The 116,282-nt window shown below is 51.0% G+C and overlaps 3 protein-coding genes across 11 annotated transcripts; 1 reads left to right on the top strand and 2 right to left on the bottom strand.

Moving 5' to 3' along the window:
- Positions 1–6,804: 6,804 nt before the first annotated feature.
- Positions 6,805–16,117, top strand: RBM22 (RNA binding motif protein 22). Its single transcript, XM_061188341.1, has 11 exons — positions 6,805–6,916; positions 7,346–7,399; positions 8,357–8,386; positions 8,987–9,119; positions 10,183–10,283; positions 10,393–10,565; positions 11,378–11,578; positions 12,895–13,059; positions 13,808–13,896; positions 14,101–14,232; positions 15,009–16,117. The coding sequence occupies exons 1-11, from the start codon at positions 6,863–6,865 to the stop codon at positions 15,137–15,139; spliced, it is 1,263 nt and encodes a 420-aa protein (XP_061044324.1). The 5' UTR covers positions 6,805–6,862; the 3' UTR covers positions 15,140–16,117.
- Positions 16,118–22,031: 5,914 nt separating this feature from the next.
- Positions 22,032–34,062, bottom strand: MYOZ3 (myozenin 3). Its single transcript, XM_061188340.1, has 6 exons — positions 34,002–34,062; positions 27,124–27,278; positions 26,096–26,155; positions 25,859–25,997; positions 25,224–25,386; positions 22,032–22,200 (listed from the first exon to the last, which is right to left on the bottom strand). Exons 1-6 carry the CDS (start codon positions 34,060–34,062, stop codon positions 22,032–22,034), a joined length of 747 nt encoding a protein of 248 aa, XP_061044323.1.
- A 4,305-nt stretch (positions 34,063–38,367) lies between these two features.
- Positions 38,368–91,213, bottom strand: SYNPO (synaptopodin). Of its 9 annotated transcripts, none has more exons than XM_061189859.1 (5): positions 78,293–78,408; positions 77,950–78,055; positions 73,783–74,437; positions 45,517–47,873; positions 38,368–40,463 (listed from the first exon to the last, which is right to left on the bottom strand). In XM_061189859.1, the coding sequence occupies exons 3-5, from the start codon at positions 74,177–74,179 to the stop codon at positions 39,786–39,788; spliced, it is 3,432 nt and encodes a 1,143-aa protein (XP_061045842.1). In that variant the 5' UTR covers positions 74,180–74,437; positions 77,950–78,055; positions 78,293–78,408; the 3' UTR covers positions 38,368–39,785. The 9 variants fall into 9 exon arrangements, with proteins under 9 accessions (XP_061045842.1, XP_061045843.1, XP_061045844.1 ...); XM_061189863.1 differs by having other exon boundaries at positions 40,290–40,463; positions 45,491–47,873; positions 78,293–78,407; XM_061189860.1 differs by lacking the exons at positions 77,950–78,055; positions 78,293–78,408 and adding an exon at positions 91,137–91,213.
- Between the last annotated feature and the right edge of the window lie 25,069 nt (positions 91,214–116,282).

Raw genomic sequence — 116,282 nt, 5'->3', positions numbered from 1 at the left:
TTGGAGTGTTCCAGCTCTCATTTCTTACAGTGCTTTTCTCTCTGCACTCTTAGCGGTCTCACCCAGTTTTCAGGCCATCTGTCAAATTCATATACCAACTCTAGAATAGTCTGTGAAAGTGCAAAACCCCAGTCTGGATTGTCTCTCACCACATCTGTCTCTCCAGCATTCGTCCCTAACTAGATGGCAATTGTTTCCCTTCAGTTGCTCACAACAAAGACCTTGGCATCACCACTGACTCCTCTTACATGCCACATCCAGTAAGTCAGCAAACCCTTTCAGGTCTGTCTTCAAACTGTGACCACTTCACAGCCTCTCCAACGTTACTATCCTGGGCCAAATCAGCATCATCTATGTAGACCCCTAGATGATACTTACAGTAGCATCTAAATTGGTCTTGAAGCCACCCTGGTCCCTGCCCCACTCTCGTCAGTTTTCAACATAGCAGCCAGAGTGATTAAGTCATTTCTCTGCTTAAAACCCTTAGTTTTCTTAGCTTGCTCAAGAGCAAAACAAATATAAAGTCCTTACAATAGCTTAGGGGGTCCTACAGGACCCAAAACCCACTGCCCACCCCTGCCTCCCCGAATTCATCAACTACTTCCCTTGCTCTCTACACCCTAGCCACACAAGTCTCTGCTATTCCTGAGTCACCCCAGGTTGCGCCCTCTCAGGGTCTTTGCACTGGCTGTTCCCTCTGCCTGGAAAACTCTTCTCCCAGATATCTGTACAACTCAAACCCCCGCCAGTCAGGTCTGTGCTTAAACCATCTTCCTTTTCCTTGTTTACATAGCTGTTGGTCTTTTATCTTTTTAAAAAATATATATACATATGCCTCTTTTTGTCATAAGCCAAATATCTTAACTTCCCTTGAGCTCTCTTGTTCGGTGTTAGCTCAGCCTAGGATACTCTTTCCTCTCTCTGCACCTTCTCCAGAATTACTTTGCTGCTCCCATCTCTCCCTTACTCCAATCTAGATGTGGTCTTAATCTGTAGTACTTAACCTCTCCAGGGCATTTACCTCTGCCTAGTATTGGGTTTTGTATGTGTATAGTTCCTTTGCTGTAATGCACACCCTTGCAGAGCCAAATCCAGGCCCCTTTGTCATCTCTTTCTCCTATATTCCAGTCAAAGGGTAGCCTGGAATAAATTCAAAAACTCAGAGCCAAGTCACTTGCTCAATTGCAATATAGTTGATCCTTGAACAATGCAGGGGTTAGGGACACTGACGCTGGGGCAGTCAAAAACTTGTGTATAATTTTACAGTTGGCTCTCTGTATCCAAGGTTCTGCATTCATGCATTCAACCAAGTGCAGATCATGTAGTATTGTAGTATGTATTTAGTGGGGGAGAAAAGTGTGTGCAAGTGGACCCATGCAGTTCAAACCTGTGTTGTTCAAGGGTCAATTGTCGTTAGCTTTATCCCCATTTTCTGGTGGTCAGGGGCATCAATAGTGAAATATATTTCACAATACAAACCACCTACACAAGACAATGACTTGAAGTGTTAAGTGAAAGTAACATTAAATGATATGGAATCAAGTAGTGAGAAAGTTGTATCATTCTCATGCCCTGCTCCCCTCTCCCCATCCTTCTGTCAAATAAGGATAAAGTATCAGTTCTCTTATGTAGCACTTTTTTTTTCTTTTAAACATAGGCTTCTGTCTCAGAGCCTTTGGCAGACAACAGAGGCTTACTTACTAAAAAATATTGTTTCATTTTCATTGTACTTGTTCTTAAGGCTACATCTACACAAGTGATACTAATTTTCCATTTACAGAAGTGATAAAAAATGTTCCTCTTAAAATATATTTAAGTAAAATGAGACTTAGGAGTTCCACTTGTGCCTATGATGTAGATGTGTGGAAAGAGTGTCACCCTGACTCAAACAAAAAAGTGGATAGATGACAAAATCATACATTTTATTGGATCTATCAGATAGCTGATGTGGCAGGGCAGTCAACTAGCCTGAATTTCAAGGAAGGACAGACCCCTCCAAGGAGAGATGGGATGTAGACTGGCTCACCTGTAGCAGAGCATGGGAGGAAGAAGTGTTGACCACCATATAAGCAGGTAAGAGGAAATCAACTAAAATAAAGAATTGCTAAAGGCCGAACTGGGGCTAACATGACAGTATAAAACCCCTGGGAGCCTGAGATACTAGGGGACCTTGCATGCACTGACAAGCTCTTTCCAAAACCTCCACCGGGTGTTCATGAGAAAGAGCTGGGGGGAGTGGGGTGCTGGAGCTCTACAGAGCCTCCCTTGGTTTGGAGGCATGCAAAGGAAGGAGGAGTAGGAAAGGCATGAAACCTTGCCTCCCCCTGGCTAGGCCCTTCCCTCATTAGGAGCAAAAAGGCCTAAGCCACTGGGGGAGGAGCAGAAAACCCTGTCTCCCTAGAACACAGGTAAAGACCCATTGCTGCTGGGACAAGGTAAGAAAAAACCTCTACCCTTGGGAGGGACAGGATTCAGTCCTGAGCCCCCCCAGGATTTTATACCAATACCATTAAAGGCCTCTTGCCAATGCAAGAAGGGCAAGAAACTCTCCCCCCTCAAGACCAACCACAGATACAAGTCAGGGTTTGGCTGCCACAGAGAGGAGGGGCAAGAATGCTGAGAAAAGACCCATTCCCAAGGCCTGGGCATGAAGGACCTACTAAAGACTGAGGCTTTGAGACTTCCCTGGTGACGCAGTGGTTGAGAATCTGCCTGCTGGGGGCTTCCCTGGTGGCGCAGTGGTTGAGAATCTGCCTGCTAATGCAGGGGGCACGGGTTCAAGCCCTGGTCTGGGAAGATCCCACATGCCACGGAGCAACTGGGCCCGTGAGCCACAACTACTGAGCCTGCGCGTCTGGAGCCTGTGCTCCACAACAAGAGAGGCCACGATAGTGAGAGGCCCGCGCACCGCGATGAAGAGTGGCCCCCGCTTGCCGCAACTAGAGAAAGCCCTCGCACAGAAACGAAGACCCAATACAGCCAAAAATAAATAAATAAAAATAAATTTTAAAAAAAAGTAGCTAGATAAAAAATATTATTTAAAAAAAAAAAAAAAGAATCTGCCTGCTGGACTTCCCTGGTGGCGCGGTGGTTGAGAGTCCGCCTGCCAATGCAGGAGACACGGGTTCGAGCCCTGGTTCGGGAAGATCCCGCGTGATGCGGAGCAACTAACCCCTTGCGCCACAACTACTGAGCCTGCACGCCACAACTACTGAGCCCGTGAGCCACAACTACTGAGCCTGCACGCCACAACTGAAGCCTGTGCGCCTAGAGCCCGTGCTCCGCAACAAAGAGAAGCCACCGCAATGAGAAGCTCGTGCACCACAACGAAGAGTAGCCCCTGCTTGCCGCACTAGAGAAAGCCCACGTGCAGCAATGAAGACCCAATGCAGCCAAAAATAATTAATTTTTAAATTTTTTAAAAATTAAAAATAAAAAGACTGAGGCTTAATTAGAACAAAGAATCCCTGAGTCCTCCCTGACTACCAACGTAGCAAGCAGCTGCTGGGGGCATGGGCAAAGGCATAGAGACTTAACCATATGGTGCAGGTATGCAGGACAGCTGAAAGCTAAGGATGAAGTATCAACACCCGAGAAAAATTCTTCAGCCCCAACCTAAAGCACAAAATTAGTGGATATGAAACCTGTGGTACACTGAAGGCAACCATCGCAACAACAAAACCCAAACCTAGCTCAATTTCTGACCAGAATGACCAAACCCCACATGAATGGCCTGACAGAAGAGGCTTGCCTATTTCCAAGCATTAATACTATTGACTTCAGTCTCTACTGTTACATAAGTAATGACTGGCATTCAATAAAAATTTTGATATACACAAAGAAGCAAGAAAAATCAACCCATTTGTGATAGACAATCAACAAGACCATATACAGGTATGACCCAGATGTTGGAATTATTGGTCAGGGGCTTAAACTCTGATTAACATGTCGAAGATCTAGTTGAAAATAGGGATAATGTGCATGAACAGATTTCAGCAGAGAGGTAGAAACTATAAGAAAGGGACAAATTGAAATGAAAACCACAGGATCAGAGATGAGGCATATTTTCTCTGGGCTCATCAGAACACCTTGTCATACCTGAGGAAATAATCAGGAAACTTGGAAATGGGTCAATAGAAATTATCCAAACTGAAACTCCCAAAAAGAAAACAGAGTATTCAAGGTCTATGGGATGATATCAAATAGTCTAACGTGTAATTGGAGTCCCAGATGGAGAAGAAACTGGGCAGAATATTTAAAGAGATGGCACTTAAGAATTTTCAAAATACGATGAAGGACAACAAATCACAGATGCACAAAGCTCAGATAAACGCAAGCACTTTCTTTTACAGGAAAAAAACATACCACATGATCAAGTAATCCCACTCCTACGTATTTACACATGCAAAATGAAAACCTATGTCTGTACAACAACCTGTATGTGAACGTTTATAATGCCTTTATTTATTTATTTTTGGTTTTTGTTTTTATTTTTTTTTAACATCTTTATTGGAGTATACTTACTTTACAATGGTGTGTTAGTTTCTGCTTTATAACAAAGTGAATCAGCTATACATATACATATATCCCCATATCTCCTCCCTCTGTGTCTCCCTCCCACCCTCCCTATTCCACTCATCTAGGTGGTCAGAAAGCACCGAGCTGATCTCCCTGTGCTATGTGGCTGCTTCCCACTAGCTAGCTATTTTACATTTGGTAGTGTGTATATGTCAATGCCACTCTCTCACTTCGTCCCAGCTTACCCTTCCCCCTCCCCGTGTCCTCAAGTCCATTCTCTACGTCTGCGTCTTTATTCCTGTCCTGCCCTTAGGTTCTTCAGAACCTTTTTATTTTAGAGTCCACATATATGTGTTAGCATATGGTATTTGTTTTTCTTTCTGACTTACTTCACTCTGTATGACAGACTCTAGGTCCATCCACCTCACTACAAATAACTCAATTTCGTTTCCTTTTATGGCTGAGTAATATTCCATTGCATATATGTGCCACATCTTCTTTATCCATTCATCTGTCGATGGACACTTAGGTTGCTTCCATGTCCTGGCTATTGCAAATAGAGCTGCAATGAACGTTGCGGTACATGACTCTTTGAATTATGGTTTTCTCAGGGTATATGCCCAGTAGTAGGATTGCTGGGTTATATGGTAGTTCTATTTTTAGTTTTTTAAGGAACCTCCATACTGTTCTCCATAGTGGCTGTACCAATTTACATTCCCACCAGCAGTGCAAGAGGGTTCCCTTTTCTCCACACCCTCTCCAGCATTTATTGTTTGTAGATTTTTTGATGATGTCCATTCTGACTAGTGTGAGATGATACCTCATTGTAGTTTTGATTTGCATTTCTCTAATGATTAGTGATGTTGAGCATCCTTTCATGTGTTTGTTGGCAATCTGTATGTCTTCTTTGGAGAAATGTCTATTTAGGTCTTCTGCCCATTTTTGGATTGGGTTGTTTGTTTTTTTGATATTGAGCTGCATGAGCTTATGCCTTTATTTATATTCATTCAAATCTGGAACAACTCAAATGTCCATCAACTGGCAAGTGTGTGTGCGTGGGGGGGGGGGCGGTGTGTGTTTAACCCCAGGTGCATCCATACAATGAAATTCTCAGCAATAAAAAGGAACAAATTACTGATACATGTAACAATATGGATGAATTTCAAATACAATATGCGAAGAGAAAGAAATCAGACCCAAAAGGCAATACAGGATTCCATTTATGATATTCTGGAAATGGCAAAACTATAGGGGCAGAACACAGATCAGTGGTTGCCATGGACCAAGCATGGGGAGAAGTGGATTCACTCAGCACAAGGGAACTTTTGGGGGTGATAGAACTATTCTATATTTGTATGACTATATGTAAAAATTCATAATTGTTCAAGTAAAAAGGGTAAAATTTTACTCTACACAAATTATGCTTTAAACCTAATTGTTAAGACATAAGGTGGCACAAATAAAAGTATTAGTTTGATGATAGGATATGTCAAAAATTACGAAAGTGATACCAGGACGCTTGGAATTCATAAAATATCGGCAGTGTGGTTATGAGTTGTTCCAAAAACGATGTAACAATACATGTGTTGATCCATAGGACCCTTTTCATTTCAGAAGTTGGAAACACAGTACTATTGTCTTTGGATTTGTGGCTTCACCATTTTCCAGCTACACGACCAGAAGCAAGTTACTTAATCTCTCTAAACCTCAGTTTCCTTCTATAAAAGAGGTACAATAATACTTCCCTAGAGGGTAGTGGTTGCCAGATAAAGTACAAGACATCCTGCTAAATTTCACGTTCAGAAAAACCGAGTCATTATTTAGTGTAAGCATGTTTGGAACATATTTGGAACTAAAATAGGGTTCGCTGTTTATCTGAAATTTAAATTTAACTAGACGTTCTGGGTTTTCCTTGCTAAATGTGGCAACCCTACAGAGAGAGGGCTTATTGTGGGAATTAAGTAAGACACGGTCACGGCAAGACGTTACCCCACCGTTTGGCATAATAAGCGCTCAGTGGGGACCAACGCTGTTTTAATCCCAACCCCTCATTCATTACTTGTTCCTTTATTCTTTCACTCAAATGTTTAAATAAACCAGTTGTACTTGTGATTCTTCATCCCTTGCTGTCACCACTCTGAAGAAGCACCAGGAAGCCAACTATCAGGCGAAGAAATTCTGAGCGGGCGACGTCATGACGCACAAGACCCGCCCCCCCGCCCAAGGGCGCACAAGACGCGTAAATAAGACGTCGACGGCCGGCAGGCAGCCTCGGGGCCTGACGGGATTGTGGCGGTCCTCTCTCCCAACTCGGAAGCTGCGGCTACCTCCAGACGCTTTCAAGATGGCGACCTCTCTGGGTTCCAACACCTACAACAGGCAGAACTGGGAGGATGCGGTGAGTATACCTGCCGGAGGAGGACGGAAAGAGGCAGCGAAGCCAGGTCTCCAGCGGGCGGGCAGGGACATGGCTGCGGCGCAGCCGAGGGAATTCCGGGGAGAAGCCAGCACCGCGGCCTAACTCGGCCACGGCTGAAAGCTGAAGGGCGGCCCTCTTGCGGGCTTGGAGGGAGAGGGCTTAGCCAGGGTCCGGCACCAGCCCCCTTTCCATCCCTACTCCCTCCACTCTTTTCGAGCGGGTCTTTTCTCCCGCCGTCTGCCGGAAGTGCAGACAGCACCCCGTCCGCGACCCGGCCCGTGCTGGACCTCGGGTTCCTGCCCTGTTCCCCAACCTCGCTCCTCGTCCCCTCCCCCCGCCCCACCACTGTGGCCGAGATGGCAGGGTCTTCGGAGCCTGGCGTTCGACCAGATTTCCCATTTTCACCAGGACTTCCCTATTCTGTGCCAGACGTGTCTTGGAGAAAACCCATATATCCGAATGGTGAGTGATCGTGTGTGAAACGGGACTTAACTGTCTGTGTTCTGTCGGTGTTGTGGTACTTGCACACTGTCGGTGATGTGTTTGTCTTAGCCAAGAAGTAATAATGCCCCTTTACTAACCCGAAGAGTACGACGAATTTGCAAAGGACTGTCATGCTTGTTCTCTCACTTTGGAACTCAGCAACAGTTCTGTGATATGAGTCATAATAATAGCTAATATTCGTTGAGCATTTACCTAGGAGATAGGTCTGTTAACCAGAGACAAAGGGAGTTTATGTCTTTTCAATATAGCAAGTAAGGTGTGGAGCTGGGATCTAAGTTCAGATATTCTGACTCCAGGGACCTCAGCAAATTAGGAGGAGACCCAGGACTAAAAATCTAGGTTTCCTGACTCCTAATCAAGTGCCTTTTGGCCTCTGCACCTTGTAATCTGTTTAGTATAAGGTACCCTCTATCCTTACAAATAAGGGTAAAATTAGCAGAAGTTAACATTTAATACTTAGATTAGGGCTGTGTTGTGATCAGTCTTGGAGGTATTGGTTGACTGTATGCAGGGGACCAGCACAGGATGAATCTGTAGTAGTTAACTCTGACTAAACTTTGTAAGATGGGCTGGCCATGGCTGCATCCTCCATTTAGGGACTGTGGAAACCATTAGGAAATTGTTCTTGGGAGAGAACTTCGGAGCCAGAAATGAATCTAAGAGTTGCGGTTGTGGAAAGGTACATACTTACCTGGTGTTAGATCTGTAAGATTCTTAAGAGGTTATAACTTGTAGGTGACTAGATTATATCCCCAGCGTAAGGCCCCCTCCCTCCCCAAAAGGGTGCATTTTTTCCTCCTCTCTTCAAGATGCCAGGGATTTCCAGATAAATTTCTTGGGTCCTGTCTAGAGAAGGAGCAGGCATCAGGTTTTCTTCTTTCCCTAACTCATTCTTTTCTATTTTTTCTATTTCAGACCAAAGAAAAGTACGGGAAGGAATGCAAAGTAAGTATGTTTAAAGAGTAATGATTTAATTTTATTTTCCTTTTCTCTTCCACTTGCTGAGGTATGAAGTCCTTTACAAAAGTGAGTGCTACACAGACATTCATGTATCATTTATATACTCATTGGCTGTTAACTATTTAGTGTAGGGATAAGAAAATGAGCCCTTTAATGTAAGGATTCTTAACTTGGTGTCTGTGGTTGGGCTTTGAACCCCCTGAGATTGTATATACCAAGTGTTGTTTGATTATGCACATGAGCATTTTAGCTGAGGAGGAAGGTCATAGCCATCATAAGATTCTCAAAGGAGTATATGACACTCCCTCCTCACCCCGTAAAAGATTAAGGGTTATAGCATTAATGGTGGTGACCTCTAGGGTGGGGAGGACTTTGATTTTTGAGTATTTTATTTCTGTACTATGTGAATTTTTTAACTACTGAGGAAGGGTGTTGCAAAGGATTGAAACATCATATGGTGTTTAGACTAGATGACTGCTAAGATCTCTTCTACACCCTAGATTCAGGGATCCTTTTATTAAATCTCCTGGATTGATTGTCCAGATCAGGACCATTAACACTCTGTGGCTTTATTTTGTGTTCCAGATCTGTGCCAGGCCATTCACAGTGTTTCGCTGGTGCCCCGGGGTCCGCATGCGTTTCAAGAAGACTGAAGTTTGCCAGACCTGCAGTAAATTGAAGAATGTCTGTCAGACCTGCCTCTTGGACCTAGAGTATGGTATGTTTGCCCTGTCCCATACGTCTGAAAGTGTGCAACTACTCTACACAACAAACCAGTTTTCTTGTCTCCCACTTCTCACCCCTTCTCTGGTTCTCACCCACTTTGGAGTGTCTGCTGTGCTCTGCTTTTCCCAAGAAGAAAAGAACCATACTAGTTTATTCTAGCGTTCTGAACAACAGTAGGGACTTAAAGAAAAGTTGGTAATTGATCAGCACTGGCCGAAACCTCCCTTCTGTATACCTTTGTAGCCAAGGTAAGTTAAAGGCATTGTTGCTATGATAGGTAATTTCTTTGCCTTTGGCTTCTTTCTAAATCCAGAGCTTTTTTTCCCACAATCCCTGACAAAGTTCTGGCTAATTGTGCTCTAGATTTTTGTATCAAATATATTGTTAGGACTGATACACTATATTGCTACTGTTTCAGAGTAACTGCTTTTGGGAGTGATTTTTTTTTCTTTTTTAACTGCAGGTGACTTTTTATTTATGAGAAAAATATTCTTTCAACAAAAGTGTCTACTATACAGTAAAATAAAAGGGAAAAGGAAAATACAAGTTTATCTATGTTAAGTTCAGAAAGTTGACTCTGCTAATCAGAGTCCTGGTCACATATTGTTTAATATTATTTGTATGTTTGTTGAGGGGGTGTTCTGATTCTGGAATACAATGACGCTTACATGACCGTGACTATCCAGAGGATGTGTAGGACAAGCCTAAAAATAATCCATTTTTTGTATTTGTTTTAAATAAATTATGGCATAGTAAAAGCTAGATGCATTATTAATTGTAGGTAAAATCTAACTATAGTAAAAGTTTGTTCATCTAAAAGATTTTCTAAAACATTCATTTCATGAAATTTCATGAAGACTCAGGAATTTGGATAATTTCTTAGAATGCTCTGTAGTAGTATTGGCCTGATGGTGCTAAAGATTTTGAATTAAAATAAAGCCTCTGGTACCAACTAAGAAAGTAGAGAAAGGAAGAATGATGTATTCTGTCTACATATTCAGTTTGGATATGGTTTAAAATTATTTTGAGTTTTTTCCTCCTTTCCCTTGTTCTAGGCTTGCCCATCCAGGTTCGTGACGCAGGATTGTCTTTTAAGGATGACATGCCAAAGTCCGATGTCAACAAAGAATACTACACACAGAATATGGAGCGAGAAGTATGTTGCCACTTGCTTGATGTAGTTTTATATTTGAAAGAATGAAAGAATCCTGGGGGATTGATACAACCTGTGTAATTTATCTTTTGAATGTGTCATTCCTTTATAGATTTCTAACTCTGATGGAACACGGCCAGTTGGCACGTTGGGGAAGGCCACATCCACCAGTGACATGCTGCTCAAACTGGCCCGGACCACACCCTACTACAAAAGAAATCGACCCCACATTTGCTCCTTCTGGGTGAAAGGAGAATGTAAGAGAGGAGAGGAGTGTCCATACAGGCAAGAGCTGAACTGCTTTTTCAGTTTTTGCTTTCAGATGATTAGTCATCTAAGAAGGGGGAGGTGCTAGCTTAAACTATTTCTGCTTTAAAATGTAAAAGTTTGTACAACTAGTGTCATATGTCTTATATCTTAGGACTAGAGCTTGATTAAATTGTTTTTACTTATAATGGAACTTTTACTTACAACGAAGCCTTGGGAAACTAAATTGCTCTGCCATAAAATATCAATGTTGACCTCAAAAGTTTCTGCCTAAGATGTAAGTCTTTGCCATCATGGTATGATTGGCTTGAATCTCAGTGTATAGTTGAAATCAGATTAAGACCAGACTTCTAAAGAATGTGTAAGTGTGTTTGAGTCAAGACTACCAGGCATCTGGATTAGGAGTTCTTACTTTGGGGTTGGTGAAGCCTACACCCAACAAAAAGTTAGCTATGTTTTTTTCTGGGGTTGGGTCCATAGATTTAATAAGACTCTGAGTGGAATGCAAGACCTCAGACACATTAAGAACCCTTGACCTAGAGGAGGGTAATCATGTTGTGGTTACCTTTTGTTTTGGAGTGGATTGTGCCAAAAACATTTCTTTATAAGGAAACTCTGCCACCCTGTGGCCGCTTAAGTGGCTTTTCGGAGGCTAGCAAGTCCTTGTGTGATACAGTAAATCCCTTGATATTAGCTCTGTTTTAATAGTTATGTTTTGGTATGGCCATGGTTTCTAGATCAAAAGGGGACTTTTGTAGCTCCTGTTGGGTGGTATCTATAAAATTTTTCCCTTGTTTCACCTTTATGCATTGTTCTTTCCTGAACCATAGACATGAGAAGCCAACAGATCCGGATGACCCCCTTGCTGATCAGAATATTAAAGACCGATATTATGGAATCAATGACCCTGTGGCAGATAAACTTTTAAAGCGGGCATCAACAATGCCTCGTCTGGACCCACCAGAGGACAAGACTATCACCACACTGTATGTTGGTGGTCTGGGCGATACCATTACTGAGACAGATCTAAGGTTTGTGAATATAATTTTATGAGTTATTTTTGCTTTCACCAGCCCTAGAATTTTTTTTTTTTTTTTTTTTGGCAAAAACATGGGAAAACATGATAATTCTGTATATGGTACATTTTTCTTTAGTTGCTCTAGAGTTAGTAAGTGTCATGCTGACTGGAATTTTTATAAAGTTGTCCTTTATGATGCCACATAATGTTCCTCAACAGTGCTTATTCCATGCTTGTGTAGGGTATTAATTACATGAGCTTCTGTTTGGCCTAATAGCCATTAGAATTTCTAAAGATAGCACATATCCAAGTATGATTAATTTTGTAGGGGAGGGAGAGCTTTGCAATTATAAAACCTTATGGTTTAACTTGTTGGCTTTTTAAAGAGATTGGTATTTGGTAAATTTGTGTTATTCTTGACTTGTATTTTGCATGGCTAGATGAAACATCTGGGCAGATACTGATGGAAATTGCCTCTTGCAAAGAGATAGAGGGGAGAAGAAACTCTTATAGGTGTACAACCTGCCCTTGGTAGCTTGTCTGCATTAAACCCTAAGTGAGCTAGAGTGTCCCCAAGGGGTGGCAGACTTTTTCCCACCTGCTCTTTCTCTTCTTTTTTACAACCTTAAAAAAAATTTTTTTTTAAAACGTTCTTGGCTCATCAGCCATAGGGCCTGTAGTTTGCCAACCCCTTATCTAGGGTTTAAGGTCTTTAGGGAACCTTCTGGAGCCCCTTTTCCTCCGTGGGAAAAACCCTGAGATGTTTGATAGCCTTTATTTACTCATTATTTTTCTTTCCCTTCCTCAATACACAGCACCCACAATAGGGTGTAAGGTATGGGGGGAACCACCTGCAGGTAATTAGGCAGATCACCATGGGGCCACCTGCCTTGTGGTGAATCAGTTAAAGAGTTAGTAATCCGGGCTTCCCTGGTGGCGCAGTGGTTGAGAATCTGCCTGCTAATGCAGGGGACACAGGTTCGAGCCCTGGTCTGGGAGGATCCCACATGCCGCGGAGCAACTAGGCCCGTGAGCCACAACTACTGAGCCTGCTCGTCTGGACCCTGTGCTCCGCAACAGGAGAGGCCGCGATAGTGAGAGGCCCGCGCACCGCGATGAAGAGTGGCCCCCGCTTGCCGCAACTAGAGGAAGCCCTCGCCCAGAAACGAAGACCCAACACAGCCAAAAAAAAAAATAAATAAATAAATAATAATTAAAGGTGCTAATAATTAAAAAAAAAAAAAAAAAAAAAGAGTTAGTAATCCATATTCAACTTCCTGGGAATGTCTGTGTTATTAACTCCGTTTTTCTCTACCTGTATCCCTTCAGAAATCACTTCTACCAGTTTGGAGAGATCCGAACAATCACTGTTGTGCAGAGACAGCAGTGTGCTTTCATCCAGTTTGCCACAAGGCAGGCTGCAGAAGTGGCTGCTGAGAAGTCCTTTAACAAGTTGATCGTCAATGGCCGCAGGCTCAACGTGAAATGGGGAAGGTGAGCATTAGACTGTATTAAAATATCATTATTGAGATTTTCAAGAACCTTTTCATTATCTGGGGACTAGTTAGCTTTCGGTGAATAGGCTTAAATCAATAGGACCTTTAAAAAGAATTTTTCATTCTGTCTGGCACTCCATTCCTGTGGATATTAGGAAGATGCTACTTTGGAAACTTATTCAGGGTTTTGGTGTAGTGATCTGATCCTTTGAAGGTTCATGTGTTTTGTGACCAGTCATTATAGGCCAAGGGTAATGCCAGGGCATGAAAGGTGGCGTGAGAGTTTACACAAGAATTAGACCTAGATTCTGTCCTCTATAGGCCAACTGTCTAGTGAAGAAGAATAGCTAACATAAGTTTGAAAGTGGTGATTGCATAAGAGAGACACAGGTAAAATGCCCTGGACATTCAGAGGTGGAACGTGTTTCTGGCTTGGAGCCAGGGAGACCTTTCACAGCAGCAGCAGCAGCAGTCCTCACGGAGTGCTTCCTGAGCACTGGGCTCAGCACATGGGTGTTGCCTCCTCCAGCCCCTACAGCAGTTCTAGTGAATTTTGAACCCAAGTCTTTCTGGCTTCAAAACCTTTGCTCTTATCCACTGTGCACTGTGGCATTTATGGGAAAAGAGTGTGTGCTGAAGAGGAGGCAAGGACTGAAGGAACTCCGTTTGACTAGGAAGCATGAGAAGCAGAGGTGTGAGAGAAGGTGGGACCGTGTGCTGATGGCGTAAGGGTCTGTGTCTCCCAGGTCCCAAGCAGCCAGAGGAAAAGAAAAGGAGAAGGACGGAACCACAGACTCTGGAATCAAGCTAGAGCCCGTTCCAGGGCTACCAGGAGGTGAGTGCAGACTTTCTGCCTACCTGGTAGCTTGCTAACTTCAGTTGCTCACACTGCCCTCGTGTCCCACGGATGTTAGAAGAGACCCAGGTCTCTGGCTCCCAGCAGCTGTGTTCTCCCAGCAGGACCTCCCAGGATTTCAAGGCAGTGGAAACGCTGTTGCACGGTTGTCCTCTGCTCTAACTAGCTGTTTCTCTTCTTTAGCTCTTCCTCCTCCTCCTGCTGCAGAAGAAGAGGCCTCAGCCAACTACTTCAACCTACCCCCCAGCGGTCCTCCAGCCGTGGTTAACATCGCCCTGCCACCCCCACCTGGTATTGCCCCGCCCCCACCCCCAGGTAACTTCAACTTCCTTCTGAGGAAATCGGGAAACCCTGGCGAAGTCCTGTAGGCTGTGGGTGTGTGTTAGCTCGCAAAGCCTTTACTACCTGCCTGCAACGAGGTAAGGAGTTTGCACCAAAATGTAAATTCGTCAAGAAAGTCGTGTTACCAAAAAATTGTCAGATGAGCTAAACAGTGCACTTGGTCATGTAATGAAGTTACATTTTGGCTCAAGCTCTTTATCTTGTTCATGACAAGTAATAAACAGTTCAGGGACTAGCACTTTGTATAGCACTGCTCTTTATAGCACTGTCAATGCCAGCATGAGCAGTGTAAGTAAATCACAAGCAGCCGGTTCTCCCGGGCAGAGTTCCCGTACTCTCTGGAGAAAGTCCTGGTTTCTGAACACCCTTCACTCGAGTATAAAGCATTGAGGTTAATGATGACAGGGTCTTGCCATCAGCCTGATTTCTCCGTCACCTTCCAAATTCTGATCAAATCCTGTCTGATAGGCTTGGCATGTTTGATAGATAGCAGAGGCTCAGATGACATACTAGCAATACCTGAGACGTGTGGAGTTTTTTTTTTTTTCAGCCATCTTCAGGGGGAAGGTTTCTAAAACCAAGGAAGTCATACAGGTAGACATTCCTAAGCAAGTCTTGTGAACTGACATTTTCTGAAGCCCCATGTCAATTTGATTTATGTGTAGGTGGTATTGACCTTAGAAAATTCAGGGTTTGAAAGGTTGTCAAGAGAACTGCAAGCCTAACAGATTTTTCTCTCCTATCTGTAGGTTTTGGGCCACACATGTTCCACCCAATGGGACCACCCCCTCCTTTCATGAGGGCTCCAGGACCAATCCACTATCCTTCTCAGGACCCTCAGAGGATGGGAGCTCATGCCGGGAAACACAGCAGCCCCTAGCACATTATCACCACTCTGGGGCTCTACGGAAGAGAGGGCACTTAAAAATCCCAGTAAATGAATCTTGGAATAAATATATTTTTCCTTCCTTTGTAGTTTCCATGATAATGGAATGTGTTCAGATGTGGGCAGTTGGAGAACAACAGCCGTGCTTTCCTACATGTGCTCAAAGGATTGATGGACCTGAAATAAGCTGCCATTAACACATCTGGTTACTGCTATAACATTACTAATAAAGCTTAATGCCTCTTCCCCTTACCTGTATGGGGAACAAGCAACTGGGTAAATTGGAATGTCCAGTGGAGTTACCATCCCAATTAAATGTTCATTTTGTATCTTTTCTGGGGGGAAAAAGTTGACCTGCAGTAAAAAAACAAACAACTTTGACCATTTTTATGTCCATTGGATATTTTCCTTTTTATCATCTAAAAAAAAGATTACTAGTACTAATCATTGTAGTGGCAAGAGTGTGATTTAACATTTCTAAAGTCACACTCTCAGAAAGACAAGTAGAAACCAGCAGCCAGCACAGCCCAGGTCTTTTCTCATCTCTCCTTTTCTCATTTATTACTAAAGGAATCTGGCTGATAGTTTTACTTCTTTATGCTACCAAAAAAAGACAAAGATAAAAATTACTTTTTATTCCTGTCAATCAGATGGAAACACAAATGTCATGGGGCTGTGTATCATTGAAGAAACCTGGTGTCTAGGATGAAATTATTTTAAAGAACTTCCAGTAAAACACTTGAACAAACTGTGAAAGGAAAAGAATTAGAGTGTGTTTGAATGGAAGACTTGTGACCTATAGCTGGAACTTTGATCTTCAGCATTCACCTTTGTGTGACTTCAGCGTCTCATTTTAATTCCCTGCTTCTGGGCAGGGGACTCTGGTCTTAGAATATTTGGATATAACTGAATTGTAGATGGCAAAAAAAAAAAAATTGATGTTGTGTTGTGGTTTTGTTTTTAAAAAATTAAAACGGGTCAATTTTCTAAATGTTGTCATAGGTTTATTTCTGTTTTCTTTATCCTTGGTAGCTGAACTTGAGGTCAGTGGGAGTTAGAAACAAGTTATATATAAATATGTTTTTGTTTTAGACTGTTTTGATTCTGATCTCTATCCATTCTAAAAGAACCAGGCCTTTTTAGTACTTACGTCAAAGGTTAGTTGTGGGCTTGAAATAGGAATACACAGAAGGCACAGCACAGAGCCTGTCATGTGGTTGTTGATACATGGTAGCTTTAAAAAGTTGTCCTAGTATTATACAAGTCATTTTAAAAGGAAACAGGAAAAATTTATCTACAAGTGCATTTTACCAGAAGCCAATTCCCATGTCATTTTTATCTAAGATACGTACTTACAGAATGGGTTATACCCCTTATTACCCTATTTTAGCTTCTCTGGAGAATTTTTGTTGTTTTCTTCGAGAGGACTTTATCTTGCCTTTTTTTTTCAAGATCTAAAATTAATCTAGAAGCACTTAGAAATTTTGATTTTAATTCTAGTAATATCAGATGTGAAGCAATGTAGGGGTACTTCCAAGTATTTTGACACCCTTTTGGGTAGGGTTTTTTACTTTTGAGCAGGTGAGAGGTTTTTAGCCAATTTGTGAATAATGTGAAACATAGTGTTTTAATAATTGCCAAATTCAATTATATCTATACATATTTATATACACGTGTAAATATGACTATCCAATTTGCGTATTCTTGCCTTTTTGAGAAAGAGATTCTAAATTCTGTGCACTACCTGGCTGTGGATGTGTATTTTTTTTTAAAGCATAAACCAACATAAATTGAAGTATAGAATAGATGCTTGATTAGTCTTTCTTATGGAAATCAGAATTATGAGCAATTAGCTTTTGGCAAAAACTCTTAGGTGCTTACCAAACTCCATTTCCTTCTCTAGGGCATACAGCCAGGGGTACACTTGGTGAAAAGTAAACTTTGCCATTCCCAGAGCACTGTAAAAAACATCTCACCCATCCAGTCCTATGAGCTCTTTCCCCATCTGCTGGCTGAATGTACAGGAGGATGATCCCTGGAAGACGGCAGAGTCACACAATGGAAGGAGCCTGGGTTACTTTATCACTGCTTCAAGGAGAGCATTGTGACAAGAGGAATTTTTGTTACAGTAAGCCATTGAGACTTGGGGATCTGTCTGTAACAGCAGCTAGTGTTACTCTCATAAAAGGTGTAATCAGATCTGATCACAAAAAAAAAGCAGAAACCCATTTTTGTACTGAGTAATGGTGATTTTTTAAATTTATTTTTATTCAAGTATAGTTGATTTATAATGTGTTAATTTCTGATGTACAGCAAAGTGACTCAGTTATATACATATATACATTCTTTTTTATATTCTTTTCCATTATGGTTTATCCCAGGATATTGACTATAGTTCCCTGTGCTGTACAGTAGGACCTTGTTATTTATCCATTCTATATGTAATAGTTTACATCCACTAACCCCAAACTCCCAGTCCATCCCCCCCCACCTTGGTAACTACAAGTCTGTTCTCTACGTCTGTGAGTCTGTTTCTGTTTCGTAGATAAGTTCATTTGTGCCATATTTTAGATTCCACATACAAGTGATATCATACAGTATTTGTCTTTCTCTTTCTGACTTACTTCATTTAGTATGATAATCTCTAGTTGCATCCATATTGCTGCACATGGCATTATTTCACTCTTTTTTATGGCTGAGTAGTATTCCATTGTATATATGTACTACATCTTCTTTATCCATTCGTCTGTCAATGGACATTTAGGTTGTTCCCATGTCTTGGCTATTGTGAATAGAGCTGCTATGAACATTGGGGTGCATGTATCTTTTTGAATTACAGTTCTGTCCAGATATATGCTCAGGAGTGGGATTGCTGGATCATATGGTAACTCTAGTTTTAGTTTTCTGAGGAACCTCCATACTGTTCTCCACAGTGACTGCACCAACTTATATTCCCACCAATAGTGTAGGAGGGTTCCCTTTTCTCCACACCCTCTCCAGCATTTGTTATTTGTATACTTTTTTAAAAATAAATTTATTTATTTTTTATTTATTTTTGGCTGCATTGGGTCTGTTGCTGTGTGTGGGGCTAGTTGCGGCGAGCGGGGGCTACTCTTCGTTGCAGTGCGCGGGCTTCTCATTGCGGTGGCTTCTCTTGTTGTGGAGCACAGGCTCTAGGCGCACAGGCTTCAGTAGTTGTGGCTCGCGGGCTCTAGAGCGCAGGCTCAGTAGTTGTGGCGCACGGGCTTAACTGCTCTGCGGCATGTGGGATCTTCCTGCACCAGGGATCGAACTCGTGTCCCCTGCATTGGCAGGCAGATTCCCAACCACTGTGCCACTAGGGAAGTCCCTGTTATTTGTATACTTTAAAAAAAAAATTCATTCATTTATTTATTTTTGGCTGTGTTGGGTCTTCATTGCTGCACACGGGCCTTCTCCAGTTGCGGAGAGGGGGGCTACTCTTCGTTATGGTGAGTGGGCTTCTCATTGCGGTGGCTACTCTTGTTGCGGAGCACAGGCTCCAAGCACGTGGGCCTCAGCAGTTGTGGCACATGGGCTCAGCAGTTGTGGCTCGCAAGCTCTAGAGTGCAGTCTCAGTAGTGGTGGCGCATGGGCTTAGTTGCTCCGTGGCATGTTGGGTCTTCCCGGACCAGGGATCGAACCTGTGTCCCCTGCATTGGCAGGCGGATTCTTAACCACTGTACCACCAGGGAAGTCCCCCATTAACTTTTTTAAAAGGAGGGATTGTCTTGGTAAAATGTAACTCATGTACAGAAAAAGTGCATAAACACAGAAGCACAACTAAATTAAATATTTTAAAGTGAATATCTGTGTAACAATCACGCAGATCTAGAAATAGAAATTGTCCAGCTTTCCCCAGAAGCATTTTATTATGTCCCTTCACAATCACAAACCTTTCTTCCTCCAAAGTACCACCATCCTGACTTTTATATTCAACACCTCCTTGCATCAGTAAACATATGTTTGTATATGTGCCTTCCTTTGCTCACCATTTTGTTTCTGAGATACATCCATATTGTTGTATGTAACTGTAGTTCATTCATGTTCACTGCTGCCATGTCTAGTGTCAGGTTTCCCAATGTTTGGGCTATTCTCAGCCCTTTTCATTTCCATGTCACGGTCTGATTTCATTCATGTAAAGAACAAAAACAGGCCAAAGCATAGAGTTTATATGAAGGGCCTACTAGGCCCCCAAATTACATGAATGGTTAATGACCTGCTTTTTCAGGATCAAAATTTTACTTGTTGAATAAAGAAGCAAAATACAGAACAACAAATACTGTATGATCCCATTAAAAGAAAGACATATCTTTGTATTTATGCATCTATATACATGTAAATGTTTATTCAAATAAGTCTAGAATTCTAGAGTGACCAAACTATTACCACTGGTTACCTCTGCTATATGGGAATGGGGCAGAATGCAGGAGAGTGGGAAGGTCTATGTATGTGCATGGGAGGAGCTATGTGGGCAGATACCTTCACATTTTACTTCTTCATTTATTTATTTTTACAGTAGGCTTTTTTTTTTTTTTTAAACAACATCAGCAAAAGTCACATCAGAATAAGGAAGGAATGAGAATTTACTTTGGGGTGCAGCAGGCTCCCTACCAGTCTCTCCTCTTCTGTCCCTGGTGGCTGCCATTACCCGCAGAGCACAGCAGAGCCAACCCAAGGCAGACCAAATCCTCTCTTCTGTGTTTCAGAAACTTTAATGGTTGGCTTTCAGTTCTTGGAAACATGACTTTAAATGGCAGCCCCCAAATTCAAGCCAACACATCAACTGCAAGCAAATCTGGGTCAGCTGTTGGCCCCTTGAAACTGTGTGGGGCAGAGTGAAACTCCAGAGCAAAAGGAAAATGCAACCACTATCCGGTGCACCTGGGAACCAGCTAGATTCCCGGCCTTCTCATCTCCCCAGGAGAGGGCGCCAGGGCGGAGACAGAGGGAAGCAGCGGGGAAGGAGGTGAGTCATGTCCAACAGAGCCCTGCAGTGATCAGAGGCTTTCCTTCAGGTTTCAGCTTTACTGACCCACAGTGACATTTCCATGAGCCTGCTTCTCAAGGTGACTCACTGCAGGAACATCTTATCAGCCAAGAGTAGTAGCCGCATGGAATCTGATAATGATTGAGTGCTTATTAGGTATGTGTCCGTCACTATGCCCACAAAACTCTATGCAGGGGCTTCTACTCTCGTCCTCATCTTACAGGTAGAGAATTAGAAGCCCACAGGTGAGAAGTGACTTGAGTTCACACAGCCAGCGGTGGCATTAGAACCCACCCCATCCAGTCTGACCCCCAGCCTGTACTCTTAACCTCTAAACTCTAAAGCAGGGCACCATGACTAGGTGATTCCAGAGTGAATGGGCTTGGCCGCCCAGTGGGGTGATAGGAAACATCCACTGGAATCGGACAGATGCCCACTTGTCCCTGGACAAGTCACTTCCCCCTTTTGAGCTTGGATATCCACATCTGTAAAACGGGACAATACCTTTGTCTCAAGGTTGTACTGAAAATTAGAAATGGGATATGGAGAGAACCTACTACCAGCCCAAGCACTGAGGCACCCAATAAAAAGCAGCCATAATCATCATCATCACCACCACCTGCAGTGAGGCGTTCCTTTCCCTTCTCTTCCTAACGAGCCAGCATACAGGCCGGGAAACTCCTGGTGGGGACTAGGACAAGATCTACCCTGGCGCCTGCTCTAAACGGTGAGTGGAAGGGGCTGGAAAGGAGTCGTCCTTGTAAGCACCCTACTCTGCACCTGTCCTGTGAGGTGCCGAGCGCTGCCCCTTCTTTCTGACCCCATGGCCGCCTCCCTAGTCCAGGCCTTGTTCCTTCAAGGATCCTGGCGTCCAGCTGTACTCCTGTCCAGTCTGTGCTCCACACAGCAACCAGCGAGACCCCTCGCTCTCCAGCCTAAGAACCTCCCCATCTCCTTAGTGCAGCCCACCCCACTCTGGGCCCCTGAGGAGTCACCGACTCCTCTGACATTGCCATCTCCCTTCTCCACAACACCTGCCCCCATGACAGTTCTGCACCTTTGCACTCGCTGTGCGCTTGCCAGGAATGCCCTCCCCATCACACTCTCCCCATCACACCCCCTTCCCTTGTTGGACTGACACTCCTCTGAGGCCCCACTCGAATCCTCTGGGAAGCTTCCCAGAATCCCACCCCACACCCAGGGTTAGAGAACCCCTCCTCTGCTTCACTGGCACTTTGTTCCTCAGTTGTCAATTAGCGTGCTTTAGGGAAAATTAAGATGACTTCCTGCTTTACAAATCTGTCTTCTCTACTGTGTTTTCCTCCCTAGGCTAGGGCCTGGGCTTACTTACCACACCCTCTCCCTGGAGCTGGCACAGCGGCTAGCACACAGTTGCTGCTTAGTAAATGTTAACAGCATAAATAAAGACCATCTGTGTCTCAGTAAAAGGAAAATCTAATTATCAGAGTGATTCACAGGTAAATAGGCGGCTAGTGAGCTCCCTGTCATTGGGGCAGTGTAAGCTAGACTACAGGAGCAGGAAAGAGTGGAGGCTTGGACGTGAAGTCATTGGTGGTTTGGATTCCTAAAGATACAAACCGGGGACGAGTTTTCCTGGAATCAGCTGGGAGTACTAGTTACTAATAGAGACCCTCCACTCAGGAGATTCTGATGCTGCAGGTTTGGGACGGGCCAGAAATCTGTATTAAAACACCTCCAGGTAATTTTGAAGCACACCACATTTGGGAACTGCTGAACTTTGTGACCTTTGAGGCCATTTGTGTGTGATGGCCCTTTGTAAACTGTGAAGTGCTGTCCACAAGTCTTGGCTCCAGGTGTTACCCGCCCTCTGCGATGGGGGAATTGAAGGGGCTGGGGCTACAGCTCCTCAGACTCTGGGAGGTTGCAGACCCAGCCCTGGGCCACTCTGTTGAAGCTGGGTCTGAGGCGGAGGAGTTCCAAGCCACTGGTGAGCTCCGGGACGAAGAGGGTGCCTGCCCTCGGAATGGTTTCCCCCACCAGGCGTCCTCCAAAGGGCACTGGTGTCCTGGGGAGAGAAGAGCAGCAGGAGGGGAAGGCAGTGTGGGAAAGGGTGGCAGAACAGACCTGTGGGTCACCACGTGCAGCCCCCTCCCCTCCTCTCTCTGGGCCTCAGTTTCCCTGCTACTCAGCAAGGTTTTGTACTGTCTTTAACAGGTTTCTCCAGCTCTGCCCATTCTCAAATCTGCCCCTAGTGGGGATGGCTTCTTGCTTTGAAATAGGAGTGAGGTTTTCAGTGAGAACTGGCTTGTCCTGGCAAAACTCTACGTTCCTGTTAAGGAAGGTCTAGAAGGGAGTAGAATTGGAATAGAGTTTTTCCCTCCTCTTGTCATCTCCCCTTAAAACAATATATCACAGACTGGAGAGAGGAAGGAGGGTTAGAAAGAACACTGAGAATCAGAGACTACAGATTACCACAGAGACATGCCATTTCTCACCCATAAGACTGGCAAGGATAAATGATTTGGTAATGGGGCAAAGTTAGTGAGGCGGTGGGGCGAAGTCTCACTCATATACTGCTGGTTGGAGAGTAAATTGGTGTCGCTCCCTTGGAGGGCAATTTGGCAGGATCTTTTAAACCTGAAAATGTGCAAATTCTGTCAACCAGCAACTCTACCTGTAAGCATATGGCTTAGGGAAGCTCATGCACAAGGAAGCAGATATGAGCAGCGATTAGTGACAGACCAGAAACAAGCCATATGCCCACTGGCAGAGGAATGGATAAGATAAATATAGTATATTCACATGGCAGAGTACTATATAGCAACTTAAAAGGAATGAAAAGAGATATAGGTATTAGAAAGAGGAGACTGCAAAAGCATAATAACGTTGAGTGAAAAAAGCAAGCAAGTTACAGGATGAAATACAAAGTAGCAAAACACACACACACACATGCACACCAAACAATGCTACATCCCCATAGGTATGTAGCTGCTTGTAGAGAATATTCTCTTGTAGAGAATGTTCTGAAAACATACATACCAACCTGACAACAGTGTTACCTTTGGGAAGGGAGCTGGGATTGGAGGATGGGGAACAAAGGGGCCCTACCTTTATTTGAAGTGACCTAGGGTTTTCTTTAAAGATAATATAAATACATGATTTTCAAACTATTTTTTAATTTTAAGAGAATAAAAAGCATTGCTCATGTAGTGTTTTCCCTGCAGCCTGGGACCAATGGAGAGAGGGGAACGCCTGCTCTGGGGTAAAAAGGCAAACCCTGGGCCAGGGCCTGGGTTCCAGCCAGGACAGTGTTTCTGCCTGGACCACCACAGCTGCGATGGCAACAGCCAGGCCCCGCAGGAACGGGCTGGGCTGTTTCCAAGTCAAGCAGGCCTCACGGTTGGGCCCTTGATCAGGAGCCCAGAGTCCTGGATCCTGAGCACATCTTGGCCACCAACGCTACAGTTCCTTCTCTCTCTGCCTCAGTTGCTTCTTCTGTCCCAGGAGGGGTCTGGGCTCAGGGGTCCCTAAGACCCTCCTTATTTTGGTGGGAACATGCCTCAGCCTGTCAGAGCTGAGGCATGAGATGGATGGGGCTTCAACCTGCAATGGCCAGCCTGGAAGCTGGCTGCTAGCACTGAATGTCAGCTGAGGGTTTTAAATAGCTGGACAGGCGGGGTCTGAGGGCCCCAGGAGGAGAAACAGCACAGTCCTGCCTGGCAGGAAACCCCAAAATGTCTGCCAGTGGCTTGTGATTCACATGAGGCCTGTTGGGCCCATTCTTCCCATCATGGTCCTCCCTGGCTCTCAGCTGTTTGAGGGCAGTCGCATCCCTCCTGAGCAGTCTCTTCTCAAGGCCCATCACCCCCAGTTCCTTCAGCCCTTCCTCAGAGGGCTTGGTCTCCAGGCCTAGCAAGACAGACACAGTCTCCACGTGTGGTCTGAGCAGGTGCCAGAAGAGCTGGACCGTGGCCTCCTCTCTGTGGACCCTCCACTTTCTCACTTAATCCAGCCCAAGCCAGAGGAGCATTTTTCACAAATAGCAGCAGAGTAAGGAAGCCAATTGAAATGCAGTTGAAATGCATCCCCCAGCCCAAAGCCTGCCTTCCTGCCAAGCTCCTGTCCTGACTGCTGTGATTTGTTTTCAGGCCCCCAGGGCAGGATGTTAAATCTATCCCTTTTAAGTTCTCCCCTGTTGGCTTTTCCAGCCATCATTTCAACCTGTAAATAATAATAATAATAATGGCAGCTACCATTTATTGAGAGCTTATCACTTGCCAGAAATTTTGCCTAAGGCCTCTCATGCCATCCTCACGACCATCTTATGAAGCAGGTACTATAACAGTCTCATTTTACAGGTGGGGAAAGGGAGGCCCAGCGAGGTTAAGCCACTTGCCCAAGGTCACACAGCCAGGGGTGGATATTGCATTAAGCCCTTGTCGAGGGCCCACGTGCTAAACACTATGAGCCACTCCTTTGTGGCTCTCACCTCTGGTGTCCAACATTTCACTGCTACTCCCCACAGTGGTACAGCCTCAAGATCACTTTCTAGGCCTCTTCCAGACCACTGATGAAAGTGAGGAAAACGCTGAGCTGGCCTAGGACTGGTGAGATCTGGGGCCCCCACCCAGGGAAGGACTCACACCTTGATGTCCATCAAGCAGATGGCACACAGCAGTGATGGAGAGTAAGCAACTGGACTCTGGAGTCAGACAAAACCAGACTTGGATCCCAGCCCTGCCACTGCTTCCTTGCTTTGTGATTTTGGGCAGATTGTTGATAATCCTCTTCTCCAGCAGAATAGGAAAAACTGTAGCACCTGCCCCACCCTGTTGTGGAGGAGTATCCAGCAAGATGTGTGCCACATTCACCCATTTACTCCCTGTACATTTATTGAGCACTAGTTAGTTGTGTTAAGGCAAGAGCTCTACTGAGTTTTAGCAGGGGCTCAATAAATGTATATAAGGCGTTGGGGGTAGAGCCTGGCATGTAGCAAGTGCTCAGGAGATGCAGCTACTGCTGTGGTTGTGACTGGCTCCAGTGCATCCTCCCTCCAGGTCTCTCCCTAAGCAGCCCGCCTGGTCTTACTTGTTGAAATTTCGATACTCCAACAGGCTGTGGGTGTGACTTCCGCCTTCGCCCAGGTCGTCCCGGTAGCTGACGAACTCCTTCCACGGGCAGCTGTAGCCCTTGGGGATGGCCGTGTGGTTGAACTTCTCGGGAGGGACGCCCTTCAGTGGCTCAGCATAGCCTAGGGGTGGAGCATGGCACGTGGGAGGCGGGAGAGCGGGACGCCTGGGTTCCTTTTAACCTTGCCCCCCACGCCCCGCTGCAGACACTGTTTTGGGGGGCTAGGAAAGGGGAGTTGGGGGAGGGGGTGGAATGTGATGCTAAAGTTGCTCCAGCAAAGAGGACCCTTCCCCATCCCTGGAAACAAGGAGGATGGAGCAGTGGAATTGCGAGTTGGGGCGCAGACTCTAGTCTTGCCTCAGACCCTGGCTCGCTCTGTGACCTTGGCGCATTGCTGCGCTACTCTGGGCTTGTGTTGGGTCTTTGGAGTGGGGTGAGTGTGTGTGTGTGTGTGTGTGTGTGTGTGTGTGTGTGTGTGTGTGTGTGTGTTGGGAAGGAGGTGGACTAGACGCTCTCTGGATGCTCTTCCTGCCCCACCGTGGAGCTCGCCCATGCTACGTCCCCTGGTCCTGGGACGCGGGCAGGCCACTTACCTGGCGCCAGGGCACTGGGGCTGTGGGCACTCACTGGCCGGGCGGCTGTGGGCTGGGCATCCTCAGGGGCCCCAGGCCCTGAGGTCGGGAAGATGTGGAGCTCAGAGTGGTAGTTCTGCCCCTCGGAGCTGTTGGCAACCTAGGCACAGTGGGGGGAGCTCAGAGGTGGTGGACCGGGGAATCTGAGCTGCCTGGCCCCTTCCCGCAGGCTTCCGCCACTTCGGGGTCTCTGTGCACGCTCACCATCCCAGGTTCCGCTGTTCCAGTCACCTTCTCCTTGGCGCTTCCTGCCACGAGCTGGGGGGAGGCGAGGGGCAAATAAACCACAGGAAGGCCCAGTGGGGCAAGAGGCCAGGGTTCTCCCTCCACTACAAAAAGGCAGGGGGTGGTGGGAGGTCATAATCCTAGAGCCCACCTCCCAGGGATGTTTTGGGGGGAGGATGAGTTAATAGAGCGCTAAACCCTGGAACAGAGAAGTGCTCTTATATACGTTAGTTGCTATTATAGTATTGACCCTGGGCATATAATACTTAACCTCTCTGAGCCACAGTTTCCTTCTCTGTAAAGTGGAGATGATGATGATAATATCACTCTCTGATCATTAAATGAGAGGATGCATGCAAACTGCTTAGCTAGTACCGTCATAAGCACGTAGCAAAGGTAAGTGTTTTGTCATTTTTATTATTCTGCCACATGGATCCCTCTCATCATCTCCTGTTTCATCCAGAAATTGAGTGGAGTAGGATGAAAGGCCCCTAAGTTCATTAGAAGTACCTGAAACTGCCTGCCACCTTTTTGAAGCTGGAGGACAAGCCATTCTTGCCTCCTTTCTCTACCAGCTGACTATCTCGTGGCCTTTGCCTTCTTCCAGTGGGAAGAAGAGGACGGCATTCTGCATTTTCCATCTTAGATCAAGCTCAAGTCTAATCTAAATCCTGCTTGCTGCAAATTCAGCCCAGAGCACCTGACTATTCTTCTGCACTTTTTGTAGGAGCCAGAGTCCCTTCACTCCATGGGTCATCCTGTCCAATCCACTTTATGTATTGTATCTGGGGAAAGGTGCCTAAAGAGCTAACCCTTTTCTAGGATCACCTAGCAAGGCAGAGGTCAATCTGATGGCGATATCACAGCCATCCCCAGCTGGAACTTGAGGGACCCCCCCATAGAGGGCAGAGGTCCTATCTGGCTCATTGTTTGGCTCTAGGCTAACGATTGGCCCTCTCTGGGCCTCAGTTTCCCTGTGAACACAGTGGAGGCTTACTCACCGCACGCGGGCTGGATGCAAACTCAAAGGTGAATTTCTGCACGCGGCGCTGTCTCTTATGGAAGAGGAGGGATCCTCGGTTGTTACGCAGTGATAGCTCTTCCAGCATCAAGTCCTGGGGCACCTTCAGCTTCTTGCCCAGGTCCAGCAAAGGGACTGCCCAGAGAGGCCAGAGGGAGCTCTTACCACCAAACCCTCAGGGCACTCCAGGTCGCTGCCTCTAAGGGGACCTCAGCACAGCACCGTCTGCTGTGTATGTGAGGGCTGATTTCTCCCCACACTTGCTGACCCTGGGTGTCATTATTCTTAGGAATCTTTGCCCACCCAATGGGTGGAAATGACTCCTCCGAGTTTAATTAGCATGTGTTTGACACTCAGTGAAATTGAGCATCATTTCAGATGTTCTTTGGCCGGGTATATTTATTCCATGCGTTTCCCATGCAGCTCTTTGCCCATAGTGGTGGAGGTAGTGAGTAATGATCAGATTCTAGGTATCTTTTAAAGGTAGGCCACGGGTGTGGGATGTGAGAGACAGAGAGAGAGACAGACAGAGAGAGAGAGAGAGAGAGCGAGAGAGAGAGAGAGAGGTGTGGGAGGTAAAGGCAAGGTTTCTGGCCTGAGCCGCTGGGAGGATGGAGTAGCCGCTCTCTGAGATGGGAAGGCTGGAGGAGGAGGAGGTGTGAGGAAAGACCAGTCATTCTGTTCTAGACATGTCTTCTTTTAATGTTAAAATAGCCTTTTTATTATTATAAAAACAGCATATATGTGCATTGAAGAAAGTTAGAAAATATAGACATAAAAGAAAAAAAAACCACCATTTTCTACCATCCAGAGGTTGCCACTACTAACACCTTAGTGTATATCCTTTCCTGTCTTTTTCATTGACTATGTATTCATATGTGACTTTTTAACCAAAATGAAATCACAGCACAGCTGCTTTGTAACTCGCTTTTATCAGTTAAAGATCTCCACCTTTCCAAGTGAATGAATTTTTTTTTTAATATAATGCCTAGTCCATATTCAAACTCCCCTAATTGTCTCCAAAACTGAGCATAACGTTTGAAGAGCCTTGTAGGCATCCCAGCGGAGATGCCGAGGAGGGCGCTGGATATATGAGTCTAGTGTTCATGGGAGAAAACTGACCTGAACATAAAAACTGGGGCATCAGGAAGTAGAAACGGTATTTGCTGTTGTTGTTTTTTAATGAAGGCTGTCCCATTTATTTCTTTTCTCATAGTTAGGACCAGTCATTATAGCCATGTAGACGGATTCCAGGGCTGATGACCGTCCTTAGTAGTTTGGTGGCCCATCCATATCCTTGGTGCTTTCCCCACCAGCAAAACACATACTTTTATGTTGGCGCCACAAGGGAAGACTTTTGGAAGAAAGGAGTGTCAGCATGGTGAAGACGTTGGTAGGAGAGGGATATGTATGGGCAGCACGGGCAGAGTTGTCATCTCTACAGTCAGACACACATAGGTTCATATTCCAGCTCTCTAAATGGTATTTGGAGCCTGGAGGCTAGGTGAGATCACCAAGGATATGAGAATGGATAAAGAGATCCAAAGACCGAGCCCCGGGGGCTCCAACATTTAGACTGAGGAGATAAGCCCCAGCCCTGGAGCCTGGGAGAAAACACCCGGCAAGTTAGGAGGAAATCTAAAGACTGTGGTGTCCTAGAACCAAATGATGAAAGTGTATCAAGGAGGAAGGACTGATCAATGGAGTCAAATGTTGCTGATATGTCAAGTAAGAGGAGGGCTGAAAACTGACCATTGTATTTAGTAACATGGTGTTATTATTGGCAATCTCCGCAAAAGCAGTTCCTGTGGAGTATTTAGGAGTGAAAGCCTTATTGGACAGGGTTCAAGAGAAGAGGACAGAGTTAAACCACATCACGAGGAAGCAATGAGCCAAATCTAAGATGTGGGACGTTCTAGAGGGCAGGTGGCCCGGTGTCTTCAAAGGAGTGAATGACATGGAAAAAAAGGAGAGGGGGGGACAGTGTTTTAGATTAAAGGAGATTTAAGAGACATAGCTACCAAATAAAAACAAGGGCCCTTGAGGGTACAGTTATTATGCTAAGTGAAATAAGTCAGATAGAGAAAGACAAATGCCATATGATTTCACTTATATGCGGAATATAAAAACAAACAAACATAAACCAAAATAAATGATCAAACCAAACCAAACATCAACAAACATGCAGATACAGAAAACAGAGTAGTGGTTCCCAGAAGGGAATGGGGGTCGCGGGGGAGGGTGAAATGGGTAAAGGGGATCAACTGTATGATGAAGGATAGAAACTAAATTTTTGGTGGTGAGCATGCTGTAGTGTATACAGAAGTAGAAACATAATTTTGTACACATGAAACTATCAATATATAACGTTAAATATGAACCAATGCTACCTCAGTTAAAAAGTGGCTCTTATTTGGATCCCCATTAACAAACTAGAAAATTGGAGGAAGTTGACTATAGGACTGGTTATTAGATAGTATTAAATCAACATTTAATTTTGTTCAGTGTGTTAATATCTTTGTGGCATGTAAGGAAATGTCCTTTTTATTACTTTCTGTGAAGTATTTGGGGGATGAAATGACATGCTCTTTGGGATTTGCTCCGGACCCCAGGAATAAAAGGAGGGCCACAGGGATTTGCACTCTCAACTTTTGTGTGTGTGTGTGTGTGTGTGTGTGTGTGTAAGTTGGTTTAATAAAATGTGAAAAAGAGAGAAAGAGAGGAAGGAAGTATAGACAGCGGCTTGAGGAGGTGTGGTCTGAAGGACCATGGCTGGGGGCAGCTGTGGAAGCAAGAGTGGTTTACTTGCTTGTTGGTTTGCTTACTTGCTTGCTTGTTTTTAAAGAGGGAGGAACAATAGCATGTTTGTTAGCTGATGAGAAAATCTGACAATGCAATAAAGAGAGGGGAGAATTACTGAAGGAATGGCTTGAGCAGGAGAGAGGGCAGGGAGGGTGTTCAGTGCCCAGCAAGAAGGGTTGGCTTCACACAGGGCAAGGAGAGTTCATCTATCATATCAGGAAGGAAAACCAAGAACAGGGACACAGATGCGAACAAGTGGACAGATGTGGAGGCGGGAGCTTGCAGAAGTTCTCTTTTGGCCACTTTACTTTTCTCGGTGAAATAAGAAGAGAAATGCAAATCAAAACTACAATGAGATATCATCTCACGCCGGTCAGAATGGCCATCATGAAAGAATCTAGAAACAATAAATGCTGGAGAGGGTGTGGAGAAAAGGGAACACTCTTGCACTGTTGGTGGGAATGTAAATTGATACAGCCACTATGGAGAACAGTATGGAGGTTCCTTAAAAAACTAAAAATAGAACTACCATACGACCCAGCAATCCCACTACTGGGCATATACCCTGAGAAAACCATAATTCAAAAAGAGTCATGTACCAAACTGTTCATTGCAGCTCTATTTACAAAAGCCAGGACATGGAAGCAACCTAAGTGTCCATCATCGGATGAATGGATAAAGAAGATGTGGCACATATATTCAATGGAATATTACTCAGCCATAAAAAGAAATGAAATGGAGGTATTTGTAGTGAGGTGGATGGAGTTAGAGTCTGTCATACAGAGTGAAGTAAGTCAGAAAGAGAAAAACAAATACAGTATGCTAACACATATATATGGAATCTAAGGGAAAATAAAGGTCATGAAGAACCTAGTGGCAAGACGGGAATAAAGACACAGACCTACTAGAGAATGGACTTGAGGATATGGGGAGGGGGAGGGGTAAGATGTGACAGGGTGAGAGAGTGGCATAGACATATATACACTAATGTAAAATAGATAGCTAGTGGGAAGCAGCCGCATAGCACTGGGAGATCAGCTCGGTGCTTTGTGACCACCTAGAGGGGTGGGATAGGGAGGGTGGGAGGGAGGGAGATGCAAGAGGGAAGAGATATGGTAACATATGTATATGTATAACTGATTCACTTTGTTATAAAGCAGAAACTAACACACCATTGTAAAGCAATTATACTCCAATAAAGATGTTTAAAAAAAAAAAAAGAAGCAAGGTCATTAGCTGAGAATGAAGGTGAGGGAGGAGGTATTGGAGGTTTGAGAAGAGAGGTTGCTAAAGTTATCTCAGAGAACAGTAGGGGAGAGTGAATGGGTCAGGGATGGGTGATGTGGTCACCAGGCAACACTGAGGGCCATTCAGGTGCTGTGATTCTTCCCATTCAATGGAATCCTAAATGGCCTTTTAAAAAAAGGGGGCTGATGTTTCTTTCATTCTTTCAGCAAATATAGAGACAGCACCTTCTACATGTTAGGATCAGAAAGAAATCCACTGTAGATTAAAAGGGGGAAAAAAGGAAATTTCAGAAGAATCTGTATTCTAAGATCCCACTCATATATTTTAAAAAATAAGCACATGTTTATGTATGCATTGAAAAATCTGCAAGGAGATATGCCAAATATTGGCAGTAACAATTTGGGGACCTCGGAAGGAGGAGGGCTGGAAATTGTTTGCTTTTTTTCTGTTTTTGAACAAGAAAATGTACTGCATACTTAAACAGATGAAAGACCATTTATACCTAAATACATAATAAAAGTCCCCTGGCATCATATTCTCAAATGCTGTTCAGATGAACTGAGCTTAATATTTAAAAAAAAAAAAAAAGCTATAGGTAAAACCTATTTGACTAAGCAATTCCACTTCTAGGCATTCGTCCTCGGGCAGAAAAGTTGAATAAACATGCCTGAAGATATACATACAAGGATGTTTACTGCAGTGAGTTTTCGAATTGTGAAAACTGGGAATCAATCTTGCGGTGCATGCTGCCCAGATGCCCTTTATCAGTGACTAACAGCTCACAACTGCCACCTCCACAGAGAACTGCCCCGGTGAGTAGAAGCTGCAACAGTCCCCTTGCTGAAGATGAGATGAATTCTGTAGGGCAATTAATTTATGCTTTGGAGCCCACGTCCTTACTTAGCAGTTTCCTCTGCTGGATTGTGCTTTTGTCACTTCCCTTCCCCTAGGAGTGCGAGCTCAACAAGTCACTTGTTTGGGAATCCTCAGGCTCTACTCCTAAGGGTCCCAACCTGGGCTGAGGCTTCATGGCCTCCCTTAGGGGATGTGTGTGTATAAATATATATAATATCTTATATGCTGGGGGAGCAAGGGGAGGGGAGGGGTGAGATAAGTCATACTAGGATGGAAAGAAGTCTGTGGTGTGCCGCTAAGTGAAAAAAATTTAAGATGACAAACACAGTGTATAGTATTTAGCCCGTGTGTGTGTTTATATAAATACGTTTATATATGAACAGAAGAAGGATTTACACAAAACTGTTAACAATGGTTCTCTCCAGATGGTTTTGTTATGAGGAACTTTCACATTCAAAGTCATTCATGTCTGCTTTGTCTGAATATTCTATAAAATGAATGTTTTATTTATATAACCATGTGGTAAAGGAGCAGTTTTGGAGACAGAGCTCTGGGGTCAAATCTCAGTTCTACCACCTACTATATATGTGACTTCCTAGCTTCTCTGACCCCTGTTTTCTCATCTGCAAGATGGGTGTGATCGTATCTAACTTACAGAGTTGTTGTGAGGGTTATATATGTAACGAAAGGTACAAATGCTCTTAGCACAGTGTCTGAGACATAGTGAGCACACAATAACGGTAAGTGTTTTATTATTATTATTATTTTACAATGGCTATCTTTCGGTGGTGACACCATGAGATTTTTTCCTTTCTACTTTTCTTTAGTTTCAAAATTGTCCTTAATTAATACCCTAGCAATCGTCAACAATTCACGTATTTCCAGTCTGGCATAAATGTTGTGTGTCAGTATTTGGGGGTCTGTAACTAATTAATTACTTAGACAAGAGAAGAGAAAATGCATTGCCTAATTCTTCTAGTTAGAGCATCGGTACCTTACAAAGCTTGTGTATTTCAGCACAGAAAATCATGGAATAAAAAAAAAAAATGACACCAACAAAAGGAGGCAAGAACACACAAAACAAGTTAAAAGTACGACTCACACATAAAGTCATACACATGATTAAATACTTCCTAGAACACTGAAGGAGGTAAAACTGCAGCAATGCCCTTAGACATGGGTTTATCAGAGCTTGGTTCACTTCCCACCTGCATCAGAATCACCTGGGTACTTGTCTAAAAGGCTAATGTATGGCCTCCTCCCCAGGTCCCCTGAATCAGAATTCCTGGGGGTTGATGCTGGGAATCTGTATTTTTAACCAACAGCGCCATGTCATTGCGATTCACAGTAAAGTTTGAGAGTCCTGACTTAGCTAAATTTGTTTTTAAAATATTTGAAATGCTCTAAAGTTAGGCCAAATCAACAGACTCCAAAATTATGCCAAGAGGTCTTATAAAGCTGATAATCATGTATTTTAGATGATTTATGCATTGGATGAATGTGCTTTTAAGTGAAATGGTTTGAGGCAGATCGGGCAGCCTATTCCTGCCCCCCTGACCCGCTCTCCCCTGACCCCTTGTCTCTTGCCATGGGGGCTCGGGGAGACCGCCCAGTTAAAACAAGCAGGGGCAATCTGTGGGACGCTTGGGCCATTGTTAGGGTTGAATCTGGGACCAGAGCTCTCAGAGCTCCATTTGGGGCTGAGGTAAGGACTTAGGTGGGGGCAGAGCCCAATCTAGGGCACTCAACCTCAGCTCTTGGGGGTGCAGGCATCAGGGCAAGGCCCCTCCCAGTGCTTCGGGAAGCTTCCAAGCCCAGGCAGCAGATTCCACAGGCTGGCCTCGAACTCACACCTGTTTGCCCAGACCTGGGACCAGCAGGCCTGAGTGGCTGCAGCCTGGGAGCAAGAAAGCATGGGATCTGAGGAATGCTCAAGGGCTGGGTCAACCTTACCTGGTTCAGTGAGGTCCCCCATGGTAGTCATTACTGGCCCCTTCTGCTCCTTGGGGATCATCCTGTGGAGGAGAGACTGCTACAAATGGTCCAGGTTACCTCCGTTCCTCCCCAGACCTCCCAATCCTTGGTCTACCCAACCCCAGGCCTGCGCAGCCTTGGCCCACCCCAAAGTCTCAAGCAAGGGCTGTCTGAGCTGGAAAGAAGAGGCTGAGGTCCATGGAAGAAAAAGGAGATGCTCAAGGTCACACAAATCTGCTTCCTTGACGCTAGGGAAGCACGCACTCATTGGGGGTAGTTTCTGGGACATTAGGAGACCGGGAGGCGAGGGTCTCTGACTGTTGTTGTCCACTGACTCAAGTGAGCGCTAATCAGAGGCTGAAAGAGGTTGGAGGTTGAAGTCAGGGGGAGAGGAGCATGGGTGGTTAGGCTGAAGCTGCACTGGGGTCTGCAAGGTGCGCCCCTCCTGTCCTCAGGACTCGGCTCTGAGGCTTGAGGGTGCAGGCTGGTCCAAGGACACTGAAAACAACCATCAGCCCCCTTCCTATCCCCCCCTCCTTCAGCTCACTTGCATGGTGTTCTTTTCTCCCTCGCTCCTTCTCTCCCTCTTCCTCCATCCCCCCATTTGCATCTTATGGCATGTCCCAGGAATCTTGGAGGTGATTTACAAATAAAATGAGGTCCAAAGCCCCAGAGAAGCCCTGCAGGCCCCAAGTCCAGATCCCCTAACTCGCCCCCCAGGAGAGAAGGCAAAGTCCTTGAGCCTCCTGACGGCCTTACCAACCCTTGTGCCCCTCTGCTTTGCTTCCAGGTTTTTCTATATTTCTTCTTTTAGAAAAACAATCTGCCTCCATCTGTGCCCCCCACGCCCATACCCAGCCCCGGGTCAGTGGGCGCTGAGCTGGGCGGCCTGGATTCTAATCGGTGTCCCTGACTCCCTCGGTAACTGTGAGCAAGTAGCTCTCCTGTAACCTAAGGAGACTGGGCTAGATCATGGGTATCCATGGATGTGCTTCAGGGCATACACGAACCCCCTAAAACTGCATGCAAACATGAGCACACATGCATGCATATGGGGTGATGCCCACGAGCTGGTGGACAGTGCTCCAACTGGGACCACTTAGGATTCCACAGTCCCCGGAGCTGTTTCTTGACAAACACTCTCCTTACAGAAATTCACAGACATTGGGAAGGACCCCTCATTTTATAGACAGGGACCCTGCTTCCCTCTATTGCTGAAAGATCTTGGAGTCCTGAGCAGAGCCATTACCTACCCCAACCCTGAATCCTAGCCACCCCCTCTCCATTTAACCCAGAGTAACCCAGAGCTTAGAATCCCTCCCTTCCCAACTCAGGATCCAGGCTTCCACGAGGCCCCACCCTCCCCGGACCCCCTTGGGCCCTTCCTCTGCTTGGGGGAAGGGGCTCAGGGAATTGGCTCCTCCCCACTGCCCACTCCCCACAGCGCCTCGAGCTCCCCTTGAATCCTGGTACCTGAGAGATGGAACCACAGTGGGCAGGAGGGAGTGTCAGACCCTCAGATTAACACCTCTGTCGGGAAGCTGAGAGTTGAGTGGTCGGTGTCTGTGCAGGCGGTCGTCAGTGAGCTGGGTATGCCTTGCCGCCGGCTCTGGCCTCAGCTGATGAGAGTTGTCCTTGCCTTGTCATGGCTCACAGCCTTATTTTGGGCTGCAACAGGATCCAGGGACAGATGCTAAAAGCACCAGGCCCCAGGGAAGACAGGTGCGCGGGCAGCAGGCCCTTGCAAACAGAAGGCCTTGCACATGTACAATACACATACATATGCACACACCAAAGTCACCTGGAAATGCTGAGTGAATCACTGGTCCCCTGAGCTAGCAAATTGTATCCTTAGGGCCTAGATCAGGGCCTGGTAGGAACTCAGTAGATATTTGTTGAATGAATGATTGAATAGGTAGATTGATGAATGAATGAACTGTCCCCCAGTAACTTTGCTTGACTTGTTCATTCCTCCTTTCCTTTCTTCCTCTGCTTCCTTCCTTCCTCCCTTCCTCCCTCTCTCCCTCCCTCCCTCCCTCCCTCCACCTTCTCACATTCTCTGAGCCTCTATGGACTGAAAATAAATAAGGCAGGGCTCTGTCCTCAAGGAGCTCAGCCAGGCCTGTGTCAGACCTGTAAACAGCCTTTGCGACGCATCATGGGAAATGCTCTGGGAGGGCCAGGGAAGGGGGCCACCAGCTCGGCCTGGGGGTGGGGAAGGCCTCCCAGAGGAGGAGACATTTGAGCTGGGCCTTGAAGTCTGAGTGGGAGCTCACAGGCAGAGAGGGGCACGGGCACTGCAGGCTGAGGCCATGTCACACATAGGATGTTAGGGGTCAGCGAGGAGAGCTAGAACTGGGGGCTGGGGTGGTGCTGAGAGATGAGGCCAGACAGGTGGGCAAGGGCCAGATCACAGCAGGCTTTTCAAAAGTATAGTGTGTCTTATAAAGGGCTGTTGGAGTTTAAGGCAGTGGAAGGGAGCAGTCACATGGTCATTTTCCAAAGATATCTCTGGCTGCCCTGTGGAAAGTGGGTTGGCGGGAGTTAGTCTGGAGGCAGGACGATTTCACTGTGGTCAGGTGAGACCTGGGGGTGGCTGGACCAGCGAGGTGACAGAGGGCATGGAGAGGAGGAGAGGGGCTTGAGGGGTATTTGAAGAATCACCAGGTCCCAGTTAGAGACTGGATGTGGGAGGTGAGGAAAGGGCCGCTCCCGTTTCTGGATTGAGTCATTCAAGGAAAATAATGGTGAGGAGTAGGGGGCGCAGCTTGGGGTTGGGGGCAGAGACTGAGTTCAGTTTGGGGTGAAACTGGTTTGGCGTGTCTGGGCACCAGGATCACCAGTAGGCAGGGGGATACTGTGCTCAGGAGAGGTTCCTGCTGAAGATAAAGACTGAGTCAGAGGTGCACTAACCACTACCAGGGAAGGGTGGGACCAGCAGGGATGCGCCGGGTCCAGGGCAGGGAGCTCCTGTACCTGTGTGCTGGATAGACTGTCCAAGGGCATATCTCTTAAGAAGAAGCCTGGACTCTGCTGTGGACCACCTGAACTCAGCTTCCTGCCCGTCAGAGTCCTTTGCCCAGCCTCTGCTGGGCCTGAGCTTTTAGAGGGGAAGGTGAGGGATCTTGGTCTCACCTGGGAGTGGGGCCCCAATCCCCTTCTCTGGGCAAAGGACGCCCCCATCAGGAGAGGAGCACTCCTGATGGTGTGAATCCTGAGTTCTCTAGGATTGCCTGGACTCTGACGTTACCTCTCATAGGGGCTCCTCCTCCTGTCTGAAGCCCCGACCTGCCATCAGGAAGCAGCCCCAGAGCACTGGGCCCTGATGCAGCTTGGCCCTGGCCACTCCAGTGACAGTGTTCTGTGGTCAGGGCCTGGGCAATACCACCTTGAGACATCACCTCACCAACTCACTCATTACACAGATAGGGAAGCTGAGGCCTGGAGAAGGAGTGGGTTTACCCAGGGTCACCCAGCTAGTAGATGATAGGACCAGAACTTCAACCCACGGACTTCTTCTATGGCCCAGAGTGTTTTCGTTGTTCCCCATCTCTGCTCATGATTGCTACTTCCCAAGCTCCCATCCCATGTGTATCAAACATTCTCATCCACCCAGCATCCCATGGACTGTTCCATGGTTGGGGAAAAGGGAAGGGCTTTAGACATAGCTGAAAATGACACAGGAGACAGAAAGATGCAGGAAGCATTTATTGAGGGCCAGAGCTGAATTCTACAGGAGGCAAAAGGCAGGACACAGGAAATTTCTAGTGAGTTAGAGGAGAGGACTGGGGGAGAAGGCAGTTACAAGGAGAGACCAGCCAGACAGAACTGCAGCTTCCCAAGGCTGCCTCCTGGTGGCTCTTTGGGGGAAATGCAGGTAGAAGTGGATTTTCTCTGCCACTGCATCAACCAGTGGCCTGATAGTGTCTTTTCTCTGAAAGAGGCCCTTAGCCCCAGCCTCCCACACTACAAGGGTCCCTGAAGCAGGTGGGGACTTCAGTAATGTGATCACTCATCACTGACAAGTTGGAGCACCCTCTCATCTTCCTACCAACAGGGCCTATGTTCCCAATCTTTAGGGCCTGGGAATCCTTTGGGATCAGTCCTTTATTCCAAAGCACCCCACCCTCACCCTGACTCCCATCCTAACCCCAGCTTGCCCTAGCCTCACTTAGGGGTTCCAGGTCTAAATCACCCTGAGGGATGGGTAAGTCTCCTCTTAACCCCAAAATCACCCTCTGTCCCTCACCTTTAGCAACATCCTGGTATCCTTTCACTTACATACATACCTTTGATCCTCAGCCAATTACAGCCCCCCCACCCCCCCACCCCCCCACCCCCCCACTTAGTTTCCTGAAACTGATATTCTGAACCTCTAGAGGGCACCACCAGCCAACTCTGGAAACTATAGGACTGAGGTACATTCCTCCCTGTGTCCCTCCTGGGGATTGGAATCAGAGTCACTACAGCCTAAGGGACAGGCTAGAGCCTGCAGCCAGGCTCCCCAAGGTCACTGGGCACCAGACACTGGCTAGGCCGGAGTGTGACGGGAAAGAGATGAGGCAGAACAGGGCCCCCTCATCTGGGCACAGTATGGATGCTGGGGCCTGAAACTGAAGAGTGGAGTACTTCCTAAGGAACCAGAAACACAGGCAGACTCTGGTCTAACCCCTCACTCACCCACCCAAGCTCATCTCCCCAGCCAGTCCTCCAGCACTACTCTCCCTCCCTTCCTAATACTGTGGAATGCATTTCAGGACTGGAAGAGCCCCCAGAGGTCATCTGAGCCAATCCATTCCCTACTAGAATCTCCTCTATGCATCCTGGCCACTGCTTGCATACCACCCATAACAAAGAACTCTTTGCCTCCCTCTTTCCAAATGGGCAACCTCAAACTCAGGGCTACCAGGTAAAGGCAGAGGATAGCAGATAGCTCCGTATCAACTCTTCTCTGCCCGGCTCAGCTTTGAGCGCAGAGCCTACCATGAAAGGGCCCGGAAGGGATAGATGGGTTGGAGACACCTATAGCATAATTCCTGGAGACCCTGGGAAGCCTGAATTGGGGTGGAGAAAAGCCTGAGAGGGATCTGAGAGGAGGAATCTTCCCTCCTCTTCTCTCCAGAGAGAGGGACTCTCCAGAGAAGCCAGCAGGGCACCTTTAGCTGGCCTGGGAGACCCTCTCTAAAGGTCACCATGGTAAAAACAGAGCTTGTCTGGGAAGGGATGGAAAACAGCTGCTCCTGCCTGGGACTTGGTGCCAGGGAGGCGGAGGGTCAAGCCAGGACCTGGACAAGGAACTCAGGCGTAGGATCCTCTGAACACACCCCTCATTTACCAGACTCCAGAGATCAGAGCCAGGAAGCGGGGGAAAGAGTATGGAACCCTGCAATGCAGCAAGTCTAGGGGTCCATACATACAACACCCTGCCTCTTCCAAGGCACTAGTGTGTGTGTACTGATAGAAAGGGTAATTTAGAAGTTTGGAGATTGCCTTGGCCAAAGCTCTATTAAACAGATGGGAAAGCTGAGGAGCAGAGGAAGGGTCTTTCCCACAATGACTGAATGACAGAGCAAGGGCTAGAACCCAAGCTTGGATCACCACCCCACCCCCAAGCCCAGAGCTCTCCTCCCCTGACCCCTTATCTCTGGGGCTATCAAAGAGGCCAGACCCTTGGGGACATGGTGCTGGGATCTCCCAAGCCCAACGACACTTCTTCTGGCTCGGCTCTCCCGGGGCAGGGATGGGGTGTGGGCGGGGAAGCTTTTAGGTGGTGCAGGAGGCCTCCGTGGGTAGGCTACCACGCTTGAGCCTCAGGCTGCCGTTCCACCCGCGGGGACAGATGTTGTAGCCGAGGATGCCGGGCGACTTAGCCCCAGAGTCCTCGGAGTCGAGGGACACATCGGAGTCCGTGGGCGAGCGGCGGTAGGGGAAGGGCCTGGGCGGCGCGGGCAGCGGGCTCCGGGGACTGGCGCACGGCGAGGGCCCGGCGGGCAGCGGGCTCCGGGGGATGGGAGCGAACGTTGCCCCGGGGTCCGCGGCCTGGCCGGGTCGGGCCGGTAGGGGCGAGCGCATGCGCGGCGGCGGTGGCGGCGGTGGCAGCGCTCTCGGCGGGGAGAAGGGCCGAAGGCTCTCAGCGCCCGCCGGCCGCGGGGAGGCGCTCTTGCGCCGGGCCGCGTTGATGATGTTTCGCGCCAGGAGCGCCTGCAGCTGGCGGCTGGGGGGCCGCGCCTCGGTCTCAGGTCGCAGAGGGGATACGGAGCGCTCGCTCCAAGAGGGGGACATGGGCGGCGGCGGCGGCGGCGGCAGCGGCGGGGGGCTGCTCAAGCTGCTCCCGCGGCCCGGCTCCCACGGCCCCGGGCTCACCCAGCCGTCCAGGCTGCTGGGGGGCCGGGACGCGCCCGGCGTCCAGGGCGGGGAGGTGGGCAGGTTCTCTCGGCGGTCCTGGGGAGAGAACAGAGAGGGTGGGGGCAGGCGTTAGTGCTGGGCTCCTCTATACCGGGGTTTCAGAAGGGACCGAGTCGGCTGTGTCCATTGTACAGAGTCGGGAAGCCAGCGACCAAAGTCAGGTAGTGCCTGCAGAAAAACGCAGGTGCCCCAACTTTCATCTTTCAGGTGCTTGAACGAGCTCACGCTGCCTGCCCCTGCGCTTAACAGGGAGGCAGATGACTGGCGGTTTAAGAACGCTCGCTTTGGAGACAGACCTCTTTGTTTACTGAATGAACTTGGGCAAGTTGCTTCAGCAACAGAAGCAACTCGAAGCCCCTGGGCTGCAGTTTCCTCCTCTGTGAAATGGGAGTATAATATCAGCATGTACCCTATAGGATTGTTGTGAGGAGTAAATGAGATAACTTACGTAAAAGACTTATCACAGTATGAGAAGGTTCCCTAGAAGAGAGTACGTGCGCAATAGATGTTAGTTACCTTAAAGACATACTAGAAGGATACACATGAAACTAACCAGAGTGCTTCTCTGTGAGGAAATGGGGTGAACAGGGCAGGGGACACAGCCACAGGAGTGGGAATAAGGCTTTTAATGTATTATATACTTTTTATATAAGTTTAAGGTTTTGAACCATATGGATATAATATCTATTCAAAAAATTAAAAGCAAAAATATTGATCATTATTACTAAAGTTGGACTTAGGGAAAGGCCCTTTCTGTCTCAATCCCCCTGCCATGTTGCCATGGTCACCTCCTAATTGTTCCTTGGACACCTTGAACAGGGAGGAGGTTCCCACCGACAGATGGAACATAAAAGGAAGTTGGGTCATTCCTCACTAGGCAGCACACTCCCCTCACTGGACTTCTTGCCAGCATGGGGTGGGGAGTGTGGGTTCCGTGAGGCCAAGTTGGTGAACCTCTTTGAAGTTATAAAGCACTGCTCTGCTATACACTATCATACCTGCTTCCTACCTCCTTAGGAACTTTCCAGTCTACAAAGTTGGGTCTCATCCTTACTCTCTCATCATATCCTCACAACAGCCTGGTGAAGTAGCTGGTATTATCACACCCATTTTACAGTGATGAAAATGAAGTTCAGACCTGTAAATACTATCTGGTGTGTTCTGCCCCACCAGGAAGTGTGTGTGACTATCTGTTGCTTAAAGGTGGGAGGCAGGCTTAAGCAGTTTGAACTGATTTGAAAGTACAGGGCTTGGGGATCCATGCCCAGCATGTATCTGCTAAACCATCCAGCTGTTCAGCCAATCAGATTCCAGCAACAAGCCAGTCCACTCAGTCTTCAATCCAATCCAAATTCACCAGCAGTCATCCCTCAAAGTCCAGAACTAGCCAGTCCATTCAGTGCCTCCTACCCAATCAAAATCTAGAACCTCTCGTAAGATCCATTCTCTCATCCAATCAGTAACCAGCCACAGCCAAGCCAGTCAGCTTCTCATCCAATCAGAATCTAATTTCTCCCAATCAAAAGGAAGCAATAAAGTACATGTATTCTCCAAACAATGCAGCAGCTACCAGATGAGCCCAGACTCAGAAATGGAGCCCTTTAACCTACAGAGGAACGTACAGCAGTCTGAACAGATTTTTCATGGGATTGGGAATGTTAGGAACCTCCCGGGGACATCCAAGGCCCCAATCATCAAGTAGGAAAGTTAAAGCTCAGCATGGGCTCCGCCTCTTTTACTCCCAGGGTCAGAGTTGTGTCTATGTGAGCCAGAGACACTGGGAGCTGCTGTCTGTGAGCCATCTCAGGAATCTTTCAGTGAGCCTGGCTGGGGGGAGCAGGGCCAAGAGTTCATGATCCAAGTCCATCAACAAGCACTGAGGCAGAGGAACCAGGGCTTTCAGCCAGGAGCAAAGCAGGCTGGGGCAAGAGGAGCTATGATAACTGTCTGAAATCTCCAAGGATGGTCTGCCTTTAGTGGCCACAAGGGGAAGGCTAGGGCCAGCAAGTGGAAGGAGTAACAGAATTTACTTCTCAGAATGCCTGGGTTGGAATGCTGGGGGCAGTGGTGAGCAGCTCCTCATGCTTTGGAGGTGGGCCAGGGCCTGACCTCATTGAGACTGCCATGTCTGGGTACTGACTGTGTGTGTGTGTGTGTGTGTGTGTGTGTGTGTGTGTGTGTGTGTGTTGGGGGGTGGGGGAGCAGTGAATAATACAAAAAGGCTGCAGGGAATCAGAATTATTCACTTTCTGAAAAAGTTCTCAATGTACCATATACACCAGAACTCCTTGGAAATGCACATGGGTGAAAATTCAGAAAGGGGCACCCACTTAACCCAGCAGCAGACCCAAAGCAGAACACATGTGTGGGGTGAAGGCACGAGTAGAGCATAGTCAGACAGGAACTATCAGAGATCAAAGAGAGCTAGCTCCCAGACAGCTTCTGTAATCCTCTTGTTGCACGGAAGGGGAGACTGAGGCCCACGGGTTGTCTAAGGTCACACAAGGAGCTAGTTGCAGATCTGGGCCTAGCACCCATGTTTCTGGCTCTTGATGGCAGTTTGCTCCTCTCCACGAGGGCAGAAACTCATTTTATGCACGAGCCCGGCAGTGATAACTGTGGAAAGTGGCCAGATTTAGATAATGGGGGCGACGGGGGGCGGCTGCTGAGGGAACCAGAAAGTATATATGCTCTGGCTAAAGGCACTTAAATACCACTTTTAAAGAATTCGAACAAACCTGGACCATAAGGGGCATGGGTTTTCCCCCATGCTCTACAGACTTTTTGGCCAAACTCTTAAGGAAGGAGAAAACAGAACATGATTTCCACAGGATTCTGGTTCCCTCAGTGCTGACCCAGGGAAGAGAGAGGGCAGCCCTCACTTTCAAACCAGCACACATCTGTACCCATGGCAGATCCAGACACTCAGCAGATGCAGGCAGCACGTGGACACACACCACAGGCTCACACGCCGTAACTAAGCAGTCCCACCCCACTTCCCAGGCCAGAATTGGGGAGGAGGGAGAGGGCCCTGACCACCAGCCAGTGAGCGTGGAAGAAAGAAAGAAGCAAGACAGATTTGAGGCAGAGTGTATTGAGAACAGGAGAGAAAACAAAGTTGAGGGAAGAGCTCAGCCAGCCTGATCACAGGAGCTGCAGGATGGAGGGTGGGCTCTTCCATTGCTGGCCCTCAGGGGTGGAAGGGAGCAGGGGTCCGGAACATGTGCTTCACTCTGTCCTGGGAGGGGTGTGGCGTGAAGGAGCCGAGCTCCCTCGCGACTCTCCCATGCATGCCCCCACGTTCTGGGCAGAATGAACTCACTGGGAAGGCACCCCCTGTTGCCATGGAGACAAGCCGAGAGCTCATGAAAACTGCAGGCTCAGCCCAGCATGGGCACCGCCTCCACCACCCCTCGCCCCTCTGGGGAGCCCAGAAATAGGGCTGGGAAAGAGAAAGTGGGTGGTGCTCGCCCCCGGTCTTGGGAAGCTTCCATCTGAATTCTGTCTCTTGCGTCTATATTCTCTAATCCCCACAAAGTGTGGTTTTGGGGGGCTGTAGCACATCAAAGGTGTCAGAGGTGGTGAGGATCTCAGACTACCTGACTCAAAACCCTCACAGTATGATGGGGAAACTGAGACCCAAAGCTACACATGGAGTCCATCTTTGAGAATCCAGATCTCCTAAGTCCCAGCCTTTTTTTTTTCCAAAACCTTAAGGTCTCCTTTGTCCCTTCCTTGAGCTGCTGTGCTCCTGCCCCAGCCCTTGCCGTGTTCCCACTGTCTCCAGGCGATCCTGAGCCTGAGCAGTCCCAGCCTAAACTTCTGATCTCCCGGTCTCCTGCTGCAGCTCATTCCAGCCACACCCTCCCAAGGACACCCTTACATCTACTCCCCATCTGTCCTATGGCAACTGTCCCATTTCCTTCCCCTCTCTTCCCAGGGGACTGTCTTATCACTTACAGGGCCTTTCTCCCAAAGCACCAGCCTTTCCTCTCATTCCTCACAGATTGTCCAGCTAGGAGGGCCCTCATTGTATAAATGAGAAAACTGAGGCACAAAAAGGGAAAGTGACTTGGCCAAAGTCGCACAGCAAACGGGAGGCTGAGATGCCTCTCTCCTTGCGGCCCCTTCCACTGCACGTAGATGGCTGCTTTCAGTCGTGCAGATCTTGGCTGAGGTTGAAGGCAAAACAGCTGATGGATACACTGCTAGGGGCCTCTCTCCTAGCTGCACACCAACCTCTGCACAACCTCCTACAGGGCTCTCTGTCTCTCAGGGGTCCCCTGGGACCTCCCACATCCCAGAACAGTGAGGGCAAGCTAGGTAGAACCAGGGCTGAGGTCTGGGATGAACTGCGTTAGCTGTCTCGAAAGCAGAGCTAGATGTTTGGAGAGGGCATGAAGGCAGCTGAGCAGAGGGCCAGGAAGAAGAGTGTCAGACAGCAGTGGTGGGCTGAGTCCTCATCCAGCAGAACCCAGGAGAAGAGAAAATGTGGAGGCCGAGGCAAAGGTCTCTGAAGCAGCGGAGAGGAAACAGTGTCCAGAAGGCAGAGGTGGGTGGAAGAGACAGACCTGTGGAGGTGAGAATCCAGCAAGAGGCAGAAAGATGCCAGAGCTGGGGCCCCAGTGAGGACGGCCCCACTGGGGTGGCTGAGGAGGCAGACCCTTGGCTGGCTGGTCCCACAGGCAAGGGCAGGCTCTGTTTGCTGCAGAAGCCCCTCAGCAAGACGCTGGCATCCCTACAGCTCACCAAGGCCAGGTGAAGCCCCCCAGCTTCATTAGGGCCTGCCAAGGGAGTTCTCTCTCCGTGACCCTCCCCCCGCAGTGGCAGACTTCAGATGCCTCAGACATGGAGTCGAACCACTCTGTGGTAGGGAAGGGGCGGCTGCAGCTCAGAGAGGGGAGGTGACTTGCCCGATGTCACAAAGCTAGCTGGTGGCAGCGTCAGCCCTTGAGACCTGAGTCCCCATACTCCTGACTCAGCCCTGTGCCACTTCCTGCTCTCCATCCAGCCCTCGGAGAGCGGGCTCTGACAGGCAGCGGGATCCCTGTGGGGTCCATTACTTGAAGCAGAAGGAAGGCTTCCACACCTGAGCCTCGATCCCGGCATTCCGGGTGGAGAAGGAGGGCCTGGGGGCTTGCTTGGCTCGGGGAGACCACGCCCTGGAGGGAGACACGGGCGAGACATCACTGCTGTAGGTAGGGCTCACGGCAGTGGGCCGGAGGCCATCCTGGCCAGGGGAGGTGTAGAGGCCTGGGGAGGAGCGGGAGGGCCGAGGCAGGGCAGGCGACGGTGGGAGGGCCGCCTTGGGCAGGCTGGGCGCCAGGTCCAGGGAGCTCGGCTTGGCAGGCGAGGTGGCAGTGGGCGAGGACTTGGCAGGTTCCTTGATGGGTGAGAGGACAAAGAGCGAGGGCCGCAGCTGGCAGGGTGGCTGCCTGGAGGGCTCTGGGCGCAAGACCCCGTTCTCAGGCAGGTAGCCATGATAGAGGGAGGCAGGTGGGGTCCGAGCCGGGCTTCGGGACGCCACTCGGAAGCCGCCAGGCGCGTTGGTGGGGTACTTCCAGCACGAAGGCAGGGACATAGTGGGTGAAGGGCAGCGGGCCCGTTCCGCGTTGCCCGAAGACTCGATGACGTACTTCTCCATGCGGGACTGGCGGCGGGCGTAGAGCTCAGCCCCCTTCCCAGAGGCCTCGGAGAGGTTCTGGTTTGGTTTGGGCTTGGGCTTGGCCTGGATGCGCGGTGACTTGAGGCATGAGGCCCACTCGGGGACAATCTCCTCGGCACCTGCGGGGCTGGCCCTGTCCCGGGGTGCGGGCTCCTGCTGGAAGTTGGAGGCCTCGGCCCCCAGAGCGAAGGGCTCCTCCTCCACGCCCATCTCCCCCTGGTCCCTCTGCCTCCGCTTCTCGTCTGCTGTCTGTACCAGATCCAGCAGGTCTGGATTCGGGGTCACCTTGGGCTTCTCCACGAAGGTGAACATGGATTTCCGGCTGCCCCTGCGGGCTATCGACTCCTCCAAAATGCCCGTCTTGCTGGCAGGAACTGCCTGGCCCTTTAGATGAGAAGGCTTGGGGTCGGAGCTGGGGTACAGGGCAGAGTAGGAGGGGGGAGACCTAACCCGGGAAGTCAGGGGGGCCGTGGACAAGGTCTCGGCATAGGTTGGGGGTGGGGTGAAGTTCCCCAAGGGGCGTCTCTCCAAGGCGGGGCTTCGCTGTGCCACGGGCCTCCTCTCCAGCATGGGGCTATGGGACATGACGTGTCTCTGTGGCCGAGGGCTCCTGTCTGCCACGCTGGGGGGCCGGGGAGCGGGACCCTTCTCTCCAAGATGTCGTCTCTCTACCATGGGGCTTCGTTCCATCTGGCTGGTGCCGCCTGGCGCCTGAATCCCAAAGGGCCTGGCCGTCCTGTTGACCACAGATGGGGGCTTGGCCAGCGTGAGGTGGACCTCGCTGTACAGTTTGATGGGCGTGGTGGCAGCTGCCCGCCCGGACATCTCTTGTTCTGTGGACACCACTGGGGCACCAAGCTGGACATCAATGAGCAGGGAGCTGGACATGAAATCTGGGGCTGGGGGCCTGGAGCTGGAGATGGGAGTAACTTCTCTGGAGAAGGTGCTGGTGGTGGTAGGTGGAGCTGATACCTTATCAATTAGTAGGGTGCTGGATCTCACCTCCGCAGCTGGCTCCTGGGGCTGCCCACCAGCACACGGGGTGCTGGGTTTGAAATCTGGCACTGCACCCTTCGGCGGGAGCTGTGCCTCTGAAGAATTCTGTTGGACGCTGGACAGTGGCAGGCTCTGCGGGGTGACAGTTGCCGGTGGGTTCTGATCGACATCTGTGGCTGGCGGGTTGTGGTTGCTGTTGGAAGCTGGCGTGATGAGTGTGGCGCCAGGCGAGGGAAGGTTTTGGCTGGCATCTGTGGCTGGGCTGTGGACCTCCGCCGGAGGTGGAGTTGGAGGGGTCTGCTGGGCTTCTCGGTTCTGGGACAGGTGGAGCCCATTGGCCGTCAGCAGGGCCGCGTTCTCCTTTAAATAAACCACCAGTGGTACCTCCTCTTCCTCACTGGCCACTTTCTCCAGGTGCCGCAGCAAGCTGGCTTCCTCTGAGGAGCCCTCCATGCTGTGACCAGGGACCCCTGTGTCAGCGCTCTGGCAGGCGGGGTTTCTCGGAGGGCCTGGTTCAGGGAGTGAGGTGGGACTCAGGCTGAGCCCTGGGGCATGGCCTGTGGGGCTGGCGGGGGGCACCCTGAGGGACTCCTGGCCGGGCTTCTGTCCCCTCTGGCCGCGGCTCTCCAAGGTGAACTCGTTCACCCTCTGCCGGCGCCTGTTGAAGAGCTGGACGCCGCGGGAGTTGGAGCTGGGAGGGGTGGTCAGCTGGGCTGCGATCTGCTGGCTCCTCGCCTTGGCCTCTTTTAGATCCTTCTCGGTGAGGCTAGTGCTCCGGCCCAGCGCTGCAGGAGGGACAGAGGCCGAGTCAGCAAATGGGATTGCAGAGCCACAGGGGTACACAGACAGACAGACAGATGGTCACCCATGCCCCCACTACAGATGGCCTTTTCCTCCGGAATTTGATCTTTACTCACCGTGTCCTAGAATCTCCTCATAAAGATCCCTGACCCAACCATCATGGCCCAACTCAAATACCCATGTAAAACCTTCCCTGATTACCCTTTTAGTATTAACTGCCCCCTTGTTTGGATTCCGCCTGAAGGTTGTTGACGTGGCACTTTACCAAACTCAGCAAGAACACCTCGCCCTAGCAGTCAAGGCCCCACTACATCTCGGACTCATCTTGTGCCACCTTTCTCTCTCACTGGCGTCTTCCTGGCTGGCTTTCTGTTCCTTGAAAATGCCAAGTTTGTTCCTGCCCCAGGGCCTTTGCACTTGCTGTTCTCTCTGCTTGGAATGATCTTTTCCCAGGTGGCATTCCATGTTGGTTCCTTATCGCTCAGGACTCACGTGAATGTCACCTCTCTGGAGGGGCCTTCCTCTATAATCAGCATACCCCCCCCCAACCCATCTCTTTGTTTTGTTTTCTTCATAGCATTCAACACAATTCAGTATTATCTTCTTTACACGTTTCCTTGTCTATTATCTATCTCCCTCACCTAGAACGCAAGCTCTAAGGGGGAAATGAACTTGCTTGACTTGTTCATCCCTCTAACCCTAGCCCCTAGAATAGTGCCTGGCAAAAAGTGGGCACTCAGTAAGCATTACTGAGTGCATGAATGAACCTGCAGGATATTCACATGCCTAAGTGCATATCTTAGGGCCCTTTACACTTTCAAACTCATAGTGTAGTCATTTCTTAACACTAACACTTCCTCTTTTTAGAATAAGTAATACATTTACGTGGACTAAAATTTTTTTAAAAATTTAAAAACATAAAAAAGTATACAGTAAAAAATGTCTCTCCACCTCTGAGTGCTCCACACCACAAATCAGGTAACAACTGTTAATAGTTTCTTCCAAGTCCTTGCAGAATTTCTTACCATTTTCATTTAAACAATCATTGAAAAATTCTCATACTTTAATATTATAAAAGTAATAAATTGGGCTAATTTCAGTGACTCTACTAGAACATTGCATTACCTCATTTTATCCTCACAAGAACACTAGGATACAAGCATTACTTGCCCCTATTTTACAGAAGTGGAAAATGAGGTCTAGAGACTTGTAAGTAACTCACCCAAGATCACACAGCAAAGGGTGGCAAGGCTGGAGTCAGAACCAGTTCTCGCTGGGTCCACAGTGCATGCTCAAGCTGCCTGCTTGTCCCAAAGGTCCCTTTGGGACATATAGGGGACAGAGTCGGTGGGAGTCGGGGTTCAGTCTGGGGCTGCAGGCTAGGACCGGAGTCTGGGGCCTGAGGTCAGGGATCAGGCTGGGGATCAGGCCCTATTAATCTGTAAGTTCACTACAGGCAACCATTTCTTTTTATATCACCAGTGCCCGGCTGGCACAGAGTCAGTGTTTAATTTGTGCTTATTGAATAAGGAATGAAGAAATGGACGCATGAACAAATGAACCTATGGACAGATGGATGGGACAGCCTGTGGCCGGGCTAGCAGCTCAGTCGGTGGCTGGGAAAATTCCTCCCTTTGTCACCCCACCCCCACCGAGGGAAGCTAATTAGTTCTTGAGGAATCTGACCCTGCCCTTCCTCCTATCTTGCCCTCATTAGCACTGGCCATGACATGCTGAGTGGGTCTCCAGGGACAGTTTTTCTAGGCATCTTGCCAGCGAGGCTCAGAATTCATGGACTCTCAGAGCTGGGAGGGCCCTTATAGAGGAGCTATTTCACTACCACCCCCATTTTATAGATGAAGAAACCAAGGTTCGGAGAGTGGTGCAGGGTAGAGCTCACACTAGGGTCAGCGGGGAGGCCCTGTGACACAGGACAGAGTGGCTGCCGACAGCTGCTTCACTGGGACCAGGCCCAGCAGCCACAGGCTCTCTGGCCCCAACCTCCTTCTTCCCTCCTCCCATCACGACCTGGCTCCCCACCACACACACCTGTGCCCACAGGTCCAGAACAGTGACAGCACACAGCCTGCCCCATGCACCCCTGACGCCTGCTTCCTCCTGGTAGGGCTCCTCTCCTGCCTGGATCACCCCATGATGAAGGCTTTGGGGGTTGGGCCAGGCTGCACCCCTGTGGGGAACTTACGTAGGGGACAAGCCAGCAACACAGGAGGGGTTGCTCAGCTCATGCGATGTCCATCTCCTCAGGTCTGCTTAGAAACCAAGCCTCCCGGCCCAAATCCAGGCTCTGCTATTTGCTAGCTGTGTGACCTTGGCAAGTTACTGCACCTCTCGGAACCAGTTTCCTTAGCTGAGAAGAAGGTAATAAAAGCACTGGCATTAGGGTTTGGAGACTACAATGAGATCGTGGATGCCAGGGGGATTACTGTCATTCAGCCCAAGTAGAGAGGACCGAGGGCTCATGCTACCCTGGGATGGAGTTGACGGTGACCCCACGTGACACCCTGGAAGGGGTCAGAGCTTCTTCTAGCAAAGGAGATTCACCCTACAGATCATGGTCCTGAGAGGGGTGACTGTCTTAAGGTCACACAGCAGGGTATTCTAGAGTTATTGGGAGGCAGGGATCATTGCCTCAAATCACAGAACCTCAGAATCTCAGAGATGGCTGTCACTGGGTCCAATTCCCCACACAATGCCTGCGTCCCTAAAACCATGTCCCTGAGTGTACAAGCCTCTGTTTATACCCTCAACTGACAGGGAGCTCACTATCCTGAAGATATGCCTTCTGCTAATTAACATTCTTTCTTTAGCTATAAAGTCGCTCCTTATATTAACTCCCACCTCTTGACATGACTCTGCCCCTCACTGCCACACAGATAAAGAGCTTTCTCTTTCCAACCTGACAGCCCTGCAGAGACTCAGTCACAAATCACATCCCCACGGGGCATGGTCAGGATAAACATCCCTAGTCCCACCAGTGGCTCTTACGACACAACTGCAGCCATCGTAGCTCACATTGATTGGGCTCTTACTGTGTACCCGGCTAGCGGGTTCCCACAGTGCCAGGCTCCTAGAAAGGGCTTCAGTGTTTGTGTAATTCAGACCTCCCAAATCCCTGCACTTTTCTCTTTTTTCTCTTCACCTCTCTGCTTCAGTCCTATCCCAAGGCTGGTTCTAAGGGCCATGGGGCTAGAAAATGCTCCAGTGTCAGAGAGTGAAGGGCCCTCAGGGATAAGCTGGCCTGGGAGGGAAGGGGCTGCAGAGGAGGCCATGGGCCAAGACCTGGTCTGCTGACCCCCAGCCAGGCTGTGAACCTTCCCCACGCTGTTGTTCTGGGACAAGAGGAACCCAGCAGAAAAGACCAGCGGGTGAGAGAGCCCTGCCTCCGAGGGAGCTCCCGTGCCCCCCATCCCAGCCTGCAATGACTCCACGGAAAAGGAATTTGGCAGGAGGCTTGGACCAGACCCAGCCAGCAATCCAGACGACTTTTGCCACCCTGCACAAACAAAGCTGGGAGAAGGGGGGCTGGGCCAACTACGGGCATCCCAGAGTCCCCCACTGCAGGGCACCGGGGGTGGCAGCTCCATTCAAAATTCCCCAGACTAGGGAACTTCCACCTCTAGTGATGCCCCAGCCAGGTGCGTCCAAGATCGTGGTCCCTGGTGTCAGAGAGGCAAGAGGTGGCCAAGGCCCACAGGGGACAGGCCCCTTGCTGAGCCCCCAATCTGCTTGGCTGCAGCCTGCACCTGTACAAGTCCTAACAACCCCTCTTCCCTCAGCCTCTTCAGGGTTGGCCCTTGAAAGCCCCACCCTGGACAGTGGATGAGGAGCTCTGAAGACCGGCCTTCCGGAGATGGAGGGGTGAGGGCAGACTCAAGGAAGAGCTGCCCAGGGTCAGGAGACCTGGGTCCAACAGGGTTGAATCCCTAAGTGGGGAAGGGGGACAAGAAGCCCTGAGTACAGCCATTAGAATGAAGATCGCAGTGGGTGCTATAATTAGTGAGCCCTCACTACTGCCCAGTGTAAAGTGCTGTGCCATGCACTTTAGACCCATCATCTTGTTCGATCCTCCCAATGACCCCAAGAGATAAGTACTAGCATTCTTCCCAGTTTGCAGATGAAACCAGAGCTCAGAAAGACCTGCCCAGGGTCATATGACTTTTAAGTAGCAGAGCTGGGATTCAAAACTCAAAATCTGGTTGCTGAATCTCATTTCTTAACCACCCTGCCTTCTGGACCCTGACTCTGGTGGGAGGGGCACCAACAGAGACTCTGGTGCTCCTGGATGCTGGTCTGCAGACCCCTCTGTTTCCACATCTCGTGACCAGTGCCCACAGCAGTGCCCTCTCCTCTTCATATTCAGCTGCCCAGAGCAACTCATGCTTTGTCGCCCTTCTTCCTCTCAGGAGAAGAGCTGATAAACTCATTGTGACTAAGGTAGAAATGACTGCTAGGACATAAAAAACTAGTGGAGTAGGGCCTCCCTGGTGGCGCAGTGGTTGAGAATCTGCCTGCTGATGCAGGGGACACGGGTTCGAGCCCTGGTCTGGGAAGATCCCACATGCCGCGGAGCAACTAGGCCCGTGAGCCACAACTACTGAGCCTGCGCGTCTGGAGCCTGTGCTCCGCAACAAGAGAGGCCGCGATAGTGAGAGGCCCGCGCACCGCGATGAAGAGTGGCCCCCGCTCACCGCAACTAGAGAAAGCCCTCGCACAGAAACGAAGACCCAACACAGCCAAAAAAAACCTAGTGGAGTAGAAAGAGCACAGTGTGGGGAGTCAGGAGACCTGAGTTCAAGCTGTGCTCAGGCAGGGATAAGCCCTTCCTCCCACCCCATTACTTCTGTAGGCAGCTGCCTGTTCTGCCGGCCATCAGGCCTTTTGGACAGAGGATCCAGAGGAGGGAGGCAGGGCAGGGGAACAGAGGCCAGAGCAGAAGGTCAGGACAGGGAGAGAATTCAAGGAAATTCTTCTTCACACGGCTGCCGTCAATGGGAGTGCCCAGGGCCCGGGTAGGGTGGGGTGGGACAGGGAGCCAGAGGTAGGAAGAGAGACTGGCTGGAGACGGCCCATTGTGGCTGCCTGGGAGTCTTGGCAACGGGACAGGTAAACAGGCTGGGTTAACTGCCCCCCTGGTGGGGTCAGGAAGGAACCAATGGCTGGCTGCTGCACAACCTCGGCCTCAGCCGGGGGCAGGAAGATGCACTGGACCTGAGTAATGGCCTGACTACCTTGCCAGCCCCTGCCCCGCATCCTCCCTGCTGAAAGGAGGAAATGACACAGCCTCCTTTCCCTGGGGAGTTCTTCATCCATGCCAAAGTCCTGGTGAGTGCAAACTGACTGAGTCCCAGCAGACTGCCAGGCCTCCTTGCAGAGAATAATTCATACTAAGGTGGGAAGGACTGCCAGACACGGGAGATGCATAGGAATGGAAGGGAAGAGCCCCAGACCTAGCTCCAGCCTGGCCACCAACCGGCAGGCAGAAGTCATGGCATGCCTCTCCCTTAATGCCCAGGGGGAACTGAGACCAGAGAAGGATGCTGTATGCCCTAAGTCACACACCCCAAACCACAAAGGCACCTCTGGGTGCTCGCTTTACTCACTCCGGCTGGGTCCTCCCTGCAGCCCAGCTTCCCTCTGGATGCCGAGCCGGCCTTGCTTCTCAAAGCCTCCGCGAAAGGCAGCCAATCGACTAGCTGACAAAGAGGAAAATCCCACGTTGACGGCAACGCGGAGGAGCTGGATTTGACTTCTCTCCTCCACAGATGACTCAGCCTAGCTCTTTATCAGGAAAACCGATTTCGCAACAGCCTTTTAAATGGTCTCTCCGCCCCCAGTCTCTCCCCCGCCAATCTACCCACCCCACGCTGCCAGATCCATCTTCCTCCCGCCTGGCTCCACTCGTGTCGGGCCACTCTCCTCCTCTCCAGGACATGGGGGATCAAGCATTAAGTCCTCATCCTGGCATTCAGGGTCCCTGACGTCAGGGTCTGCCCGAGAGCTCGCTCACCTGCTCCCTGCGCCCTCAGCAATGGTCAGAGGGAGTCCAGTGGCTCATGGTGCCACACCTGCCCTGCGAGTTCCAGCCTCCGCTGTGGGTTTGCGCAGACCCTTCCACCCGGAACCCGTCTCTGTCTCCTATCCTTTCTACATGCTCAATCCCCAGATCATCAGTGTTTTACCTGCACCGCTTAATAACCTCATCACTTGGCATATTATTTGTTTTAGTCAGAGTTTTCGTCCAGGGCGTGCTTACCACATGCCCCATGCCAGGCCCTGGCTCCATTAACAGCAGCCGGGAGGTCAGCAGTCCCCTCCTCTCCATGTTAGAGGAGAAACGGGCTCAGAGAGGTGAAGTGACTTAGGTGGTACAGCTAGCCAGAGGCAGAGTTGGGATTCGAACCCAGGGTGGCCCAGCACCCAGCCCAGGACCCATCACATGGGCCATGCTGCCTCCTCCCAACATCTTGCTTTGCAGCAGTCAGGGTCTGGGTCTTATTTTCCCCCAGAGAGTGCAAGAGCCGGGGGACAGGGGCCTCAACTGCTTCCGCCTTGTCCCCTACACCTTACCCGGGGGCTTGCAGAAAGGATGAAGTCAATGAGGATGACAAGAGCCAACACATGAGGCGCCCCAGATGCTGCCAAGCTAAGGGTTTAGCATATATTTTCTCATTGAATCCTCACAGCAACTCATAAAGGAGGCCCCCTTACCTCTGTTTTATTGATGAGGAAAACGAGACCCAGAGAATTAGCCAACTCACCCCAGGTCTTACAGCCAGCAAGGAACAGGCAGAGCAGAGCTGGAGCCGGGAGTCTGACTGATCCCAAGCCTGGGCCCCTCCTTCTGAAGAGCTCTGCCCACAAAGCACACTCACTTTCCCCACCTACTGTCCCAGGCCCAGCCCAACTGCCACTTCCTCCAGGAAGCTTTCATCAATCCATCCAGACTCCTCGATCAGTGCTCCTCCCCTACTCGACCTGGCCCAGGGGCCTCGGAGCAGGAGCAGGGCTTGGAGGAAACAACAGGTTGAGAAAGCTCAGGAACCAAGGCCCAAGGGAAAGGAGGCTGGGACTGGCCCAACTCCTGGTATCTCCCTGACAGGGGTTCGGGATCATGCAGGGCAGGATGGGTTGGCTAAGTCGAGGGCTCCCAGGTCAGGTCCGCATGGGTGTTGGCTAGCAGATATCCCTGTAGGCCACAGGCACTGCTCACTGCTGGCTGACGAGGGCCCTGCTATGCGGTCCTCCTCTCCCAAAGGCCAGGAGCCACCACCTTCCTCCTGCCTGCTCTACTAGCCTAAACACTAATCTACAGTTAGATTTTCAGGGACTTGGAAACGGTGACCCAGAGAGAGGCAGGCTCAGTTCCAGGTGCACAACAAACTGGAAAGGGCTGGTTCACAGGGACCCAAGCTCAGACCCAGGCTCCCACCTCCCCTAGTCCAGCCCTGGTAAGCCAGGCCTCCCCCCGACCCCCAAGCCCTCTCCTGCTGCATCAGCTTCCATCATCCCAGCCCTGGGAGCCTTGAGAGTACAGAAAGGACTACCACACCCTACCCTTCCAGAGAAAACACTTAATCCAGGAGACGAAAAGGTGGTGAGCCAGGGCGGGAGAGAGAGAATTTCCCCTAAACTATGCCTCTGCCAGGAGCAGGGCTGAGCCTAGTCTATCTCAGGGTCCCTAGCACCCAGCCCAAGTCCCTCGACAAAGATACAGCCCTTGCTCTTGGCCCTGTGGCAGCCTGGGGCCGGAGCTGGTCCCATTCTCTCTAAATTCCCCAGACTCAGCAGAGGCCGTCACCCAGGAGGGGTTCACTAAGTGTTGACTAAACAAATGACTGAAGGATGAGCACTCCCACAGTCCAAATCTACCTTCACATTTTACTCCACCATTCACCCCAGGAGACGAAGTCTCGATTTGTCTAGATCCCAGAGTCATGGAGATTCTAGGTCAGAGATCTAGAGGGTGGTTCCTCGAGGAAAGGGAGAGAGGAAGGAGGGAGGCAGCAACAAGCCTTTGGGTGAAGAGGGAGATGAAACCTCAAATGGCAGTGTTAGATCCAAGAGGCAGAATATTCCATTGAGTTCCAGGAGAATATAGAGCTTAAGAGAGAGATGAATGAGGATGAAGAAATCTGGGAAGTCTTCCTGGAGGAGGCAGCATATGCCCTAGGTCTTGAAAGATGGAGATGTGGAAGCATTTCAAGCAATGGGACAGCGCAGTGGAGGCTGGAAGGCTCAAGGTGATCCCCACCCCATCCTCTACCCCCCTCCACTCACACCTCCAGTCAAGACAGCTGAAGAGGAAGGCGCCTCTGACAGAGGAACACGTCCACCATTGGGCTTGCCCAGAGGCTAAGGGTGACTGCGGTGGTCCAGGTAGTTTTCCAAGGGAGCTATGTACATGGGAAGGCGCATGCCTAGAGCTCAGAAGCACCGTGGTATCGGCCCTGGGCCTCCGGGTGGGTTACATAACCGCCCCACCGCCGGGGCCACAGATTCAGCCGGGACCCTCCTCCGCCTCCACCTCCCCAGCCATCTGTCTCTGCTGCTTCCCTCTCATAGAAGAGGCCGCTGCACTGCCCAAAGCAAGGCCAGCGCCCTGTGGTAAATTCCCCACATTCCTTCCTCACAGAAAAATAAATAACGGGGAGAAAAAATGCTGGAGGAATGATAATGACGGCCCCAGCACGCTGCAGTCCCAGCTCGCCTCCCCACCCTGTAGAGCAGAGCCCGTCCTGGGCTGGGGCGGGGATGGGGACACTGCTGCTTCTCCCCGAGGCGTCCTCACTGCCAGGCCCTGGGATAGACGAGCCGCCCGCAGCCCCTCACCGCTCCCCCAGGCCTGTCAACCCTCTTTTGTTGTCAGGGTCACTCGTATCTGCTGAAGAAGGTGCTGGGAAAGGTGCTGGGAATCTTTCAGTTGTGGCAGGTGACCACAGAGGGCAAACTTGCCAGAGGCTGGGCACCCTTCACTTTTACTACTCAGGTTGCTGTTTACTGAGCGCTTCTTATGTTCCAAGCATTATTATCATTATTTCATTATGTTTTGTTTTATCTTTGCAAGCTGTGAACTGGAAGTACTGTCATACCCATTTTACAGATGAGGAAACTGAGGCTCAGAAAGGTTTTATGATTCGCGAAGGTAGTTTGGCCAGTCAGTGGTCTACCCTCTCCACTCCTGCCTCTTACTCCCATATCTATTCAGCCTGCCTGCCCTCCCCCAGACAGCCCTCCTTTACCAAATCCAACCAGAGGTGCAGCCTGTTCCCTTCCCACGTCCTGCTCAACGAAGCATCCTGTGCGGGCTACCTTTAGTAAGTCACCTCACCTCTGAGTCTCAACTTCCTCATCAGTAAACCAGGGATGATTATAGCTGCTTTGCAGAGTCACTGCTGAGCAAATGAGATGCACAACTTATTTCTATAGCATAAAACATTGTGCACACCTGAGGGGGATTTAACTTCAGCCTTTTGCACAAACCTACCTTTGTATAACTGTACCAGGCTAGGGCGCTGTCTGTCTCCCTCCCTTCTCCAGCCCTCTCTGGGGCTGGTCTCCCTCTTCTGCTCACAGTCAGGCACAGCCCAACCTTCCCCTCCCCGCTCCAGCATCCTCTCAGCAAGGGAACCCCAGCGTCAACCTCTAGCTAACTGTGCTGTAGCAGGAGAGAACCAGGTTTGAATCCCAGGTCTGCCTCTTACTGGATGTGAGTGCCCAGGCCCCCTTGGATGGCCCCAGACCCAAGACTTCTGGGAGGGAAGGTATGGCCGAGGCTCCCACCACTCAGTACGTAGTCCTGCAGCCAGGAGGGTGCTGTGGTCCTGAGTGGGCAGGAGGCTACCGATCCTGCCATCCCCTCATGCCATTCGCCGGTTACCAGGCATGTGTGGCTCCCCTCCAGCTGGAGGAGTCTCCAGCCAGAGGAGAGGCTGAACCATCCAGCCTCACCCTCCCCTTGTCCCTCAAACTGCAAAAGGAAAGCAGGCTGGAGGTCAGGAAATTTGGTTCCAGTCTGTTCTGTCACAATATGGGTGAGATGCTGGACTAGTTCCTGACCTTCTTTGGGTTTCAGTTTGTCCATGTGTTTCAGAGAAGGGATTGGCCTGGACCAGTGATTCCTAGAGTGTGGTATCCCCACACCTCTAGTGGGAGCAAAAGGATTTAAGTGGTACCCTGATACTTAATAACGTCTTACTAGTTATGTAAATTTCACGTGTGTATTAGAAAAGGAGGATAATAAATCCATCAAAGGTATATTACTGCTTAGGGAGAGGTAAAAGTGGATATTTCAGCAACAAAAGTTAGACAATTTAAAGAAAACAAGTATAGGTGGTGTATGAACTCATTCATTCAACTGATATTTATTGCACACCAACTAAGGGCCAGGCACTGTTCATAGCCATGAAGAGAAACAGATAAAGCCCTGCTTGCATTCTAGCACGGGAGCCAAATAATAAATAAGACTATTTCTATAATCTTATTATATTATATATCTATAATCTTATTCTATTACTCCTATAATAAATTCTATAGAATTTACCATCTGACTTACAATTAAGTCAGATGGTAAATTCTATAGAGAAAAATAAAGCAGGGGTGGGAGATATACAGACTGCACAGGGTGGGGAGTGGTGTGCAAAGGTGAATAAGGTAATCAAAGGAGGCATCACTGAGAAGTCACATCTGAGTGAAGAAGTGAAGAAGTGAAGAAGTTGAGGGAGTGAGGCTTGTGCATTTCTAGGGGAAGAAAGACCAGGCAGAGGGAACAGCTAGTGCTAAGGTCCCTAGGCAGGCTCGCACCTGGCAGGTTGAGGATGGTGCACGTAATGTGGAGGTGGGACATGAATAAGGAAACCAGGTTCTCTAGTGGCCTTTCTAGTGGCCTGCAGGGTCTCAGGGACCCCCCTGCATTGCAACCATTTGTGCTTGTGCACACACGCACACACACCCCCTGTAACACACACATTCTGGACAGCTCCCTAATGCTGGTGAGAGCCTAGCCAGCAATAGTATATCTTCCTCTGCACACACACCCACACACAAAGGTGCTGTTTGCGTGTGCACCCACAGAGGGGGCAGAACCTACACACCAGTGTGTGCGCACAGAGCACCCGTCGGTATGCACGTGGAGACACACAGGTACTCAGGTGGCAGACTGGCACAGGTGCACGTGCAGCAGGTACACACCTTATGGGCGGACATATGTGTCTCCCTCCTGCCAGCCTGCCCTGTCTCTGAGTTACCAGACCACCCTTGCCTGGAGGGCAAGTGCCCTGATGGTGTGGTTTCAAATTCACTTCTCCATATCTCTGCACCTCAGTCATGGTTTCCCATTTCCAGGGCTACGTTAAAATCGGCCACCTGATGCTCAAATGTCCCAAGGGATCATGTTGCTGTGGAGAATGTCCCCTTTTCTACCCCTACTGCAGTTAAATAGAAAAGCCATGTAAAATGCCTAGCACAGCACTGTCAACAGGATCAGCCGCTACTGGCATCATCGCTCATCACAGTCATCCGCATCCCTGGCTTCATGCCTTTAGGCTGCTCAGGGGGCAGCTGAAGAGTAGAAGGAAAAGGCCAGACTGGGAGCTTCAGGCCTGGGTTTTAGTTGCAACCTGGTCTCCAACACATTGCGAGGCCTCAGGCAAGTCCTGTCCCCTCTCTGGCCCAGATCGGAAACCTGTGGGTGCTGCAGAATTTCTCAGGGAGTGTGTCCAACATGCCGATTCCTGGGCTCCGCCCCAGACCCAGGACCACAGAATATGCACATTAACAGTCTCCCTGAGGGGTTCTGAAGCACAGCTAGGTTGGGGACCCAGTGGGCTTTAGAGTTCATGATTTTATAAATGTGTTTATAAGTAAATGAACATATAGGGAAATGCTTGGAACATAGTCTGGCAAAGAGACCCACGTCAACAAAAAATAAGTTTGAGAAAATATATTTACATAAGTAATTATATGTAGTAATCATACACCATCCTTGAACATGCACACACTTTTATAGTTTTCCTAGCAGCTTCACATCCATCAGAGAAAGAAGTAGAGCAGGGATTGTGATGCTATTTTAAAGACTAGAAAACTGAGGCAGAGAAAGGTCAAGGGGCCTGGCCAGAATCTCACAGAACACAGGTCTTTGGCTCCCAGCCAGAGTCCTTGGCTCAGCTTCGTGAGATGTGCCACCTCGGGGCCTTGTCACCTCATCCCATAACGTTTTGCCTCCCAGCCCACAGTGGGCATTGTGTACACAGCAAACACAGTCCTTCCACTCCAGGTGCACTGACTTCTCCAGTCACTTGGGGTTCACTGACAATGGGACAACCTCAGCCAGTTAATTTCCTTCCAGCTGAAACGCCCTTCTCACTGGGTAGGGCGGGGGGTTCCCAGAGCCCTAATGCTCCATGCTACCATTTGATCTGGAATGGTCTTTCTGTTCCAGCCAACCTGAGTCCAGATCCCACCTGAGCAGATCACTACCTTGTATATGCTAAGCCTCAGTTTCCTCCTCTGCGAAGGGGTCTCCTAATTCCTATCCTTCAGGGTGATTGTGAGGATAAGGTCTTTTGTGCGAAGTACCCAGCATCTGGCCTGCAATGCTGGAGCGCCACTAACTTGCAGGCTAAAGTGTGAGCTCCTGGAAGGCAGGAACCCACACAGCGGTCATCAGGGCGCCCACACCTACCACGTGTCGTATGCTTGATTAATATGCACCCGAATGGGTGAGAAATGAGATATCATCTCGAACTTCTTCCTGATCCCAGCTCATCATTGTCTTTCATGACCCATTTCCCAGCGTGGGGGCTGGATGCACAGAGCAGAGATGCTCGGGGCCAGAGGGATGGGTCACGGGTCCTGGGAAGGCACTGATGAAGGCCGCTGGGGAGGGCCGTGTTCTGGGAGACCTGAGTGCAATCCTGTTGACTCAGAGGCATAAATAATGCACTAGCACATTCTCTGCTCGCCATCCTGTCATGCTAAGAATAGCACCAGCTACCCTTTCAGGGATTTCTCAGGGAACAGAGGAGGACACCAAGATGGGGACAAGCAGGAAAAGGCATCGCTAGACTGTGGACCATCAAGCGCCCTTTCTTCAAGCCCACCTTTCCAAACCCATCAAACTGAGGACCCTGGAGGTCTGAGCTGAAAGGGCTCCTGGGGGCACCTGGTCAGGAGAGGCCTGAGGAGACGGGGCACCACCCACCCTCGCCCACTGGGACTGTTTCTTTTCCTCCTCCCTTCTGATGCCCATCCCAATAAAGCCCATGCCCCTAGCCCATACCCCACGATCCCCACCCCCACTCATGTGATGAACAGAGTGGGTCGTTCCCCTCTTAATGTGTTGTCATCTGTAAGACTTTGGAGAGAGAAGAAGGTTCTATAGCTTTTAATTAAAAAAATTTTTTTTAACTTTAAAAATGACTGACTTAGTGCTTCTCATACTTTAATGTGCATAGTAATTACTCAGGGTTGTTGTTAAATCGCAGATTCTGATTCAGGAGGTCTGGGGTGCGGCCTCAGAGTCTGCATTTCTAAGAAGCTTCTGGGTGATGCTGATATTGCATACATGATTGCCATACAATGAGTACAGAAAAACTAGAGCATTTCCCTATAAAATCGATGGAGAAACCGAGGCCCAGAAAGGAAAAGGGATGTGCCCAAAAGCATACAGCAGAACTGGGCTCCGAACACAGGCCTCCTGAATCCTCCTAGGGCTTGGTCCTAGAGGGGCTTTGGGGTTGAATGGAGGTGCCTGGAGTGGGACAGGGGACAGGCGGCAGTTCCAGGCAGCAGCAGTCGGTCCGGGGGCAGGCCTTCATTCAGCCGAAAGCTGAACCTCCTGGGGTCCACAGGCTCCCACAAGGCGTAAAAGGAAATAAGAATCCGCCTGAACAGAGGCACTCAGCTGAAGCGGCTGCAGCCTCCTGCTCAAGATCATGCCCTCATCAGCTTGCATCTGAGGCCTGAGGGACTGGCACCCTCGTGGAAGGCAGGGTGAAACAGGGGGCTATTAAAATGCAAACAAGATCCAGGCAGAGGAAGGTGAGGTCTGAGCACTCTGCATTCAGTCATCCTGAGAAGTGGCTGGGGGAGTGGGCGGGGGGGGGGGGGGTGCCCACTGCACTAACAGGATGGGCATCGGAAGGAAAGCAGAAAAGAAAGGAGGCAAGATCAGCCTCTAAGACCAGCACTAGCAACAGCTCCTTCTTCCTAGGCTTGGCCTCAAACCCCTTTGCAGGCTCCAGGCCCTGCATGACTAGCCCCACTGCCTCTCCATGCCATGTTGCAGCTCCCCTCATGGTGTTTGCCCTCCCTACACGCCAGCCACGCTGGCCTTCCTTCGAGCGCTCAGACAGGAACCAAGCACTTTGCACCTCAGGGCCTTTGCACTGGCTGCTGCTTTTGCCTAGAACCCTTTCCTCCCATACCCCTCAGCTGTCCCTTTCTGGCCATACTTCTCATCCTTCAGGTATGTTTACAGGTCTCAGGGAGGGTACGCCTGCCCTGGGAGGTCACATTCCTCTGCCACAGCACCCTCTACCTCTCCCCCAAACTCTCATGAGATTTGTAATTCCATCGTTATTTGCTTTAGTGTCAGTCTGCCCTGCCCCATGGTAAGGAGGCCCCGCAGGGCAGGGACCTGGGCTATCATTTCTCTGCTATGTTCCTGCCCCCGTGCCTAGGCCATAGCTGGGCTCAATAAACATTTCCTGACTGAATGAGGGAATAAATGAATAAAAACAGTGCTGACATCTACCTCCATGGTTCCCAGTGACCTCGCTCACCCTGGAGAAGTTGTAAAGGACCAGGACTTGCAAGATTCTGTGGGTCTAACCCTCTGCTCTGCTATGCTTCAGCTGAGTGGCCTTCACAGGTCATATCACCTCTCTGAATGGGGAGCGCTGTTTGTCGGGTCTAAATGAGAGGTAGAATCTGGGAAAGGCTCTGAAAGCTAGAAAGAGCTTTAACTGGTAGCTCTACTCATCCGTGTTTGAGGCCCAGAGAGGGAAAGGGCCTCATTTAAGGCCACACAGCCAGTGTGTGGTGACGCCAGACCCCCCGTGGCACAGCTTAGAGCCAACAGGCCCACCCTGGCTCAGTGAGGGCACCATCTGGCTGGAGGCGGGGCAGGGGTGGAGGAGGAGAGGAGAGGAGGTGGCTGGGAGCATCCAGCCTCAGGCCCAGAGCCAGGGTTGGGGTGGGCGGGGCCCCCAGCAGGAGACCTGAGTGGGGCCTGGCAGCTGGGCATAGGGGAGCCAACTGGCTCAAGCTGGGTGGTGACAGGCCTGTTCCACATGCGCGTGACAGTCTATTTTTTAATCAGCACCCTCCCCATCCCCCAACTTCATGTGCCCTCCTAAAGGGTACATAGTAGGAATCATGCCCTAGCTGAGACCAGGGGCCACCTTGGAGATTGGTGGGAGGGTCCCCAAGTCCCATATCTTCACGAAGCCCACAAGTCCTAAGCAGCCCAGAAGGCAGTACAGGAGACTCAGGGAGCCTGTGTGGGCTTGGGCCTGTCCCTGGACTCTCTGACCTCAGTTTACCCTGTCTGTACAGTGATGAGAGTCACGCCAGACTCCATGGCAGTTTATTACAGCTCAGGTTCTTGGGATCCACTCAAGCTTCACGACGCTAATGACGCTCACTTGTCAGGCCCTGGCAGAGCCTCCTTTGCCCACAGCATTCCCAGGGCACACATGATCCTCCCTGACCTACTCCCAGGGGATGAGGGGAGAAGATAAGAGGCTGAGCTGGCTCAAGGGTCAACCTCAGAGCCCCAGACCCCAGACCCAGTGAGGCTCCCCCTTCCAGCACCTGAGGGGCAGAGATGATGAGGATCAAAGGGGAAAGAGGTGTGTTATTAAGCACGTGGTTTGGCCCCTCTGAGCCTCTGGCACTCCACCTAAGGCAGGAGAGAGCATGTCGTGCAGGAGTTAAGCACACGGGCTTTGAGGCCAGACTGCCTAGGTTTGAACCTGGCCAGTTACCAGCTGTGTGACCTTGGGAAGCTCACTTAACCTCTCTGTGCCTCAGTTTCCCATCTGTAAAATGTTGATAATAACAGGACTTACTTCATAGAGTTGGTGACATGTAAAGAACTTAAAACACCCTGGCACATAGTAAGTTACCATAAATGTTAACTATTTTTCAAGAACTTTGGCTTTTACCTATTGAACACTCTTCGTCTCCAAGAGATTTTATTCCAGAGGATTACATGCAAGAGTCTCACGTCAGCCCACTCTCCTGTCTCTGAGGCTCATCCAGCCTGCCCCTTCCTGACCCACCCTGGTGACCACCCTTCCTGCCAGCCCAGTGGCTTTCGTGTCTGTCGAGCTCTTTCACACTCACGATCCCCTTATATTCTTCTTAGTCCATTTCATAGTAGCTCAGAACCAAAGCCTGAGCCCCAGAGGAAGCAAATGATTTGTCCAAGACCACCAGCTCGTTGGCTAAGGCTGGAGGTTCAAGTATCCATTCCTGAAGCTCGATCCAGGCCTTTTTCCACCATACTGTGCCCATCCTCCCACTATCAAACCTGTTCCTGGCTAAACGTCAAAAAGTAACATATACTGAGATATGAGTCTTCAGCGAGTGTCCCTCTTCTCCAGGGCTTGCTATTTTAACAGAGATCAAAACATTATAATACTATTTAATAGGTAATAGTTATTTTTATCATCTCATTTAATTTTCAGAACAACAGTACAAGGTAGGGTGTGTTATTGTTTCTATTTTATAGATGAGGAAACAAAAGCCTAGAAAGGTTATATAACACGCTCAAGATCTCCCAGCAAGCTGAGGAGAGCATCCAGGGGTCCAACCACAGGATCTGTGTATTAGGCACACAGGAAACAGCTAGCACAGGAGTAGACCGAATTTTTCTTCACCTGCAGCAGCCCTGGGAGGCTGGACAGGGTAGGGTAGGGTCAACACAGCACTATACTATACTGCCTCACTGAGTGGAAAAGATGAAGCTAGGATGGTGGAATTTCAGGCAGCGGCCAGTTGGTAAAGATTTCATTTCGGAGAGAGAGGGCTTTTGTGAGCCTCTGGAATTACAGGGCCTGGAGGCTGTCCCCACATTGACTTCTCCTCTGGCCACACTGGGTAGCGATTGAGCCACGGTATCCAGGGACAGTTCACAAAGGACTCTGAGCTCACACACACACACAGGCCTGGTAGAGCCCAGCTGCCCCTGTGACCAGATCACAGGCCTGGGTTCCTTTGGGTGGACAGCCTGAAGCCCTGAGGGATGAAGGCATTTTCATAACCTACAGCCAATGCCCACCCCACTTCCTGCCCCCAGCTCTTAGTTTAGACTCTTCACCAGCCTCTGAAACACCCTTCCTCCCAACCAAATCCCTCCCGTTCTTCTAGACCCAAGTTCTGGACACGCCAACTCCACAAAGGCAGCCATGACCACACCTTCAAATAACATTCAGGGTGCTGATCCAGTGTCACCTCCAGAGAGAGGCCTTCCCTAACCACCAGGACAAAGACCCCCTCTAAGTGCTCTTCATCTTAGCACCATGGCTTTTTGTTTGTTTGTTTTTCATGCTACTTTTATCTATCTGAAACTATCTTGCTGATTTCTTTGCTTCCCTTTTTCTTGTCTATTTCCCCAATTAAAAAGCAATCTTGAGGGCAGGGACCGGTCTATCTTGTTCACTGTTGTAACCCCAGTGCCTAAGGATCCACGTACCCCATTGCTAGACAGGGACACTGAGGTCCATAGAGGGCAAGGGATTCACCCAAGGTCATACAGCAAGCAAGTGGCAGAGGTTGGCCTAGCACCTGCAACTCTGCACTACGGCCCAGGGCACTTGGCCTGTCCCCATCCCCACCCCAGTTGACCCTCTGTTGGCCTATCTTGTCCCTGCCTTCACACTACAGTGGGGCCAGAGCCTGCCAGTCCTTGACAACAGTGTCCCTCCACTGCCCCAGGGGCCTTCGGTGCCCCAATCTGGGCAGCCCAGCCTGCTTCCCCCTCTGTCCCTCCCTTCCTGGCATCAGCATCTCCGATGAGCTCATGTCTGGAAGCCTGGGAGCTGCCCTGAAGGAAAAGGTGCCTCCCAGGCCGGGCCCCTAGGCCTGGAGGTGTGTTCAGCCTTGTGGGATGGCAGCCCTGGCTGGTGGAGAAAGTGTGATGACCCCTGCCCAGCCCAGCGCCCAGGGCTGTGCAGTGGGCTCAGGCAGACACGGGTCATCCAGGGAGATAGAGCACGACTAGGGGTAGAGAGGAGACGGAGAAAAGGCTCCTCCTGTGCTTCTCCCATCTCTCCAGGTGCTCCTCTGCCACACTGGCCCCTCCTGCTTGTCAAGGAGCTGCTCTGTCCCAAGGAAAGGGGCCTCTGCTGCCTTCTCCTCACAGAACCACCCTGAGCAAATCTCTTCCCCTCCCCGGCCTCAGTCTCCCCAACTCTAAAATGGGGAGATTAGATAAACTGCTGACTGAAGAGGCTAGGGATCAGTTGGGAACCAGGCACCGAATGCCACAGGATTTTTTTCTTTTTTCTTTATTTTATTTTTTACCTTAGGGGAAAGGCAACAGACAACAAGGGAGGGAAGGAGTTCAAAGGCCTTATTTTGATAATGTAAATGCTGATTCCAACCACAGTTTAATTTAGGTACTAGTCTGGGGGCGGGGAACGGGGGTGGGGTGTGGGGGGAGCTGTTCCAAGGCCTGCAAAGTGGCGATGGGGAGCCAAGGTGGCATAGCAGCAAACAATTTGCTTTTGGGAAGTTCTCTGAATATCAAACTAGAATGATCCTAGTCCATTCCCCTCGTTGTACAGATAGGAAAGAGAGGAAGAGGAACCAACCCAAGATCCCACAGGGAGACAGAGGCAGGTGTTCCCCCACCTCCCCAGCAAACAAAGTATTTTCGCCTCCCTTGAGGTCCCCTTCCACTGCCTGAGATAATACAGCAAGCACTGGAGGAGCAAGAGGCCATCAGTTTGCTTGTGGTGCTGTCCCCCAACACAGGGTGGGGGCCCGGCCTGGCGGTGGTGACAGTCAGGCTGGCACCAGCAAGCCTTCCGGTGCCCTACCCCAGCGTACCCTAGTCCCTCTAATCAGCATCCTGCCTCATCCTAATCATGCAACATGACAGGGGTGGGGCAACCTCCGACTGCCCCTACAGCCACTACCAGTGCTGCTGTCTCCAACGCAGTTAGCCCCTCAGGGGCCACCCGCCCACCCTCTCACTGGGAGCCAGAGAGGGCAGGAGGCTTGCCCCAAGATCACAGAGCAAGGTGGTTTACTCCAGTGCCACCTGCCACTCAGGGTAGGACGGGGACTGGGGCGCATGCTGCTTCCCCACTGGCTCTTGTCCCTGTGAACAACCCAGACATGGAACACGGGAGGTCCTGTCCCCATCCAGAGTTAGCCTATAACTTGGGGTGGAGGTGGGGAGGAGGGAGACCTTTTCTCCCGAGTTCTCAGAAAGGTCCTGTCCGGGCTCTGGATGGAGCCCCCTGATTCCACGGTGTAGTGGTTAGATAGGAGCCCCGCCCTTCACCTCTAGGGCCTCCGCGCTCACCTTGGCAGACAGGGCAAACTGTGAGAATGCGGTGTAGAGCCCTTAGGACAGTTCCCCCTGTCCCCCATAGGCACGCAGGAAAGGCCTCGATTTCCCCAGGTGGGGCTCGCGCCGGTGTTCCCCGCGGTCTGCGGGTTCCGCGTCCTGCGTGCCTCGCCCTCACAGCCGGACCCGGGCGCCCCGCCCACGGGAAGGGGTGAGGGCCCGGGCCCAGCACACGCCGTTCCCGCTGCCCCACAGGCGCCCATGTTGGTCAACCCCCCGGCAGAGCCCAACCCGCCACTTCCCAGAGTCAAGCCGTTCCCCACTTCCCCAGAGCGGGCCGGGGGGCGCAGACCTCCGGCTGTCGCCCACCCGCGGGCCCGCGGCTGCCCCGGCCGCGATCTGCTTGCGGGCTGGGGCTCGAGGGCTGGAGCTCCCACGCAGCCCGGCTTCGAGACGTCCTCCCGCTGCTGAGCTGCCGCGGAGCTTCGAGATTTCCCCAGGTCCCCGCCTCCACCCCCACCTTACAGGTGGGGAAACTGAGGCCCCGAGTGTAGCAGCGACTCGGCCAAGGTCACCCTGCGTGTGGGGACTGGAGCCCAGACGTGCCACCTCCACATGGGCGGCACCTAGACCGGCACAGGTGGGAAGGGGCGAGGCTCGCTCGGCACCGTCACCCCTGCGCGGCCGGCGCCCCTCACTCACCTCCAGCCTCCGCGCGCGGCCTCGGAGCTCACCGGCGCCGCCACCTCCGCGCACCTGGCCACGTCTGTCAGCGCGCCCCGCCCCGATCGAGACCCCCGCCTTTCCCCCCCCCGCGCCGGGCGCCCCCTCCGAACCTCCGCCACAGCCCACTCCACCGCCTAGCAGGCTGCTCCGGGACCGGGAGCCGGGAGGGCTGGGCGGGCTGGCGAGCCACGCTCCTGCCGCCCGCTCCCCGGGGCCCTAGCGCCGCCCTTCCCGCCCGCCCCGCCCAGCCCAGCCCAGCCCTCGGAGGTGCGACTCCCTCCGCCACGGGCTAGGCCTCCCGTCTCCCCTCGGGTCCCCTCTCTCTCCCTCTTTCCTCTCCCTGGCCTCACTCTCTGCTGCCTGATTGTCTCTCTGTTTCCTCCTCAATTTTTATGTCTCTCGATGGGTCCCTGAATCCTTCTGCTTTCTCTTTCACTCAGTTTCTTCATGTCTCTCCCATCTATTTCATCCCCCCCCCTTTCCTCTATCCTTCCCACTAACCCCATTTTAAGTCTGTCTTTGTGAGTCCCCATAACTGACACCACCTCCCATCTCCCCAGCCCGTTTCCTTTCAGACCCAGATGCAGTACCCTCTTACGCCCAGTAACTAGAATAACTGTCTAGGACTTAGGCAGGTAGGACTGCCTAAGCAGGCCTTGGCAAATGGAGGTTGAGGAAGGTTGTCACCTCCCAGGCAGTCTGGGGCCATCCACTGTCTTAACTAGTGGGCCAGCAACAACAAGGGCAGTGACGTTCAGAGCCACATGGCAAGGGTCATTGTGCATCAGAATCTAGTGGGGATGCTGTGAAAAGTCAAGATTTCCACAATCAGGTGCCCCCTCCCAGTGGTGGAGGGGCTAGCAATGGGCTTGGAAACTGGGCTGATAAGAAGTACCTTCCACGCCCCCAACAATTCTGAAACAAAGCACGTGGAAAAACGCTGTCCTGGGTTTTCACCAAAGTTTCCCTGGGTTCCAAGTACCCCACCCCTTTAACCAGGGTGGTTCCACTTTTGTGTCCTTTATATCAAGGTTCTGTGTTTAGATTTCTGCTAGAGGAAGTTGGAAATGTGCTCATGTAAGCCCACTCACCCAAGGTTCTGTGAAATGCAGAGGTGCAAGTGGCCTGGTTTTGAGACGTCCCCTGTCCCCAGTGGGTGGGCTTAGAGTGCATGGGGTCAGGTGACAGAAGGGACAAACCCCCTCCCTGGCTGCTGACCCTCTGCTTGGCTTCATGGCTTCAGAGAATCCCTCTGACCCGGTGGCTGCTCTTGTGCAGCCTGGGGCTGTCCCAGGTGACAGTGGGGGGGGGGGGTGGAGGTGGGCACTGAAGGGGTCCTGGGGATTGGCATCAGGCAGGGTATTGCCTGCTCTGTGAGTGCACGTGCTATAGCCCAGCCTGTGAGAAACCAGGAAACAAACTGTGGGAGAGAGAAAGAGAGAGAGAGAGGGAGGGAGGCTAGGATTACTGTGTGGGTGGGTATGAAAGTGAAAGAGATGGGGGAAAGGAAGGACAGAAAGTGGTTCGGTCTGTACGTGGGTATGTGACAGTGGGTGTGCAGAGTGGATATGCCTGTAGGAGAGAGTGTGTGCATGCAAGAGAGATTGCACAGTGTAGGTGTGTGAGCAAAAGAAAATGGAGAAAGGAGCATGCTTTTAACCTGTATCTAAGGGAGGGAATATGTGTACTTGTATGTTTTCAGGTGGGACTGCTATGTATGCAAATCTGACACATGTGTCCACATGTGAAAGTTAAGCATGCATGGGTGAGGGGGGGGGTCTGTGGGAGGGTGTGTGCCAATGTCTACCCCATGCACGGGTGTGTTGGTGTCTGAGAGCATGCATGTGTGTGCAGTTGTGAATATATACACGTGAGCGTTTGCATAAGAACATGGTGTGTAGACATCATTGTACATACACATGTGTTTGTAGGGAGTGTGAGCGAGTATGCGTGGGTACACGTGTGAGGTCTATGAGAACCTGTGAGCCCTGCTCCTACACCATCACCCCTATTAGAGTCACCGTGGTTGGGGAGGGGAGGGAGAGTGGGCAGCATCTTGCTGCTCTGTCTGCCCTCTTTTCCACGGGCCTGAGGAGCAGGGGCCTTGTCCTTGGCCCAGGGATCAGCTCTCATCATGGGCGCTGACTCCTCTGCCTCAACAAGATAGACATGGCCAGGGGCAGGGCTCCTCTGACAACCCAGATCCACACCCCCATCTCCACCCCAAAGGCTTGGAGCAGTGTCCACTAGAGTTGGAAAAGTCTCCAAATTCTCCAGATAACCTGGACCCCCAGAACAATGGCCTGGAGAGGAGGGAAGGTGGGAATCCCAAAACCACGGGCAGAGGAGGGGCTGGATTGGCAGTGGATCCCAGGTCTCCCTGAGTGTCTCCAAGGAGGAGGGGGTATGGCTTGTCCACCATCCCTCAGAGTCTGAACAACCTTTCCCCAGCCCCAGGTGGGTGGAAGAACACAGGCTGCTGCCTTGTCTCCATGGAGACAAGGCAGCACAGAGGGTGGTTGAAAGCATGGGCCAGATCTCGCAGGGTTCAAATCTCAGCTCCTCCACCCGCTGGCCTGATACTTTGACAAGTCACCTAAACTTGTTATGCCTTAGTTTCCTCGTCTGTCAAACAGATAAGAAAATTATGAGCTTCAGAGGGTTGTTTAGAGGATGAAAAGAAATAACCCATGCAAAGCATTTAACACAGGGCCTGGCAGCTGAATTGAGGGGCAGAAACCCTGGGTTCCAGCTATAGCTTTGCCACCAGCTTACTGTGTGACCTTGGACAATTCACTTGCCATCTCTGGACTTAGGAATCTCCACAAGATTATCTATAGAATAATCTCAATAAGCCCTGCCAGTTATGACCAGCTGAGACTTTGTGGGAAGTACAGCGTGGGTCTCTCTTGGTGAGCTATGGACTAACCAGCGCTGATGAGGAGCCCTATGGGACACTTGCCTTCCCACGTATCTTCTCTCAGGTTGGCAGCAGCTGATAGCAGGAAACTTGAGCTGCAGGCTGCTGCCCACCTCATCTCTTTGCATCCCCTGACCCTTCAGCCTGCCAAGGACCCCATTCTGCCCTGCTCAGCTGGTACTCAGGCCTTAGCAAAATGTCACTGGAACCCACCCACCCCAAGTGGTGGATACCCAAGGCAGAAGATGCCGTGACCCATAGTTAAAACTGTCAGGGAGCACTCAAGAGAGGCAGGTATAATTGTGGAAGGATGGGTGTAACTGTCTGAAGATGCTTATAATCCTTTGGCAGTAATGGGAGGAAGTTTTAAAAGGACGCCCTAATCTGCTAATAACCTGGCAGCTCCACAGGCCTCTTCCCTCCAGATCTCCGCGTAGAGAGGAGGGACTCTGGCCACTCCCTTTCTCAAGGGAGCAGAAAGGCCAGTGTAGGCTCTGACCCAAGACCACCCGGGTTTCTACTCTCTCGCAAGACCCAGCTTCCTTTCTGCCTCCACTTCTGAGAAGTCTCCCCTGCCCACTCCATCCTCCTGAGGTTACTCCTACCTCTTCTGTCTCTAGAAATGTTCAGGACAGAACTAGATAACCATCTGGCTAGATGTTAAAGAGAGGAATGAACCAGACTGTGAGCAAGAAGAACAAGACCATAGTCTCAGCTCCAGCGCTGACTGTGACCTTGGGCAAGGGACGTAAGTCTCTGAGCCTCAGTTGCCTCACCTGTACAATGGGGAGAATAATAGCTGCCTTGAAAGGCTAGAGTAAGATCAACAAGAATGAGATACCATGAAATGGGCCAGCTCTGTGTGAGAAGCCAACAGGAGTCAGTACTGATAGTTTCTCCATATATGGTCTCTTCCCCTCAAGGGTGTCAGCAGTCAGCACTTGCCCGTGTAGATCCAGAGCACAGTGGTAGCCAAGAGCAAAGCCCCACATTCAAAACACTGTGATTGAATCATGGCTTTGCAGCTTGCTAGCCATGAGTCTTAGACAAGTCACTTATATTCTCTGAGCCTCAGTCTTCTCTTCTGTATAATGGAGATAGTAACAGTATGTCCCTTATGGGGATTGTTATGTGATTAAATGAAGTGATATGTGTAAAGCTCTTAGCACAGTGGACTTGGCACATGAGGGCTCAACAAAGAATAGCTCTTGTATTGTTGCGCTGACGATGATCATTTTAGTTGTTATCAACATCCCTTACGTGCTTATCTAGATTACCCTGCAACCTCCCGATAGCTCTATGAGGTAGATAGGGCTCATATTTTTATTTTATTTTCACAGATGAAGAAACTGGGAAGGGATTTTTGGGGGCTTGGCTAGTTGCATCAGGTCCAGAACCAGCACCCATGTCTCCTGACCCCCAGCCATGGTCTGTGAGAGGGAAGGGAGCAGGTCCTGAGGCTTCCGGCTCTAGGGGACCTGGATTTGGGTCGACTCTGGTGTGGAGGCCTGTCTCCAAGTTCAAGGCTGCTGGATCCTCCTGGGATCCTCCTCCTTCCTACCCCAAATGCATTGAAGGCCCCTCCTTGTTCCTGCCTGGCTCCCTGTGTGACCCAAGCCTGGGGGCCAGGGGGATGGGGAATGGTGCCCGTGGGGGGTGGTCAGAGCCTGGAGAGAATTATTTCGGAAAAGAGAGTGGGTGGGAGGCTGGTGAGACGCCAGGCTGGGTGTCAGCGACGCCTGCACAGAAATGAAGTGCTCCTTCACTTTCCTGACGCACAAGCCCTCCCAGGCCTGTGTCCCCCGCATGCCCTGCGCCCCCGGGATCTGCTGGCAGCGGCTCCCGCCTGAGCGAACATGGCCCGGCTCATGTCCTCCCCATCTGGACCCACTTCAGCGTTGCCATGGACCCAGCGGTGGAGGTGATTCAGTGTGGGTTTCCCTGTCCCGCCCTGCTCTGCCGATTCTTGCCGCCTGTGGGAAATTGATCTTCCTTCCTTCCTTCCTTCTGTGCCATGCACACCGAGCTCTCCCCTACACAATGTCATTGAGTCATCAGTGCAGCCCAGGTGACGTGCCTCTGTCGCCTCTAACAGATGGGAAACCAAGGCCTGGATGAGGAATGTGGGCTCGGCTCAGCCACCGACAGACCGAGTGACCTGGAGCAGTCTCTTCCTCACTCTGGGCCTCAGTTTTCCCACCTGTAAAATTAGGAGGTCGGTTTAGATCAAAGGCTCAGTCTCTACCTCAAAAGCACCATGAGGGCAGGGACCACATCTGTTTCACCCCGTGCTGCATCCCCAGCACCCGCAAGTAGTTGGCACTTAGTATGTTCAGCAAGGTGGTCCTGCCCCATCAGTTGCTCAGACTCTAAGGTCATTTGTTACCACGAATGATCAAAGGGCAGACAAGAGTGAGCGATGGGCTTTTTTTAACCAAGCATGATAACGTGGCTTTCTCTTGCTGCCTTCTCACGTGCCCTCTTTGGCAGAGAAAAGAGTGGACTTAGATGTGGTACAGCTGGAATGACACGTATGGCACAGCCTCCCCTGTCTCTCCACAGCTGTTAATCTGGGCAGGCCCGTGGGACTCTGATGGTCTCTGATGGTGTACCATGGGAAAATATGGTCAGGAGTGCCTGTGTTAAGGACCTGTGGGGTCCCCCATGACTCTGGCAGTCCAGGGGAAAAGGGCCATGAGCTTACCTGGTTTCTGGGCAACCCTGGGCCCAGGGCTGGGGCTGAGGCTGGCTGTCATCACCTGCTGGGCCTTCACCGTGTCCCAGTCCTGGCTGGCTCTGTTGTCATGCTGGGAACCCCCTCGTACCTCCCTGGAGCAGCTGGGTGACTGGATGCCCCGGGCTCTGGGAAGCTGTGGTGCCCCTTGGGTGGCTCTGCAGGCGTTGTCCTCACTCCTTCTGGCCACTTCGTTTTCCTCCAAGTCCGTGAGCCCCGCCTCTCCCTGTAGGCCCTCCTCGCCGCCGCTCTCCTCGGCCTCCAAGGCCAGACACCTGTAGCTCCCGTCAGGAAGCCCAAATGTGCAGGCGGAGGACTTGCCTTCGCTGGGCCCCAGGGGCGGGGGTGGGAGGTGAGGGCCCAGCATGGTGCTGCCTCTCCTCAGGGACACAGAGAAGCTGGCGCCTGGGCTGAGGCCAGGACTGGAGGCTCCCAAGTAAGCCCTGGTCTCTGCTCTTCTCGGGGCCTTCTCTGGCTCTCTGCAGCCCTGCCTTCCTCAGCCGACTCACAGAGCTGGAATGGGGTCCAACTGCTAGACTTCCTGGACGGGGTGGGTGGTGGACCCCCAAGCCCTCCTCCTTAACCCGTCTCTCGTCTGTGAGGCCTCCCCTTCAAGATGATCTATCTGCAGAGGGAGAAAAGAAACAGTGCATGAGATGGTTCGCTGCGTGTTCCAGGCTGAGTCTCTGAGACCACTTTAGGGGAACCCTGAGAACTGAACTGACTGGGGTTTGGGGTACGGGTCTCACGTGTCCATAGGAAAGTCCCAAGCTTCAGTCATTCGACATCCCAAATTTTTGCCCCAATTTTTGCCATATCCTTATGCCACTTACACTTTATTTGCTTAATATCTTTCCGTAAATCAACTTTAAATAACTTACTTCTATTACTTTAGACTTATCTTAAGCAATAATTGCAGAGAAACCACAAATATGTTGTGCTAAGTCATTTTCCCCCTTAATACACGTTAAATAAATACCTAGTTATTTAAAAATATTTATCTGGGCACCTCCTAGAAAAAATTCTCTCATGTGTCACCAAAGGTACATATGCCACAAGGAATCACAGCAATAGTGGTGCAGAGGGTGCAAGACTGTGGCCAGGACCCCCTGAGAAGGCTGTGCACCAAGGGACGTGGCGCAGTGAGGTGCTTACATGCCCAGGCTTTGAGCTAGAATCCCACCTCTGCCCCCTGTGTGGTGGGCAACAAGTCCCATGACCTTTGTGAACCTCAGCTTCCCCATCTGTAAAATGGGAACTGTAATATTTCCATCATAGTGTTGCAATGAGGATTAAGTGAGAAAATGCATGCAGAGGACTTAGGACAGTTTCTGAGACATAACTTAATACATGTTGACTATTCTTTCATTCCACCAAAAACTTTTGAGCTCCTGTTTACATTTTAGACACCATAAAATGTACTGGGGCTACAGTGGGACTAAAGAAGACATGGTACTCTGGCTTGTGAAGCCTTCAAATCTGGTGGGGAGAGCTGTGAATGACAACAGGGACAATAATAATAACAATATGATTATTTAGAAATGTTAAAAATGATGGCAATCCAGGAGAGAAGGGATGGAGTCTTTCTATAGGGATGTGCGGAGGGGATAGATGGGAGAGAAACTTGGGTGGAAGAATTGGCTGGGCGGGGAGGCAGATGGAGAGTGGGTGTGAAGGAAGAGGGAGGAGGCTAGGATGCAGCCCAGTTCGTCACTCTGGTGACAGCGTGATTTCGTTAATAGAGATCAGGAATAAATGGTAAGGAGCAGGTGTTCAGGGGAGCAGGGAGATGAGTTTGATTTGGGATTTCCGGGGGAGATGAGCACGGTCAGCTCCACATGGAGGCCTGAAGAGCAGGGGAGAGTTGCAGGTTGGAGACAAAGATTTAAAAATCATTTGTGGAGGCCCCAGGCAGAGGTGGGCAAGATGCCCCAGGATGGGCAGGTAGAGCTTAAGTCAGGGTCAGTGACCAATTGCACTCAGGAGGAAACCTTGAAGTTTATAGACATTGGTTAACAGATCTTGGATTCCACCACTGCTTAGCTGTGTGAACTCTGAAGAATCTGAACTCTCTGAATGTCACTTATCCTGTCATAAAACAGAAAGAGAAGAATCTCCCCACCTCCTACTGGCTGCCCCATGGGCGGTGAGAATCCTGAGAATTGTTAAAGGCTGTGGATGTTGGTGACCTCAGGGCCTGGGCTGACCTCTGCTGCTGTGGTACCTGGAGGCCATGCCTCCGCCCACAGTCAGGGTCAGGCATCCCCCACCCCAGTAGGCTCCTATGAGGGAGGTACTGTTATTATCCCATTTTGGAGGTGGGGAAATTGAGTATCAGAGAGGCGAGGTGACTTCTGGCCTAAGTCACACAGCTAGTAAGCGACAAGGCTGGTCTCTGAACCCGGCTCTGGCACCTTGACCGTGATGGTGGACACAGAGAAGAGAGGTTCCAGGGCCTCATTCGTCTCCAGATTCCTTCTCACTCGCCAGCTGCTGCCAGATTTCTGCCATTAGAGTTTCAAAGAATCTTAGAATCTCACGAAGGGCCAGTAGAATTCTGAAGAGACCTAACTGGCTGTTTGACCTTGGGCAGGGGCCTTCTGCACTCGAGTCGGTTTGCCCAAAGGCACCATGGTGGGCTCGAGCCAGATGATGCTGGAGGGTCCAGCCAGCCCTGGCATTGCAGGATGCCATGATTCTAAGCCTTTGGAGCCCTCCATCGCCACCGCCACCCGCCCCACCATGGAGCCAGATGGCAGGAGGCAGGAGTGGGTGTGGGGGGCAGGGCTCCCTGGGACGCCCCACGGGGCCTCGCCTCACTCTATGCCTGCTTCTGTTTTGCTGTATTTGACGGTGGCCACGGTTTCCAGGAAAGAAGACAGAGGCGGAAAAGTTAACTTTCCGCCACCCACACAAATATTTTTGGCCGGCGTTGTCTTCGCACTGCCAAGCCGGGAGGGAGGAGTTGGCAGGAGCGCTCCAATTCAAGTCTCCCTCCCAAGGAGGGAAGGCTCCCAGCATTGTGGGCCCAAGCCCTGGAACACCCACCCTGCTCAGGAGCCCAGGGCAGGGGCGCGGGTGTCAGGACCCGGAACAGTAATGGCAACTGCCACTTACTGAGCATCTGCTGGTGCTTGGCCAAGGCTTTGACCTAACACTCCTGTGGGACAGCCACGTGAGTGCTGTCTACAGATGAGGAAACTGAGGCACGGAGAGAGAAATTCTGCATCCAGGGTCACAGGGGGCTGAGTGGTAGAGCTGCTGGGCCCCGTGATCTTACCCGCACTCTCAGTGGCTGCAGACTTGACTCCAGGGACCCCGCACAGCCCCTGAGGTTGCGCGCTCAGACGCAGCACACCTGTCTGTGTGGGTACGGCTCCACCGTGGGCAGGAGAGAGCCTGCTCCGGCCTCCACAGAAACGGGAGGGGGAGTCCTCTAATACCAGCTTCCCCAAATCCACAGCCCTCCTCTGGCCACAGGCCCAAGGTTCTAGGCCATCCAGCCTCAGCTGATAGGGCTGACAGAGTCCAGCAAACCCACCGCACTCATCTCAGAGAGGGGAGCTCTGAGCCCAGAACAGGGAAGGGATCACCCAGGTTGTACAGAAGGTTCAGACACAGGCCTGGCATTAGAGCCCAGGTGTCAAGACACCTGCCTCCAGCCTCTCGCACAAGCCCTGCTCCCTCCTGAGCGGTCAGCCTCCTGTCCTCCCTCCCCTCGCCTCCCATGAATCCAAGCAGGGCCCTCAGGACCAGAGGCCTAGCTGAGCATCAGATCTCTACAGCCCCTGTCCGTGCAGCTCTGAGGGTCTGCCGAGATCTCCAAAGGCTCCTTCAGTGGTTGGCTTCTGCCATGAGTAGGCCCAGGGGACGTGGCCTTGGGAGCCTCACGTCCCTATGTGGTGGAGGAAGGGAACTGGCTTTGGAATCAGATCTGGGTTTGAATTCTGACTCCTCTGTTCAGTGGCTGCCCGACTCTGGGCAAGTCTCTCTCTCTTTGTGAGCTTCAGTTTCCCCTTCTGTAAAACAGATTAAAACAGAGCTTACTTCACAGGGTTGTTGAGGGATTAATTGAAAAATACAGGCTCGTTCCTTTACTTGGCAGGGGATGAGGGAGCAGGGCTGGGTGCTGCTCACCTATGGGGCTCTGGGGATGCTTGGCTCACAGGCCAGGTGAACATAAAGCACCGTCTGGCCTCCCCTGATTCTTCATCGTCTTCAGTGCCCTCAGCCTGCTTTGCAGCTGCAGAGGAAATCAAGGGAGTGAGGAATGCTGAGGATCAGGGCTTAAGTAGACACATTGCAGGGTCAGGCATGGGCTCCTAGTTTTGACTTTCCCCCTGACTTATTGAGTCAATGCTGGGGAAATCACAGGATCTGATTTTGTAAGGGGGAGACTAGAGTAGGCAGAGAGGGGATAAGCAGCCCAGGAAGCTTAAACCCTTATTCCTCTGAAGGACTCCATACCTGGCCTCCCTACCTGCAATCTCTCCCTGTCTCCATCCTCTGCAGGATCTGGTCCATTCTTCTAAAGTGTACCTCTGAGTGTGTTGCTCAGCTGCTCAGGAACCCTCCGTGGCTCCCCATCGCTCATGGAATAAAGAAAAGTTGCAAACAAAGGGAAATGCAGATTCAAAGGCAGAGCTCATGGTTCTTGGCTGAGGGGAAGGAAGGAGAGCTTCCTGGGGATGATGGATGATGCTTCAGTTGAATTTGAAGGATTTTGGCAGGAAGTGTTTGGCATTCTGATGAATGGAGGGTACTCCATCCATCAAGGCCCAGTGGAGGCAAGAAGGCAGGACCATTTGAGGATGAATCTGGAGAACCACAAGGGCCTGGATAGGCTGAGGCTAGGGCACGTGTGGCAGGGCAGAGGGAGGTGAGGCTGGGAGAGAAGGTGGCCAAATTGTGACAGGCTTCAGCTGCCTGGACTCTCTTCTGATGGCTTGAGAGGTAATGTAGAGGGTAGCCCTATAGGGCTGCAGGCACCATGGCAAGGCCCAGCTTTGGGGGTGGAAGTGGAGGCAGCAAGGCCACAGCAGAAGGTGGAGGCTGAAACAAGGGCTGGCGTGCAGACACCTCTGTGAGAGGAGCATTTTGAAGCAATTTCCTCAGCACTTGGCACAGTGCCAGGCACATAATCACAATGACAAGGATGATGGCTGAAGTTTATGAAGTGTTTACTACATCAGGTGTTATTCCAGACACTTGGTGTACATTGACTCATGTTATCCTCATCACGACCCTATAAGGAAGATACTATTATTATCCCCATTTTACAGATAAGGAAATTGAACTTATGTGACTTGCCAAGCTCACACAGCTAGCGAGTGGCTGAGTCGGGGGTCATATCCTGATAGTCCAGCTCCAAATATCCCTCTTATCCATAGGCTGTACTGCCTTAATAGTTTAAGTAGTTACTAAATGAATGGATGAATGAATGAGGAGGAAGAAGGGAAAGATGGGAGGATGGGAAGATGGAAGGGAGAGAGGGGAAGATTATCTGCAATGCTTGGTACACTGCCTGGCACATAGGAGTCACTAAATAAATATTTATCAAGTGGAATAATGGACCTGGAGTAACTGAGGTACTAACTGTATGTATAGCCTAGGGACAAAATTGGAGTCACTCTGGGGAAAGGGGTAACCCAGAACTGGTCCAGATGGCTCAGGGTGCACTTACCCACCCCACCCCTGTCTGGCAGCACCGTGGCATTAGGAGTGAGGTGGAGGGTAGTGTCTGGACTGTCCAGAGCTGAGTTCTCTTGGCCACTAGGAAGAGAGCTTTTGTTGTCCTCAAGAGTCTGAGCTGAGAGTATGTTCCTGCCTTAGTGCTTTTCTCTTAAGGAGGGGATGGGAGACAAGATGGGTGGGGGTCTCTTCCCCATGGCTCCAAAGGGGGAGTCTCAACCCCCTCCAACCTCCAGAACTGGTGAGAATGAGGAAGCCTGGCATTTGGAATTATCTTGCTATGTGTTCTGGAAGAGTCACTTCCTTTCAATGGGCCTCAGTTTCCCCAGCTAAAAAAGGCCTTGGGCAGAGTGGTTGGTGGGGATGGCAGTATCCACGATTGAAGGTGTCCCTGAATCCTCCCTGGACTTGCCCTCTCCTGGCATTTTCCAGTGGGCAGAGTCAGTCCCAGAGGGATGTGCAAATGTGACCCCACATTACTGAGCCCTCCCTCCAGACCTGCAGGACAGACTGACCGATGGTGGCCTCCTTTCTTCTTGCCCTGGCCTCCAGCCATCACCACCCTGGCTGCCCAGCCTGCTCTGACTGCTCTTCCTTCTTCCCCACTTCCCTTCTCCCCACTGTTCCTGTCCTACTCCTGGGGCATAAGGGGCCAGTGGTGGATGAGCGTCATGTGAAGCTGGGAGAGCTCTGGAAGCGCCAGGAAACCATCCCTTGACAAGGGGTAGCTGTGAGGGCCTGGGAAGAACTCCTGAGCTGGACACACTGGGTGGTCTCAGGAGAGATGAGTGTCAGCCAGGCCTCAGTTCAGCCTCATGATAGCTTGGTAACTTTGGACCAATCACTCATCTCACTGAATTCCAGTTGTCTTCTTGGTAGGATGGAGACTCACACATTCACTTATTCATTCATTCATTCTTTTGACACATATTCACTGAATGCCTGCTCTGTGCCATCCACTATTTTAAGTCCTGGCAGTACACAGTGAACAAAAGAGAAGGAAACCCTGCCCACGTGAAGCTCACACGTTAGTTGGGGTGGACGGACAATAAATAAATAAGAAAGTATGTCAGAGGGTGATAAGTGCAATGGAAAAATAATTAAGCAGGAAAGGGGACTGGGGAGTGCATGTATCATTAGGACAGAAAAAACAGTGGTATTACTATGATGCTATCTTCTGTTTTGTATGGCATATGTATTTCAGGTTCACTATTACGTTAAATTCTCATATGCAATTAAAAATATATAAAATCAACATTAGGTGGCAAACTCAGGAACACCAACCCTGCAAGCCCCTGGGAGATGTCTTACGCTAACATTCTGATTATTTAAGCATTCACCACTTTAGAACCTTCATGTTCCACTATGAACCTGTCTACCATTTAGGATTGAGCATGTTTATGGTCCAGTATATAAAAATATGATTTCACATATTAGCTTTATTTCTTTGAGAACGTTCTTTTCCAAGTTCATTAAATGGACAGAGTGTCTCCTCGATGTAAAACACATGCTATACAATGAGTTTGAGGATAATAATAATGATATCCTATATGTTACTTTTGTTAAGGGGTGACTGAGGATATAATCAACAAGAGGCACCCCTTATCGAACACTGACTGTGTGCTGGGCACTGTCCAGGTACGTGATATCAAGTATGATCTTGTTTATTCCCCACAGTAACCTTAGAAGGCAGGTACCTACTACTATTCACATTTAACAGATAGAGAAACAGAGGCCGAGGGAGGATAATCTCTGCCCATGGTCCCAGAGCAGGAAAACAACCAAACCAGGATCTGACAGGTACCTGGCACCTGATATGATCACTTGTGGAGGGGGTGGTCTCCCCAGGGTCCGGGGAGAGGCCATTTTGCACAGTGCAAAAAACTCTTTATTCTGGGCCTGTCTCTGCCATGCCCTCTGCACCCCTGGATATGTCCCTTCACTCCTGGGCCTTAGTGACCCCCAACCACACAAATACAGGGCTGGGCTTGGAGTCTCCAAGTGCCCTTCCGGCTCTGGATTGCCTGAGTCCTGGTACCCAGGATGCTGGGGGCTTGAGCCCATTCCAAATGGACACACCAAATCCAGTCTGCTCACCAAATCAGTCAAGTTCCCTGCGCGTCACATCTATTTCTGCCCTGCTGGGTTTATAAATATGTGGGGCAGGGAACTAGCTTCAGTGGCACTGGAGAGACTGAAGTCATGGCTATAAATACAGGGCCAAGGCTGGCTGGGGTCAGGCAGGGGTGCTGCAGGGCCAATGCCAGCTTAGGAAACCACACCCTGGGGGTCCCACGTGCCGTCCAGTCTCCTCCTGGACACACAAGAAAATGGAGGCCCAGAGGGGCAGGGGCTTGCCCAAGGCCACCCGGGCAGTGAGGTCAGAGGTGGGCCTGGACCACAAGGCTTCTGGTTCTGAGTGGAGGCTGCTCTTCACGCCACCTACTGCCCATTATCACAAGTCTCCACGCCGCCCTGGGGCTCACCCAGTTTAGCAAGAGCAAGATCTTATAATTTAAGTTTATAAAAGAAACCTCTACTGATAACATACTGCTTTTTATCTGTTGGAAATATTGGGGGCTTTCAATTTTTTCATTTGAGAAAGTGTTCTATGACTAAAAGTTCAGCAAATTACTACAATATCTACCTCCTACTTAATAGGATACCCCCCACCCCCTTCACCGTGCTGCGTGGCCCAGCCATGCGCTGGAGCCCAGTGTACTGACCCAACAACCAATTGTGTGAATCACTTCCCAACTCTGTGCTCAGTGACATCACTTTGGTAGCTTGAAATCAGCCATGGTGGGAGTCATTCCACCATGGATATGGGCAGATGCTACAAATCAGGGCTTTTTTCGCTCCAGAGAGCCAGTTGTTAAACGTTTAACAGCACACCACTGGCTAAGACCATGGCTAGTAAACCCCTACCGTGCCTGTTTCCTGGCTGTCTGAACTTGGGCCAGTTATTTTACCTCTGTGAGCCTCCACGTTTCCATCTGTAAAGTGGGAACTATAACCACACCAGCATCCTAGCTGCTGTGAGGACTAGATGAGCTTGTGCCCCAAAGGGTTAGCACAGCAGTTCCCAAAATTGTCTGCCTGATAGATCTCCCAAGATCTTTTACACATTCCAAAGCCCGGGCCACACCCTAAGCCAATTCAATCACAACCTCTGAGGCATTGGTATATTTCAAAATTTCCCAGGTGATTCCAATGTGCAGACAGGTTTGGGAACCACTTTGCAAGCGCTCAGCAACGGTCCAGGAACCACAGAGGGATAGGGGACAATGCCAACCCCTTATCTCTGTTCCATTTAACTCGTGGGGTTTCATGAAAAAAAAAAGTATTATAAAAGTATGTGGGGATTTGTGTGTTTGTTTGTTCTGTGTAAAGACCTAATCTGCCTAAGGCATGCAGGAGGTGCTGCTTCCAGAGACCATAGAAGGAGGGGCCTTTGCCCTTTTCCTTCCAGATGTGTACCTGGCCACCCCACTCTCCACAGCAGATGGGCCACAGGCTTATAAACCCCAAGGAGGCCTCACTTCATGTGGTACTCAGCTGATCAGCTGGGGAGATGGAGAGACCTCAGCCTGGACTCTCCCTCACCTCCTAGAGAGAATTAGGCTGGCTCTTCTCAACCCACAGGCCAAGGGTGCACAAAGCTTGGCTTAGCCTGGGAGACATCAAGCTGCTGGCTTGCAGGACTCAGATGAAGAACAGAAACATCAGTGCTTATGCCAAGGGCTTGGGGCCTCAGCCCAGCTTCTCCCTGGACCACCACCAACAACAGCCAGTGATAAAAATAATCATAATGGTGCCTGACATTTATTGGATTCTTCCTATGCACTAGGATATAGCATAGCAAGCACCTTGAAAGGCAGTCTAGTATACAACTGTGTGGTCCAGTATGGTGGCCACTAGCCACATGTGCTACTAAGCTTTTGAAAGGTGCTGAGTTCAAACTGAGATGTGCTATAATGCATACCAGATTTCCAAGGCTTAGAACCCAAAGAAGAACATAAAGTGTCACATTAATGACTTTTTTTAGATTTATTACATGTTAAAATGATACTATTTTGGATTTAAGTGAACGTATTATTAAGATAAATTTCTCAGGTTCCTTTTTTTTCCACCTGTTTCTTTTTACTTTTTTAGTGTGGCTTTTAGAAAATGTAACATTACATATGTGTTTGCATTTATTTCAATGGACAGCGCTGGCATAGAGGTTAGGAGGGCAGGCTCTCTAGGGCCCCACTCCTGGGCTTCGAATTGTATTCTGTATTCTCCCACTTACCAGCTGTGAGACCTTGGGCAAGTTATACAACTCTCCGTGCCTCGGTTTTCTCATCTGTCCAACTAGGATAATAATAGTACCTACCTCTTGTGGCTTTAATGTGCCTGGCACAGAGAAAGTACTCAGGAAAGACGAGCTGTCAGGGGACCACCTGGCCCTGGGCTAAGTGATATCCTTGGATCATCTCATGCCTCAATAAGTGCTGAGCTCCCCATCACTGGTGGTGAACAAGCAGAGCCTGGGAAACTCCTTGGCAGGCTGCTCTGGAGGGAATCCCAAAGTTGAATGTGGGTGGGGGAGGCACTGGATGAAACGGTCTTTGAAGATGGCTCCCAGCACTGATACTGCGTTATGCTGCTGTCTGCCCCTTGCTTGGTGTTCTCTACGCATCCTCTCTTCCTCACCATGTCCTCTTTTCCTTTCCCAAATCTTTATTCAACCCAAATGAATGTATTAAACGTTTATAGGTGCCAAGGAAGGTCAGCACTGTGCAGGACACAGGGGAGAACAGAGGGAAAGCAGAAGTGGTTCCTGCCTTCCAGGAGTCTAGTGTGGTCAGAGGGGTATGAGACAGGGGCTTGAATAGTTATAATACAAGGTGGGAGGTGGCAAGAGCCGTGAGATGCTATTCAACCTCTCTGAGCCTCAGTTTCCTCATCTGTAAAATGGGGCCAATGATAGCACTACCTTCTAGGCACTGTTGTGAAAATTAAATGAGATGATGTGGGAGAAGCACTTGGCACAGTGCCAGGCATATGAACGGGCTCAGGAAGTGTTGGTTGTTACCCTGGCTCCACAAGGGCTGGCATCGCGTCAGTTTTGCTCCCCATTCACTCATTAGCAAGCAGTTTATAAACATATCCCATGAACCCGGACTGCTCTGGGAGCTGGGAGTACAGTGGGGGCTTGGATGGGTTGAGAGCAGGGCAGGGTGGCACAGGGAAGGCAGGGAGTAAGCCATTAGATGAATAAATAAACCAAGTAATTTCAAAAATGAGAAGTGCTCTGAAGGTGACAGAGGGAAGAAGCTCACCCCCTACTCTACTGCAGCCACTGTCACATCACTGAGTGCTAGCATAATGCCTGGCACCTAGTAGGTTCTCAATAAATGCGCGCCAAGCAGATCTCAAATGAGAGACACTATGGGGTGTGGAAAAGAGTGGGACTGATTCTGCCTGGGAGCCTTCCCTGACTGGGGGAACCACACTGTCGGTCCACCAATGACCTGGCAGGCTCGGAAGCAGGAACCCAGGGGTGGAGGTCTGGGTTCAAGGTGGAGTTATGATCACCTCGTACAAGCCACTGACTTCGGGCAAACCCTTTCTCCTCACTTGCCTCCATTCACCCCACCATACAGGGAGGGGGTGGACAAGGTGCTTCCCAAGGGTTCCTCCAACCATGTGGATTACCCTGTCCAAGACTTTGTGTCCTGGTCCTGGTGGGCCGTGGGGCGAGGGTGGGAGTTGAGGCCATGCAGCATGGAGAGATGGGGGGTGGGATGTGCTCAGGCCTCCCTGGGGACCCCTCACCTTCAGCACAACCTGTGGGAAGAGCTGGAGTCAGGAGACACCGACTCAGAGCGGCTCGGTGTTGGGACTGGAAGGGAACTAAAGCCCCCATCTCAATCTCAAATCCCCTTTCACTAAGGCCTCCAGCCTTGTGCATCTCTGGTGTCAGTGGCCTCACTTTCCCCAGAGGCAGCTCATTCATTCCATCTTTCGCATCCCTTTTCTAGAGAGGCGAAATCTCCCCCCACTCTATCCCACTGATTTTAATCCCATCCTCTGAGTATTTTCTATTCCCTTCCTCAAACTAAACCTCAGTCCCTTCAACTATTCCATGTAGGGAAGAATTTTCCGACCCCTTCTCTCCTGTTCACACTCCTCTACTCTCAACCCAGTCTGTCAGATTCTCAGAACTAAACTGACCACAATAATCCAGGAAAATCAAACCAGCATAGACCAGGGCAAGACCATGACCTCCCTCATTCTGGGCACTCTCTCTTTATTAATGCAGCCTAACATCAGATTAGCTTTTTCCCCCTTTCAACTGCTATATCTCTGCTGAATTATATTGTCTTTATGCTTCACCAAGACATCACTATACCACTGCTGCTTTTGTGCCACATCTCCCACACCCTGTACCTGTACAACTGGCATTCTGAGCCCAGTGGAGGACTCTGATATGTATTTTAGTTGGTTTGGCCCTCGACTGGAAAGGATTCTCAGTGAATGGTGGAGCCAAGGTAAAAGAAAATAATAACCACCACCACACACATACAAAATGAAATAAAATAATGGAAGGGAAATATGTTTTGTCAACAGGCCTCCAGTGCTATTATTAAGCAAGGTCAGGACACACTTGTTGAGGTAATGGCTGGCTGGATAAACTAGTGTGAGGGTGAGAGATGCTGGATGGTGAGGTCTAGGGGATAGAGGTGAGTCTCAGGGGTCGGGGCAGGTGATGGAAGGGAGCTATGGCAGAGACGCTGGAAGAGGAGGCTGCAGGACACTGAGCCTACGTGTGACGCGAGAGTTCGTCCGACCCCGACCCCCTATCTCTCCTCTCCGCACACGCAAAGGCATCCAGCCCTGTGCCCTCCACTCTCTGTGACTTCCCTTCCCGGGGCCTGAGAAAAGGGCGGCATCATGTTGCTGGTCACATGGTGTGGAGAGTGGGGTGGGGGGTGAAAGTGCTGATCCCAGGGCCTGGCACAGAGCCAGGGCCTAGTGCCCTCAGAGACAGGGAGGGGCACCATGCTCCGGGCCCTGCCGCTCCGAGCCCGCTTTCCCATCTGCAGACTGGGGCTGATGACAGTGCCCACCTCGAGGGGTTGCTGTGAGGCTTAAACAGGTTCATCCAAGTAAAGGGCTTAGAGCTCAACAGTAAGTGCCTCGTAGGTGTTACTGTGCTTGCAGCAAGGGGCTGGGCTGCTGTGCGCCGTGGCTGTGTGGGGAGCGAGGCGCCCCAGCTGGAAGGGGCTGCGGAAGCCCTCCGTCCCAGCACCTGCCCTCCCGCTCAGGGCTCCTGCGCCGTGCGTCTGTGCATACGTGTGTGTGTGTGTCTGTGCGGGACTGTGTGTGTGTGTGTGTGTGTGTGAGCGCGTGTGGTGAGGGTTGCTGGAATCTGTCTGCAGAGCAGCTGGGAGTGGCCCAGGAGGTGGTCAGCCAGACCAAACAACCCCAGCGCTTGGAGCGCTAGGCTTTTCTCTGATTCTGTTTGCTTTCTTTCTCTCTTTTCCGGTTCCCCTTCAACCAGTTCCTGCTTCCAGGGAACAGCGCTGGAAGGAAGCCCCGGCTGGGTTGGTACAGGGCCCTCCCCGCCTCCCTCTCCCCACAAGGTTTCCCACCCTCTCGCCTCCACCCCTCCAGTCCCTGCCTCACCTCCGCATGGACCCCACACAGGCCCCTTCCCTCTTAGAGCCTCAGTTTTCCCGGTTTCCTCCTTTCTCTCAAGATCCTTCAGGTAGGAAGCCAACCCACACCCCTGCTGGCCGTGATAGTGAGGTGCACTGTTACTGCCCACCCTCTGCCTGCGGACAGGGGTGGGGACAGAGCACCCCTCTAGGAGATGCTTTTGGTAGTGTTTGTGGCAGGACCTGAAACCAGTCCAGAGGGGAGATGCCCTCCCAGGGCTGCAGAGCCTCTGGCTGCCTGACCTTCCTGCTCCAAACGCTGCGGCCCCAACTGAGGACGAGTGGGATGATTTGAAGCAAGCGTGTTGAGGGGCCTAGCCCCTGAGGTCAGCCCAGGACCTGGCCTCGGGCCTCCAGGTTCCCGCTCAGCTAGAGTAGTGCTCCCTGAGAACCTACTACATGCCAGGAGTTTTAGGTTGGCTCGTTTAATCCCCACAGCTGCCCAATAAGGTCCCTAGGTGCTATCCCTGGCCCAGTTTTATAGCTGAGGAAACTGAGACCCAGAGGGTGAAGGAACCTGCCAGAAGGCACAGAGCCAGCGGAACCCAGGCCTGCGAAAGAGTTGGTGCTCTACCCTCATCTCACTGCACGTGGCTCCGGGGCCCCTCCCCTCTGTGAGGCGGCGATGACACACCCACCCTAAGTCAGCAGAGTTACCCTCAGGCCTGATACCTTTGAGCTGCTATTTATCAAGTGCCGGATACAGTGTCTGCCAGGTCTTCTGTACCATCATCTCCTGACTCTTCATCACAACACATTTTACAGATCAGGAAAGTCAAGCTAAGAGAGATGCAGGGACCTGGCAAGGTCTCGCAGCTGCAGCAGGAGCAGAGCGCGGGTCCACCTGATCTCTTTCCTTTTTCTTTTTTCCTAACCCAAGAGCAAACTTCAGCTTTCCTTTGCCTGAAAATATTGTCAGTAGATCTGGGTGTGACCCTATAGGTGAACCGCTTTGTCACCACTCCACACTCTGCGCGTAGCAAACCCGGGAAAAAGAAATCAAGGTGAAATCTAAGGAAGTAGAGCCCCCCGGGGCATCACTTTGGGTAGATGAGCCAAGTTTAACTAGAATCCTCTGCCTCCGTTGGAACCCATGGCTGAGCCCACCACGGGGGACATGTTTAAGCAGACAGTGGTCATATGAAGAGTTTCATTTTCCAAATGAGAATGTTTCCTTAGGAAGAGGTTGCTCTTTAAGTCCGTGTCCTCCCCACTAATCAGTGCCACTTCCCACTCCCTGGCCAGGTTGATCTCTCTGTAACGATGCCCATAAGGCTGCCCACATCTCCATTTGCCCTTGGCCTTGGGTGTAGCTGCTGGTAGTTCCCAGGGCCACTGAAAGCCAGTTAGAATGTGATAAGTTCTGCAAGCAGGGACTTTGTCCCTGACCCCGGCCCGCTGCTTCCCCAGAGTTTGAGACAGCTAGTCCAGCCCACCAGGGAACCTGGGCTCAAGGAGTATGGATGACTCCGTGTGGCCCATCCCTGCTCAGGGAGTCCCTCCCCAGACTCACAAGGTTTGTCCCCCCCTCCTTCCCCAGAAAGGCACTCTTCTAGAGGAACAAGAACCCTCTAGAGGTAGATGGATGTTGCTTCATCTTAGGACAGAACTAGAAAATTACTTTAGCCTCACTGAGGACAATGTCTCCTGGGGGCGGTAGGGACACTGAGACCCCAAAAGGTCAGGGAGCTTGCCCTGGGCTCCTTCGTCGGCACTTGCTGCCTCCCCAAGAAGGGGCCATACATTCATCCCCACCAAGGATGCCATCCACATCCTTGAGCCCTCTGGATGCCCTCTTCCCAGTGCAGGATGAGACAAGTCAGACAGTCTGGGAAGGTGCACCTCCTGCAGCAGGGAAATGCCGTGCTGGCCTAGAGGGCTGGTGATGAGACAAATCACCAATGAAGATCCATGAAAAAACAAACATCGTCCTGAGTGACAGTAACAGCAACAGTGAGCCACCCAGTGGGGTGGGGGTGAGGGGCATGAGGAGCACATCCTCAATGGTGCCAGTGCCAAGCAGCCCAGCCTGGAGGAGTGATGAGGCCTCTGCCAAGGGGCTTCCCACACGCCCTGCATCCTCCCGGGGCACCTTTCCTGGGCCAGTCCTGGGTTGGCACATAAAATGCAGCCAAGTGGCCAGGGAGCCAGGGCTGAATGACAGGAAAGGCTGAAGTTAGGGCGGCCCCTCGCCTACCCACCCATCCCGGCGATTCAGTGCAAGGCTGAGGCCGGACAAAGCACTTGCAAATGTAAGTCAGGGAACAATCTCTTTCCCCAGCTCCCTGCCTCTGACCTTGGGCGCCTACTCTCAACCTCGGATGGGCTGATCTTTTTCCCGGCTCTGCCCATTCCATTCCCAGTCCCTTCCCACACAACACACACACACACACTCCAAGGTGACACAGAATAACAGGGCTGCTAATCTGTGGAGGCCAAAAAATGATCTACACAGCAGATCACATCTTTAGGTCCTAGATAGCCAGAACCAACACTCTCACGAGCATTTAAAATGGTAGAAACGTAAAGAGGGCCTGTTGCTGAAATGGAGAGGACCCCAGGGACCTCCTAGTGGACCTCAGTCTTCATTCATTTGGGTTGTTTATATTTTTATTTAAATCCACTCCCTGGTTTGAGGTGATTTTATGTATTTTCCCCTAATGGAGGGGGTGAAAATAACACACAACCCTTGTTAAAATGAAAACTGGCAGTCCCCGTGGCACCATCTCCTGAGCCGCTGGTGCTGTGCACACCACGCTTTGGGAAATACTATCTTGGTCCACACTTGCCTTTGTGGGGATGGGGAAACTGAGACCCGGAGTCAGGAGGAGACCCATCCAACATCCAGAACAAGGCAGTGCCAGGGCCACCCCCAGGACCCAGAGCCCAGCTCCCGGCAAGGCTTGCTCTTTAGGGAGAGAAGACCCAGGACTCACGTCACAGAGCTCCCCCAGAGCGGGGTGCCCCTATTTGCCATAGAATCTGAGTGCAGCCTTTTTCCAAGGAGCCTTTGTCCCAGTCATCCTGTGACCCCTGCGGGTTTGGACAGCCCCCATACTGTCTCCCTCATGCCGTGGGCAAGCTGTCCCCTGTCTTGGGCTTGGTTTCCTCACCTCCAAGGGCTACAGTGAAGATGCCAAGCTCCTAGAGGCAAGCACTCTGAAAAAGATGACGGCAGATGTGGGAGAAGAGATTGTTGTCAGCCCCTTGCTCTACGCCTCAGCCTTTCTCTCTGGGAAATGGGTAGAGGTTGTGCAGGTGTGAGGAGACTGAACTGGGCTGGAGGCAAAAGGAAGGAGGGTGGTGGCTACAGGGTAGTCTCAGCATAGAAGGACCGCCACCAGCTCGGCTGGGTGTCCCCTCACCCCAGAGGACCCTCCCAGGAGGCAGCCAGCGGGCTTCCAGGCTCTGGGTGTTAGGTAGGAGTCCGCCCAGGACTCAGGCCACAGGAGGCCAAGGGGGAGACTCATTCGGTCCTGTGAGCAGGGACACCCCACCAACCTGCAGACACGCTTACACACACCCACCCCCGACACACAGACCACCCACCCATGCAACATGCACGCACACAGAACTCAGAGTCACGCACGCTCTGGTACACATGCAAATGACCCCGACCCTCCCTACCCCTCCAGCCGCCCCGGGGCACACAGTGGGGGCCAGCCTGCATCTCTCCTCCCCCCAGTCCCAAGCGCCAGGCCTGGCGGCGTCTCTGTCCCGCTGCCTGGGAGACATGTGGTTTCAGTTAGCAGCAGAGCGGGCATTTCCGTCCCAGACAGCCGGGCCCTGCCAGGGGCCCTGCCCCACAGGCGCCCGCAAGAAGGGCCACCTTGGTCACCATTCCTCCACTGGCCATCCCAGCGACCCTGGAGGCCCCTCTCCCCTGGAAGACCCTGCTCCCATCCTCCGTGGACTCCCCCTCACCTGGAGCCGGAATCCGCGCCCACTCTCGCAGGGACCGGCTGTGCCCGGGCTCCAGCCCTGCCCGCCTGCCTCCTGGCTCCTGCTCTGTCTTGAGCAGGCTGAGCGGGATGGGAGGAGGGCAGGGTGTCAGGGGCGGGCGGGAGGGAGGGGAGGGGGCGTGTGGAAATGAAACTTTAATAACAGAGCCCCTTTTGTTTCCGAGCATATGGGATATTTCATACATACTGAAGACATTAGCCGTCTATATTTTTAAGGGCTCGGGCTAAAGGATGAATAAATACAGCCCATGTTCTGCTCCGCAAACACGCACATGCAGAGTGCTGACTTCTGGAGCATTTCAAAACCCAAAGAAAAAGCCCCCGGTGACACCGGACACTTAAAAATAAATGTTTCCAAAACCTCAGGCTCGCCTTGCCCCCTCTTACAGCCACCTGGAGGCCTTGGGGCTCCTTTGCTCCCACTGCCCTCCTTCCACCCCCTCCACCTTCCACTCTACAGCAGGAAGAGCAAGGCCCTGGAATCCAGCTCCTATCCCAATTCTCTTTCTCAGGCCCCTCAACCCCCAGCAGGATCCCAGAGTATCAGAGTTCCCACAGAGCTTGGAAATCTTTGCCCTCCTCATTTCAAAGACAGGGGTCCAAGGCCCAGAAAGGGGCAGGGACTTGCCTGAAGTCACACAGCAAATCAGGAGCTTGAGCCAAGGGGCAGTGCCTTCTTCTTTCACCAGGAGGGATCCCACACTTCCCCACCTCATCTGGGGGGGTGGGGGAGACCCCAGGGCCCTAGAGGGAGGGCTGAGGTGTGGGCTGGGAGAGTGCCCGCCTGCCTTTTCCACCAGAGTACTGCTCTGGGCATGCATCCAGGGGAGACGTCAGCAGGGCTGGAAACTGGGCTGGCCCCAGGAAATCCCCTTCAGGCCCGCAGATCCCAACAGGCCGGGAGGCCTCAGGTGAGGGAGCCTTCCCCCCTGACAGCTCGGCTCCCAGTTCCCTTGTGCCTTCCATCTGTCCTCTGTGAGGAAAAACAGAGGCCCACGGAAGGCCAGCCCTTGGCCAAAGTCACAGAGCAAGATGATGGCAGAGTGGGAAAGTGAACTGGCCTCTTCAGACTCTGGGCTTGCTGGCATGCTTTGCGGGTGAGCTATTCCCCAGCTCCCTCCAGACAGGGCCCCTTCCTCCTGGTCTGCAGTTTCCCCCCCTGATGTTTATTCACCCCTCACTCTTGTTCGAGTCCAGGCTCTCCTCGCCAACTATCTAACCATCCATTTAGTTGAGCAATTAGCATGGTGCTTGACACAGAATAAGTGCCCATAATAAATGTGAGCAGTTTATTAGGATGGTATTGACTGAGTTTCTACCCTGCACCAAGCCCCATGCCAGGCACAGGAGACAAGCCCACACCCTCCCAGCCTCCCTCTTTGGGAGAAAGTGAGGCTCAGAGAGGCTCTGATGCTTCCCCAGGCCACGCTGGTGGTAGATACTGGGGCTGGGCCTCCAACCAGGATTTCCTGAGTCCAGAGTCAGTGCTTGTAACCCTCTGGGGGCTCAATCGTCCCTTGCCCCACCCTCTACCCTGGTCCCGAGACTGCCCAGCACTGTGTTATTATTGAATGTCTCTATATGCAATAAGAGCAGGCAGGCAGAGCACCCCCAAACCCTTCCTAAAAAGGAGCACTGATGCAGGAGCTGGAGCCCTGGGTTCTTGGCCTTGTTCTGCCGTTAACAGCTGTGTGAGGTCCCATTGCTAAGACCACGGTTTTTCTCCTCTGTAAAGCAGAGATAGCTGTTGCACTGAATTATGAAGATCATGTGATATAAAGGATGCGAGAGGGGGGCGCTTTGCCAGGTACATGGTGATTTCCCTGTCTGGAATTTTATGTTGTGGATGGATCCTGGCATTAAATCCTGTCTAGGTTCCAACACGCCGTGACTGGCCTCGTTGCCAGTCAGTGGCCCTCGCTGGGACTCGCATCAGCCTCCAGGATCAGCTTCCTGAAGAAGCCCCTTCCTCTCGTCCCTCCCCCATAGTGACCCCACAGCAGCCCCGTTTGCCCTACAGCAGCCAATGAGTTAGAGGGGCAATCAAGACCCCCGGGAGCCTGGTCCCCACCTGAACCTCCCCCTCCTTCCCAGCCCAGACCCTCTACCCACATCGACCTGGCATCCTTGGGCCTCCAGGAAGCCTTCCTGCCTCCTAGTGATCTGAACTAGCACCACCACCACCCACCCATCTCTCCCGCTTCTATCATCAGTTTACTGATGAGGAAGGTCCACGAACTTCAGGGCACAAACTTGCCACACTTTACTGGTGACAGCTCAGAGGACTTTTTAGAAAGGGGTCTTCCGCTGAGTTCTGTAAGGTAGGAAGGTTTCCAGGCCAGTGAGAGGTTGTTGTCTTGATGCTAATTATTTCATAAGATAATAATCAAACAGCCATTCGCGGAGCACTTACTCTGTGCCTGGCACTTGCTAGTGTTTCAAATGCATTGTCTGCTTGCTCCTGACAACCTGACAATGGCAAGAGGCAGGTAGGGTGGCTAACCTGTTGGCCTGAAGCCCTCCACCTGCACGGGGCAGAGCCGTACTCACCCATGGCCTGCCCAGCGCCAGCCTGGGCTCCTCACTGGCTTTTAGGTCAGTGTTTTCCATCTCACTGACAGTGGGAGCCTCTGGGGGGAGTGAGATTCGGCCTCAGAGTCTTCGTCCTCCCCACAGCAGTGCTTTGCTCTTAACCAGCGTGAGTGAATTGGCTGAACACTGGACTGATCCCGGTGAGATTCTCTGATGGAAGGAGGTGGTGTGTCTGTACACGTATGTGTGCTGCTTCTCCAGCCTGGCAAGGCCAGCCCAGCCCACACGGAGCTGTGACGATGCTGTGTCACCTGGAAGGCAGTGGGCACTCACGTGTGATCCTGCGGCTGCTGAGCATGAGGGTTTTGATCCACTGTGCTTTCAGTCCTGGCCGGTTCATCCCTCCTGTGGCAACCTGGTGGTCCCTGCTCCCAGGAGGTCACCATATTGAGGGGCACAGCGCACTAGCGCCTGGACCACAGGAGGACTCAGTGACCCTCCTCTGTGTGTGGATGGTGAGGGACAGGGAGGCTCCATGTCCAGGAAAACAGTTCTTGAGCAATGGGCTCAGAATAAGGGGTGTTAAATGCAGACTTGAAGAAACAGGAAACCCCAAAGCCCACTGCCCCCCACTCACCAATTTAGCAGAACCAATTTAGCAGAAGATGGCAGGGATTATCTTGATTTCCCAAGGAGGGTACACCAAGACACCGCACTCGGTTCCCAAATCCTCACGATCACAGCCCTTACCTTCCAGGCTGCCCTGCTAGCGGTCAGATTGCAAAGAGGGTTCACGAGGGTTGTCACCCTCACAGGCACCACTGAGTGGACACTTGGCTGTACCAACTGGTGTAAAATTGATACACCACCTTCCTTCACCCTTCAGCCTTTATGCGTTGATCTGGGTCTTGACTGAATCAGGGGGCTGGGACGGAGCAGGAGGTGGCAGCCTATTCTGAGTCTCCTGCTCAGCAGGACACTGGTCACCAGGCCCTGTGTCTTCAGGGGCCAAAGGAAGGCCCCCCCGGGGCTGCGAGAGGGGTGGATCACAGGGATAAGGAACCCTCATCTCTGGCAGAGCAACATTCACCAGGGCCCCCTCTGACACATGAGCCATCCTGATCAAATCACCAGTAATTGAGTTGCTTTGGGGGGTAAATTCCATCCAGATGTGGAGGGCGGGGTGGACTTCCTGAGCAGAGCAGGGGCGGGGTACTCATACACGGGGGCCATGCAGCCAACTTGCCAAGCGCCCAGGAGGCCTGGGATAGAACATCGTCTTCTGAAAAAGCCAGAAGTAGAATTTCAGGGTCAGGGCATCTGAGTCCAACCCCCTGCAGGGGCAGATGGGGAAACTGAGGTCTGGACTGCTTAGAGAGCAGAAGGGACTGGTCCAGCCATGACTGGGGGTCCCAGATTTCCTGCCTGGCCAGATCTCTTAAATCTGGGGGGTTTAGATGGAAGTAGGCAGGGTAGCCCCTTCCCCAATAATTTCCATCAGTCCTTGAATTAGGAGGTCAGAAGTGGGGGTCAGGGAGTAGGGAATCTTTGGGTAGAGGAAGCTCTAATCACCTCCAGCTCAAACCCCCAAACCAGAGAGCTCTGCGTTCCATCTGCAAGGATTGGGACGGTGGGGGAAGGCTGCAGGGGAAGCCCTCCCCTCACCACCCACGCCTGCATGTTGCCGGACAGCCTGTGGCCTGGGCCTCTTTTCCCAGGGGAGGCCCCTCTGCGCTTCTCTCCTTTGACCTCCTCAGGCCACATACCTTCCTGACTCCTTTGGACTGACTTACTGGAAGGCAGGAAGAGGCCAGCCAGCCGTGGGGCGGGGAGGGTAGGGAGTCGGGGCGGGGTGGGGGGGGCATGAGAACTTGGAGAGAATGAGAGGAAATGAGGGGGGAGTGGGCTAGGGTTGGGGGGAGATTAAGAAGGGAATTTTTTTCCTCCTGCCTCATGTTTTGGCTGCCTCAGTGTGAACATGTCTGGGCGCCTTATCGCGAAGCCCAGCCTGGTCTGCACGAGAAAGAAAATAGTGTCTGCGGTGAGAAAAATTACATCTTGATAAAATATCCTTTTGGAATGGCATTGTGGGTCTCTTATCAGCAGGCGGCTGGGCCCTACATACCTCTTGTCTGACTGACCCCGGGCCTGCAGCCCCTTCTGTTTCTTCCCCCTTCCCTGCCCCTCTACTCTGTTGCCTCCCCAGAAAGTGGCCTATGCTGAAAATATCTGGGAAGTCAGGATACCCAAGTGCTGGTCTTGTCTCTGTCCTTGATGCTGTGTGACCTGGGCCAAACCCCTTTCCTTCTCTGGGCCTCAGTTTCCCCTCAGTAAAGGTCAGGGAGGGATGCATGAGCCAGATGTTTACTAAAGATCCTTCCAGCATTAACACTTTGTGATGCTGACATTTTCATACCTTGCAGTTCTCTGTGTTGTGAAAATTTCCAACTTCCACCCAAATGCCATCACATGCTAAAAACTGTGCAAATCGCCTTCATTTCCATTAGACACATGAAGTTCTTACCTAAACCCAACCCAGAGCTTATGCAGCTGAGAAGCGGATCCTTTCCAGCTCCCATCTGAGAACGCCCAGAAGAGCATGGGCTTTCAATTCTTTTTTAGACACAAATATTTTTTCCTCAAAATATTTCCTACATAGAAATCCACATGGAAAACAGACAAGTGAAGCAATTGTGCCCATTCTGACCCAGGCCCCATGTCTCCCACACTCTGGGAGCGTGCAAACCAGTGTTTCACATGGATGGAGGTCTGGACACAGCCATGGGAGCCCTGGCTCAGCCACCACCTTGCTGTGCGAACTTGAACGACCCTTTTGCCCTCTCTGAGCCTCAGTCTGTCATCTGAAAAAAATTAGGGGAATAGCACTCACCATGCCCACCTCACTAACCACCCAGTTGTTGCGAGATAAACTAAGTGGGAAATAGGGAAGTGCTCTGTAAACTGTAAGAGCTCATCATCATCATCATCATCATCATCATCACTGTTGAGAACTTGGAGTCTGTAAATGTGAGACCTGGCAGGGCTTTTAGAGACTGCCTATCCAAGTCCTTCCTCATACAGTTGGGGAAAATCAAGCCCAGAAAAATGGGAAGGAACTTGACAAAGGTCACATGGTGAGATGGCCGCAGAACAGGGGTCAAAAGGAGAGAGACAGGGAGACGGCGGGACCCCCTTCTTTGACCATCTGCAAAGTAAGAGATGCCATCTGTCAGGAAAGACTCTCTGCAGGCTGGAGGGAGGACTTGTCGATTTGTAGAGATTTTACCCAGCTTGGAAATTCAATCTGAGCCCTCTGAGATACTCAAAGTCTGGGCTCTCCCCTTTTCCAGCCTCCTGGCCCTGCAGGGCAGAGAAGGGGAGAAAGCCCCTTTGTGTCGAAACCAAGCCCCAGCTCTGACCGGTGTTTTTGTTTCCTAAAGACCTGCCCCCTGGCAGAGGAGCCCCATCTGCACTCCCTGCGCCCCACCCCGCCAGCCTCCCCTGCCACATTCCACACCACCCTCAAGCCCTGAGACTTGGCCTGCTCACAGGATTCCACAGAGCACCTCTGTCCTCCGGCCCTCTGGGTGGCAGGGCGTGGGCTGACACATGTGTGATAGTCTGCAGGCTGGAGAAAGACAGGGCCAAGGCGAGCATAATCATGCAAGGTACCTCCCTCCTTCCAGCAGGGACGGCCACTGCCCCATATCTGAGTTCACCGAGCACCTCGTTTTGTCCTGCTTTGTCATTCCAGAGCCAGGCACTGCCAGAGCTGGCAGCCCCCTCAAGGCCACAGTTGGTCGTATGCAGCTCCTGGACTACTATGCCACTGCCTACACATGGCCTGATTTCCCTCTGGATCCAGACGTTGCCTCAGAATCCTTCTTATCACAGAAATCCAAGCCAGCACAGCACCAGTCGATCAGAACAGGCACAAATGTTTTTACTAGTAAGAACAGGCCAAGCCGTTCACAGTGCATAAAGCAGACAGCTGAGGCCCAGAAAGGAGAGGGCACTTGTCTGAAGCCACACAGCAAGTTAGGGACTGAACAGGGAACGGAGCCCAGGGCTCCAGCACTCTCCTGCAGCTGCCCCGAGGCTGAACATCTGCAAGAAAGGAACTTCCCTCCCTGTCCTGGTCTGTCCTCGCCTCAGCTCCCAGCATTCCCCACAGACAGCCTCTTCCCTGCTCCCTGCCTGGACACAAGTCAGGGCTACGCAGGCATTTCCCTACAAATGAGGAAGCCAGAAACCAAGCCATAAAGGGTGCAGTCCAAAGAAATGGGTCTATTCAGACTCCAGTGGGCTATCATTATGGATGACAAACCTCTGAAGGACCGTCATGGGGCAGAGGGGAACACTTCGTTCAGAGGGTCAGAGTGAGTCTACAGGAAGGCAGATTTCTGTCCAGGCTAAGGAAGAGCTTTCTCACAATCAACCTGCCTAACGATGAAAGAGATTCCTTAGGAGGTAGTGAGTGCCCCATCACTGGAGAAATGCAAGCAAGTTTCAGATTTCCACATAGGGCGGGCAGGGACTGGGGGTGGTGTTAGAGGAGAGGCCCTCAAAAGCCCTTTTGTGTCCTGAGAGGGTGTGATTTGGGCAAACACACATAGTCGCTCATACTCACAAGCCACAGTCACGCCAACACAAGCCCCTCTGTCCTCTGAGAGCAGAGTCAAGACTTTATCCCTGAGGAGTGTCCTTTGTCACTCAAGCCCTGGCCAATGGGGGGAGGGGTGCTCAGAACTCCAACAAGACTGCTGCCCTGCACTCGCTGGCCCGTAGAGTCCAGCCCCAGTGCCTCCCTCTCCTCCGGGGAGCCTCTCAAAATTTCCCCCAACTGCAATGCTCTTCCCCACCTCCAAACTCCCACACTAGTGTGTTTTGTTGCTCTAACTCCACGTTGAATCAGAACAGTTTTTCTCAAGATTATTTTTGGTGGCATAGGGACACCACATGCAAACATCTAATCTCTCAGCAGTGAGAAAGTTATTCTTTCAAAAGGATAAAAGAATAACTCATCAAGGATAGGGTTGCCAGATTTAGCAAATAAAAATACATAATGCCCAGTTCAATATGAATTTCAGTTAAACAACAAATATTTTTTTTTAGTCTAAGTATGACCTATGCAATATTTAGGACATACTTATACTAAAATATTAGTCATTGTTTATCTGAAATTTAAATTTAACTGGGCATCTTGTATTTTATCTGGCAGCACTAATCAAGGAGGAAGTCTTAGTTGGGCGTTAGCCTGTCGCGTTAACACTGCTCTCATACTTGCTTATCTCCCCCTACCTTTTTTTTTTTTTTTTTTAATCAAAGAAAGCAAGTCTCAGGCTCTAGCTAGAATTTAACATTGTTTATTGTACTTTATTTATATGGTTACTCTGTATAACAAGTGATACAAGTCTTCCATTTACAGTAGCAAATACGAAGTTCCTTTTTAAAGAAATGTGTTCAAGTTTTTAAAAGTGAGGCAATGTAAAGAAAAAAAGTTATATAATAGGATCACAGGCTATACTCAGATATGACCAAAAACCAGTAAGGTGGCAACAAGGGATAAATCTTGGGGCTACCTGAGAAGGTGCTTCTCTCCTTCCCCATCAGTGGGCTCCCAGGGGCAGGGTCCCTCCCTCCCTGGCTCAGTCCTTGGTCCCCTGCTGGCACCGGCTGGAGGATGGAATTCTCCCACCCCCAGGGCAGGCCCTTGGGAAGTGCAGCGGTTCCGTCCTCGTCCGCGTGTGTTGCAATTCTGGGGGAGAGGTTTCAGCCCATCCTCCATTTCTGAGGTCCCCAGAGCCCCTTTATACAAAACAGCCTCCCCAGTCCAGTCTCAACTTCAGAGAGGCTGTTTCTGTGGAGGCAGCCGCCAGGGACTTCTCAATGTGTTTCCAAGTCAAATCCAGACCTTTTCAGCTGTGCCAGGAAACCGCCCCTCCTTTCCCACTCTGGCTGCCTCCTGGAGTCAGGGCTGCATTGGGGGGGGAGGGGGGAGCGGGCCTGCAGGGCCACATCCTCCCACAAAACCCTCCCCCAGGCCTCCCGGCCCAGACCCCATCGGTGCCCCCACCCCAGGCCTGGCACCCTCTCCCCATCCACAGCCCCCAGCTGAGGCTCAGAAGAGAGCCTTGGAATTGGAGGTGGGGAGTTGGGAGAGGAGCAGAGAAGAACCTAATTCCCTGGATGGCAGTGATGGCCCCAGCGCCTCCTTAGAGCACCACTGGACAGGAGTGGAGACCTGTATTAGCAAGTCTACTTCACACTAGCCCCCTCTCCTTAGAAAGCCCTTCCCCAGTCTTTTTATCATCAACAAGTAATAAGAGCTCATTTTTTTTGAGACTCTGTATCAGCCACTGTGCTAAGTACTTTCTTTTTTTTTTTTTATAGTTAATTAATTAATTAATTTGGCTGCGTTGGGTCTTCGTTGTTGAGCGCGGGCTTTCTCTAGTTGCGGCGAGCTGGGGCTACTCTTCGTTGCGGTGTGTGGGCTTCTCATTGCGGTGGCTTCTCTTGTTGCAGAGCACGGGCTCTAGAGTGCAGGCTCAGCGGGCTTGGTTGCTCTGCGGCCTGTGGGATCTTCCCGGTCCAGGGCTCGAACCCGTGTCCCCTGCAATGGCAGGCAGATTCTTAACCACTGCGCCACCAGGGAAGCCCGCTAAGTACTTTCTTGAATCTTCTCATTTCACCCTTACAAGGACCCTCTGAGGTAGGAATTGACTTTATCCTATTCTACAGAGGAGAAAGTTGAGGCTCAAAGGAGTTAAGTAACTTGACCAAGGTCACACAGCTAAAAGGGATGAGCCCAGGATTTGAACCCCGGCAGGGTGACTGCAGACACCTTCACTGAACCACCCGCCTCAGCTGCAGGGTGTTAGTACCAGAAAGTTTCTAGGAAGCAAAGTGGGAAACTGAGAGACCAACAACCAAGGGGCCGCTGGTCTCCACCGATCCAGTCGGAATCCCCTCCACCAATGTCTGCTCCGCCTGCAAGGGAGCGCTTCACCAAATCGCTGTGTGGCCTGAGGTAGCCCCTTACCTTCTCTGGGCCTCTGTGTCCCCTCTGGGCTCGATCACAGGGGTCTTGGTCAGGCCGTGATGGTCCCTCCACTCTCCTCCAGGAGCCTTTGGTCTCAGTGAGAGTGGAGCCAGGGGAACACGTTGGGCAGGGAAGGCCTGGGGACCATCTCAGTTTGACTCCCCTCTTGATCCTCAGCAAAGATGCTTCTCCCAAATGCAGAGGCAGGCTCGGCTCAGACATCAAAGGGCCTGCACGGCTGGAGCTTTGATGCCGAGCCTTGTAAAGTAATAGGAAACATGAGGATGACACTGTGCCCAGCCCAAAGTGCAGGACTTGGAAAAATGAAAAGAAGAAACTCTTGGCAGCCCTCTGCACGGGCTTTGGCTGAACTTGTGCCCCTCACAGCTGCCGGCAGCCTGTCCTCTCCCCGCTAGGCTGTTTGCAGCCCCCCTCAGGGGCGGGGAGGGGAGCGGGTCCTATGCACGGCCTCCAGTCTGGAGGCCTCTCCCCACAGCAAAGGAACATGTCATCCCTTTCTCCCAGGCTCCAGAAGGCACTGCGGAGAGCACAGAGCTGGGAGCTCACAAGTGGACCTTCATTTGAAGATCCTTTAGCCCATTTCAGACCTCGAAAGTGTGCGGCTCATAATCCAATACCTTGCTATTTCCATCCCTGCCTCAGGAGCTACTGACCAGACTGTAGAGGCCTGTCATTCCCCTGCTTGAAACCTTCTGAGGGGATAAATTGGGGGTGTGTACTGAACACTGAATGCATGTATCCTTTGACCCAGCAATACCACGGCTAGGAATTCATCCAACATATACTAGCCCATGTATTCAAAGGTGGAGGTACAAGGATATATTCATTGCAGGACTGTTTGTGGAAGCAAAAGTCTAGAAACAAATGTCACTGTCCACAAGTAGGGACTAGGTAATGAAGTGCAGAGTGTCTGCATAGCCGGACGGCAGCACATGGTGGTAAGATCTGTGCTAAGAAATGATCTGCAAAACATACAACCCAACAGAATGGTGTGTAGGGTAGGCTTCCATTGTGTAAAAAGGAGAGATGGATACATTGAAAAAATATAGCCTAGAATACCTCTTCAAGGATATGTAAGATCCGATGCTAAGGCTGCCTTCTAGGGAGGGAACTGGTGGCAGAGAAGAGAAATTTATTTTTTACTAAACATTCGGTTGTACTATTTTCTTCTTTTTTTCCTTTTTTTTCTTTTTTACAATAAGTGTGCAACATAAATTTTTTTAGTGTCAAAAAAAATTTGAAAGCCTTTTTAAGAGAATGATTCCTTACTCTAGAGGATAAAGTCTAAAGGCCTCAACCTGACTTTATGGCCCCAGGAACCCCTATGACTGCCGCCCCAGCCTCCTCTCCTCGGCCCCTTCCTACACCGCACTCCACCCCACACCTCTGCCACGGGGCGTGGGGCTGTCTCCTCTCTCTCTCTCTCTCTCTCTCTCTCACACACACACACACACACACACACACACACACACACACAGAACGAGATCCCCTCCTCTTCTGACTCCTGCAGTCCTGTGTCTGGGGCCTCTGAGTCCACTTAAGACCTACCTTCTTCTGGTGCAGCCACAAAGCCCCTTCCTTGCCGACACGTGGATCCCCTTTCCCTGGGGCTGGGGCTGGGCCAGGCACCCCAAGGCCAGCTCTAGGGGAGTTCTCCTCCATGAAGCACACTCCCCCCCAGCTTCAGGGGCCGGAGGGCAGGTGTCCAAGTAGGTGAGGAAGTCCCAGGCAGGATGTGTGGAGCCGGAAACTCACTGCGGGGCCCTTCCACAACCTGCAGCCCTCGGGGCACACCTGAGAGTAGAAAATCATATGCTGAGATACGGCTGATGGCCAGGCCGGCTCAAGAGGGAGAGGGAGGCTGGTCCTCCCCCTGCAGACCTGGGGCCTCATGCACCACACTCCCAGGGGCTTGGAGTCCACCCTGACAGCTCCACCGGGCCTTGAGGAAGGTGGAGGGTATCTGTACCAGGCCTGACAAAATCCGGTGAGGCTGGCCTTCCCAAGAATGCAAAGGAAAGCCTAGATTTTGCAACCTCTTCTTTTAAAGGGAAAATAGAGGTCCAGTGACTCATCCCAGATCACACAGAAACCACAGAAGAGACAGGACTGGAACAAGGAATTTTGACCCCATTTTCAGAGGCTGTTTTTGTATGATAGTTAGAAAACAGGGATTTAGAGTCACCAAATTTGCTGTGTGATCTTGGATAAATCTGCTTTACCTTTCTGAGCCTGTCCATCTCTTATACGAGGGAACTGAACTCTGTAATTGTCCCTTCTAATTATAATGCTGAGCTGTTTTATTCTAATGATATAATAAATAAAAAGCATCTGACTTTAGCAATCTAGAGTTTTATGATTATAAACATTCTAACAATCTAACTTCTGAAGTTCCACCTAACCATCCTTCTACTCGTCTTCTGTCCATCCACCCATTCATCTACCTTCCCATCCAGGACCCATCCATCCACCTATCCATCCATCCACATATACATACAACCCGTCCACCCACCCATTTGTTCAACAAATATCTGTCAGGTTTTTACTATTTGCCAGGGCCTGTAGGTACACCAGTGAACATGACAGACACATCTCCTGCCCTCTCAGAGCTTGAAGCTAGAAGGTACCCAATATCAACCAAATAATCCCACAGATGAGAGTATAATTACAAACCATGCTAGGAGAAGCCCCAGTTCTGTAAATGCTATTCCAGAGGAATTTGGCTGCACCTCCAGTGTGTGGTGGGGCTTGCGGGCAGGTATCAGGGTGGGCTTCCCTAAGGAGGGGTCGCTTGAGCTGAGACCTGATAGAGGAGGAGGCATTAACCAGAAGACGGGAAATCGGGGCAGACAGTGACCCCACAGGTTGTGGTTTAGGTGGTTCCTGCCTGAATTGCTCTCTGCTTCTCCTACAGTGCAATGGATTCTAACCCCTGTGATTTGGGGATCTGGCTGAGCACACATCACAGTGCTGGTCTCAGCTGCCCCGGCCTAGACGGAGACAACTGGGGAGGTGGGGTTCCCCTTCTCCCTCCTCCATTTCCAGCCTTTGCCTGGCACTCACCTCTGTTGCCTGGCACACTGGCCTGCAGTCAGCCCCGTGCCAGGGAGCTTGATGCCAATGTGTCCCAAGGACATTCAGAGCCTGGTACCTGTACCACCCGGCAGTGTCCCTCTCTGGGGGTGGCACAGCCACTAGGGGCCTCTTGGCTCCTCCCTCCATGGGTCCTGGTTAGTGACACCAGGGAGACCTTTGCCTGGCTAAGGGCCTCCTGTGGCTCCTCCAGGGCCAACCCTGGCAGAGTCCCCAGGAGCAACCCAGACCAGGGTACCAGGGCCAGGCTTGCCTGTCAGCCCCTCCTTCAAGAAAGAAGGAGGATTGACAAAGGTCCATGCGGCTCCCTTAGCCACGAGCCTCCCCTCAGGTTGGTCTGTCCCCTGGTTGGTGCGGGGCTCACAGGGACATTCCATCCCCATCCCTCGACTCAAGCCGCGCCCACTTCCTAGAATACTCCTCTCTCTCCTCCCATCCTTTCCCCCATCCTTTTAAAAGACCGCTCAAATCCCGGTTTCTCAAAGCCTTCAACTGTTTGGTGCCCCAGTCTCTTCCTCGTTCAAGCCAGTGAGTGCAGCCTAGTGAGAGAGCTTGGGTTTTGGAGAAACAGTCCTGGGTTTGAGTCCTGACTAGCTGTCAGCCTTGGTTTCCTAATCTGTAAAATGGGGGAAAGATGGTAATAATATCTACCTTAGTGGGTTCCTAGGAGGAGTAGATAAGAGAAGCCATGAAAAGTACCTGCCACCCAGCCGTACCCAGCTACAATCAGCGTTAGTGCTGCTCTGACCTCCTGTAGTGTTCCATGTCCGAGCCCCATATTCGGAAAGCAACACCACCGTTAGTTCTCCTGGCGGGGAGAGGCTGTGCTATGTCTCCTCAAATAAAAGCCCTAGCCTGGGCGTGGGGAGACTTCGCTATTAGGCCTGGCTCTGCCGCTCACTCCTTGTGTGACCTTGAGCAAGCCCGTCCTCTGGGCCTCATATGACTGACGGAGCTGTCAGTCCCTCGAGGATGGGAACCTGGGCTACCCTCCCCACTATAGCCCAGCATTGACCTCAGTGCCAGGCACACAGGAAGTAGGTCCTCAAGGTTGGCTTGAGAGGGCAAAGGAGGAGAAAGAGGGGAGAGGAGGGAGGGAGAGGAAGGGAGAAGGGAAGGAGGCGGGGGAGACCTGGGAATGTAAAGGACTCAGGGACGGGGTTGGGGCGTGGGGCTGCCCCTTTCCAGCTCAGAAGCACAGGGCTGGGGAAAACTCTGGGTCTACACAAGAAGCCGAGGGGTGGCTTATAGCCTGGATTTACTGCATCTCCAGCTGCCTGAATCTGGACAAGCCAGGTCTGTTCACTGAGTACCAAGGATTGGGAGAGGTGTGGAGGGATTTGTGTGGCCAGCACCCAGCCTGGGCAGGAAGGCAGCAGTCAGGGAATGGGAGTGGGCCGGGTGTGCGTGCGCCGAGGGCGGGGTTTCTCTGCCTACACCTCTGTGACCTCAGGCAAGTGAATTCATCTCATCTGTGCAATGGAGCCAGTGATGGTGCCTGCTGTTGGGAGGATCAAACAGTGCCTGGGAAGTGCCTGGCACGTAGTAAACGCTCAATCAATGTATTGGTAAAAATATTATTGTTCTTTATCATTATTATTAATTATTATTATTACTCTTATTGTGTGTCTAAGCACGATCGAGTGTGCGAGGCGAGGAAAGTGTGAGCTTCAGCGTGCGTGTATGCGCATGCCCGCACATGCGCCATGTGAAGGAAAGAGATGGCTGGAATGCTTCGGGAGTAACTGATGCTGAGTGGGAGTGTGCACGGGAATGTGTCACCAAAGGTGCGGGTAATTGATGCTGAGTGGGAGTGTGTCACCAAAGAGGTTCCATGCAGTTCACAGGATTCTTGGGTTCCAGGAACCCTTGAGAGGTCACCTCCAAGGCCATTCGCCTCATCCAGTGCTTTTCCGAGAGATCACGGCTCCTGCCGAGCTGTCACACGCCCCTCTCCCCAAGGACCCCAGGAGTCTTCCTCAGCAGCTCGCTCAAGGCTGCGCTGCTCACCCAGCCTGGTCTTCCGTGTCTGTCGGGGGTAAGCAGGCCTGTCAGTACCCAGGCCCGGGCCTGGGGTAGGTGCTCAGGAGATGATGTCCTGCCCTCGTGGCTGCCACAGTCCCCACCTGAGTCACAGAAGTCTCTGCCAGCTGGGCGGGATCATAGTGGAGATGCTGTGGTTCACAGACCCTATGAGCTAGAAGAGAACTGTGATACCGGCTCCCCCAGTTTGCAGATGGGCAAAGTGAGGATCAGACAGGACTTATCCAAGGTCCCCTCAGTTCCCATCCAGGACTCCCTGACCCCTAGCTGTCTTCTTGAGAACAGCAGGGAAGGATGTGTTTCTGGGCCCACAGGCAGACCCCCGCTGGCCACTGCAGGCACGGCCAACCACCTTCCTCCAAAGGTGGAGCCAGGCTCGGTGGACATGGAGGGCAGGTCCGGGATGAAGCAGGTGAGCCGAGTTGGGGGAACAAGGGCCTGCGCGTGTGCGTGAAATAGGCTCAGGCTTTCAGGAAGTCAGTTTCATCACGCGTCCCCCAAACCCTATACAGCATACTCTTCAACCGACCAGTGTTACTTCTTGGAATTTATCCTAAGGAAATAATCCACATGTGTACAAAGGTATAGGCATTGTACAAAGGGATTCAGTGTCTCACTGTCCATTATTAGGGAGATTTTGGAAATCACCCAAAGCCGACAACATGGGGCAGCTGCACAATGGAAAGGCACCAACAAGGCTGCTGTGGATCTCCAGTCCTGGATGCGGGCAGGTGGTCATCGTGTGCTGCTGAGTGGAGGAAGGCAGGTTACAGGTCCAGGAAGCTGGATGTATACGATGAGCCCACTTTTTGGGAAACTGTGCAAACGTAACTATTTATATACATAAGCCCAGAATATAAGTAAGAGAAGAGTTTACACAAATATGTTAGCAGTTAATTATTCTGCTGGTGAATCTTGGGGTGATGTTCTCTTTTTTTTATTGTTCCTTATATGTATATTTTTCCTGTTCTCCTCTAATTATTACGTGTTTAATACTACAAATCATTAGCAGGCCTGGAGATGATGCCGTGTAAGTCTTTGCTACAGTCATGGGACTTGAGAGGAGCACGAGACAATAAGCCTTGGGTCTTATCTTAGTGCTGGTGGAACCACCTTCTTGCCCAGACTCTGCCTTCAGACCCACTCCCCAAATCACAAATCCGGGGGCCTCACTGGGGTCTCCTGACCCCATGGAGGGCTCAGGCCCTGGTCATACCTCTCCATATGGCTCTGGGTGGAATAACACAAGAGCCGTGGGCAGAATTTTAGGGACATTTTTCTCTTTGGACCTTAAAGCCCTTTCCTGGGCAGCTATGTGCCTCTCCCAGCAGGACAGGGTAGGGGAAGACCACCATCCCCAATTCTGAACAGAGTCAAGTCCCAGGGAGACGTGGCCACTGGCCAAAGTTCAAAGCCGAACCAAAGCCACCTGAGTCCAGCTGCCAAAGAGAAGGAGGCAGAAGCTCGACTTCTGGGCGGCTGCCCCCTGGCCCACTGCCAGCCTTCCCTGCCCCCATCCCCGGTCCCCAAAGACCAGGAACATCTGGCTGCTGGCCTTGCTCCAGGAGGGGTGAGCGGCGGAGGGGCCTCCTTCCGCCAGGCCCTAACGCTGCTGTGATGCAAGGCACATCAATCAAGGCTGCAGGGCTGGCTGGTGCTGGGAAGGGAGCCGGCTCCTTCCCACCTCCTCCCCAGACATTCCTGCGTAATGGAATCTCCTTTCCTGTCCATTTATTACCAACCCGCAGAGCTCTGCCAAGCACAGTCTGCACATTCAAACCTCAGCAGCCCTGCCTTTTCCTGGGGAAAGGGGTTCCCCAGGGGGGCCCTAGGAGGAACGCTAGACCCTAACCTTCACTAGCATGTCCCACCCTGTCCGTGGGTTTGCTCAAGGGGCCGGATCTAAGCTAGGCACTTCACATAAGGTTATCTCGCATGTCCATACCTGTGAGATGGGTGCTCTCTCATATCCTTGTGTTAACAGATGAGAAAACTCAGGCTCAGAGAGATTAACTCACTTGCTCAGAGTCACACAGCAAGACAATGGCAGAGTCTGCCTGATCCCCAAACCCAAACTCTTTCCTTGCTCTTCTCTTCTTGAAAATACTACTCTTTCCTCATTGAATGGTCTTGGTGCCCTTGTCAAAAATCGGTTGAGCGCAGATGTATGGATTTATTTCTGGACTCTGACTTCTATTCCATTGATCTAAGTGTCTAGCCTTGGGCTGATACCACACCACCTGGATTACCATTGCTCTGTAGTAAGTTTTGAAATTGGGAAGTGTGAGTCCTCCTACTTTATTCTTCTTTTTCAGGGTTGTTTTGGCTATTCTGGATTCCTTGAACTTTAGCATCAGCTTGTCAGTTTGTACAAAGAAGTCAGCTGGGAGTTTAATAGGCATTGCATTGAATCTGTAGATCACTTTAAGGAGTATTGCCATCTTAATAATGTTAATGGAGTCTTCCAACCCATGAAGTTTTTCCACTTATTGAGATCTTTAGTTTACTTCAGCAATGTTTTATAGCTTTCAGAGATAAATTTTGCATTTCTTTTGTTGAACTTATTCTTATGTATTTTATTCTTTTGGATGCTATTGTGAGTGGAATTGTTTTCTTAATTTCATTTTCAGATTGTTCATTGCAAATGTATAGAAATACAATCGATTTTGGTATATTGAACTTGTATCTTGCAAACTTGTGGAACTCGTTTATTCTAATAATTTTTCTTTATTAAATATTTATTTATTTATTTAGTTAGTTGTGTCAGGCCTTAGTTGTGGCACGTGGGCTCCTCAGTTGAGGCAGGTGGGCTCCTTAGTTGCATCTCGCTGGCTCCTTAGTTGTGGCATGTGAACTCTTAGTTACGGCATGCATGTGGGATCTAGTTCCCAGACCAGGGATCAAACCCTGGCCCCCTGCATTGGGAGTGCGGAGTCTTAACCACTGTGCCACCAGGGAAGTCCCTCTAACAGTTTTTTAGTGAATTCCTTGGGCTGTCTATATACAAGATCATGTCATTTGCAAAAGAAGATTAGTTTTAATTCCTCCTTTCCAATCTGGATGTCTTTTATTTCTTTTTCTTGTCTAGTTGTCCCAATTAGAATATCCAGTACAACACTGAGAGAAGAGGCAAGAGCAGGCATCCTTGCCTTGGCCCTTCTCTTCTGTCTGTGCCGTGTCTCCCCTTCCTTTCTCAGGCTGCCTTTTCCTCTCCTCCCACCCCAAACAGGGGTGAGTTTAGGGGTATCAGGAGAGAAGAATGTATGTATAGGTAGGTGACAAGTGTAAAATGAGAAAAAAGGAAATCAACTGGACACCTGAAACTTCAAGGAATATATCAGGATCCCCACTGTATAACTGAGAAAACTGAGGCCCAGAAAAAAGATGTAATAATATTTATTGAACACCTACTATGTACCAAATAGTCAGGATATAAAGATGAATCAGGCACTGAAGGGTCAAAGCCGGAATTCAAACTGAGATCAAAGCTCAAGGAAACCCACTTTACCATCTTGTAAAGAGGGAAAACATAAAAGGAACCTAACATCGTCACTCCAAAACCTCTTTTAGTTTCTAGAAGTGGCAGGCCCAGAGCTGTCATGAAGGCAGCAGGAGGAAGAATCTGATTCAGGTTGGGGCCCTGCTCCTTTACTTCCTGGCTGTGGGATCTTGGGCACACAATGAGCTTCCCTGTGACTTAGTTTCCCCTTCCGTAAAATGGGGAGAACTATAATACCTACTTCAGAGGGCTGTTATGAAGATTAAATTAGTTAATATGTTAAGTGTTTAGTAGAGGTCCTGGTGTGCAGTGGAGCTATGTGTGTGTGTTTGGCACCCATAGATGCCAACCTAGTTATGGTATGGGGTCGTGAAGCTGCTTGTTTCTGGGGACTTGGGAAGGGTCTTGTCCTTGCTGCTTGGGCCCCTTTGGAGTCATGAAAGAAACTGACATGACTTCTGCTCCCTTATAAGACAGGGCTCCATGTCATTTTCCAAGAGCCTACTATGTGCAGGCCCACTGCTGGGGACTTCTCAGAGAAGATGATAGTAACTGTTTTATTCTTATGTTAGTTTACTATGTGCAAGAGTCAGGGTTCAGCCAGAGAAACAGTACCAGTAGGAGGGACATATTAAGAGATTTATTACAAGGAATTGGCTTACACAACTGTAGCAGCTGGCTAGGCAAGTATGAAATTCATAGGTGATGGTTAATTTCATGTCAACTTGATCTGGTGCCCAGATATTTTGTCAGACATTATTCTGGGTATTTCTGTGAGGATGTTTTTGTATGATATTGACATTTTATCAGTAGCCTGAGTAAAGCAGATTGCCCTCCCTAATGTGGGTGGGCTGCATCTAATCAGTTGAAAGTCTGAGTAGAACAAAAGGCTGATGCTCTTGTGAGTAAGGGAGAATTCTTTCTGCCTGACTGTCTTTGAACTAAGACATTGGCTTTTTCCTGCCTTTGGACTCAAACTGAAACATTGGCTCTCCCGGTTCTCAGGCTTTTAGACTCAAACTAGAACTACACCATCCGCTCTCCTGAGCTTGCCAACTCACTAGACGTGTGTGTGTGTGTACATATGTATGTATACATTCTATTGGTTCTGTTTCTCTGGAGGACTCTGCCTGATACAGTAGGGCAGGCTGTCAGGAAGGGCAGGCTGGAACTCTCAGTCACAGGTGGAGTATCTTCTTCAGGGAAACCTCAGCTCTGTTACTAAGGCCTTCCAACTGATTCAATCAGGGCCACCCAGATTATCTAGGATAATCTCCCTTACTTAAACTCAACTGATTATGGACTTTAATTACATCTATAAGATACTGTCCCAGCAACACCTAGATTAGTGTTTGACTGAATAACTGGGGACAGCAGCCCAGCCTAGTTGGCACATAAAACTGACCACCACAGCATTGGCCAGATGTAATGCCAAGCCCAAGCTAGCTGGTTTGCTTTTCCAACAATCCCATAAGGAAGATTTTTTTTAACTCTTTTTTTTCTAGAAGAAAGTAACTTGCTCGAGCTCACACAGCTGAGAGGGAGGAGCTGGGCCTTGCACCCAGGTTCCCTCCAGCGCATGCTCCCACCTCTCTCGGGTTCTGCATCACAGCCCTCATTACAGCCCTGTGTGGTGGATTCTCTTCTCTGCTTTAGAAGCAGCTGGAGGCCCAGAGGAGGGTACGTGGCCACCCCAGGCACTCAGCTGGGAAGTGGAGGGCTGTTCCACATCAGCTCAGGTTCCCCTCTTCACGACAGCCCTCTGCTCGCTCCCCCTGCCTCAGCCACCCACCCCAAAGGAAAACACTTCTGCCCCTGAAGGCTCTGTGTGACACGGGCACCCCCTCCCTCCTGGCCTCAGCATTGCCCTGTGTCAGGAGGGGCAGGGCTCTTCCCCGTTTGTCCTTGGAAGGCCTGGCCTTGGAGTAGAGGGTGGAGTCTGGGGACCCCTGTCTCCAGGGAGCTCTATTTTGGGCCTAGTCTCATCCTTGGGGATGTCTCAAGGGCATCCCATGGGAGATGCCCAGCCAGGACCAAATGCCCTCAAAGTGTCTGTCTCCCGAGCCTCAGGTCGGACAAGGCCTGAGTTGCCCAGCAGAATGTGCATTCCTTGGGAAACCAGGGCGCCTTCTGGGACACCAAGCCCCTGAAGGGTCCCGGCTCAGCCAAGCCTGCGGTCAGTGCTGGCCGTGGCCTGGCCTGCCCACCCCTTCCTTTGGGGGCCTCAGTGCCGGGGAGGAGGCCCTGTGAACAATGCCCCACTCTGTTCTTGGCCCGGGAGGGGGCGGCTAATTCAGCCGCACTCACACTGGCTGGGGATCCAGTGCTCCCGGCTCACCCTCACTAACTGGCACCTTGGGCCTCAGAGGAAAGCCAGACACCCTGTGCTTAGCACCCTCCCAACTCCCAGACAGGCCACAACTCAGAGGTCAGGAGTCAGGGCTGAAATGACTTCAGAGGCCCTGGGGCTGGGGGCTAGGGCCCAAAACCCCACCCCAGGGTGTCCTTGCTCGGGCATTTTGACCAGGCCCCAGGCCTCACTTGGTGAATGAGGAGAGGAGCTCAGAGAGGCTGGGCAGCTTGCCTCTGGTCACACAGCCAGGAAGTAGCAGAGGTGGAACTCAAACCCAGGCCTGTGAGCCTCCAGAGTCCATCAGAGTGCCCTGTGGAAACCCTGAAGTGATCATGAGTCCAAGGGCTCAGGGCACCCCCCATGGAGGTCAGCACACGTGCGCGCACACACACACACACACACGGACACACGCACAGGCACACGCGAGCACACAGTCCTCAGTTGCCAAACCCTGCCAAGGACAGCCCTGGGAAGGACCCTGAGGTGCTCCAGGCCCAGTTCCCCACCCTCACCTGGAGGGGCCTCTCTACTTCCCACATTCCCAGCCTGGGCACAGGAGTCAGGGCCACAGCCCAGGGTCCCCTTGCTGTGTGCATAGCAGCAGGGAGGTCAGTCTTGCCCTGGAGCTCCCGCCAGCCCGCCAGGCCTGTGGGTCAGCTGGACCTCCTCCCCCAGGGCCCCTAGGCCCCGGGCCAGGCCCGGCTTCCGGAGCTGCCGCCACCTTGGCCGGCCTCACCACACATGGTTTCAATCAGCAGCCTGCTGGGATGAATGGTGCCTTGTGAGGGGGAGGCAGGCTTCACCTGCGCACAGGCTGGGCCAGGTGGGCAGCCTTGGAAAGGGAGGAGTGCAGGGACCTCCGTGGGGGCTGTGCTGGGGGGGACAGGGCAGCACCACAGGAAAGAGCCAGGGCCTGTGGTCAGAGGAGGGCCGGGTCCTGGGCCTGCCACCCACAGGCTCCATCTGGGAGACAAACAGAAGCTTTCTGGGCCGTGGCACCACCCTCGGTGTAAAGAGGGGTAACAGAGCTCCTTCCCGCGGCTGTGAGGATTCAGTGAGATGGGGCGCGGAGAAAGGGCCTGGCACATAGTGTGCACTTCGTACCCAGAGTCCAGCCTGTCAGGGGCTCGCAAACTCAATTTAACGAGTAAGGGTAAGGACCCCAGCTTGGAGCAAGGGGGCTGGTCTCCGTTTTGACTTCCTTTGTGACGCAGGGAGGCTACAGTCCCCTTTGTAGTTCCATCAGCTCCCTCCACACTTCAAAAGGCCTCACCCAGGGAGCTTTAGAAGCAGACCTCAGCTCCATAAGGAGGCGGACCGGGAGGGGCTGGCTGGCCTCCCACCTCCATTGCAGCGGGAGGGGCTCAGGGCAGACAGGACGGGAATAACGAATGTTCATTGAGCCCTTGCTGGGTGCGGCGCTCTGTGCATTGCACGCAGTGTCTTACTTAATTCTCCTCCTCCTTCGATTAATGTTTGCATTACACAGAGCCAAACGGATTCAGAAAGGGTAAGCAACCAGGCCGCAGCCACACAGCTGGGGAGAGGCTGAGCGCACGACGAGCTCCAGAGCTCGGGCTGGAGCTTCCACACCACCTGCTGCACGGGTGGCCGGCACAGGGCGGCCTGCCCGAGGGAGCTGAGAGCTCCTTCCCTGAGGGTCTCCAGTGCCTGGGGCTTCTGGAGGGCAGTGCTCCCAGCTCAGATTCCTTTCCCACCCACAGAGCTTCCCAAGGCCCAGTCTAGAGGCCCCGAGGACCCATGTCCTCCTTCCAGCACCCAGCACAGCCTGGCACAGAGGAGAGGCTCCTGGGCGTCTGAGAACAGAGGGGAGGGAGGAAGTGTCGAGGGGAGGCGCAAACCTTGTCACGTCTCTTTGTACCAAACCACGGTGGCAGTCCTGCCACCGTCGGGATAAAGCACAGACCCCTTGCCCCTTGGATGAGGCCCCAAGGACCTGGCAAAAGTCTCCAGCTTCATCACCCCTCCTCCCTCACCCCTGCCCCAACCTCCACTCCCCAGGCTAAGGCCTTCAGCTTCTCGGTAGCCCTTGGCCCTCTGTCCCTCACTTTCAGGCTTTGCTCCTGCTTTCACGTGCCTGGAACCTTTCCTTTTCCACCCAGGCTAACCAGGCCTTCAAGACTCAGCCAAGCACCCAGTGCACCAGGATGCCCCATCTGCCCCACTGGGCTCCGGGGCATGCCTTCCCCCCTTTTCCGAGGGCCAGGAGCAGAGCCCTGGGGCCTCGTGAGCCATGCTATGGGCCTGGTCCCAAATTCCAAATCTATCTCTGTGGAGGAATTACAGGCTTCCTCTCCCCTCTGTTGAAGATGGGGCACTGCCTCTTTAGATTGGTCTTCTCTGTGCCTCTTCTAACTCAACCATCTAGGGAGTCCAGGGCGTCATTTGCTGAACGGGTCAATTCTAGCTCCTAGCCTTTCAGTGGTTCTCTCGGCTCTGCTGAGAAACCACTTCTGGAGGATGGTTTTATGATGAGCCGTCCCTTTTGTCTGCTCCATATACTACGCTGTCTCCCTCAAAGTGAGCTGAAGCAGCCAACAGCTGGTGCTCACATCTCACTGGTTGTCCCCCTTCACCCTGACCCCCACGCCCTTTGGTATGAAGGGTCAGTGAGGGCCATTGGAGAAAGCAGCCCTGTGGAAATAACTATGGATGTGCTTAAGAGTTAGGCCGCAAAAATATTCAAGTGGCTTTGTTTATGATACTAAAAATCCATCATGTCCAACAATTAAATAAGAATGGGACAGTCACAAAACTGAATCCCAAGAATGTTTAATGATACCAGGAGACAGAGAAAAAAAGCAAAAGAGGAAAACCCCCATGCAGACATGTAAAAGAAGCAGGAGGTGTAGTGTAAAAGCATAGACTCAGAAGCTACAAGGCCTGGTCCAAAGGCAGACTCTGCCACCCTGTAGCCAGGAGACGATGGACAAGGCACCAAACCTCAGAGCCGAGTTGCATCATCTGTAAGATGGGGATGACAGTGCTTTTATGACTATAGACACCAAAATGTGTTATGAGTGATTTTAATTTTCTTAGGTTTGCTTATTTGTATTTAACTTTTTTTCCTGTAACGAATGTGTATTACTTGTATTAATTTGAAAAATAAAAACAAACATGACTTCCTAAGGAACCAGACCAGTGGGGCTCACGCCTGTGATTCCTGCCAGCATGTTGTTGAGGACATTGCTCATTATGATGTGCTGATGAGATTTTCTGGGAGAAGCTGATCTGTTTTCGGTACCAGGTGATTTCCCTGATCATACTGGCTGCCCGTGGGCTTCAAGCCACAGCCAGGTACCTAACCTCAGTGTTCAATGTGAGGGGATCATTTAAATAAACTACAACACAGCTCTACAGTGTGCATAGGAGAGCGTGTGAAGGAGTCCCACCAAAGAGTTAGAAGTGTTAGCCCAGGGACCGGGGCAAGAGAGACACTTATGCTTTAGATTTTGTGCACTTCACTGATGACTGCAATTCTTTCACAATAATCTTGTATCACAATAATAATGGACATAAGTTGATGTAGTAGAAAAATATTTAGTAACATGTAAAGATGTTGACAATTTATCACGATTAAAAAGAGTTTTGCAAAATAGAATGTGGGTATATTCTCATTTCTACAAAAACGATTTTATACATCAGACAGAAAGGAAAAGTCCTAAAGTATGAACAGTGGTTATCCTGGAGTCATGGGGTAAAGACATTTTCATTTTCTTCTAATTTGTCTGTATGCTCTCAATTTTCCACAATGGACATCTATAACTTTTGTGATTAAAAAAAATGTATTTTCTTAAAAGGAAAGATTTGGCCCAAGGCTTTGCCTGCATTAAGTGTCTAAGTCACGGCAGCCTGCATTTTTAGCCTTTTTCTTGCCTCTACTTTCTCCTCCTTCTCTGTGTGCCTGTTTTCTCACCCACTTTTAATTGGTGCCATCTTGCCGTCCTTCCTGCATCCTTGAAAGAGGTCTGAAATCCTTGTTAAACCGAGGCTAGGCAGAAGCCAGGGCTCAGGTCCAGCCGATCGTTTCCCATCCAGTGGTCCCCCAGCACCCCATGCCGCCTCCAGGAGTATTGTTCTAATTAGAGTGGGGATGCAAAGCAGACCCGAAGGCGGAACTATAAACACCAGAACTATAAACATCTGGGTAACTGACTGCAGCTGTGTAGATGGCCCTGGCCCTCATGCACACTGGGAGCTGGATGGGGGCTGGGCTGACCGTTGAGGACTTGCCTTGGCCTCACCTCCTTAGACCACAAGCTGCTATAAGCTGGGCAGTTAGAGAACTAGGTGGGTCAATCGTGGGTGAGCTTACATCCAAGTGAGCTGGGGGTGTGGGGGCCAAGCATCCTCAAAGTCATTTGAATTTTATTATCTATGCCCCTTGGCCTCAATTTCCCCTTCTGTAAAATGGGGGAGAGAGGAACTAAGAGACTAGATGGGCCTTCTCAGCCCTACCACATCATGCTTGACTCATAAATCTAGGCACTGGGACTAAATGCCT

This window comes from Eubalaena glacialis, chromosome 4 (assembly GCF_028564815.1).
Source record: "Eubalaena glacialis isolate mEubGla1 chromosome 4, mEubGla1.1.hap2.+ XY, whole genome shotgun sequence".
Taxonomy (NCBI): domain Eukaryota; kingdom Metazoa; phylum Chordata; class Mammalia; order Artiodactyla; family Balaenidae; genus Eubalaena; species Eubalaena glacialis.
The sequence above is the reverse complement of the archived record's forward strand: the minus strand, read 5'-3'. Positions and strand labels throughout refer to the sequence as shown.

What these genes read in the sequence shown, in the direction of transcription:
- SYNPO (XM_061189860.1), bottom strand. Translation starts at nt 74,179, where the DNA reads ATGCTGGGCCCTCACCTCCCACCCCCGCCCCTGGGGCCCAGCGAAGGC. An exon ending in CAGGGTTGCCCAGAAACCAG is followed by an intron (nt 47,874 to 73,782) that starts GTAAGCTCATGG and finishes TCCCTCCTGCAG; the next exon opens with CGCTGGGCCGGAGCACTAGC. An exon ending in ATGCCGGGATCGAGGCTCAG is followed by an intron (nt 40,464 to 45,516) that starts GTGTGGAAGCCT and finishes TTCTCTCCCCAG; the next exon opens with GACCGCCGAGAGAACCTGCC.
- RBM22 (XM_061188341.1), top strand. Translation starts at nt 6,863, where the DNA reads ATGGCGACCTCTCTGGGTTCCAACACCTACAACAGGCAGAACTGGGAG. An exon ending in CCTCTTGGACCTAGAGTATG is followed by an intron (nt 9,120 to 10,182) that starts GTATGTTTGCCC and finishes CCCTTGTTCTAG; the next exon opens with GCTTGCCCATCCAGGTTCGT. An exon ending in ATTACTGAGACAGATCTAAG is followed by an intron (nt 11,579 to 12,894) that starts GTTTGTGAATAT and finishes GTATCCCTTCAG; the next exon opens with AAATCACTTCTACCAGTTTG.
- MYOZ3 (XM_061188340.1), bottom strand. Translation starts at nt 34,062, where the DNA reads ATGATCCCCAAGGAGCAGAAGGGGCCAGTAATGACTACCATGGGGGAC. An exon ending in CGGAACCTGGGATGGTGAGC is followed by an intron (nt 25,998 to 26,095) that starts GTGCACAGAGAC and finishes CACTGTGCCTAG; the next exon opens with GTTGCCAACAGCTCCGAGGG. An exon ending in GAGTATCGAAATTTCAACAA is followed by an intron (nt 22,201 to 25,223) that starts GTAAGACCAGGC and finishes TTCTCTCCCCAG; the next exon opens with GACACCAGTGCCCTTTGGAG.